A 144179-nucleotide genomic window follows, 5' to 3' on the forward strand; every position below is an offset into this window, starting at 1 on the left:
TGAGCGTCGACCGCGCGGACGCTGGGCGTCTAGAGCGTTCAGTTAGGTTGTCCCAATGCATTGAAACGAGACGAGTCATTGGATAAATGCTGGTTTTGTCCCGCCCATCGGACGCTCAGCGTCTCTGGGAGTCTATGGACAGTGGGCATTTATGGGCTAGCCCGGACGCTCAGCTTTTCTGCATGATGATTGGATGATCTGTCTCTTTTTGATTGACAGCGAAATGAGCCAATCACCGATCTTATGGCGAAGGCAACCTTTTCGTTTTTTTTGAAAAGGAACGGAGAGTAGAATTCTTGTATAAATAAACGGACACATTTTATGATGTAGGCCGAAATTTTAGCTTCCCCTCCTTGACAGACCAGCATTCGCCACTGATACTGACAACTATCGGGACACATTTGTTGTCGCGATATCACGATGCGTAAGACTTCAAATTGTAGCAAAAAAAAAAAGAAAAATAAACACTCATTAAGATGGAAAAGTGATTGAACCCGCTGCCCACTGCTCCTCATGTAGTTCCACCTCATACGTATCATCTGAAAGCTGCATTGAAACTCAACACAGCCCCTCTCGATGACTGATCTCTTTTGATAGAGCTCATTATGCAAACTGCTCCCAACTCCTGCCGCATAATTAGCGCTTAATTAATTTGAGTGAAATCTTTCATCTGTCTGTGTCCGTCCCGCTCCTTCCTTCCATTTACAACATGATATTAATTTTAAGGGGGGGGGGGTGCAGCCTATTTGATGAAAAGGCTGTTATAATTAATCAAGTACTATATCTTTTCCTTTCATTTTTGAAGGAATAGCAGTGTGCAAGTGTGATGAGCAGAGTCTGATTAACCCTATTATTCTCCCCTAATTAGGGCGATCATTTAATCATCAAGGAAACAGCGCAATTATACGGAAAAGCATATTAGCCTGTCTAATGAGGATGTTCACCTTCTGGGAGGGCCGTGTTTGAAAAATCGTACATCCTATAACCAAAGATCAAATAAACATATCGTGGGCTTGTGTGATGCTCAGAGTACTTTGAGACTTGAGCTGCAGAGACAGTGTACAATCCTCCCTCACCGTATCACACTTTTTGCAGATTCCCTGTATCACAGATTTATGGTTAGCATGTCCGCCTCACACTGTAGAGGTACTCCAGCCTGTCTGTGTGGGTTTTCTCTGGGCACTCCGGTTTCCAACCCACATTCCACAAACATGCATGGCAGATTAATGGAACATTCTAAATTATCTGTAGGTGTGAGTGCGAATGGTTGTTCGTCTATGTGTGCCCTGCGATTGGCTGGCAACCGGTTCAGGGTGTCCCCCCGCCTATTGCGACCCTTGTGTGGGTGAGCAGATTAGAAAATGGATGGATGGATATATATGTGTGTGTGGGGGGGGGGGGTGTATGTATATATTACTGCACAGCCACAGTAAAATTAACATTGTTAGCTAATTTGATATGCCTTATCACCACGTTCGCCAGTACACTTTCGATCGCTTGATTGGGCGAAGTTAATAAATTCAGCAAAGCACACATACACATGCGACCTGCTGTTTGCTACAACCGGTGCTGAGTCACTCAACACAGAGTGGCTTAATGTAGCCAGTTAACAGCAGAGGTGTGTATGTGTGTGTGTGGGGGGGGGGGTATCCAGTCACATGACTTGGCCTGAGTCAGATTCAAGTTTACAATTTTAGGACTTTTAAGAAACGTGCTTGGCTAAAATTTGGAAAAGACTCAACTTGACTTGAACAACATGACTTGACAAGTCATACTGTTAACATTTCAACATCTGAATCGTCCATTTCGTGTGTCTTCTGTTTTTGAAAAGAACAGTTATTGTTTCCGTTCAGTCACAACATCTCTGACGTCTACCTTCATTTGTCAGACACAGGTGAGCTAAGTAGGTTAGCTCACAGTTGAGCTAACCTAGATCCAACCAAACATTAACTAAACTTCAAGCTTATTAGCATTTACTTGAATAGACAATAATTTGAAAGACAATAAACGGATAACTATACTATTAAAACAAACTGTGATCATGAGTTTACTTTAGAAATGTACAGGGACTGCACCTTGAATGACATTGAAATCCTCCTGGATCCCCCGCACCCTGCCCACCACCTTTTCCACCTACTCCCCTCAGGCAGGCGCTTCCGATCCATGCGCACCAAATCCAGCAGACACTTAAACAGCTTCTTCCCTCTAGCCATTAACTCCCTAAACAGTCAATGACGTAGTCACTCTTCTTGTACAACAAATACTGCTACTGGTCACTCGAAAATGGTTCAATGATTTTCTGCACCAACTGTACAACTGTCATAGTATTGTATTCTACCACTGATCACTTTAGCTCTGCTTGATACTTTGAACATTGTCTCACAGTTGTCACTGGGTGGTACCACCGCACTACGGTTCACTTACATTACGAAATGTCCTTCCATACCTATTTGTCATGTCCTTGTTTATGATGATACTAATGCAGCGTGTTATACCGGAGACAAATTCCTTGTGTGTTCTACATACTTGGCCAAGAAAGAGGATTCTGATTCTGATTTCTTGTTGCTGCATGTCCACCATATTAGGTGTGGCAAATCCAAATGTAAACTAGGCCAAGTAAACTTCATAAAGCAGCTATTTACAAACTGCACAAAGTTAATGGTTCTCGTTGTTGTTAGACACACACACACACACACACTTAATTTTTTTTCGGGGGGAGGGATTATGATCAGTGAAAAAGCATTTTATTATCATTCCAATATATCACAAGAGTCACACTCATCCTGCATGTTTTTGATGTTCCCTTCGTGTAAATACGCTTCATACAAATGATTAGCTTATCAACACCTGTGCAATATGACTCACCAAGATCGTATGACTTCACGACCGGCTTGCTTGATATTTGGTGCCGACTGGACTTGACTTTGGGTTCAGCACCATGGACAGCAATCAGACAGCTTCGCCCAGATCTCGTGAAAGCACTTTCAAAGGGAAACAGAAGGGATACAGTATACATTCTAGAGAAATTGCGACCACATTGAAATAAATAAGTGGAAGTGAAAAGCAGATAAGTGAGGGCTAGGGCCCATTAGTGAGCCACAGTCCAGCGTTCATGCTCCCACATGATAGAAACTTTCATCAAGATAATGGCGACCTCATATTTGCAATCTACGACTATTGCAGAAGTCATTATCAATATCATGACCATCTTCACAGAGCCTTTTTTTTCCGTTGTCATATGAAAAATGTAGGTCAAATACCTGGCAGAGCCCTCTCTTTTGATACAGTGCTTCTTCTTTGTATCTGCGTGTATGCGAGTGCGGTTGAATGTGTGTGCACAAGTCTCTCCATGTATGGACTTCAATTTACGGCTCTTCACCCCCATTGTGCAGCTGCGGCTCTGAGAACTCTTGTGGAGTAATTGAATGAGCTGTGCCGGGGGTGGGGTGGAGGGTGGGGGGGGGGGGGGGCTGTGGCAGCAAATGCGAAGCCTGCTGGCCTTATTATCTGTAATATGGCCTCCGAGCACCCTGCGCCTCCTCGTCTGCTCATGAATACAGAAATGAATGTGATGGACGTCAGAGGTGAACGCAAGGAGGGGGGTAGAAAGCGGCCGGAGCGGCTTTAATCAGCTCCCAGATAGAACAATCACTTTATCCACCTCGGCAGCTCAGAGGTGAATTAGTGTTTAACATTCCATGGCATGCTTTCTGGCAGGGGACCCCACCCCAAACAACCAATGGACTGTGAAGATTATTGAGAGACACGCTGATGTTTCTGATGAGGAAATTAGAGCTAAACGTGCCCCTGGGAGTCCAGCTAGTAGCTACTGATATGCAAGACTTTTTTTTTTGGTTTAACAATAGCATCTCTGGAAGAGAAGCAAATGTGACATTTAGATGCATTAGCTGTCCCTTTAAAGTTATTGCTCATACTGTGTCTGTCCATGCCGAACTCATCTTCAGCAACACTTAGCTTAGATTTGTCACGGATGTGAACACAAAGCCTCAGCTCACATGCTGTGTCTGCTGCTAAGTGTCACGTGTTCATCGTTGGCTTCACCGACCAAACATTAGATACAGAAGAGCTACATTTAAAAATGGTTTATTATTGGGGCCTGTAATGTGAAGTGGTGTCGTTAAAAAAATGTTTCCCACATTTGTACACACAGTGAAAAACAAAACATTGTTCTACGAATACCTCAATGACAATGATGGCTTCTATCAATTCAAAATATGTACAATTACATGAAACTGAAAAGAATTTGATGACATTTGGATACAGCTCTTGCGTGTACTGAATGGTGTGGCCAATGAGTGGGTTTTAAGGACCATGCTAAAGAGCATGATTGTCAAAACAACACTGCACACACCTCACAACACTATAGTCTGTTTTTTGTTTTTTTTTGGTCCTTCACCATTTTTCGGACTATTTTATATGAGAAACCAATGAAAGGACTCTTTAAGAGATACACACAAATACACCATCGAACTACAAAGTGTGTGAGAAACCCTCCACTTTGTGTTGAATAGGAAACAAAAAAAAAATATCGCATATTTACAAATATTACCATTCTTACAAAGTCGAGAAGTTTTAGCAGTTTTAGCGGTGAAGAACTGCACTGCAGTAAACAAGGAGGCGAAAATATGATCAAACTCTCTCCTTTGTCATTTTCTAATCAAATACAGTTCTACACCACAGGAAAATACATTCACCATGACAACAAAATCAAACTGGGAAGGATTTTCTTGTAGTTGATCTCAAACAAGCTTGCGTGAATATACCCGGTGAAGAAAAATTTTCATCATGACCTTAGGAAAGGAAACTGAATAAAACGTAGCCGACAGAGGTTACAATTATTTTCTTTCCAAACAACGAAGGACACTATGCTGATAAGGAATGTTCATACATGGGGAGAAAAAAAAACAGATACCAGAAAGATATTTTTGTGTAATTCCATTTGAAGAAGAACCAGCCCGTGCACAAAAAGTGGATTCCAAACAAGACATTTAGAGATAGACACAAAATAAAGAGGAGGCAAACTTTTATTGCCTTTGCAAGCCACGAAAGCAGTCATGGGCATAACTTTTGTTCTGTTTTTGACACCTGCTCATACGCTCTCAGCGCGAGCACAGAGGCTGAGAGTGAGACTGTGCCGTGTCCACAGCCAGCCTTATTAAATCTGGGTCCCTCGCTGGCTCTCTCCATGGAAAGGAGCAGCAAGAACAAGACCTCGGCTAATCCATTACAATAATTGATTGACAGTGCATTGAAGACGGCCATGTAGGGAGCACCAATTAGAGCCCTGTCCTATTGCACTTTCAATTTGGCTTGCCGATCGTTCATTTGGAGGCGTCTGCGGTGGGGATAAGGCCCGTCAATGTAAAAAATGCCATCCCGGAAATGTTTGACAAACTGTGGGGAAATTCGATTGAAGCGGCCACAACATTACGACCGCATGCCTGATCTAATCAAAAGCCTCATCAAACATGAATATGACACGATTACTACCTTAATGACATGTTCATTTCTGTGATGGTGTAGATTGCAGTGGTGTAACACCTCACGACATCATACGGAGCGTTTGGAATAGTTTGACCCCCTCATGTAACCAGATATGGCATTTTGAAATGTATAGTATGGGCCTTGTAATTCCTCAAGGGGGAATTCAACAGTCACTGAAGTGGTACACTCTCGTCTGACTTCAATGCAAGCAGCATTGGTTCGCTTCACACTCAGCGATAGTGTAAATACAAGTGTGAACGCCGGTCTATCTCTATGTGCCATGCGACTGGCGACCAGTTCAAAGTGTCGTCTCTCTTGCCTGAAGTCAGCTGGGACAGATTCTGGTCGCGTCGGTGCCTTTCTTAAGGGCTTCTGTACAATCGTCAGGAGGGATACCTGCTTCCCTGTTGCAATGACTTCTCAATTTTTCATTTATAAACAACTGCAACTACACAACATTCAACACTAAAACATCCGTGGTGGATCTGTACTCACAAGGGTCCGTGTTAGGACCTCTACTGTTCATCTCAAAATGCTTCCGCATTATGCAAACCAATGACTGGATTCAGCAAAGTTTCTCCAGCAAAACAGAAATGACCGAGTTCTTTAAGTTTGGATCCCAAAACAGAAGAGAGAGTGCGAGCTCTCATCTTCTGTCTCTCACTCTTGTTTTCATTCTGGATTCAGTTTGAAATTTCCAGAGCCACATTAAATCTGGAACTTCTTGTTGCTTTTTACCATTAATAAAATCAACAGGATCCGAGGAATGATAATGCACCGGGAGTTAGAGATAGTAGTACATGCTATTATATTCAGCAGATTAGATGAACCATCTACATTGTATTCACAGGATTTCTAATAAACTGTCCGTCATCTGCAGATCGTTCAGAATGCATCTGCAAGAGTCCTGACAAAAACCAGGAAATACAACCCTATAACACCAGTTCTAAAATCTTCACACTGGCAACCCTGTTAAGTCAGAGAATTGAATTCAAAATCTCTCTGCTGGTTTGTAACACTTTCTCTTGATTAGCACCGAAATGCTTCTCAGACATGCTCGTGCCATATGAACCAACAAGAATTTTGACATCTGGGGCTTCTGATGGAGCCAACCCAAAAGTCAGAACTAAATATGGTGAAGCAGAGAGGTACAAATGAGAAAATGCCAAACTTCGAGTTAAATGAGGATACGCCCCTACCACCACCACCATAAAAGACTCCCACATATCAATAAAATCTCCTTCCTGTCTTCTCAAACTCTTCGGAAGCAAAATATAATGAATTACAACTTTAGACAGTTGAATAGAGGTAGACGGCAGACAGTGCGAGTGCAGGTGGCGAATAAACACATTATGTCTATTCAGCTTTAGCCTTTACTATAACAATGTTCGAGTGGGCTTTTTTTTTAAAAACAGCACCTGACTCAATTCAGAGGCCAGCTTCACTGGAGGCTTTTCAAATATTTACCCAGCACATGATTAAAACGAAGCTTTAACATCTCAAACGCATATCTACGATCGCAGTAATCAAAGTGAACGCAGCGAGTGGAAAAAAAAGAGTGGGGGGATGACAACAGGCTCGAAGAGGCCTCCTGGCTGCAGCTGTATGCTAATGAGGCGCCGATGCTTCCCGTACAAGCCCGGGCAGCACGCGCCGCCAAGCAAACGCTGCACATGCGCAGTAGAACCAAGCTGAGGCCTCAACAGAGGCCCACGCGCTGACTTCCGAGGAAATTAGCATGGCAGAAAGAGGAACTCCTTAAAATACCATCAAGGTCTCAACAAAGCGAGTAAGGCTATGATATGAAAAGAGTTGCTATCATCAACGGAAATGACCGGAGTGGGTATTGACAAAGGGAAAGTGAGAAAAGTTGTAAAAATAAAAAAAGTATAAACAAACAATTAAATAAAAACACATGTAGTAATGTTTTAGAAACGGGAAATAACTACATAAAAACAAAAACAAACTCGAAGTGCTAAATTTGAAAACGAATTAACTAAAAAACAGCGGTATGTACCTGTAGTCAAGTGACATAAACGCACACACACTCACGCACGCACACGCACACACACACACACACACACACACACACACACGCCCACACGCACACGCCCGCACACACAGACGCACACACGGGCCCATTGAGAGGAAGGCTCAGCTCCGATTGTGTAATTATTTGACTTGGTCATACTGCAGCTTTATGCAAATGAGGGGAACAATGTATGACGATGGAGTTTAATTCCTCCCTGGTTTGCTGACTGAAAGGGGAAAAGAATGCTCTCTCGGCCAAGTGGCGCACCGCAGCCTACATTAAATCTAACAGAGGGGAAACATTTTTAAAAAACGAAACAACGTGGAAATTAAAACACACACACACACATACATATATATATATATATATATGTATATATATATAATTTCACCACGTTTTTTTCACATCAACTGCCATACATCCAAATACACACTTAATAAAATGAAACATTTTTAGTTTATATTATTATATCTGGAATATTTTTTCCCTCGACATGGTTGCATAAAACGCAATTGAATAAAACTATATCAAGCGAACGTTGCTTTTTTTAAAATCATATTTTGGAGGATTCAAGTTTAAATTCAGGCAACATATTTCTTCTTTTCTTTTGTTACTTGTATGTGGCGCACTGATGAATCGTGTAGCATGCGTCACACTGTGAACCAAAATTGCTGAGTGCACAACGTGCCTTGAACAGGAACAAAAAAAAGGAGGGGGGGGGGGAATAGTCAATGCTATTTAAAGATGGGCAGACGTGGCTATTGTGCGCAAAGACCAGAGGGTCTTCTTATTACTTATGTATGCAGCGAGATGTCTGATTTATAGCTGGGGTTAAACTACCGAGAAAGACACGTGCCTAAAAAAAAAATAATAATAAAAAAAGGGGGCTACGCCACCCACACCCTCCCCCTACCTCCTTGTAGTGTTGACTGATAAAGAAAAAGGCCCATAAAAGTAGTTTGCCATAGGGCTGCGAGTTAACGACGCGTTAACGAGTGTTGCAGTGCGTAAAAGTGTCCGCATGTAACAAGCAGGAATGTGTTTTTGGATAGTCTCAACCTATTTTGATTCTATGTTGGAGATTTCCTTCTTCAAATGCCCCCCCCCCCCCCCACTCCCCAAAAGAGAGCCACAAAAGCCACGGCGCGTGTGCATGTATGGAGAGCCATCAGAGCGTAAAAAGAGGAGGGCGCCGGCGTGTGCCTCCGTCTGGGAGGGGCTGGGCGCGCACATTAATGCAATAAACCGCCAGTGCATCTGCTAAGCTATCTGCACACCCTCCAACGAAATCCACCAAAAGCAGGGCTCGGGGCTCGGGGCCCTCCCACACGCCACTCCACTGGGATCACACAGACGTCTGATTGGCCGGGGATGCGGCAACCAGGGGGGGGGCGGGGGGGCGAGAACAATAGCATCATTCCGCCATAAAAAGAGTGGAGCTATGCCTTCGAGACGAAAACATTTCAGCAACAGAAGGCTTCAAACAACGGGCACATAAACTCCCTGCTCGGTCGTCAGGTGTTCCCATATTTCGAAGCACCCTGGATACTCGACACTGCATTCGCATCCTCCAAGTGCCTTCTCGCCGCTCCCCGCAGCCAACATGCCCAAAGGATTCCTGGTAAAAAGAAACAAGAAGTGTGCACATGTTTCCTACAGGACTCGGTCAGACGAGGACGACCTCCACGAGCCCTGCACCCACCTCACCCGAGCTGCCTTCCCGAGTCAGATCCAGCCATGCCTGCCGCCGATGTGTGGGGCGTCCAGCCCGGCTCGCCCCACGGTATCGCCGGATCTTGCGGTAGCCGACGCGCCGGTGCCAAAAACGGAGAAGCCGGCCCAGTTCGGCAACCCCGAGACGGCGTGCCAAGCCCTGTACAGCCCAACCCGGCCCATCAGCAAGGAGCACGACAGGGCGTATTTTGAACGTAGTTTCAATTTGGGCTCGCCCATTTCCGCTGAATCATTCCCGACACCTGCTTCACTCTCCGGCCTGGATCACCTCCTGTACGCCCCGGTCGACTTGAAGATCGGCACGAGCAACAGCAGCCGAAGCGGCACGACGAGCATCAGTACCAGCATCAGCACCAGCAGCAGCAGCGCCGGCGGCGGCGCGCTGCCCGCACTGAGCAATCGCGTCGCCGGGACCAAGAGACCGGCAGCCGACGGCACGGAGCGCAAATCCAAAGCCGCTCCCAAGAAACCCAAAGCCATCCGCAAGCTCAACTTCGAGGACGAGATGACCACCTCGCCCGTGCTGGGGCTCAAAATCAAAGAGGGTCCTGTGGAAGTGAAGCCCAGGGCGCATGCGTCGGGAGCCAACAAGCCTTTGGGGGAGTTCGTGTGTCAGCTCTGCAAGGAAGCCTACGCGGACCCCTTTTCCCTGGCCCAGCACAAATGCTCCCGCATCGTTCGGGTCGAGTATCGGTGCCCGGAGTGCGATAAGATGTTCAGCTGCCCCGCTAACCTCGCCTCGCACCGCCGCTGGCACAAGCCGAGAACCAGCGGCGCCCCGGCAGTTCCGCCCCAGTCGACGCAGGGCACCAAACCCGAAATGGCCAAAATGGCACCCAAATCAGCCTCCGAAGAAGCCAAAGACGCGAGCGACAGAGACACCCCGAGTCCGAGTCTGTCCGAGTCCGGTTCCGACGACGGTTCGTACGACTGCCACTTCTGCGGGAAGAGGTTCAAGCGCCAAGCATACCTAAGAAAACACATCATGGGACACCAGGTCGTGCAAAAGAAAGTTCTGGAGGAGAACGGATTCCCGTTGGAGCAGGTGCCGCCACCTTCATCCTCGCCCGCCTCCTCCTCCTCCTCCTCCTCCCCAGAGGACGCCTCGAACCAAAGTCCCCTCAATCTGAGCCCCGCCGACCGCCTGCTGTGTCCCGTGTGCGGCGAGAGCTTCACCAGCAGGGCGGGCCAGGAGCGACACCTGCGCCTCATGCACTCGTCCCAAACGTACCCGTGCAAGTACTGCCCCGCCACCCTGTACAGCTCTCCGGGACTGACCAGGCACATAAACAAGTGCCACCCGTCGGAGAACCGCCAGGTGATCCTGCTCCAAATGCCCGTGCGGCCCGCCTGCTGAACGCAGAATTTGTGCCTTTGGACAAGGAGGAAGAAGAGAACCAACAACTCAAGGAAACTTTGAGGGGGTTCGAAAGAAAAGAAAAGAAAACAACAAAAAAAAAGTTTGTCAGTTCCAAGTGGTGTCTTTCCTCCCTTTATGCCAATCAGTGATTGTTGAGCGCTTCTCTTTCGATTTCAACGAGATACAGTACACGCGTAGGCCTATTTTGAGACGTTCTTTTCTCAAATTAGTTTACGGAAAAGTTTAGTTTTGACTGTTAAAGGCTATTTTTTCTAGGACAGCAAATGTACTCAATGATAGCTTCTAGACCTAAGAATTGTTCAGAAATCCGTCAAAGCCTTTCTTTCTTTTTCTAAAAACAAAAAAAAAATGGATCACTGTCGCTTTGTTTATCAAAGACAAAATGATCAAGTTTGTCTTAATAATGTGTGACTGAAGGATTGTCTGTTGAGTAGAGCCACAAATGCCTTTAGTCTACAGTCCGAAATAGCCTCCATCTCATCCAAATCCCGCTGTACAACTGCCTTAAAGAGTCAACATAGATTATTTTCATTTTGAACGCTGGCACATATTTTAATGCGATTGTTATTATTATTATTATGATTACAATTGAAGATTGTTGCAATATTTTTGTTGTCATCATATGTTCGTTTATTTATTTATTTATTCGAATGATTTTATGTAACTTATTGATGTGATTGTTGTGATTTCCGCCCCCTCTTTGTGAATCGTTCTGGCAGTTTACATGTCGTTTAGCCAAATTGACTGTTTTCTTTTTTTTTTTTTTGTCTAATTTATGAGTTGTGACAAGTGTCGTGGGTCGGGTTCTAATCATCGAGATCCACAACTCTTGTGAAAAGAAGAAAACAAAAAAAAAAACACGAAGCTCTTAACTTAGATGCAATCTTTTTTAAGGATGTTATTTTTCCTAAATGTTGGCTTTTATAGCGCTTTGATTGTATGTGCATATTGTTGTTGTCTATCGAAATGATAATAAAAAATATTTTCAAAATGACAATTTCTTTCTCAAGGTGGTTTCACGTTCACATAAATAACATTCAACGCATTCATTGAACGAAAAGAAATCATTTGTAAATGAATGCACTACCATTTAGTGTTTAAAATGTGTATGGTTAGGAAAAGTATTTACGCACGCAGATCACAACAACTTCTGGTATTATTTTAAAAGTTATCCGCTCAGGTAACCTATAATTCACATTTTAAATCAATTCAACACACGATATACACAATTCTAAGCATGCACCTGACTCCCAAAGTCATCTGGAAAACTTAAAACACACAAAACAAATACTGTAGTGCTGTATTTGTTGTCATGGGCCAGGACAACGAACACTCGGGGGCCGAAGCAAACAAAAAAAAAGTTTGATCCCCGCGTTTTAAATTGTATAGTTTAAAAGTAGTTTTTAAAGTATAGTTCTCGTGGCCCACTTCGCGTCTCAACAGAAATTCCCCCCTCTCCCCCCCAACATACCTGACAGAGGACACTTTTTTGAAAATCATTCCTCATATTTGAAGCAGTAAACCACCTCCCTGCTTCAGTAAAGTCAAGCAGTTCACTTTTTTTACATTATTTTTTTGCTACAGATTTATCAGGTCAAGTGACCCGCAGAAGCTTTAATCAAGCAACACTTCAGAGATTATTGCGATCGTGACGTTTGCTCCGGGTTGTGATTTATACCGCGCTCTGGAAGTGATTTGCTAGCTTCTCTTAAGTAAAAACAAAACAGTGAGCAGGAGAGTTTGCGTGAAAATTGGGTCTTATGAGTGGGATAACGCCAGGCACACGCAGTGCATCACCAAGAGTAAAATAAGCCAATAATGATTAAGGACAGGTTGTTTAAAATGCAGTTCTCTGGTGTGTGTTTTATATTGTTTTTCGTTTTGATCCAATAATGACTTTCTGTTCGAAAGTGCAGCCAAGCTCCCCTCAGATTTCGAAATCTGTCACCCAAAGCAGAGGTAACACCTCGCCATCACTTGCTAAAGATCGTTACACAACGGAGAAGCTATTTTGAAGTGTCCGTTTCTGTCACCTCTTCACTAATTTCGTGTTTTCAGACACTTTTAATTATGCGTGCAATTTTTCTTCGTCAATGAATAAATTTAGCATGTGTCTGTTTCTACAAGTTTTGACAATAAATGGCAGATCAAGTGAGAGATGAGGAAGAAAATACATCAGAACGGTGGATCTCAAGTTTTCCAACCCCCCCCCCTAAATATAAAAAAATAAATAAATAACAAACGTATTAAACTTTTGATTTTTAAGAAACCACAATTCTTGCTCCAGGCCAAATTTACCTGCTTAAAACATACCTCATCGATCATGAGCCTTTCGACTGCTCCTCCCTCCTTTTCCGCACGCATCGGAGATTAACATCTTCTGACTGCGCATGAAAACAAACTTTGTTGGCACCGTGGTGAGGAAAATGACACAGAAGCGACGGTCAGCGCTTTTGAAAAAATCGCTTCAAATGAAAACCAAACTTGGATGACGCATCCAACTATAAAGAAATTCTCAAAACCCGTAACCTGACCAATACATAACGCTGAAGATTAAACTCTGTCAAACATCAGGTAACCCCCCCCCCCCCCTTTTTTTATTATTATCAGCCTTCCAACTGAGTGGCAATGGATGTTTGGGCAGCTTACATTTGCAAAAGTATCTTAACGTGAATGTCAGCGTCTCACCAGCTATGAACCTCACCCCACATCCACAGATGTTGTCATGTATAACATCATAATGACAGAGAATGGCTCAGAGGAGCCAGGACGTACAGCCCTAAATATCTCCTATCAAGGAGTGAAAATGAGGTAACATTAGGCTTCGTTCTCACACAAGTTTCAGGGCTCAAATTACGGTCAAGTGCTTTTCTGGCGTTTTTATGTGGAAAAAGGCGAGGCACGGCACCCGAAGGTGCTTGGCGCTTTTGCACCTGCACCTCCCAGTGAGGCTCCATTATGCAGGCCTCCTCTAAACGAGGTTGAGCAGCAGGGGGGACAGATGGGAGGAGGGTCAGGTTACCCCAGTACTAGCCAGGCCTGGCCCGGGTCACAAAGCCCACAGTAACGGCACTGCAACACACACACGCGCACACACACACACGCGCACACACACACACACACCCCTGACGGATCAAATCAGAGGTTACCTACCATCAGGAAGAAATCACGGACAAACGCCATGCAGTACAATTTCAAATTGCATTTAATGAAATGTTTCAATTTTCACATCTCTAATAAAAGATAGCAGGTCATTAAAAACATGTGATATGTTGACAAAAGACGAAATCTTCAAGCTTTTTTTTCCTTCCTTGAAATCCCCCTCTTGCTCTTATACAAAGAATATATTACTGGCATTTATCTATTTATATTAAGAAGGTGATCAAGCCCTCAGATTTGACACCGCGTACATACAAGAAACGCTCAAACACCCGCAGTGACACACACACACACACACACACAATCACTATTGCTACAATCGTTAGATGTTTATTTTAAGTGACCTTTTAGGGGAAGTAAAAACCCTTGATGGTGTCGGGATTTATACATTCTTCCTCTGCCAAATAGACAAAAAGCAGAAACACCTGGCCAGCTTCAAGTAGGTGCATGTTGGCATCCACCAGCAAGCAAACAAACATAGCTGGCGATGTGAGAGGAGGAGTGGAAAAGTAAGGCATATGAACGCACCAGATGGGGATAAGCTTTGCAGCCTGGGTGGAGTCCTCAGAGGGTACCTACGTGTGTGTAGGGAACACCTGGCTGCCATGGCAACCGGAGAGGTGAGAGCGCCAGCCAGGCTGTTGCTTGGAGGCCTCTGAGAGTTCACCTCAGGCATGCCACGCCAAACTCAAGCTTGTGGATCATGGGAACAAGGAGGAGCCACTTGATTCCATTTGCAGGCAAAGACAAGAGGGAGAAGCGCCGCACGTATAATTAAGAGGAGCAGCCATTCCAAATCCATCTGCTGTTGTTTTTGTTGCGGGTCACGGGGGAGAGGGGAAAAACACACGCGGCTAAAGAAGACAAGTCGAAGGGCGTTTCATGTTTTGTCTCGAACGACCATGGGACGACATCAGAGCGGACAGACACTCCACAGGCAGTGTGAGGAACCGTCTCATCCGTACACACGCTCATCAGTGTATCAACTATAGAACTATCGCCGACACAACACAACAGTAGAAATAATTAATCAAATAGGACTCTCTATTTACATCTAAGAAACATACAAGAGAAAATAACATTTAAAGCAATATACGCCCCAGAGCATTCAATGCTAGTTGATCCAAGAGACAGGAAAAAAAAAAAATCAATGGCTTGAATGTTGGAATGTCGATGCCACAGGACAGGGGAACAAATGGAGGAGGAAAGAGACAGCAGGAACTTATTCAATTACCGGACACGAGCCCATGTTAACAACATCACAATGCAATTACAAACGCAGTCTTTTCTCATTCCAGCAGAGCTGCATAAATCAAATCATGGCACAATCTATTTGAATCTGTTTAAAAAAAGGAACCTTTGAGTGATTAAAAAAAAAAAGAAGAAGAAGAAGAATCCAACAACTTTCAGTTCCACTCGAGTTAGAAAGATGTCACCGATTGTCCACTCTGGCTTCAAAAACAGCAAGTGCAGCTGTGACTTGTGCCGCAGCAAAGGGCGGCTTCCAAACAAATGATTCAAAACTTGTGTTGGGGGCTCCCTACAATCAAGTAGTACCCTTTAACACAAATACAAAAAGAAGGTGGACAAAAGGCAGATAAAGGTTTTCAAAGGGAAGTCAGTATTTGGTCACTAATAGTCACCATAAAGGAGCGAAAGGTAAATAAGTCTCCCGTTTCCCAGAAAGATTGGTTTCCTCTAATGCATTAGAGGACACAAGAGAAAAAAAAATGACACTGCTCGCCGTCAAAGTGGCTGAAACAGCTTCGGGCTAATGTTCTGCTTAAAGAGGAAACATCACAACAAAGTGAGTGATTGCCACTTAAATTCAAAATTACATTGCCCTCCAGTTACAGATTCACGTGCCACGAGCCAACAAAACAACAACAACAAAAACATGACACAGTTTCTTGCAGGCAGAGCTTCCAGGCTGCTTTTCAGCTCAATTGGACGATTTGCTTATTGCGCTAGCCGATCGGCGGAGTCTTCCTGAGACTCGGTTCCTGGCGGCCCGGGGCATGTTGGGGGAAACCTGGTCAACAGGGTTTGCCGATGTAGCGGCGGCAGAGGCGGAGGAGGAGACTTCAGTGTTTGTGCTGCCGGAGAAGGAACCTGCCAGTGACATGTTTGGAAGGCAGAGAGCGTTAACATTTTTTTTAAAAAGCTGACAAAGCGACACAAACATGGTGCTGGCGGTGTGATTCTTATCTCAGAGGGCTTTTTCATGCATGCGGCCGCACCCTCAAACCAAAATGCCCCACTTGAACCACCGTTTGCAGCTAAAACATCGGTTCCCCGATTTCAGTCGACAGCATGAAGACATTAGGAAGTAAACATGGTGGAGCCTCCAAAGTCGAAAGCAATCTGTTTGGGGAGGCTGGTGGACACCCACTTTGTTTGGATTTTTTTTTTCCCTCATCGGGAATAATGGAAATAGAAAAAAATTCCTTTCCGGGATTGCTATCGTAATACATTTATTCATTTGAGAGGTCAAACTTCAATACTCGGCGCCCCCAATAGATGGCGGAATTTTAATTCGAGTAAAGAACATTTTGGACAAACGAATGCTTGTAAATGTAAATTCTTTTGTACCGTAATTACTTCTGCAATTCCAAATTTAGAGTCGTGCCGTCAGTGAAGCATACCGACGTCAACTGGGAAGTTACAGCGGAATTAAGAGCAACAGGAAGAGGCCTTAAAATAATGTCCAGCAGTAGTCGTCGTTCCTCCGGGGCAAAAAAAAAAAAAGAATATTTGCCCGCGAGTGTCGGATGTGTTGCTGCTGGGGGTTCAACGACGCGATTTTTATTATTATTTTTTACTATAATGTGATGAAAGCTAAACCGAAGTCGATTAATCGATGGTAATATTTTTGCAGTGCAGTTCAGCCATTCCCGATCTTTTTGTGCTTGTGGATAGATTTACATATTTTGCAAGGGACGGTGACAGCGCTATCATTTTTGGTGAAATATTTCCACACGCTTGGGAGATGGTACGGCCACGTGATGTCCCATGACAAGTGTTACGACTTTTCATTATCGTTCATTTTTATTTCATTGTGACGTTTGTTTTTCAAATTCATTTAGTTTCAAGAGTCTTTCGAGCGGGGTTTTTTGGTTTGATTTGTTTTGAATTTTAGTTTTCGTTTTTTAAAATTTTTTATATGGCGTATTTGTGGAGCACATGATAAAAAAAAAAAAAGCAACAACCAAAAAACAAAAAGGTCCGTATTGTTACAACAAAGTAAACTAGAATTCCTAAATGACTATATCACCTGTTTTCTTCAGAAATTATTACCGAAACAAATGCATTAAAAATAAACCCCCAAAGCTCATGTTTGAAATTAATTGACAAGGATGAAAACAATAACAGTTATTTTGAGGCTGTTTGATCAACACAAAATATAGTTTCAGTTCTGGTTATTTTCAAAGCAGTTTCATTTTGATTTCATGAACGTTTCATTTTAGTTTTAGCTATCTTGCTAGTTTTCTTGAGCTATAATAACCTTGGTTGTGAAATGAAACCGTTTTTCTTATTACACTGTTTTTGCACGCACAGCACTGCGTATAACATTTTCATACGTGACATCATGTCAAGGTGACTTTGGATGAACAGCTTTCACGTTCAACTTTGAGGGGCTTTGGAGGTTCCACTGTAAACCATTTTTGAATGTTCATACTATTTCACATGCTCAGGACAGTATAGGTCAGGCAAAAAGAAACTGGCTTCGAGATTGTCAAGATGCTGAAATGATAAGAAAAGGAAGAAACCATTGTTGCGACAGCTAAGGGAGAAAAAAAGAAAGACATCAACGTCTTGTTGTGGTTTGCCCCCAAAAGCCGCACATCAATAATTATGGAACCGGCAGGGAGGTGGTCATGACATGTTGGCGAGGACAATCAAAAGTTGTGAGCGACGACCTGACTTCCTCAGTCAACCTGGAGCCCCCTGCCCGCCTTTTACCCCATGACGCAAGTTTAAACAACTCCTCGGCTTTGTTGGGAAAGCATCTGGTTGCCTATTTTCTTTCCCCGTTCTTTTATTTGCTGCCGTTTTTTTTTTTTTTTTAAGCGGAGTATCTCGAGTTGCAGCGGCTAAAAGGAATGGCAGATGGCTGGAGTAACAGACACTCAGCAGCACAGTGGACACCAGTAGCACCCAGGGGCCGGCGCTTTGGATAAAACAGTGGGTGTGTGAGGGGAGGTGTGTGTGTGTGGAGGGTGGGTGTGGGGGGGGGGGAGGGGGTCCCAAACATTCTCCAATCTGCATATGAATATGGAAAGGGAAAAAAAAAGGGGATGGGTTCAGCTAAACATGGGGGCCGGCCTTATGGGCAGTTCATATCCTGCATTCCTGTATTATTCGACGCTAATTCCTACAGTAAACACTCATTACATGCTAAAATTGAATCGAGCACAAAGGCAAATGATAGACAGGAAGAAGTTTCATTAGTTTGTGATTGCGGTGCAGTTCACCCACTTAGCCTTCCCTATCCATTAAGTGGCCCATTAAAACATACCGCTCCAACCAGCAGTATATCTCACAACGCGCTGCTTATTTACTGCGGTCGCTTGTGTGGCCTTATTAAATAACAATGAATTTTCATGTCCAAAAAGTTCCAGTGAGTCAGTGTTGTTGTCATTTAGAGCAGGCGATTGCTGACTGCTTCAGGTGGAAACAGCGGTGGGATGTCACAGAGGGGACGCAAAAAAAAAAAAGGGGGTCGCTTGGTGTCCCACCGGCGCCCTCGATGGCAGTTCAAACAAGGCTTCCTATGACAAAGACGTCTTCCAGTGTGGCAGGTGTTGGTCTCAGAGTCTGCCGCAGGCAAACAGGCACACTCCAACAGGAGGAAATTCAGGGGGAGGGGAGGCGGGTTTAAAAGAAAAGAGAAAAACGTTTGCAGAGAAAAGAGATAAAAGGCGCTCGGCATGCAGAAGCAAGGGCCAGTAGTGGAGCCGTATTGTTCATGCTGCTACTTAGTCAGGTACTAATTGTCGCCACCGCTCTCAATTACCAGCCTGGCCTCGACAGGAGGACACCCAGCGAACAAACAGCCTGGTTTTCGCTGTCCCCTTTCCTTTGTCAGTGTGATCAGTAAATAAAGATTGGTTAGTGGTGGATGGGAAAAAAAGAAAGGGGGCATGGTGGGGTTGAGTTACAACAGCCAGGATGCATGAACGAGCGAAGGGAGATGTTGCTCTGACCTGGATGCTTACCTTCGTCACTTACAGTATTTGGACCTTTAAGATAAATTTAATCTAAAAAGGGAAAGAGAATACAGCGTCACGTGAGACGGCAGTGGACAGACACACAAACACCACGGCACAGTGAACACAACACTGCTGAAAAGATGGTTGGACAGCATGTTTGGCATCCAGGTTAGTTGTCATTGGAAGGTCTGAGCATCAATCACTCAGGGTTAACTGAGTAGCTTTTTTTTCCCCCTCCGGTGAGATTTCAAAGACCGTTAGGTCTGCTGTCCACTGGATAAAATCAGTGCCATTTTCAGCTCAAGCTCAACCGTGAGGCATGTCCAAAGTATGAACAGTGGCCAGTTCACAGGGTCGCAAGGCACTTAGGAGCAACGCTCCTCAAGACAAGACAATGTCTCCAGGCGTGTGAAGGCATCTCAGGCCGGGGCTTTGCACTCATTTTACTCACTGCTGAGATTATTAAAAAACGCTGGTGAATGATTAAAAAATAAGACTATTAAAAAGTGCACAATGGATGGAATGTGGATGGACTAACTCATGCAAGAGGCCGTAATGCTATTTTCAAGTTTCAGGTTGGGGACTAGAAGAACTGTGGAGGTTGCTGACCCATCAGGATGGCACAAAAGCAAAGAAGGAGGCGGGGCTATGTAAGGCAACGTTAAAACCTCCACAGCGCAACAGCGAATCACTGCAGGGGCACTTGGCACATAGCATGCGGCATATGGACTTTCAGTGGACCCCTGCTAAGGGCTATGGCTAAATCATGCTGCACTCCCAGGGTGACCTAAACAAACATACAGATGTTAGTGGGCTGTGGCTGTGGCATCATGCCTAGTGTGGAGGAGGCAAAGCAAGAGTCTTACAGTCCAGTTTGGCCCAAGGGTATTCCATGTCCCAAACCATTCCCGGCCAACGCCTGCACGCTGTCATGAGGCATGGATGACATGTTAGTGGCAGCAATGGGAAGCAGACCAGCACGGAGGGAGGGACAGACGCACAGACAGACACGCATGAACAGAACACTCGAACAGGGAGACACACAGACAGAGAGAAACGCAGGTCCACGCGCACAACAGGACAACAGAAGACAAAAATGTTTGACAGGCCTGTAACATTTTGGTTTTAGTAACAAAGTTGTTGTTGGTGTACATTGTAGTGCGCAGACGTACGTACAGACAGACAGACACACCCTACTTTTAGCCATTTCATTGGGATTGTAAAAAAAAAAAAAACATCAAGTGTTGCAAGAAGATTGAATAGCCTTGTGATATTAAAACCAGTATAAAATGTGGGACTTCACGGAAAAAAAAGCAATCAACTTGAATCAATGTGGTGAGAGAAAAGGGAATCTTGAGGTGGCAAAATAGTGTTTCGCAGAACAGCCTGTCGCCAATTTACTCATAAAAATATAAAAAGCACAAGCACATATCACTTCATATTTTCCACCAGCTATTGAAAGCCATGGCTGCTGTCTCCTGGTTTGAATTGTCACCGTTTATAAAGGTGATTTATAAGAGTTAAAAAAAATGTCAAATATAAAATAAATAAATAAATGGTCGATGCCGTGCTATTGTATACTACGCTCCCTTCAGAATGCGCGTCAAGACCCAGTGGAGGAGAAAAGTGCAATCCTGTATTGATTTCTGTGCAGCTGTGGATCGATCAGTGCTGGTACAAATAGGAAGAACAAGATAAGGCATGCTTTTGATTCTATTCATCATGAAGTGATAAGAGTCCTGTGCTGACATCCGCGAGCTGCTGTTTGCCGGATGGATCCCTTAAGTGTTGGTGAATGATCTCATGGTGACACACACACACACACACACACACCCACACACACACACACACACACCCACACACACACACACACACACACACACACACACACACACACACACACACACTGAGAGCCATTTAACATGGCTGCTTATATTCATGGGAAAGACATTGCAGCAAGTGGCTTGAGGAGCGTGTCTTTGAAGTCAGTGGAGAGCTAGGCCTGTTGTTTGATATTTAAGAGCAGAGTTGGAGGAATAGGAAAGGTGGAGATGATGAGCACAGGCAGGTGCGTTTCTCCTGCTGTGATCAATTTGGACAAGAGGCAAAATAAAAAAATAATAATAATGATGATCAGGAAGAAACAGGAATTGCATGGATGGGAAAACAAGAGCACAAAATGAGGAGACTGAAATGGAGGAAGTGCATTATGGGTGATTTCTCACCTGTCCCACTCGTTGGGTAGCCAGGGGAGGGAGAGAACACCTGCGAGGCAAAGTCTTCAAATGTCATGACCTCTCTGTGATTCTGGACAATCGCTTCCAGGTAGAGCGCCCTCTCTTCATAGCTGGGTAACAATCATTAAGGAATATACAGTAGGAATGGACCCCCCCAATATAACCCATCCATCCATCCATTTTCCGATCCGCCTATCCTCTCAAGGGTTGCGGGGTGCTGGAGCCTATCACAGCCTTCGGGTTCGATTCCGGCGCTGGCCTTCCTGTGTGGAGTTTGCATGTTCTATCTGTGCCTGCGTGGGGTTTCTCCGGGTACTCCGGTTTCCTCCCACATTCCAAAAACATGCATGGCAGGCTGATAGAACACTCCCAATTGTCCCTAGGTGTGATTGTGAGCACGAATGGTCGTTCGTCTATGTGCGCCCTGCAATTGGCTGGCAACCATTTCAGGGTGTACCCCGGTTGCTGCCTAAAGACAGCCGGGATAGGCTCCAGCACGACCCTTGTGATTAGAAAATGGAGGGATGGATGAATGCATCAAGATGGGGGCAAAGCCCTACATGAAGCTCCTCAAGTCATGTCAACATACTTCTTTGGCACCACCACAGCAAAACTAATCGACCAGACCAAGCTTTGGCCTCAGGACAAAAACAGTGAATATGTGATTTTTCCAGTGAATAACAGAGGACAGATTTAAAAAAACAAATAAACAATAATAATAATAATAATTTAACAAAACAGTAAATGGGTGAATCTGCAAATGGCAAGTAATCGGGAATACTGCACATTCATTTTTGTACAGGCAGTTGTCCTATTCATCCTCAGTTTCTTAATCAGATGCTCTACAAGGCACGTAGAAGCATGTGTAATGATGTTCAAAACAATAACATACAAAGTATGTTTAGTGTTATGTTTTCAAAGGCTGCTTTTGAGTAAGGCATTTTATTTATTCTTTTTAACTTCTATAGAAGTGCCAAGTGGGTCACAACTCAGTGACAATCGGAAAATGCGGGTCCCAGTGTGACAACAGATGAGAACTACAGCGCTAAGCAATTACCCCCCCCCCCCCCCCACCACTCCCCCACCCGCCCAAATAGAACTCCAGCAGCAGACAGCATGCCTACAACTACCCTCTCTGACACGCTGCTTGCTACTTCTGGGTCATCAGGGGGAAAATTGAAGCCATTTGAAATTCAGAGTGACAAGCAACGACTGGAGCCTGGGCAGGGAGTTAGCAAGACGGATGGCTGGATTTAAAATGACGGGAACAGTCCAAATAAATAAATGGGGCTGTGAAATGGCTGCGGGTGAGGGTGGAAAACAGTCCGACAGCCATTATCATGTCATTATTGAAGATGAAGTGTGCCAAATCTGTTGTGGAATGGAGGCTGGGCCTGCGTAAAATATGCTCAAGGAAACTACTGAAGTAAAAATGTCTCTCTGATGGCATGATGACAGCAAGTAGTATTCAACAATGACTGATTATTGTCACCAGAGTCTGTTTACCACTATGTATCCTCCACTGACTGTATGTTAACAAGCGCACTTTCAGTATCCAACAGGGAAAGTGTTCAACAGCCCCTCCCCTCCCCATCCCAATAGGGGAGCCCGACGTGGGGTGGTGCTGGGCTGCAGCTAAAGCCAAGGATGAACCAGGTTGAGCTGAGATAGGTTGGACAGGGCCGAGGAGCTCCAGCCTGGGTTGGTTTGATAGGACGAGACAGTGACTGGGCAGGAGGCCTGCTGTGGGCACATGCCGCCACAGCGAGGGCCAAGGCAGCCATGACCAATGGCTTTGAGGAAACCATGGCAAAGTGGGGTTGACGGACAGCTGAGCCGGGACACTCCAACGGCTAAGATGGCCAAGCTGCTCAGAGAGATGGACAGGGGAGGGGGTACAGAAAGACAAAAGCTAGCGTGAAAAAGGAAGGTGAGATCAAGTATGGTGGCATATTCCATTTACAGTAAAATGAAAATGGTGATGATGAAAATAGTTATAATTCAAGAAGTATATTGATGTCCAAAATGGTTTAGCAGGACTTATTTGTGCAATTTTTCTGGCACATGTATTTTCACGAGGCAGCACGGTGATCTTGTGGTTAGCACATCGGGCGAACAGTTCTCAGGTTTTGGGTTTTGCACTCACATGCAGGTACTCTTTGGCTTTCACCTACATTCCCAAAACATGCACGTTACACTAACCGAAGAGTCTAAATTTTCCAGAGGTGTGAACGTGAACGTGGATGGTTGTTTGTGTCCTTGATTGACTGGTAACCAGTCCAAGGTGGACCATGCCTCTTCCCCAAAGTGAGCTGGGACAGACTCCAAATAACGTAAGACCCAAATGGAGGGTAAGCTCGAAAGAAAATTGATGCTTTAAGAGTCATGGGCTGAAGACCAAACGGGCGTCTGCATTAGAACTCTGAACAACACAATGCGTAAGCATGTAAAAGCGCTCTTTCCCTCCTGTGCGTTATATTGGTCTTGCAGGCATAACCTGATGCACTGCTTTCTGTCACAGACTGGAAACAACGTTGGACAAGGAGTGGGGCATCCCAGGCACTGTTGCCATGGTAACCTGGGTCACAGCTCTGCATGGTGTGGGTCATTTAGAGGGTTTTACAGATGACAAAAGAAGAGAAATTATGTTTGTAAAAGAGTGCGCAATTGTGTCCATTTCGGCGATAAGTGGAAGACAAACACGCGTGACGGAAGGAGTAAATGAAAAGAAATGAGAGAAGTTGAGAGTGAAGCCGACAAATGACGGGGAAGAAAGATGAGGAGAAAGACGAAGAACCTCAGCACATAGTGGGTCAACAGAGCCATATGGCCGTCCATTATCAGAGATGCAGATGACTGCGGGCCTGTTATTGAGATTGCTAAAGCAAATATTGACTCCAGCTGGAGCTGGCGCTCTTCTGACTCTGACACATGCCTCTTTTCCACTACTTAGTTCTGCGGCCCTCCATCTTAGTTAGACAAATGGATACGTGTGGGTGAAGAAAGACATTTGATGAGTAAAATGAGACTGTTCAAAAGACAGCAGTACATGACACGGGAGAGAAATGTGGCGAGGGGATGACTAATACAAAGGTGTTTTCCAGAAGAGTGAACACACGAGTCATCATCGGTTCACTTAAGTAAATGCACGATGCTATCTGGGGGTAAAAAATTGCGGCACAGAAATCAGGCTTGATACACTGTGAGAGGTAATCTTACCTTCTTTTGCGCGTGCTCTCACTCACTCACTCACTCTCACGCACACGCACACACACACACACACACACACACACACACACACACACACACACACACACACACACACACACACACACACACACACACACACACACACACACACACACACACACACACACACACACACACACACATTCTCTCGCATGCTGCCGCCTCTTTTTGTTTATCTCTAATGACTAAGCCAGGGGTACAGCTTGTTCCCCTGCATATGCACACCTGCTGCTACCTCCATGCTGTAACTAGGGGCAATCACTCCCGGAACATATCCAGAACAGCAATCTAAAGATTATATCCATGTCAGGGGCGCGCAGTCCATAGTTAGTGACCTTTCAAGGAAAACATCAACCCCTACAACTGCTGTAGAATAAAAATAATACACCATTGTGAAAAAAAGGTTAATCTGGAATTTTCTCAGGACTACTAAGCAAGCAACAAAAATATAACGTGAAGGCTTTGTTTGTAATGTTCACAGATTTGAGTACACTTAACGCAGGGATCTGCTCATTTGGATGAATACTGATTAAAGAGTACCGGTAATAGAAATATTACTCTTTAATCAGCCTATTAGCATACCAGTTGATGACAAAAGAGCCAGCGTAACCTTCAACGACTCAGAATGTCTACAGCAGCCAGCATAGTGCTGCAACTTGCCCCAAAGGTATGAACAAATTCTGTGAATCAGCCCCAATTCAGGAAAATAAGGCCATCAAAGCCAGCAACATAGCAGGAGTGATCCCTGGAGTCACAAATTGCAAAGATAGGCAGAGGAACCCTACTTCACTCCTACCTATGCTAGGTTCTGTGAACTGTGATGTGAATACAAGTGAAAGCAAGACATCGACAGAGCCAAGATAAGCCAATGCAAACACTAAAATTGATTGCACAATTATCACATTAGTCCATTGGTAGCTGGTTCAGCAATATAATCAACGACTGAAGCGTATGATCCATGCTGCTCTCCTAGAATTTCATGTAACATTGAATATCGAAATATTATTGCTTTAACATTCTTACACTTGGGATAATGGGCTCTAACCTTCCTACCTCTGTAGTAAGACTGAAGGGGATGAAGGGAGGGATTTTTGCCCGGAATGGGGTTTCGAGTAATTCTAAACATGCAGGTCACTGAGGCACTGACACGCATTATGAAGCTAAAATGTGCTCGTAAGTGAGAGATAGAGAGACCGGCCGGACCACAAAGGCATATGAGTCAACATGCGTGGACATACATATGCATTTTAGGATGTGCATGCGTGCTGCCCAGATGGCAGGAGGGCAGGCAGCTCTTGGGGGAAGCAAGGGTCAAGCATTTTGTGGATCAAAGCCAAGGTCAGGGCAACAGCAGTGGCCCAGGTTCAAGGTGAATGAAGGCCTCAGATGGCTCTTCATTAGCAGGCTGCTCTTTCTCGACTGGACCCCATCAGCCAAACGGCACCAAGCTTCATCACTCGCTCCATCTTTTCCCCCCCTTCCCGTCCATAGGGACCTGTCCTGAAAACGACTGTCCACTCGGATCCATTTTGGGACTAGTCCAACCCACCCATTGCGGCGGCCCTCTCCGCACATGCTCACACACAGCCATTTGCGCATAAGCAGCCACACACGCACGATTCTCCCCAAAAGCCAATGCTGACCTCTGATCTGGTGACTCTCCGGAGAGCATCTTGACCGGCAACCCTCAGTCTTTGTATACTAAAGGCACCCTGCTGGCAGAAGGCTTCTGCTCGCCAACACTGGATGATGACACAAACAGCCTTTAAACATACATAGATGGTTCATATTCACTCCCCTTCGAAAAACGTATTGGAACAGTGGATCCAACTTTGTTTTTGCTGCAAAGATCAAAAGACAAATAAGAGACAAGAGATCACAATCTGAGACTTTGTAGCCTATAGAGCTCAGCCTGAAGTTGACTAAAAGCACGACTGGAATCTGGAAAAAGTACTTGAATTGACAAAGTCATATAAAAAAGCTTGAGTAGCCACTGATGTGAACAAGTATTTGTCCCCTTCCTGATTTTTTTTCCACATTCATCATACTTCAGAGCACCCACACAATTTTACTATCTCACAAAGACCACCCAAGTTAATCATACTAATAAAATACATACAGTAGTTTAAAATGTATTATTTTATTTACAAAGGGTAAAAAACAAAACAAAAAAACAATAATCCAAACCTATCTAGTCCTATGTGAAAATGTTGCATTGAAATTCAAACATACTGCAATGCTTTCCAAACATGTATAAGCCATGTATCTGTTATTTTACTGTCTCTCTGGTTAACATTCTGTTTAATAAAATGTCATGTTTAGATAGTTTAGATGGACAGACATGATGTTTTGGGATATGATTATCGTGATAACACACATTGAATCCCGAAAAGACTGTCTAACATAAATGACGGCAAACCACTCCTACACTGCTCGGTTCCGCACGCCACAACGAAGGTTAATCCTGTTTGTCAAAGCGCTTGCAGTAAAAAGGAGCTCTTGTGGTGAAAAGACACAGTTTAGAAAGGAGGTGGAGTGTGCCTCTCGGTCCTTGACCCCGCCCCCTCTTCTCTCAGCCCCACATCTGCCCATTAACCTGGGCCAATCAGCTTGACCTTGAAGAGAAGAGGAACTCATGAGTAGCTCGCAGTACCATTGACTTTAGCAGTCAAATAATTGGCCTCCAAAGAGGAAGTGGTTGGGGTGCTCAGGAGTGATGGACTACCAGGTGAAAAGCAAGCGCAAACATGGCCTTTATTTCGTTATTGAAAAGTATGATGCGTCCCACCTCATTTTAGCGCTCATGTGTCTTTATGACTCGATGATACAAATCCTGCCGATCCTTTTGGATAAACTCCATGCGGTAAACAAATAAAAGGTCTCCTTTGTAGTCAGCAAACAAGCCAGGTACAAAACTATTTGGTGTTGCCACTTGAATGACTTCACATCAATTAAATGAGTACTACAGAAGGCATGAAAACAAATGAAAATCAAGTGGGTACATCACCTCTGTGAGGGCGTAAAGGGCAGAAAAATTACACCTATAAAGAAGATGTACCGTGAAAGGGTTTGGTAGAGCACAATGAGTGAAAATGATATGGAGGAAGAGAAAACATGGAAGAAAAGGGGCAAGGCAGAGCAAGTGTTGATTGGAGGGGGGCCAGGTGCTGAGTCCTGGCAGTACCTGTTGTCACAGCAAGGACTGAAGGTGTGAAGCTCGTCTCAGCGAAGGCCCTCAGAGGTGTGAGGTGATTACAGGGAAAACGGGGCGGAACACAGAGACATTTGGACAGGGGAAACAATGGTAGAGAGCGAAAAAAAGGGATGCGGGTATAATAATGGCAACGTTGGAAGGACCAACAGATTGAGACGGATAACGTGAGGGCCTGGATGACTGAAACGGCCAATGGGAGGGTAGAAAAGGGCTTGTGTGTACTCCGCTTCCCTTTATATAAAAGCAGCCACTCAAACTTGGGTGTCTCATTAAACAGCTTCTCCTCCAGCTGCATCTCCAGGACAGAAAATGTCCTTCTGTGTTACAGAAAGCAATATGATCAGCAAAGGTGTTTATGCCCATTTTATGGATGTACATAGACATCTTAAGACTGGCTTTAGCGAAAAATCTGCTTTCTGGGAGTTTTAAGCAAGTTGCCTAATCAGGAGCAAGTCCAGGAAACTGGAGAGAAGGGGCCCCAAAGGAGTCGGGTCAAATTGTGAGCCTGGGTTAATTACACCTCTTGAGGGGTGAGCTTCACCCAGCAAGAGCTTCTAAGCTCCAACCTCCACACCTCTGTATCGTCCATCTGGCATTCAGACAGCGAGATGGGAAATTATGACTGCGACATCACTCCTAACCTGTGACATCATCACTGCCTATCAGTTATTTCACAAAGCCTCGCCACAGCAGCAGACAAACACGGATGTCTGCGAGCTGGCGTGGACAGGTTATTTATGAGCTGGCTGGAGGAAGCGGTCGCCAAGCACACCAAGACTCTGACAATCCGCCATTCCACTGGGGAGCACTAAAAATCGATTCCTGTTTCACAACAAATCATAAGACTGACAGCCAAGTTATGTGTTGACCCTCGATGGTTGATTGTCGCAGACCCAAGTTGACAAAAAGAATTACACCTCTGATTAAAAAAAAAAAAGCGTAAGGACAACCATCACCGGGGGCATCAATATTTGTTCAACACAATTTGATTGAGCACATCATGACGGCCATCAAAGCCTACTGAGCGTGTTGTGTATTTCGCATGAACTGCATCTGTGATGCAGCTCCTTTTCAAAGGAGCCTGTCTCCATTGATGAGTATTAACACAATAGCCTTAGATGTGCAATACAATGGATGAACATGATTAATCAAACACAGACCTATTATAGTCCAAGAGCCACCCAGGCCTCCGACGTGTTTGAACCGAAAGTCATAATAAGACGAGCTACAAAAGACAGGGATGAAGATGAACAGATACAGTTCTGTGACTGGCTGGGTGAGAGTTCTCTCTGAAGGTGTCCTTTGTTAGTGATGATGATGACCAGAGGGATACATTATTGGGCCAGAACAAAGATTGCCATCGAAGCTATCAGAGGTGAAAATACAACATTTTCTTTTGAATCGGTACAGTGCGCCACAGCATCTCTCTGATCTCAATTTGAACTTAATAAAATGCCAAAGACCAAACAGTGGAGAGAGCAAGCTGGTCCTTGACCTTGACTTGAAATGTTCCTGATTACTTTCCCCTGCTCTTTCCTCCAACATCCGAGTGTGCTGGAAAGATGGAAAGTTTTCCACTCAATTTACCTCTGTGCTAGTTCAGAAAGTGAAAAGGCCATCGAAAGGTTTCTTCAATGTATTATTTGGAAAGGATTCCAAATGATGGTATTCTATATCTTGGAGATATTTGGCTACTCTCTATAAGTGCTACTCAAAGTGTGGCACCTGTAGTATTCGGGCTCCCTCTCGAGCAGGGATGGGAAACTTAAAGCCCGTATCCTAATGAGGGGTGACTGTTTGCGATTATGGCGAAGGTAGTGAATGTTACATTCTCATTCTCATCTTCGCCAACACTCGCAAACCTTCGTTCCTCCTGAAATGCTGGAGCGGGCCACAATTTTTCATCAGCGCTACTGGGGGTTCGCATAGGACCGCACACTTCCTAATATAAATATCATAAATATCAGTCATTCTATTTAGGCAGCGGTTCTCTAACTTTTTACAATACGTACCCCCTAAAAATATTTTGCTATTACAAGTAACACCAAAATAAAATACCATAGTGCACCGAAGCATTTTAAAAATTGAGATAGTTGTTTTATTCCTAAAATACACTTGCATTTATTATTATAAGCCACGGCAACATTATGCGCAGTTCAAACATTACGCCTGTGCTTGAATGGAGGTGAATAAAAATGAACTAAAGCAATGATTACATTTAAATGTATAAATGATGAATAAAAATCATTCGCCAATCAATGTTTCAAAAACATTTCCGAAACATGAAAGAATCTATAAAGTCAGTGATTTTTGGAGTGGGGGGTGGGGAGGGGATACATTAAATACAGCATGTTGGAAGATAAGTGTTGAAAACATGTGCAAACTGATACCAATTTGGTTCGTAATTGGCCAGATATAGCAGAAAACTTTTTATGATCTCAGTTGTCCCGGTTTTTGGGAGGGGCTAAAACAGAGACGAGCTGATGCAATGAAGGAATAGCATGACTTGCCCCTCCGTGTCATAGAAATGCTTTGACTTCATCTGTGGCGATTCGGTGCTATTGTCACTTCCTTGCTAATAGTAAGATGGCCCATTTCTACCGCTATAACATGCAGTTTGCCATCAAGCTACTTTCTACAACCCGAAAAAAACCCAAACATCTTTGTGGAAGTGTGATTGACCCCAACAGTTATGTTTTTGTGTTATTTGGGCTACGATGTCTCTGCTGTGTTCATGCATGAGAGGCGCATGTAATATGACAGCGGCGAAATTGGCGGCACGTGATATTGTGGCGAACCACACTCAAAAGGAGTTACAAGCCACGTACAGGCATGATTTCCACCTACTAGTGGATGTGCCTTTAGAGTCCTCCTTCACCCCCACCTTCCCCTTCAATGTCCGCATGCCGTCCTCAGTTACGTCCGCCTTTGCTCTATATAAACAGCGTGTCTGCCTAAGATCAGATAGTCAAGCGGAGCGCTCATCAAAGTTGCACAGCAACATTCACAGATTTTGGAACTCGGTGCATAGATTAGATAGCATTATTAGGCGCCCCGTCCATTTTGGAGAAAATATAAGACTTTTAAGTGCGCCCTATAATAATAATAATAATAATAATACATTTTATTTATAAACGCCTTTCAAAACACCCAAGGACACTTAATCGTGAAAATACGGGACATTGATGTCTATGATTCGTTTTCACGTTATTTTCTGTCTCCACGGCGAAAATGCACAGAAACACATACAGTATATGTGTGGTTAAGTCTGTATGTCCATGCGCACAACTCACCAGAAATACACAAGCAGAGGTAAACAATCATGGCAAAGCTCAGAGACAGCAACGCACATTTGGAGCGAGGAGGAAACCGGCTGCTTGATTCCTTTGGCGAGTGAGATGAATATAATGTCTTTTATTAACAGTAGAAAGTAACAAGCGGAAATTAGGTTGCGTCACGATGTCCGTGTGTCGCTCTTGAAATCAAGATTTTCAAATGCGGGAGTAACTCAGTCCACTAACACACATGTAAACGGGTTTTCCGGAATATTTCAGAAATTGGAATTTTGACTTTAACCTGAATATTGACTGCATGTAAATGTAGTCGCTGCTTAGCCACATCGGCTAAAAGGTTTCATGACCCAGTGGCAACCCAGCTGCTGTTGGTCATGATAGTGGTACTTGAAGAACTAAGTATCACAGGTGTTTTTCTCAAAATGATTGAGAGCCTTGCTGCCATTGCCAGTCATGTAATGTCTCAGTCATGTTGCCATTATGCGATACTGGTTGCGCCTAGGTATGGCTAAATTCGCCCTAGCACTACCATACCACACCGATAGTTGCGACCTCAAAGAGGACAAAATTCAGTCGTTTCAGACATGTTGATAATGTAAAGCAAAAGTACTAACAGAATTCAATAGTGCGACAGTGCTGAAAGGAAACGTGACTGTAGACAACCAACATCACAGATCCTCAATAAGGATCCCTCCGCCAAAAAAGTTCTTTGATTTGACATTTGACATTCATTAATCTATGTGACAAGAGATTCAATTTAACCAGCAGTGTTGAAACTGAAGGCCATGCCAAATAACTGATTTAACCCTTTAATCTCTGTTCAGACAAAAACATTGATCAAATATTCTGACAAAAACAAAACAAAACAGTAGCTTCTGCAATTTTAATGACGCTTGTGGCATGTACAAGTGAGTAATTGTAATGTGTTAACAGCAGGCATATCAATCTGCTTTCCAGTCAAGACATACTGCACATTTTGCCCCTTTCATTGCCCCTTACTAAGAAAGGATCATCAGGCCAATTAGGCTGCTTAGCCTTACACAAAATGCCAAACATTTGGTGTGAATGTGAATGATGAGAGCGAGGTTGTATGTGATCACAACAGTGAATAGAAATGGGAGGATTCATTTCTGGGGCATAAGAATGCTTTCATTTGCGCTCATACTGTATTTTGTCTTTATTTACTGTAACGCAGAATATGGAACTTTTTACTGCAGTACGAGCGGAAGATGGCTGTTTTTTTCTTGTAATCCGCCGGATGTTGCCGCGCCATGGTCACCCTTACCCGGAAGAATAGATTGCACCATTTCATAAAACAAAAGCACCAAGCACCATGGATTAGTTGATCTTGAATTCTCTCACGGCTGCTCGATTCGCATGGTGTTCCACGTAACTGACAGCCTGCAGTTTAAACTGTGCTTCGTAAACGTGTCTCTTCGTAGGTGCCATTTTTGGGATGTTGTTTTGCACAATGCACGTACCGGCACCAACTGGGGGCGTGCCTTTGGCCTGCCCTTTCATGCCCCGTTTCCCACGTTAACGCCCGCATGCTGTGCTCAGTTACGTCCGTCTTTCCTCTATATAAGCAGCGTGTCGGCACAACATCAGTCAGTCAAGTGGCCCACTCATCGAAATCACAGAACAGCAGTCCATTTTGGAGATAATTTAAGACTTTTAAGTGCGCCTTATGGTTGTGAAAATATGGTACAGTATTTACTCTTTTCAAACCACTACACGTACATACAGCATGTACTTCGACAATTCCTACTTGGGCTAAATGAGGGCTTGGGTACCAGAAATTAGGTCTGAGCTTTTCTACTACTATTTTAATGGATATGAAGATACCGATTTGGTGCCGTGTGCGAACATCTAAACAGGAAGTAGCCTAGTGCCTTATCGCACTGGCTGGAATGTAAAGTACACCGCAGCTCGCAGTGCCACTGTTTCAATGAATTGCGTTGCTTATTATGGGGAAGCAGGAAGAGGAGATGAGCAGCAGGATCTGGGGGAGTTGATGCTCGTCCGTGAGCTACACCTGGTTGCGCGGCGATGTCACCAAATGCTGCTCGGAATTGAACATTTTTCAGTTCGGGTGCACCTGCCGCACCCGACTCGCGCGCTGTGAGCCTCCAAGTGACGGTTCTGCACAATGTCCGCACATTCACAATGAATGAGTTGGTCGACAGCGCGCGGCACTGTGCTAAGTGCAGTGTCAAAGGGCCTTAAGAGAAATGTCCACACAAAACCTTGGGCAAGACAAGAAAATAGAGTTCTGTGTTGGCAACAGCTTTTCCTAATCCTCGCCCCTAGGCTATATTGTGCAGTCAAGCAGGCTATTACATGGCAACAATTGGGGGGGGGGGGGGGCGGGTGCTGGAGACCAACACCTGGTCGTCTCCTATTCTGGCCCTTCAGTGGCAGCTGACTGTACAGTCTCACAGCCAGGTGGCCCTCCTTCAATGACATTAGCTAGTCACTCCAGGGTTAATCAGGAGCCTGCTATCATCCAGCGGGCACAGATAGAGTTCTATTCAGAATCTGGCTTTTATTGGAAAGCGGGATGATGGAGACCATGGTTTTATGAAACAACAACAAAAAAACAACAACAATTCAGCTGAAGATCCCTGACACAGAGCCCAGGGACTCAAAATTATCTTGGGGGCGGAGTTTGGGCCTATTAAAATTGTGGAATAAGTTGGGTGCACCGCCTTGACTGGCTCAAGCGAAGACTGTGGCACGTCAACTGTGCATCCTGCAGATTACAATGGACCTTTTCATGGGTTGACAAAAACAGATGGAGGAGAGGGAAGTGCTATACATCCACACAGACGGGTGATGATGCAGGGGGAGGGAGAGTGGATCTTGTCAAAGTCGGCACTCGGCAGATACAAAAACAAGTGGGTGTAGCTTGAGCGTCCATGCTATATCAGCCTGCACAAAGGCCAATTCCAAAGACCCCTCGTTTGGAAATCGGAGGATAAATAAGGCTCATTTGAATAAGAAAAAGCCATAGATTTGTACCCAAATCATCAATAGTAATTAGAGGCTATACATAACTAATGAAGAGGTGTACACTGCATTAGGCTACATTGTGTATCAAAACATACAACGATGAATGCACATATATTGAAAGCACAGAGTGATCTCCGAAGAATGAATCCATTCAGCTAAGCTTATAAAAACAGAACTTGTTTTTTGCTTATAAAAGAGATTTGCATCACTTTCAACATGAGTGTTGGTGTACTTGCTGCAACAAGCGACTAGTCTGCTGCAGTGATGAGACGACAAGATTTGGCCATTATGTCTCAGCACTGCCCCTTCAGCTACCGATTGAAAACGAAATAGCCTATGAGTATTAACACATCAAAGGTAGATTTCTGTCTGAAGAGGCTGACAATGCACAGCAATGCATACTTAAATTGTTTTGTTTGTGTTATGGCTTTGTCTGCCCTGTCTTGTCTGTCAATACAGAAAATTCCATTTTGCGCAGAGATGCAAATGCTTCCAGGCACGAGGACACTCTGTAGAAGAGAACAATTGCCCGAGGCCAGCCAGGGAGCAGACACTGCCTTTGAACCTTTTAAACAGGCATTAATGTGCAACTTATAAATAATCAACTAATTCCTCCTTTTAAAAAACAACAACCAATTAAGTCTGTGCTATCAAAAGCAATGCAGCCTTAGTTGCACTGAAGAGCAATCTCATCACCTGACAAAATGGACAAAGAAGCCCAATAATGTCACAAGGTGACCTACTAGAGTTCCAAAATCCCAAGGCCACATCAGGGACCGAAAGATTCCACTGCAGAATGATGAGTGACATTTCAGTGACATTTCCCAGCAGCATTTGACGCGGCGCAGAAATATCTCTGGATATGCTTGAATGTGACACCAACATTGGGGATGCGGGTTCTTTCAGGGGCTGGCCTTAGCTCAGCGGCTGGTGATGAGGAGGCTGGACTCTGGGAGATTGAATGGTAATCACTGGAGCACAGATAATGGATGATTGAAGGCTCTTTCTACACCGCTGTTGAATTTCAATATCAGAGAGGCCCTAGAATTGGGATTCTTATCATGGGCGGTGCGTCAAACAAAGGGGAGCTGAGTGTGAAATATGGGGTCCAACTCAGGCACACGACCATGGCGATTAGCACAAGGATAAAAAAGGCAGCCCAAACAAAAGGGGGGCAGCTTTCGCTGGACAAAAGGCTGTCCGCCACCTTGTAACAAGAGACACCGAAGGGAAAAGGGACATAATAGGCACCAGGGTGTACTTTGGTGGTAAAAATGGGGACAAGACAAGAGTTTGGTGAGATGGCTGGAAGTGTGGCGGAATAGCGTCAGAGCCTAATGTTTCAAAAGTCTCCCAGACTCCCTGCTTCTGAGGAGGAATAAAGGACCAGCGGGAATGAAATGCAATACACCCCGAACTCAAAGCCATTCATACCCATCCAAATAAACACACAGGACATCACACGTGCCCACACACAGACACACACAGACATACGCACGCACGCACACACACACGCACACGCACACACACACGCACACACGCACCCATACACTGGCACAAGGGCTTGTCTCTTCTGAATCCATCACATGCACAAAAAACTACAACAAGATGATTCGCTTTTATCCCTGAATTCCAAGTGCTCCTGCTTGCCAGCATAGCCCATTAACCCTCCCTTCGAGGACCTGAGACAAAAGAGAGGAAAACAAAACGTAACTAATCAATGAAAACGCATTCACTTTGATTGCGTGTGTGACTGTGCGCGAGTGGGAGAGTGTGTGTGTGTGTGTGGAAGGGGGGGGGGGATAACCTGAGAGGGTTAACAGCGTTTGCTTTAGTGTAGCAGTGACTGCTACAGGGCGGAGAAAGAAAGTTGATTAATTAAACAGGGGTAGGGGAACAGATGGAATGGTGAGCTGGGTTATGGCTGCTAATCACTTCAATTGGACAGACATGTCGTAGCATCCACGCTCCGAGTAGCATAACACCACGAGTACAGTATAGGGTCAGCAAATACATGCCTGTATTTTGGCATATCATCAGCATAGTGGTTATTCAGAGGACCATTTAATCATTGTAGGTAATATTTAAAATGAATTCAAAAGGAGTATCATTGAAACTAAATTCAACACTCTGTAATTTGTTGTGTCCCGTTTAAAAAGTGGATACTGCATTTTCCACACTAAAAGGCGTACTGGATTATGAGGTGCACCTTCAATGAATGGCCTATTTTATAATTTTTTTCATACATTGGGCGCATTGCATTATAAGACGCAGTCTACAATACATCCAATAGATGGAGCTACGCTCAAGGACACGCCAACAGAGCGATCAGATGTCAGTAAAACCTATTTAATAAAGCAGCGACACAGTTCACTTAACCAACAGCAAGTTATAACATTGACTCGTTAACGTTGAACTCTTTTGCCGCTGCTCTATTTCCGTGTTCAACTGTGTAACCGATCGCCTTAAGTTTGAACTCTGCATTGTCAGCATGTCTCGAGCAAGGAGCCATTTTGGGGTTGAAATATTACCGTAATGACCATACACAAGGCGCATCGGATTTTAAGGAGCGCTGTGAGTTTTTAAGAAAATGGAAGGTTTTTAGGTGCACCTTTTAGTGCGGAAAATACGGTAGTTGAAAGGTTCACTCCCTTTCGGAAAAAATTTTGTAAATGTACACAGTAGTTGTATAGTATATAATAATTTGGCACTCAGTAAGTCTAAATAGCTCTCCTTTGCATAAACTGAAATCACAATACAGTTATCTTATTGGAAATTCCCATTACAAAATATCATTCTCTGTTACCTAGCACGAGAAACACGATCTACAAGTATTGCACAAGATTGGTTAGACGATATGGTTCTCATTGACCAAAACATCATTGCAGGGCTTAGTAGCTAACATGGTCACGCAGTCTAAAAATCATTTTGAACCAAATCTGTACAACGTGCTGCAACGCTCTACACAACAGTCTCTGGACCATAGAGAGCTACAACAACAATGGTGGTATACACAATGAAACATTTCTTTTTAATTGTTATGCACTGCGCCCCCACCCGCTTTGTGACTACCCATTACTGTACTCATGATTTACAATATGTTACATATCGATTTTTCGTGTCAGATAAACATACAATTAACTTTGGAAGATTTAGATGGTAATTTCACATGGGTCCCACCAATGAAATGTAGCATTTGCTTGCATCAGAGATAAGACTGAAGCGGATAGAACCGCTTAAGACATCTCTAAGTAACATTCTGGATGGCTTGAAACATCCACAAGAGAAGAAATGGTGGTGGAAATCCTCGACTAGACTAAACTAGGGAAATCAAAACGAAATATGTCAGTAATGGCCAGTGAAAGAGAGCATTTTTTGGGAACACCCTTGGTTTTACAAAGCGGACAACCAAGTCATGCGAAATATGGTGGCACATCTCTTATGAAATATATTGTTAACTTTAATCTGACTGACACCCTGAGTTTAATCTTGTGGGGGCACAGAGAAATGGATTCGACACAAAACTGGCAACATGCTCATGCCACTTTACAGCGGACAAATGGACAGATGTCAGACATGAATGGATAACAGACGGACATAGGAGGGGAGGTGCAACAAGGAGGAGCTTCAAGTTTAAAAATATAGAGTGCATCATATTTGGGATTGCATTTGTTATACACATTTTTTTACTGTAAAATAAGTAAATGCATTGCCAGCCCAAGCTTGGTTTCCATATACAGTATGTTAAGCAAGAAAACCAACAAGGTTCACAACAGTTTGACATCAGCTGTGTGTGTGCGGTAACACAAACAGGGCTGTGTGTCCCTGCGGTTGGTCTGGCTCCATGCTTGCTTTACCTATGTTTAAAGGGGATGGGCGCATGACCCTCAAGATGAGCTGGGCTTGGCCCCCGGGGCTCTCAGGGTATAGGACCTATGCGGTGGACGTATGTGTGCGTGCAAGTAGGTGGGGGGGGGGGGGGGGGTGTTTAGGGAAAAAAAATGAGTAATGCTATGAGTCATTCTGCATTAGCAGCAGGGGAGAGAGAGACAGACAGAGGAGGGAGTGGATACAAGGGGGTGTGGGGAGAGAATACTTTTGCATGTTGTATGACGCTAGACGCCATATGCCATCCGAGCTGGGTTGCCTCCTGAGTCAGGGCTCTTGGTTTGACAGCCCCCCACCCCCCACAACGTCCCCCACAATCTCTTTACATGACCAAAGCGTTCCCATTTTGCACCAAAACCCCCTTCCTGCTTGGCCTATGAAGGTTCCAGCAATAGTCTTAGATATCGCGTCGGTTGTGGAAGGTTGCGTTGCATATTTGAGCAAGTGTTTGAGGAAGGGGGTGGGTTGGTCAGGTGGTACTCAGTGATCTGAACACATCGGACATTGTCATGAGTCGCGGCAGGAACAGCTGGTCAGCTGGAGAGAAAGGCGAGAGGGGGGAAGGGATAAAGAGGGGGAAAAACTGAGAGGCAGTGCGCTACACTGATAATGGGATTAGGTTAAAACATTCAGTGGGGGGCGGGGGGTGAAGGAAAAAAAACTCCCACCCGCACTCCCACAAACACGCACACCTCTCTCAGTAGCTCCCCAAATGCGGCATAAACTTTCAACCACCCAATCAACGCCAAGGGCAGCCACTATGACCAACCAAAGGAAAGAAGCTCTGAGTGTAACATACTAATCCCATCATTTGCATAAGACTGTTTTAATATTGGAATGTTTTCTGTCTAGACTGGGACAATTTCTGACACATCATAGGTCATCTGCCCTGCTTTTGAATAAACAGGAAGTTCAGTTTTTAGACACACATCAAATGAGAGCACTGAGTGGGCCCGGCATATAATGGACTAGCACTTGGCACCTCACTGTGCCCACTGGAGCACTGCATACTCCTCAGCGATATAAATTGCCTTGTATTATCCATGAGACTGCATACAGTTATGGCACAACAGCTGGCAAATTAGACCGATCAACGGTGCTTAATAATTCATGTGAGACAACACTAACATGACAGATCCTATTCATGACACCCTATCAGGCATACAACCCACTTTCATCTGCGCTAGGTGAGGAATCTTGGCAGTAAACAACAGAAAAAGCCCGTCGTCGGCGTCACAGATGCCACACAGAGGGAGTGGATGGAACAAAGGGGATCGCAGAAGGAGTGTGAGAATATGTCATTGTGAATGAAGTTGATTGTATTAATTAGAATGACTTTCGGGAGAGGGGGGGGGCATTAACAGCATACTCAGGAGTGCATGAGGGAGGTCATATTTTCAATCCACATTTATTGCTATAATTTAAATCTTTTCAGAACATTATGTGTCCAAGTGGGACCGGTGAGGGATCATGGCAGACTTCGGACGCTTTCTGGTTTCCAGTGAAAAGACCCAACCTGCTCATAATCTCACAAATACACACACACGCACACATCCACACAACAAGGGAGACACACCAAAGAGCCTGGCTCGCATGACTGGTGAAAGGCAGAAACAGATTATGGCTATTGATCGGTGCCTGGAGATGGTTCTGCGCCGGTGTGTGTCACATCAGAGGATGGGGGGGGGGGGGGGACATTGAGCAAAAACTATTGATTCTATCCAATAGCGAGGCGATGTCTCTGAATCAAGGTCAGCTCTGTACTGTCTCACCTATTAGAAACTTGCCGTCTCCCCAACACAAACATACATCAACGTTTTTTTACCATTAGCAATACTGAGACACTGAGAGATGGAGAGTGCTTGTCGAAGAGAGGAATGAATCTTGAGCTGCTGCATGAGGACATTATTCTCATGACACGGGTGACACAATACGTGGCAGTAGACAAGGCAGCAACGCTGAGTTAAGGTGACGCAATCAAACGTGTCATCTCTTTCAAGCGAATACTTCAGACTTCTTTTTTTTTTGCATGCCACTCCTTAAAAGAGCCTTTAAATGTGATTCACTTATACTCAATTGCTGCTGAAATGATGGAAATGTGGTCTAATAAAAGCAAACGTCTTGCGGTAATGGGCATTCAAAAAGAACTGCAAAAGGATGGACGAGACAGACAATACACACAAACAAACCCAAAAGGCAGACCAGCTGCATTTTCCATCAGTCACCTAAATAATAGATGATACATTATGAGTCGTCAGTGAGAGACTTGTTATATGAATTCAATGATTGCATCTTGACGGACAACATTGACGCGAATTAAAACAGACATTCAACAATGGACGCTATACAACAACTAGTTGAGATTCCACAGAAGGAAATAGATGACAGAAGATATGAGCAGAAATTGAGTGCAGTGTGTGTGTGTGTGAGTTGCAATTGAAAACCCTCACATGGCTTATCTGTGTCTGTATTTTCGGAAAAATGTTGCCGGTGGTCATTTTCTATATCAAATCCTATTAGACTGAGAGATCCTGGGAGTGTTACCGCAGACTGTTGGAGTCCTCTCCAGCCTTGATACGGTGCGAGAGAGGGGGGCCACAGCGTCATACTGGCCTTTTATCAAGACACATGGGGGTCATATAGCTTCTCTTTGAAGAAATATTCAACTAATTACCTTGGAGAGTGGCCTCACAGCCAGAGAGCAGTCTGTGGAGTGTTAAAGCATTGTGTTGGGGTAAACTAAGGATGAGGATTTTGCCGGAAAAGGCTTGGACCATTGTTCGAACGGGAAAGATAAAAGAGTTGCGTTTCCAAAGAAGATAGAAAAATGCACACTGGTACAGGAAAGAGCAAAAAGCCGGGAAACAGAAACTGCAAATGAGAAAAGAAAAAAGCGCACCTGATACCTATGGCTTGGTTCTATGCTACACATTGACATCATCAAACCCAAATATTCATGACTTCCCTTCTCCTCAGACAAACAGCAGAAGGACAAGCAGAAACTGGCAGTGTGCTGAGTGCGCCTGGCACACTCATTCAGCACGTCTCTTGGACAGCGCCATGCCTGGCAGCTTATCGGCACCAGAACTCCAGAGGCTTATCCCCTCTCATTATACATCATGACGTCGTGCTGTCTGCTTCTCTGCTAAGGAATGCCAGGTAAGACTTTTGCGGACCGGAAAGGCCTCAGTACTGCTCCGGCACTCCCCTGAGGCTTCCGGAGGCAGGCAGATTGCGGTAGACTCCTCCTCCTGACGCCGAGAGAAACACAGGGCTAATTCTCTTGGCGTCGGGTAACAGACATCTGTCACTCAGGACACCCCCAGGAATACAAAGACACGGCCTGCTCGAAACAATGCGGGGACCAGAGGATGTGCAACAGCGTATACTGTACATACTTACGCATTCAACTGTAAATTCACACACGAGACAGTGTGAAATCTATCTCAGCTTGAATGAAAAAATTGACAAGACAACATGATATTTTTACGACGCTTTTACCCCAAATGACATTGCATTGGGGGAGGTTTCTATAGCAACCGCCAGAGGGGCAGCGGGGCTCTGGTGAGGCAGTGCTGTACATGCTGTCCGAGAGGGAGCAGGGTGTTATGAGAGATCAGGTTTCGCCCTCCAGGGGCCATCTCGACCCTTTTACCCCACCACCCCCTCCAAACTCCCTTCCCAATCCGGTGCTGCTGGCATTCACATGCTAATTTGTCTCCAATGGCGATTACGTTGCCTTTAAACCAACTGACAACTACAGCTGGAGTCAAGCTCTTAACGGCACACTGTAGGGCGGCGTGGATGGAAGGATGAGAGCAAGCTTGTCTGTGCGCGAGGGGGAACATTTGTTGATGTGGCTCTCATTCGGGCCCTCCTTGTGCTCCATAAAAATGGTAGTAATAGATGATGACGAATCATCTGTGCTCCTACGACAAACAGGTCCATACAACCTCCCATGCTGCTCCAGGCTGTGCAACAGCCTCGGCTTAATAGCTGTATGCAAATCAACCAGCCAATAAAGATCCATGTCGGCGCGCAGCTGTGTACATTGGCTGGCGTGACAAGCAAGCCACATGTCTCAGGAAATTTACTCAAACGGGACGCTTGTGTCATTGAACATATAATCTCTTTGGTTTTATGTATAAATCAAAAGCCACCCAAATCTCCATTCATACACGGGCCTAAATACTTGGACATGCTTTGATAATTATTCAGATAAATCACGATAAAAACATGTGTAGTTAATCTGATGCAGCCATCCCAGGTGTGTGAGGGTGACAAATAAAGCTTCAGCACTAAGAAGAAAAGGATACAAACTCTGGTAAAGAGTCAGCCGGGATTTGACAGCTCTGCTGGCATTGATGCAAGTGGCCCGCACTAAGCTTGGCAGCAGCTTCCCATTGATGATGGCACCATTAAATAGAGGCCCAAAGAAGGGAACCTGAGAAAATTAATGAGGGGGGAATTGTAACGTGACGTATTTTAACATACATGCTGATCCGAAGTGAATTTAATCAATTCCCTGACACAGTATAAGACCCAAAAATAAGGCTGATTAAAAAAAATCATACTCTGACCGTTTTTCCATCTGTTTAAGGAGAGAGGCACCAACAATTAACTGGATGTCACCTAACTACGCACGACAGCCGAACACATTGACTGAGAATCAACGTATGCCAAAAGAAATTAAAATGACAATCGATACTTAACAATGCCCCCATATTGAGCGAAACAACAAATACAAAGCGACGATAAGCATTTTAGTGGCTGTGTGCGAGTGTGTGGGCACACGCGTCTGCTCATGCGGGCCCTTAATCACTGAGGCCCAATGGTCATTGACCTGGAAGTTGACGGGAATGTCAAAGTCCCTCCTAAAGGTCCTGCTGTCTTCAATTTGGTAATTTAAGGAGCATAATAGCAAGTCAGATTATATAACAAAGGGATTTAGAGATGATTAACTTATTTGTCGCAAAACTACTGTGAAACCTGAGTTGGTCCCATAAAATGGCAGTTTTTTAAAATTTAAAAGCGCAAAGTGCCTCTCCTCTCTTGTAGTCCTTTGTTGAGAAAATGGCTCTCTTTGACTGCTTTTAAATATACTGTAGACCTCAGTGTATTTAAAGAATTTAACATCCAAAGTACGTTTAAGAGGCACATGCATGCCTTTGTTACATCTCACGAAATGAGGCTGTCATTTCTTTTTATTTAAACCCCCCTCCCCAAATAAAAATTTGACACACTCCCCTCCCAAAATATTGCAACAGTGAGTCAAAAAGTGCTGTATTTTGCTTTAGGTTAAAAAAAAAAAAAAAAAAAAAACTTAGCATTTGCATTCCATGCCATGGAATATAAATACACAACACATTTTTAAGTGAGTAAAAGTACTGGAGAAGGTAAAGTTGAATATCTCATTAGGAATCTTAGTCTTCGATGATGCTTTTCCTGGCTTTCACTGCAACTTGTCTGTTGTTGTGGCGTTGGGAGGGTTACTCTTTCAGTCTCCCCTTAACAGGTAAAATTCATTCTCTATATGGTTTAAGTTTGGAGAATGACTTGGCCAGTTCCAGTTTTTGCCTGATTAATTCTTTCCTTGTTTTGGGTTCACTACGTGCAATAGGGACATTTCAACAAGTTTTCAACAAACATTGAACCTTGAGGTTCAAATCTGTGTGACTAAAGCCAGCATCATCGGACAGCGCCTTTGTTTTGGGTGCCGCTTGATAAGCATGCCTGCTCATATTTGGATGTATTTGATGCCTCTTTTCCTGTTAACAATCTCACACGATTTGGAAACGGTGTTGTCTCCTTTTTTAAACAAATAGGTTTTGTACAACCAGAGAATACATGACAAACTATTTTGTGGAATCACAGCCGCGTTTTTCGACCACTTATCTTTCTCATGCTATCACACAAATCCGAAGTGTTACATAGTGTAATACAAAAACATTATTGCTGTTCCATCAGGCAATATCTTGTCGCTTCAGTTTAGAACTTGTCAATGTAGATAGTTTGTTAAAACAAAAGAAAACCAAAAAAAAAAAAAGTGTAATATTTTTATTGTGAGGAAATGTTCATATGCCGCAGATGCTCTTTACTACCTCCTATAGTCTCGGAGAATATTGACGGCGGCAAGCTGTGCAGAATTTAAAAGGCTGTGAAGTTGGCGCCGGCCGGATTACACATTTCTCATTTCCATGCGGAATTTAAATGTATCAAGCATACCCCAAACTTTACTGACCACCTCTTCGCTCTCAAAACTGAAAATGTACTCATGTAAAGTATTTGGCGCTTGCATAATGGTTACTTCCAAGTGCGTGTATTGTTGTTAAAATGTTTCTCACCTGTGGTTTCTTCATGATTTGGATGAAATACATGTAGTTCTCCATTGGGTAAATGACAATCAACACGTCTCCAAAATCCGTTGGAATGATGCCACGCCGATAATCCCTGGTGTGCTCTGACCACACGATGTGCACCTCGTCATTTCCAAGGTGACGAAGCTGCCAAACACACACAATCAGACTAATCAAGAGTCTGGCGACCGTATGTCATTTTCCTCTGACAGCGATGATGATAAGAAGAAATATGTTGGAGGATTACGGAAAGCTGTTGGGTTTATCCAATCAATTTTTTTTTCGGCCATCCTGAGAAACCCAAAAGTGGACAGAAACATAGTGGTGAGGGTAGCCCATATTGTTCATTTATGACAGAGTCGCGGTGTTTTCATTTGATGCTACATAAGCTTGCATTCAAACATTTTATATGCCTGTGTAGTGTATATGTTTTTTTTCCCTCTTGAAAGCATTTTTATTATACTACAGAAAATAAATAATGTGGCAGGTGCAAGAGCAAATACAGCGTGTATCATTAAATTACAAACTTTGAAAACAATATATTAAACAGGGGTCTGGACTCAGATTTGACCCTTTTATTGTGTTTTCAACATGCATTCAAATTGAAAAGAAAAAATGCACAAAATTGAGCATTTTAAAACCAATAATTCAAATCCAATTAACTTCCCCATCAGACATTAAATTGCCTCCCATTTCCACTCTATTCACAAAAATAAATGAAAGCAGGCAGGACAAGAGTGCACACTTAAAGAACAGGAAATTGACTGACACTGCTTTGAATAAGGTAAACAGCTTCATCCAAAGTTGAATCAACACAGCTACATTATATTGTCGGACAAGTGTAGCGCACATATTAGCTGGTCGTCCACTAACTCCTCCGTTTATGGGATATCATAGACACTGAAAATTAAGACTCTGTTCAGTTGAAAACATCTGCCAATGTACCGTGGGCTTAATGAGCCATTAGAAAACATGCCCTTGCCACCAAAAAATGCAATTAGTGCATTCTATTATAAGCCCTTAATTATGGTAATTCTGTCATCTTAAACAAACGCACGGCATGCTGATTACTGTTCACCAATTCAGGCGGCCGATCCAAGGACCCGCAGGTAGAAACCAAGTCAGTCACTGGGACAATTTCACGGAAATGTTGAATATGCATTTGTTGCTTACAATCAACACTGGGATGTTAATTTGGGTTAAGATAATTAGCATTTGGATGAGCTGCATCGCAAGTTTAATGAGGATGCTTACGCTGCAAACAGTCGGCTACTTGCTTCTTTGTTAATCACGTCCAAATGTGTAACTTATTTATTCTTTTCTCTCTCTCTCTCTCTCTCTCTTTTTAAAGAAATGTAAAGTCAAAGGCTGCTATCCAATTAGTTGTCTTTGACCTCCCACCTGGTTGGTGGGCCTCAACACGATGGATAAAGCAGGCGAGAGGACCTCAGACGACTCGTGGCTACTCATATAAAAAAAAGAAAAATAATAATAATTAATTAAAAAAAACAACCTTTGGTGGCCCATTTAAACTGTGGTGCCTTGGGGAGATTCACACATAAACCTTAACGCACGCACGCACGCGCATGCGCACACGCACGTACACACACACACACACACACACACACACACACACACACACACACACACACACACACGGTCTGATCCCAACTCTGCAAGTTGCTTCTCTAACCATATTACCGAGGCCAGCTGCTACTGCTGCAGCCTGCACTGCGCAACAACACACAATTGGATTGAGGAGTTTGTTATCCCAATTCGCCATCCCCCCCTTTTCTGTAAGCCGTTTGCTTTGACCTCCCGCATCCTTTTCTACCCACAGAACAACCCGAAGTATGGCTCTTTGGCCACGAGCAATAAAGTGGGTTCTGCTGGACTAAAAGTGATATTTTTAAATTGACATGGTAAACATCCCTCCCAGACAGCGATGAAGCACATTTCTCATTCCAATTCTTCTTTCCGTCTTCACTTCCCACTGCCCCTCCTTCAGACCTTTCGGAAGCATTTGAGTGTGCATCAAGCCAACCATTGTCTATATAGCCTGTGGATGGTGTTGAGATTTGGGAAAGATGAGCATATGCAATTATAGCATTTCGGATCGTGAAATGGATTTAGAGCGGCAGCAAAATGCACTGGAATTTCCCCTTTTTGCCCTAAACTAGATAGTCAATATTTTTATGAAATTATTTTTTGCAGTCCATCAGCACAGTTTCAGTATGGGTGTGGAATTTTGAGGTGGTTATTGGTGAAACAGGGTCTGTGGAGGACTGGAGTGGCATTGGCTATGGGGGAGGCCTGATTAATTTCCCTTCTCAGCATGGCATCGTATGAGAAGATTGGCAGCATGGGCAGGGGCCTTTGCGGCTCATTTCTTTGCGCTAACTGTTCCTTGTGTACTACAGTCTCGAATCCTACGGCAGAACCCAATTGATCGCTCCTGTGGAGGCAGCAGGAATTGGATAAAAGGATCCTGCCGGCATCCGTCCGGCGCCTGCTCTCGCAGGGAGAGATAATGGGTGAATCCAGGCCCTGGTCACAGCACACAGAGTGGGGGATCAGGGAATAGCAGAATCGTAGTCATTACCACAGCGACAAATGCTACCCTGTTCACTCGTGGGCCCGCTACTCTCTCCTTGTCATGTCTGCTTGCCAGGGTCACTAATCAATGGTCACACTTTGGAGTCACACCTCCTGATCACAGCTTAACACTGAACTGAAGGGGGATATATATATATATATATATATATATATATATACATATATATATATATATATATATTAGAGCTGTCAGTTTAGCGCGTTTTTATTGGCATTAATTTAAATGAATTTTAACGGGATTACATTTTTTCTCGCGAGATTAACGCGGCACACGTCACAAGCGGATGTTACGTTGCTCTATAAATACATCAGAAACAAAACAACAAGCGCGCTGCAGAAGTCCAGGCCCATGTCTGTTTTGCCAGCCACGGCAGCGCGAGACACCGAAAACGGATACTTAAAGAGTTTATGAATGGAAAGTTTACTTTTAAAAAGTTGCCAGATTGCTCCACTGACAAGACCAAAGTTACCTGTTCTTCTCTCTCTCTGTATCATACAGGGAAACAATGTATGCCACTGACGCGATTGTTACTTGTTTGGAACTATTTTGTGTGGAAGGTTACAGTGTTCTGTATCCATATAAATAGAGCGGGTGGAGCTTCTCTGTGTTCGTCTGACAGTGACAGTGTGCTGCAGTGGTAGGGACCTAGCAAAAATAAAATGTCTCCAGTGTTGTCATCGAACCAAGTGTAGTCATCCGAAATGAGGTCTACACAAAACCGTAGAGAGACTTCCGTGCAAGAAGGACCAACACAATCAACATAGCCTGACTGTGTTAGGGGGAGTGAAACCCGCTCTCTTTCAGAATGGTTTGCTCCAGCAGCACGGGGGAAGTGCGTGCGCTTGTTTGTACGGCCGGCAGTTTTGAATACAGCGGCGCAGAACGAACACTGGTGTCCGGTGTCTCGTTATTCTTCAACAAAAAAGCCAGCATCTGTGATGGGGCTCTGTTAGTGCCAATGGCCTGGGTAATGTACACATCTGTGAAGGCACCATTCGCGCTGAAAGGTACATACATGTTTTGGAGAAACATATGCTGTCGTCCAAGCGATATCTTTTTCACGGACGTCCCTGCTTATTTCAGCAAGACAAAGCCAGATCACACTCTGCCGGTGGCTTCATAGTAAAAGAGTGCGGGTACTCGAATCAGGTTGAACATGATTTCCAAATCATTGTTCTCAGTTTTTATTTATGTTGGATACAACATCCCCACTACATTGGAATTGGGTTTGTATATGTAAACCTAATCTGGGCAAGTGGGACAGTGTAACCATTTCACTGCATCTGACGTGCACAGTATTGTGCCAAAAGTCATATAACATGACATATCGTATTCCCAGATGTGAACACGCAGATCCGATTGACAGGCATCACTACAGACGTGAGAGGCACCTTTTTGGTGAGGCAGTCATCAGAATCAGACGGCATACGCGTAGAGACATGGAAGATGGCTTCTACAGTGGAGGTAGCATAGTAGGGAGCTGTTAGTCCTGTGCTGCCATTCCTCTGGAGGCCGCCCATAAAACCGCAGTGTGTGGCCAGATCCACCTGAGGCACATATATTTTGTATTCAACACGATCCGTCACCGCAGAGGTCCAATATCAGGAGGTGCATCTTTGATACAAATGTGAATGCATCTGTAGCGAGTGTTAAGACTTTTAAGACGCACCTCCCATCCAAGCCCGGAAACAAAGTCTTCATAAGCCTGGCTGCCGGCACTGTTTGACAGGATGGAGCACTTGTCTTCTTGGCCCTCGCCAATGTAGAACACAGCAATCTTGTGCGTCTCCCGACTCAAGAAAAACAAATAAAATAGTTATCATGACAAGAGTAACAAAATACAACTATTATACACAATTAAAATGACAATGAGGACAAAATTCTCAAGCTACTTATGCAACGAAACCAAATTACGAGTTTACTTGACTATTCAAAGCTAATGGCAGGAGCTGGTACAAATGAGAAAATAATGGTGTAAAAAAATAAAATAAAATGTTACCATTGTCGAGAATCCAAATTCTTTAGTTCTCGTAAGAGTTTGGAGTTCTTCTTCAGCAAATGGAAACTTTTCCTAGTTGGCCAAAAACAGTTCAAATAATCACTTGCCCAATTCTCACAAACATTGAACAGTGTTGAAATGGATGTTGTGTGTTCAAAATAATGATTTGCTTTTTAAGGGGGAGTTAGCAACACTCGACTCTTCCCCGGCCCTCCTCCAACAGTTTTGGAAATTTGCTCAAAAACGTCATTGTGACTTGACTGTAACATATGATAAATAAGATCTATTTAAAAACAAAACATCTGCAGATTCTGGCCCTTTTGAGTCTAATTTGGTATAGAAGAAACCACCTTGCCCAAGGAAAAACAACCACCCAAAGACAAAGGTGTGACATATGAGGGCTCATTCATGTGTCACGCACTTGTGGGCACATGCCTCAACTCCGCGCTGCCCTGTTAACCTTGTTAACTTCGAAAAGCGCCTCTTTCATCACAAAGTGTTATGAGAACAATAAATGTCATCGGTGTAAAGTTTTTATTTTTGCGAGGTGGTTTCTTGTTTATCAAATTGGAGGCGCAAGACAGGGCCAGAGAAAGCTGACTATTTTATAAATCATATTAACCCTGTAATACTGACAAGTCAAAGTCATAACAGCTGTTTTATCAAACAGGACAAAAAGTGTTTTGGGGGGCAGGGGTGGAGGAGATTGCAAACTCCCTCTTTTTAGGATTAATGTAAGAGGCCACAGGTGCAAACTGCAATCCCCCACAAGCTGTGTTCATGTTACGCCATCGCTATTAAGAGGTGCAAGTTTTTAATTTGCGGGTGGCACTATAAAGATGCGCCAGTGCAAGGTAGACCTTTGTGTAAACAGCTGGGCGCATTTACCCGATGGAGGAAAGATTAAAGCACTCTGGTGCTTTTAAAACTGCTCTCTTAAGAGTCACAAGCCAACAGCTGAATTACTTGCAGGAAGATGTGATGAATGCAAATGCGATATCGGCGGCCTAATGTTTCAGTTAAATGTTATTAAGTTGGAGAAGTGAAGGCTGTTAAGTACTTAAACAAGTTACAACCTTAATTGTACTTCATATGTTCATGTAAGGCTCAAGAGAGTAATTGTGACAGTCTGAATGTATGATAGCATACCTTCGCTCCCAGGAGTTCATGCCAAGGTCATTCAGCAGTCGTCGACAGTAATAAAAAGGTGCCTTGGGTTCCCGGTGGGACGGTTCCCTCTGGGAGGAGGCCCGAAAGCTCACATCAGCATCCCACCTTTTCACCTGCTCCTCCTCCTGCTGAGTCTGACGAAGAATGGCACTGAGGATGGCACTTTCCTGCTCAAGGTTCATGCCCAAGGGTGAGGGGGCCGGCTGATTTAGCTTGAGTTGCGATTTGGGGAGGCATTCTGGGCTGCTCAGACCGAGATCCTCCAAAAGTTTGTGAAGATAATCGACTTCCTCCACGTCGCAGGAGTCAGGGATGGAATCGGAGACAGAGAAATGATACTTGGACGATCCTGTTGTTGGAGAACCGGGCAGATATTTGCTGTGTGCCGCAGCGGCGGTGGTGGTGGGCGCAAGCGTGTGTTCGAATGACTTAAAAACGCTGATATCCTCGCAGTCTTCCTGGTTCGTTGAGAACAGGATTGTGCCATCCCACGAATATTTACCTGAAATGTCACGGACAATGATGCGCACCTGTGAGGACGGACTGGGGGGTTGACCGACAGTGGGGGTCTCTGCGGGGATCTGCAGGTAGGACACCAGTGTGGTATCATTGAAAACAAACAGCTGAAGATTGGGGCTTTTGAAGACCTCGGAGGACAGCTCGGACGACTCCACGTAAGGGTTGTCATGATTTTCGCTCACTAGGCTATGGAGGAGGGCAGGGCCTCCGTTTAAAGGATGATGTCCCAAATGATTCACCAGGTGTGTCATGACCATCCTTGCTGTCAGTGGAATCAGCTCCATGCTCCGACGCCGTTTTTCTGGCAAAGGAATGAGGACGATCTGATAAGTATACAACACATGGACCTGAAATACAAAAATACCTATGGGGAAGTACCTAACGGGGTTATCATTTATCATAAATGCAACGCTAACTTTGCTCTGCACTTTTCAAAAGCCTTACATTTGTGTGTAGACATGCTATTATCTCCGTTACTTGTTGTAACAGCAAAATCTCAATTATGAGTCCGAACAAAAGTGCTTTATTTAATACTCACAATTGCTTAGCCAGCACGACACTAAGTAGGTAGCATCTAATCATATGAGACACCTTTGAAAAGCCCATTGGGTCTTCTTATAATGGGCAAGTGTTTAGACTGGCCACGCACTAATGAGAACCTCCATCTTCACAGGCTACTGAATGAGACCCTACTCGGTGAATTGCATTTGTGTAAATGAATGGGTTTTTTACGCTCAAGTGAAAAGCATGCTGGCCTTCATTATGCGTTGAGGTAGGAAAAACAAGAAGATGCACTCTTGCATTGTGACAGTGCTATCAATACCATCATCCCCCATCAAAGTGGAAAAAGCTCTTTAGAAAGCAGGCCAAGCTACATTAGAGATACGCTGGCCCCTTTGATGTGACTTGATCAATATGAGGTGGGGGCATGAATATAACTAGGCCGGCACTCTTTGGTTTGCCCTTTTGATAGTGTTTTGTTATTTCCACTAAGACTCTGCAGCTGTGTGCCACAAAGAAAAGGTGAGCTGTAAATTCTGAGGCAGATGCTACGGTTCAAAATTCTCACATTGTTTCAGTGCACATATTGCGTGGATTCGGGCTCAAAGGGACTTTTTAGAAGTTGAGGACATGAGAGTGGGTGAGAGAGAGAGAGAGAGCGCGATCGAGAGGGAAATACATTGCCTAATGGAATCACAAGGTCACAAAAATAGGAAAAATTATCTAAACTCTGTAATGGGTCTTCTTGAGGATGGGCACTAATGCGAATGTTGCATTCCCTGATCGTTGATGTCCCTTTTTTTTTTTAATAGGATGTTGACATTTAATAGAGAAGCTCCAAATGGATGGGCTACTTATTCTTTCAGTGAACTTCTTTTAAGATTTTCGGGACAACGTAGTAAACTATTACATTATGCCAATGTGGTGAAGAGGCTGCCAATAAAGTGATAATATAATAATAATAATAATAATAAAGTCTGAAGCTACTATTTGATTTGTTCTTCATGCAATTCGGTAATGCCCATACAATTAGAATGTCACTAATTGATGTAAAGAGCTCCTGCAAATGCTGAACTAAATAAAAGTATGGGAGAAAAAAAACACGACAGAATGCCCATTTTAGATTGTAAATTAGTAAACTACTTGTAAACTGTAAATACCGGTACATTTATTGTTGCTGCCTAGTTCCAAAAACACATGACCGGAAACGGGCCATTCCGAATTTTGCTGAATTACAATTTAGTTTCTAAATGCTGTCTGCATCAATTAAAATGTTCTTTTCTCATCTGGCTCGCCGAGTTGCAACACTCTAGCTCTGCCCACTGTCATCATTGTCCCAATGGCCCCAAAGAACAGTCCCTTGTAAATCTACTGTGAATCCCATGCCACGTTACCCTCTGCTACGGTGAGCAAGCTGCGGAAGTCGCTCGAGGTCGTCTGGGAAGGTGGTGGCTCAAAACTCTTCACCTGCCCCAACATGAGATCGTAGTCAGCGGACAAGTCTGCCAGGCTGAGGAGATAGTGACTCTGTTGTGTGTGGAGGGTGGAGCCCGACACACAACAGTGCAGCACCTAAGGAAAAAGAAGAAAGGGGATAACACTTGATCAGATATTACCTACCTGGCTATGTACTCTGCTTTCAGTCAGTGAGAGGTGCTTTGATGGCAAAATTGTATCAGTGATGTGCAAGGACACTGCATGATGAGATTTGACAGTGTCTGGCAAAGACGGTGTGCAGTGACGAACAATGCTCTGGGCCTGTTTTAGTGATTCTGGGGATTCTAAAGAGGAACACAAGCATTCAAGAGAGTGCAGCCGTCTGACAAGGCATTTGACGCTTGGGAAATCAATGAGTGACCACGAACAGCTATAATAAAGCATCTAAACGAGGTGGCGTTCCCACCAGATTCAATGTTTCTGGGAACACGTCATAAGTTTTTTACATAATGCACAATAAATCAATCTGATACGAAGTGATGGACCTAGTGTGGGAATAGGTTATACATGTTCCCATGTTCAATTGAAACCGGTGCAAACGCAGTTGAAGCATACATATCAAATCTGTTCAAAGTGGATGCTATGACACAGGGACGCATTCATTTACCATAATTTCCAGACTATTGAGCACACCTGAATCAAATTCACGCACATTTAAAAAAACAAAACAACAACCAACAAACACTTGTAGAGGCCACACTTGTGGTATCCATGTTTTAATGTGATATTTAAACAGAAAGTTCCATCCATCCATTTTCCAATCCGCTTTATCCTCACAACTTGGGGGGGGGGGGGGGGGGGTGGAGCCTATCCCAGCTGTCTTCGGGCAGTAGGCGGGGGACACCCTGAATCGGTTGCCAGCCAATCGCAGGGCACACAGAGACGAACAACCATATCCGCTCACACTCACACCTAGGGTCAATTTAGAGTATTCAATCAGCCTGCCTCGCATGTTTTGAGAATATGGGAGGAAACCGAAGTATCCAGAGAAATACCACGCAGGCCCGGGCGAACATGCAAACTCCACACAGGAAGGCCGGAGCCGGGATTGAACCCACAACCTCTGCACTGTGAGGTCGACTGGGCCACCGGGTCGCCAGACAGAAAGATGTTACACAGAAATATTTAAAAACATGACTGTAGTCATCAAACAAAGTTCCGCAATTTTCTAGTTTATACTCTCAAAAAGTTAAGTATTATCTGCATGGTAATTTGATGGGGTGGACTTTCTTGTGTTCAGACTCATACTTTTTTTTTGTATAAAGAAAAGTTCTCCTACCTTGGTAACAGTTTCAGGTGTCATAATTTCACACGAGAGGGCTTGGTCACACATTAGGCATCACTTCACTAGCTCCCGGGATACATCTCGTAGCTGATGTGAGACCAAGCGCTCTGAGATTTGAGACACCCCTTCGTTCTCATGAACGCATACAACCGCAGGCTAAGGAGTGGAACAAGCACTAAGGGGGTACAACTGGAATTGCCCCAAAACATAATGGCGGGATGAAGCTTTTTACCTAGTAAAAAAACAGTACCGGTAATTTAGCAGCCTCATTGTTTGAGATGCAGGGTTCGTGTGAAAAAAGCAGCAGGAACTTTTTTTGTCACTATTGTGTACATTTAGTCAGTAGAATTTAACAGGAAAATGGTTTAGAGAATACACACCCACAATAATACACATGCTGAAGTATCAATAGCTGTATTGATATATGTACAATACCACACTGAAAACAAGCTGGTGGAAGAGGAATACAACATATCCATTGATACCAAGATGACGGAAGAGGGGGGGGAAAAAAAAGGAAAGAGTGCTTTTAATGCTTTGAATCCATCTCTCCAGTATTGTGAGAATGTATCGATCTACATAACAGATGGCACAGCATCCCTTGGCAGCACCAGATAAGGCGCACTGGGGCAGTCGATTACAGCCACCGGACAGGTTTACACTGTTTGATTTAATTAAGACTTTTTTGTTGCGTGTTTAACTCCCAGCGTAAACATGCATGCTCCACACACACCTGTAATTTGTACGATGACATTGTCCGGAAGGGGTTTTAGATCATATGACTAATATATGTAAATGAGGGGCCCACTTGGTCACAGTAGAGCAACTTGGGGTAAAGCCATGTAAAGGCTAATCCCTTTCAATGCACACATGCGCTTGCACTTGGTGGAGAGAGGCAGAGAGAAGGCAGGCTGGGCCCGTCATCTGAAACAGTATTGTGTGTGGCAATGTAGACAGTACGCGGATGAATCTCCCAAGCAGACCTTTGAGTACATGGGGGAGGGTTTGGCAGCTTGATGGTGAAAAGACCTGAACCAAACAGCTGCTACACCAAAACCCCCAAAGAGCTTCCCTCTGCGGAGAGATGGAGAGACAGGAAAGGGAGGGGGGGGGGGGACCCACGGCTGTGCTTGACAACTAAGTGACTACACTTTGCATGGCAACAGTTCTTGGACAGTAACAGACAAATGAGCACACTGTAGTTAAGAGGGGCACATATGCAACGGACAACAATTTGGAAGGAGATTGAAAACGACTAGTATGCTGGAGACAGCCGCCTTAACTTCCCCTAACCTTCGCTGTGTCCCTGTCTAAACATAACCGTCCCCATGAAATGCACGCCGTACACATATTTGCATATTTATCACTACAGTTCACCCTTACACAGAGGTTCGAATTTAAATTGGTCCTCACAAAGACGGATGTAAACCTAACAGGCCCGCGCAGAGGGGTGGTGCAGCTGGCTATTGGGGCAGGAACGGACAGCAGATGGAGAAGCTTGAACCGAACACCAGTAAGACAAAGAGGTCTAGTGCAATGTTGCTTTTGCAATGGATCTGCATTCTGTTAGGCAGCACGAGCACACACTGTGCCAGGATGAAATGTCGGACAACCATTCTTGTCGATATGCATTACATTGATATTTGACCGCTTGATTTCAAAAGAGAAAAGAAAGAAAATCTTGTCAATTGAGATTTATCATTAAAGCCACATCAATAAAGGACAGACCAATGCCTTGAGACAAATGCATTCACTTCAGTAACAGAATAAAAGGGCGGGTCTTGTGGAATAATGAGCATGGAAATGTATAGATTTAAGCCTGGATATTGCATTAATGTTGTCACACCTTACTTGATGGATTATTTCCAATGAAACCCAGAGGGGCCTTGTAGTTTTTGGTTCTGATAGACAACCAATCATGTCTAATTGTCTGTGCTTTCATGGCAGCTGCAGTCGCTCGCATATCAAGACATATTCCATTCAAATCAGTAGGACAAGCGTTTATGGTCTGAGCTTATCAAATGGACAAAGGATCCCGTTTGAATAATTGGACCATTCCTTATCAGGGCTGACATCCTTACAAAGATCTGCCGTTGACCGCGTCTGCCCAGACATGAGGGAATGAATAATACGTCATTCGTTTAGGCCTGAAGCTCCTCGGAGTCAGAGCACAAAACGAAGGATCTGAGAGATGAATACAACTTAATTTAATACAAATGATCCCCTTTTAATATCATTAGTAGTAGAAGGATAGTGAATATTTTAGCAGAAAAAAACTGTATCAGCTCACAAGAAATAAACCATGCACTTTAGCTATGCCAAGTGCCTCAGCAATATCATGCCACTGCAATATTAAATGAGGCATAACCAGGTCATCGTGAGGGGTGTCTAGTGGAAAGCCTGTGAGGAGAGGTGAAGGTCAGTGTGGGACGGGTTGAAGCTGTTGCATTTTGTTTAATACACCACGTTCCAAAATGATTGGGCAAATGATACTTTTCTCAGATTTGTATGAACAGTCTCAGCAAGTTAGACTCAGCATACATTTCAGGCGAACAACTGTTGATGTTTTGTTTGCTAACCGGACTTTTGCCCAAAATAAAAACATTGTATTTATTCAAATGCACTGTTCCTTATTATAATTATTATGTGAAAATGTAGCTTGAATTGTTAAGACGTTTTTACTGAAATAGGTTTTGATTGCAGCAAATACAACATCCTCATGCAAATTCCCAAAAATTACTATTTTCAGTTCTTTCCAAGTTACAAAATTTCTTGAAACACTACTCTGCATAATAATTTGGAACAGTGCATTTTAATAAAAATGTCTTTATTATTTAAGTAAGTACTCTTATCATTGGGAGGTTTGTTTAAAAACGGTATGATTTTTTAAAATAATCATTCTTGAACAGACGTTGACTTGAAAATGATGCCGAATGCCATTTGCATGCACCATTTCAAACATTCTGAGGAAAAACATCATTGCATAGGTTTGGAATGGATGCAATAAATTGGAACGCAGTATAGATTACTTAAGTCTAAAAACAAATAACGACAAAAAATCCAAAGTTGCTACACGTTGTCCTTGTCAGCAAGATGACAGTGAGACTACCCACCCTGTAGATGTAGTCCAGTAGGGGGGCTTTGTGGGATGTGCGGTCCTCCAGCAAAGCTGTGGTAATCGGTTCCAAAAGTAGACTCAAGGGAACAGCCATGCACCAGTCCAACAGACATAACAGCAGGGACACCACCAACTAAGGAAGTTAGAATATTTTACAAATGTTAAAAAAAATAAAAATAAAATAAAAAAACAAGACACAATGAAATGTCACCAACAGAATTGTTAAAGAAAAGAAAATGAGGTATGGGAGGGAGAAATGAAACTAAAAGGGTAGCGTGGAAAATGCAAGAGAACAAATCTCATGAGTGAAAACATGTCTCTTTAAATGCACCATTCCAACATAGATAGATCAAGGTCCTTCAGATCTCTGCCATTTCCTTTCCAACATGTACCTTTTTGTCTGCTTCCGCTGTTGAGTGCTCAGCACTCGGCAACAAAAAGGCTGTTGTGGCCACAAATATCTGCAAAGCATGGAGAGAAAAAAAAAAGACTCGTTGGTACGGAGACAAGGAATCTGACATTTCTTTTATAGTCACAAGACAATCTAATTTGCTGCGAAATGTACACTCTCCGTATTCATCCATCCATTTTCTGTGCCGCTTATCCAGCTCAGTGTTGGAGGGAGGTGAAGCCTATGTAACCTGGACTAGTCAAGTCAAGTTTGTTTGTTTAGCACTGCTATAAAAAAAAAAAAATCGCAATAATCATCACGACTTTACGTTGTTTTTAAATTACCAGTTTTAAAGCTTCCGTATTGAAACCTAAGGTAAGATAAGATAAGAAAACCTTTATTTGTCTCACAATGGAGAAATTCCCAATTTACAGGAGCAAAATTATGAAAAGAGAGAAGTATAAGAACAAAAAGTATATAAATAAATAGAAATGATAAAATATAGATATAAGCATATTAAAAATGGGTGAGTGGGGGTGACTCCAGGTTTTCAGGTCTGTCTATTCAATAGCCTGACAGTACAGTGTACTTCAACACAACACATCAAGTATATTTTGACTTTTTTCAAACCAGATGAAAAACATGATCAACAGGGAAAATTATAAAAACATTTTTTTCTCAACTGGACAACATATGCAGAACAAAATAATAATACTAGTAAAACTTGACCCCTCAGGAAAAATGAATACGTCTTAAAATATACCCTATTTTCCAGACTATAATTCACAGTTTTATAGTTTGGCTGGGGGTGCGACTTATACTCTGGAGCGATTTATGGGTGAAATTATAAACACATTATTAGATCATTTCACATGTTATTTTCACATTAAACCACAAGAGGCCGCTCTAGACCTGTATTGATAAAATTACGATGAGTCTGACGTAATCGCGGTAGAAGAGGAAGAGCTGCATCTTCTACCTCCGGAGTTGGTGGAGTTGCTTTAAACTGACACAGAGGATGAAGATTTCATTGGATTTAGTGATTTGGAGTGACATTGATGGTTTGGTGAACTTGTTAGCATGTTCTTTATGCTATAGTTATCTGAATAACTATTAATATGCTCCTTGAACATACAAGGCACGTTCTCAGTTCGTCGTTTATGCGTCATGTAACGTTAGCATATCGTACACTTATTCAGGGTGTTGTTTTCTATTTTATTTTAATTTTAAATTGCCTTTCAAGATGGCATGTATGTTGTTGGTGTTGGATTTTATCAAATAAATTTCCCCCCAAAATGCGACTTATATACCGGTATGTTTTTTTCTTCTTTATTATGCATTTTATGGTTGGTGCGAACTATACTCCTGAGTGCCTTATAATCCGGAAAATACGGTAAACATAATGAAATTATGATTCTACATACAGTGTTAGCATCGTTGCCTTTTGCAAATGAATCAAAAGATGACAATTGATTGCTGCTTTAGTCCAGTGGCTGCACAGTTAGTAAGGATTACATTGGTCATGCTAATCCTTATTCTACAACGCTTTGGAGATACCGCCACACATGCAATGGTGAGGAACTATTCTCATCAAAATAGTTTCATGTTTGCAACATACGTCCAAGTCATGGATGCCCATCAATGCACGTTTAATTACACATTCAGGCCGTGCTTACATCTTCAATTTGCAAACCAAAGTAGACAATGAACAGGCCTACTGATTGTGTCATGCACATTTCCGCCATATCTGATTGAGTAAATATGCTCACAGCTCTAACCTGCTCACCATAATATCACAAATCTCTATCCAGCCTACATATATTGCTCTTTGGAAGGTAATGAGGTATAGGTTCCCAAATGGCCCGCGGATCGGTGGTTGAGGACAATTGCACTCCACCACCAGTGACTCACAGAGTGGTGGTTGTGAATATTACCTCGATGATTTTCTTAGGCAGAGTCGGCTCCACATTTTGGAGAGGCTCCCAATGAGAGATGAGGAGCTGAAACACTTCACAGGCGACCTGAGCCACAGCTTTGTTTCCAAACTGCACAACAAAAAAAAAGTGACGAGAAGAATGTGTTTGTTGTTTGACATGTGGTTAATGCACCATATTTTTCAGACTGTAAATCGCATTCATAGTTTGGCTCTGGTCCTGCGACTACTCGTATATACTAAAGTTAGAGCTCAGATCGGCACCCAAAATTGTAAAAACAGTTAGCTTGCTGCAGAGACGGTCCCTTCGTTTGTTGCTATGACAGGTGGCAACAAATTTACAACATTGTTTTTTTTCTTCATGATGCATTCTTTTGACTGGTGCGATTTATATTCCGGAGCGATTTACAGAACAAAAAATATGCTAAGAAATTATAATTATTTAATCCTCTCGCGGCATTCATTTTTGTTAACCATGTGAGTATGTGGGCCTAGCTGCTTGCAAACAACAAATCAGAACGAGGCAATGGTTAGTACAAAGGAAATTTGTTTTTATGCTGACATGGCTTGTTTTGCACCTAGCTATCTCAACAATCTTGCATGGTCAGATGCATTTTGAAAGAAGAACCCATACATAAATATCAGATGTAAAAACTGTGCCAAACATCAAACTAGTGAGACACACTTTGAAAACCCTTGATGAAACAAGCCAAAAGTCACAATGTGTTACATATATTTTCAAGTGGGCGTGCATGCATCCAAGTTGTTTCAAGTGTTCAGTATATATAAAGACAGTGAAAGTGGATATGAGTCAAAATTCATTTCCGGGTAATAAGTGAGCGGGAAACGCCATCAAGTGATAGAAGTACAGCATATATAGTATGCATATTGTGCTTTACAACAATAAGGAAACAGATTTTTAACTTCATATGTACCTGTGGATGAAACGGCAAAGCCTGTGGTAAAGATATATGCGAGCGGCATATTACATTCAAATGAATGGGAGTGAGCCCCGCCTTTCAATGCATCACCAATGTTTGTCTTTGTTCTCACACGTGTCCACTTTCTGTAACAACCTTTATTTTCCTTGACTGACACTAAAAAAGGTGATACGGGATGACTTAAGGAATCCTTGAGCTAAATCGTCCAATGTGCAGGAATGAGTAGCCAATTGTCATATTTTACCATTGGTTGGGTACGAGTCGGTGGCATTGTGTATGGCGCCGGAGGAGATTGCTGTCACAATAAAGAGAAGTCTGAGCATACAGTAGAACTGCTAGTCGGAAGCATTGTGTGTGGCGGCCTGCAGAGGACATTGCTTTCATAATAAAGAGAAGTTTGGGCATACAGTAGACCGATACTAACAAACATCAAGTTCTGTGTAAGTTCAGAGTTTTTTCCACATTTTGGTAGCTAATCATCATAAATTCATTTCAAATCCCATCCATGCATCATTTCCTCCAGACTCATCAGAAACGAGACTTGAGCAGTGACCATTTCTACCCAAATGTGAATTTCTTCAGTGATTTCAAATTCTCGGTTCAGACACAGAATTTCACATTTCTTCCAGCTAAATGCCTCTCAACATGGAACAAGGGTAGATAATGCAATGAGTGCAGAAATGGCCAAACACAAAAAGAGGCCCTGAGAGTTCAGCACCTGCTTTTAGAAAAGAGAAACTGTCAGTGCCACTCTTCAACCCCCTCCCCCTGTACAACACACTCTAACCAGCCTACCCTCTATTTTGGGGCTGGCGGAGTCTGTGTGTCAAGTTGTACAGGGGAGTGATTACTGCTCCATTAGAGATGGAAGGGATGGGGGGTTGCTCGAGCAGGAAGATGGGCGATGTAGCTGCTTAAATCTACAGAGACAGAGAGCAGTCTCAAAATTACACCACCACACAAGTCCCCCTCCATGAAGAAAGAAAAAGCCTCAACTGGTTTCAGGATCTCTTCAGTCAAAGGAAATGGAGGACTGTTACAAAAATACCCACGAGCAAAATTAGTAGACTGAGGCAACGAAATAGAGGGTATCCATAAAGTCTGGACACAAAGCACAATTGGATATTTTCTATTCAATTCGACTGATAAAACATTGTTTTTTTTCTCTCCATCGATTAAGCATGACTTCGTCAAAAGAAGAAAGAGTTGACAATGACATTGACTCAGCGGTTAATATTAATTTAAATGAACTGACTCAACAAAAAAGGAGTGAATGTACCAAATTTTAAAGCAATGGGGACTGATTGCATCAATACGTGAACATTTTCAAGAACGCATCAATTGTTGCAAATGAAGGAAATCAAACTGAAGATATTCTTTGAATAAAAAGCTGTATTCATATTGAAGATGTTGTTTGAAGTTGTATTTTACCTTGGTGTCCAGACTTTACAGACACCTTGTACGTACATCAAATCAAATACTCACCAAACCTCAGTATACCGGTACACTATACAGACAAAGTATAGAGATATTTCTTTGATTCAGTTTACCAAATAATCAGGTGTGCGGATTGAGCCTCAGCATACAATGACATTTTGGACAATTCTAAGCGTTTCAATTGTTTAACTAATAATGCCTTCTGTGCATTAAAGCAAGGTCCATAAAGGCACGGTTGGGTGAGTTTGTTGTGGAAGAGTTTTAAATCCATAACCTCGAGGTTTCACACTTTTAGTGAGGAACTGCAACAGAGATTGTGAACAAGCCCCCCCCACAGTCACTCCTGACCCCAACAAGATGAACTCTATTAAGACAGTCCAAAATACCATAAAAAATTCCCCCCACCCCAAAAGGAGTTAAATTATCGTTCCAAATAGAAGAAAGACTACCTGCATATTATTCTTCTATTTTCAGTTGCAGTACTTTTGTCCACATATAGTGTGCCAGTACATGGATGATAAACTGTACACTGGAACTGCAGCTCTGCTTTATAGATAATCACATCAGTTAGCCACTGACCTTAAGTGTTACTCCCAGGACATTGATGGCATCTTTCACCTGATCATGGATATTTGCTTGCATGAGTTCCTCGCAAACCCACAGGCCCAGGCTGCACACCGCAATACACCTGGAGTGAAGGGGGGGGGGGGGGGAGACGGCAGTATAAAAGTAAAAACAACATCAGATTCAGAAAGAATGGCTTCACACCACATATCACAGCTCACACATTAAGATTGCCATCATTCTATTTTTGATTTCCTATTCGTGTGCATTACATGGTATCAAAGTTAAACATGCCATTTCATCAATGTAAGTACATACCTGGCCCCTTCACAGTGTTCCTTTGTTGCAGCCTCAAGCAGGATATTGACAAGATAATCCTGAAGTGCAAAAACACATTATCAGATTATAGTCTTGTCCTTCCGCTCACACGGACTCCATAGATTACAATGTGCATCCTGGGATTGAAGTCAGCCATGGTTTTAAAGCCTTTACAGTAATGAAAAATACTAAAAATAATTTCCCCTTGAGGATTTGCCCACTTTCGTGATTTACCTTGATATCCTCCTTTCCTACAAGAACATCATCAGTGCCGGGGACACTCCGCAGGACTGGAATGTGGACGTAAAGGTTTGGGAAACACACTAACGAGCCAAGAATTGTTTGAGCCTCCATCCTGGGAGCCTAGCGCAAGGAGAAATGACACTTATCGCATTGTCTCAAAATCTCTTTCTGAATGTAATAACTTTTAAAGTAATTAAAAATAAATATCAATAAATATAAACAGGAAAGTGAATCTATGGGAATTTCTCCATTGCGAGACAAATAAAGGTTTTCTTATCTTTTTCTTATCTATGGTGTGCATAAATAAATTGTGTAAAGTACAATTTACGGGGTGGTTATAAATCCATTATGATGTCATTTGATGGACAATTCTCCCGCTACATACCGGACCACCCACAAAAGGCTGCCCTATAACAGCATGGTACTAGATATTTTGGTACCCTTTACAACTTTTGGCATGGAAAAAAAATGATGCATCAAAAGAATAGGGAAAGACGGTCAAGCCTGGGTGTACCTCTGAAGAGTCACAACTGAGGACACGGGCAGCAGCAGTGATAAAATCGCCAACCAGCATTGTGAAACCCGGCAGGCCGAGGAAGAAAAATCTTGGAGAGCAGGAACTGATAATGGTGTTCAAAGTATCCTGGTGACAAAAATATCTCATTAACTCTTAATATCTGCAGTAGCGGGTAGCAACAATGGAATTCACGTAAGTACACACCCCGAATTACAATGCATTTGGTACGTTATGTTAAATAAATAATAGAATACAATGATTTGCACATTCTGTTCGACCTATAGCAAATTGAATGCACTTGTGTTGTCACAATACCAACGGTTTGACTTTGAGATTATACGATACTTCGAGAAAGGATTTAATCATAACACACGCAGAACAGGCGATGCAGTAAAATGGGCGGATTGATTTAAGTGGATAAATTTGTACTGGCCCAGTCTGTAGCTACATGGTGGCCCAACACAGCCCCATAATGTCACCCCATCTTCTTCCTTCTATCTTTGTATTTGTACGACATGCTGCACATCTGCCCCGTCTAACACAGAGTTGGAGTGCTTTCACTACATTTTCTGTCTTCTGTCAAAGTGATGGTATCGAGTCGTTTTTGCGGGCTAAATATCACAGTACGTTACTGGTACACCGGTACTTGATGAAACACTGGAATACAGTACACTAAAAAGACAAGATATTGATTATTCAATGTGCTAATTTTCAAATATTCAGTCATTTTGAATTTGATGCCATCAACAAAGTTCCAAAAAAGCTGTGACAGGGGCATGTTTACTCCAGCTCGACCGAGATAATTTTTTTTTGGGCCAATGCTGATTCCAATAGTTGGCAGAAAAAATCTCATTACCAATTAATTGTCTGATTACTGTGAAATATGTATATGATCCATAAGTATATATATACACCGATAAAACATTTTCCCTTAAAATGAATGGCAATTTTCTGTATTTCTTTTTTGTTTGTTCATAAAATACATCTTTTGGATTAAAAAAAAAAGAATTTAAAAAATTTGATGAACCACAAATATCCAGTGGCCAGAAAAAGACCGATTCAAAATATATGGTTGTCCAACTTCTTCTTAAGCGATACAGTGAGGTGCAACAAATGAAATTGAATGCAACAGTGCTTCAAGTACCATTTAGGAAAACCAAAAGACTTCAAAAGCGGATGAAATTAAAAATTCTGAAGACATGACTAAGACATCTGGCATCATGTTGAAAGGAAACTACTGTAGATGCTGAGCTGTAAATAAAATGACTAAAAAAACAAATACAAGCCTGATTTTTGACAGTCATTCATCACACACTTTCCATCTTGTTATCTTCAGACTCCTTTCACAAAGTGAACCAATTTTATGTTCTGTTTTGATTTACATTTTTACTCAACGTCCTGACTTCAGTGGAAATGGGATTCAATCATACAGCAGAGTTGCAGTTTAACAAGCTTTGTAAATTTGGCCTGGACACAGCCTCTTGGTTGGAGGTACACAAAGACAGAATTGTTTTGTAAATGGGCCACAATGTCTGAGACATTGTAGGGAGAAAGCCCCCCCCCCCCCCGCAACGGGTAGCCTCAACATTTAAGTGTGGCAAGGGGAGCAAGGCAGTCGACGGGATACTAAAAATCAGCAACAGAAAAGAGTGGCAGAGAAAGAGAGGCAGCAGATGGATTGCCAGGGAGGAAAAATAGGGAAACAAAAGATTATAACCTTTGTGAATGGCATTTATGTACGCAGATAGGAAAAACAGTCATTTGTGCTGTAGGCATGGCGCTGTATTGTTGAGCTACAGGCAGCTCATTGGCAGATGGGTATTCTTTCGACAGTGGCATTTGCTAAGTATGTTGCATAAACCGCTCAAGGATGTGTAGTGCAAAACGCAGTTGGATCACGGTTGGAACAGCAAATAGAACATAGGATAAAGCGGTAAAAGACCGGTTGTGTTTGTAGCTTGGAATACAACAGTGATTGTGGTCAGCGCAGGATAAAACGCATGCACTGCGTATGAGTATGCACTGTGCCCGTTCGCTCTCTTATCTTCCACTCCACTCGTGCATGCGTGTGTACAAAGGCAAGGTCCAGCCTGAAAACACCTGTCTTCTTGGCTATAAACCTGTGCAAATCCCACAGTTCAAACATGGGCGCCCGTTTCTATCTAAACTAACAGAGCAACTCGGCAAACACAAACAGATACAATTTTTCTCCACTCTCTTGGTTTACGGTACCCTCCTTTCTATCTTCACCCATAACCCGGAGCTTTGACAAAAAACAGAGTGCAGCTGAAACGAAAAGAACGAGAATAAACACAGAGGTAATATGCAGGAAGCGGATCCAACAGGATACACTGCCTGCAGAAAATTGGTGGGGAGAGCTTGAGGGTCCATTTTACCCTCATTTTGTAGGTAATTGACCTCTGCAACATAATGTGCAGTGCAGTCAGAGGTAATTAGTGAGCAACAAACTGTTGCTTGATTGCTTGAAATGAGCATTTTAGAGGAGGACACAAATGGAGAATGCAAAGTGTTTTCTGGTGCCTAAATTTAAGGGGTGTATAAAAATGGGAATTGAGGCCTGTGTTGGCGAAAGACATGGTCCCACATATCAACCAAAGAAGCATTAATGTACCTCGGAAATCGAGCCACCTCAAACCTTTTCCCTTGACCTCGTTTCAAACAGAGCACTTCCTGTCCACCTGCCGGCTTCTGGAGTGACCGGGTTGTCTCTGACATTATGTCAGCCGTAAAATACAATTATTTGTCTCCAATCTTATACCCTAAATAGGGACATTTCTGAGTTTCAATGAAGAAATAAATCAACGAATGAGGAAAAAAAAAAGAATGGGATTTCCCATAAAAGTTGGTAGAAAGCTTCTTGAGAGTCATATTTGCAAATATCTGTTCAAGTGTCAAAAACATGTACCTGAACCAAATTAGGGAGCAGCTATTTAAATTGTTGACCTCTTGGTTGGATTACCGCTGTCATGGCATGTCAGGTCTTTATGAGAGCAGAGGAGGACAAACTATAAGGACAATGGCCATGACCTTGTCCCTCTTGTCAGTTGAAGGGACAATCCCTCGAAGGGAACTGTCAATTTGCTCGACGCTTAACTGAATTTAATGGTGACGACTTACACTGCATGGGACCCCCACCCCTGCCCAATGAGTGTTTTACAACAGATTATATCATTATGTCAATTTATCTGTGCCGAAGCATATTATAAATGATCATATCTTCAATTATCAAACTACGAACGCAAGTAATTTCAAACTGCAATTTAAAAGCCATCTACAACAAATGCACAGAATGGATGACTCCAAAAACTATAGCTAATTTATATACACATCAAAAGATCTGCTTTTTCCTCTTTTTGGGTGGGGTAAGGTGGTTTAGAGGCGGAGAGAGAGGAGGAGGGGTAGAGTAAGAGCCACTTTCTTATGTTAAGCAGGCGCGCGGCTGTCCTCTATTGTGTGGTGTGAGGACTCTTTTCTCTGGCCAATTTGAGCACGCCTCAGTGGCCAGCCTGGCTCTGGCCCCCTGACGCATTATACAGAGCTGTAACAAAAGCGAGAGAATGTTGCCTTGTTCCTCAGCGTGCCCCCCTCATTGCTCCACTCTACACTACAATCCCCTGGCTGTCCTCCCGCTCCTTCACACACACACCCACTGGGCCTCCGGCCGACTTGTCAGTCTAAGGGAGCGCGACAGACGTCAATCCTTAATTAATCACGAATACGCGGCAGGGGCTCAAAACATTATTGAACGATATTGAAAACATTCTAATAAGCTTGTCGCACTGCCAAGGTGCAACGGAAACCCAGCCAGCAGGGCAACTGCACACGCACACACATACTTGTATCCAAAATATCCCCCATCCACACTTTTATCCCGTTCTTTGTTTCTGGGTGAGGGCGAGGGTCCCTTCATTCATCTCCACTCTGCATCGTCTGGAAGGAGTGGAGCTAGGCCAGATTTAAATATGATGAAGGGTGCGACGAAAGGAAGACCGGAAGATACCAAAAGACAGCAGAATTCTTCAACACAGCTGGTTGGCAGGCAATTATTTAACATGACATCAAAAGAGAAGATACTGTGCCTACTGCCGAGACTATATGCTGTATGCGCATCCTCACTAAGTTCACCAAAGTATACAATGTGGAAAAGGGTCCTCGGCCGCTATGCTTCCAGGATCTGAAATGGGATGAAGAATAAAGTCCCACGTTGCAGCTTTAATTGGTCACACTGTGCAAGGGTGTGATTGTGTCTGTGGAAATGTGTGAGGTCAGAAACTGATGCTGGAAGAAAAAGAAAAGCTGCAGCACAGTCATCATTTTCATGTTACACTGAAAAAATACAAATGCATCACCTTTGTTTTTTTTCCCTCCCATTTTTCATGAGCAAAGACTTGTCTTATGGACACAAAAGCCCTCTTTCTCGCAAATATCCTAAAAATAAAATAAAAAATCATCGAGTGCTTCTCATTCGCCTCACAATATGCGGAATATGAAGATCCTGAGGAGCCATCAGGTTTGTGGCACAGGTCTGCCTTTGGCTGCCCACAATAAAAGGTCACTCAATTGTAGTTTTATCACACAGCACAACCCCATAGCTTTTTCATAAGCGTGCAGTTGACATGCTGACTGCATTAATGTCCGCCAGAGTGGTTGCCTGTGAATAGAATTTTTTATTTCCCTCCAAAAAGCAGTCTACAAAGTTGATTCAGGGAATTTGCCAATACATCCAACTAGGCTCACAACTACACCACCTTGAAATCTGCTGCAACAATTAGCTAGCATTAGAATTATTGCGCAAACTTTCAGAAAGCATCTCTATGGATTCATCATTTTATGGACAATGAACACAGGTAATTTTATTGATGGCACAGAGATACAGAAACAAAATCCCGAGACCCATTGTGCCAATCATCCACGACCATCACCTCATGTTGCAACATGTTAATGTACGGCCCCATATTGCAAGGCACTGCACATAACTCCTGGAAGCTGAAAACATCCCAGTTCTTGCATAACCAGCATACTTAAAAGGCATGACACACAGTGAGCATATTTGCTCTGTTTGCTCTGGATTGGCGTATCTAGCGGCAGGTTCTGGTTCCTTCCAATATCCAACAACTTTGCACAGCCAATCAAGAGGAGTGGACCGACATTCCATTGGCCGTAAAAGAAACAACCCGATCAACGCTACATATATGAGGAAGATGTGTTGCATCATGTGAGGCAAATGGTGATCACACCAGATACGGACTGGTCGAGCCTCCAGCATCCTTACAGGAAAACGACACATTTTTGGGTGGCCTTTTGTTGTGGGCACACACCGGTGCAACAACCGTACAGTTTAACCAGTATCTTGAAATGCCTGACAAGGTGGTGCGTTTATCTCGGCAAAGAAGGACTGCGCGCTAACATAGATTTAGACAATTTTGTGAATAATTACTGGGAGTAAGGCGTTTTGTTGTACATTAACTCCTTGAGTTCACCTACTGATGAAAAACAAGAGATTTTGCATTTATATTTTTGTTCAGTATGTACATGAAGAATGATTACCCGAACTACAACCAATTCAAATTGCTGAAAGAAAAACAGTAGTCAATGTCAATTTGGTACTACTAGCAAATGTAAACCAATGTTTCCCAGAAATGATACAAAATGATCATTTGGGGTTTCAAGGTGTAGCGAAGTGCTTGAATTAAATGCTGTTACAGTGGTGCAACCTGCAGGTCATACCTGATCATTGCTAGTAAAACCTTTGTGCATGATGTGGTAGAGGTGCACCAGGAAATCAGTGTTGGGAAGGACATCCTGGTGTCTGGTCATCATCTCACAGATCAATTTATAAGCCTGCAGTTTGCCTTGTTTGTAATCTGCTGGTAGCATGGTGGCCTGTGTGGAACATGAAGAAGTACATGCATTGTGAAAAAGGTCCATCAGTCAAATTGCGCTAGCTGTTTCAGACACTTTTGTCATTGTTTTCCAATTAAATGTAGCATCGCTGATTCTTTGTTGTATACAAACTGTTGGAGGTTCAATTGTGCAATTTGCAACTTTGAAAATCAAGGGACAGTTGCCCAAACTACTGAAATGCAGTGTACGAGTTGCATGAAATCATGACTAAACAGGGACAAAATTGTTGGCGAACAAAAATCCGAAGTACAAATTTGCTAAAAATTACTTGAGAATCAGTCATTTCTTTTTTTTCTCGGTGATCAAAAATAATTATTTCTGGTCTGGACAAAAATTGTGTTCGACCTAATTCTTCAAAATGCTGTTACAGAACAGTTCAAAGCTTTGTTGTTGACCATTTTTGAGTGAAATCGAGCACCACATTTTGCTACAGAATGCGTCTTTGTCATAGTCCTGAGATTTCCTCTACTGGATGCAACAAAACAGGAGTGTGTCTCCTATGTTTCAAAAAAGGGACAGTATTGTTCCTTGAAAGCTTCTCATATACAATGGTGCGTCTTGGGGGAAAATAAATAAATAAATAAAAAATATAATTTTGCCTCATCTGTCCAAGGACATCCTCCCAGAGGTTTGTCAATTTGCATTGCTCAAGGGTACCATTAATTTTTTTTAAGAACTATTAGACATCATTCAGTTGCCTTTCTGTTCTGCAAACTCAGAACAGAATGGTGCACATTTTTCAGATAATGCTCCAGCGGAATTAGTAATGTTGACTGCTGTTGTCAGGGGTTACGTGTTGTTGGTACCCTGAATAGCCAGGAGGCAAGCATACGGAGGGGGGGAATGAATGCAGGCTGTGGGGGAGAAGACTGATTGTCCACACTGATACCAAGGTTATCTCGAATCTGGAAACACAAATTTAACAGAGAGGAGTTAAAACAACCAATGACAGTCATTTCTACAGGAAATGGCGTGTGATGATTTTTTTTACTGATATGAAAGTTTGGCTGGTTTTCCATTTTACCTTTGCAAGTTTTTGCCACAGCTCATAGAGATAAGAAAACACTTTGGCGTGGATTTTGGGGCATTGGATGTTGTTGACATCTCCAAGGATACCCAAAATCCTCCTCCACAGGACAAAGGCTGAATCAGCATGCCATCCTGTCAGGGTCCCACCCGCAATGATGCTGACGTCATCAGTCAGACACTCGCTACTGTCTGCATGGTCAAAAAGGAGAGAGAAAGCATGAAAGTCTGGATTTGATAATAAACTTCATTTTGGCAGCAACCGGATTTGTCGCTGTGACTATTACAGAATGAGTCAAAACCCTCTTCAGTGAGACATAGGATCTAATCAAAAAGTGCTGAATGAACATTTAGACTTTATAATGTGGTATTTTTGTCCAAATTTGTAATTCAGGGATGATCATGCTGTCACTAGTTGATTCAATCCCTGTCCACTGAAGTGCTAAACTGTAAAAATACTTTTGGAAAACAGACATGGTCACGTGCAACAGCCAAATGAGTTCTTATGGATTTGTAGGAAGACAGCACCACTTAGTGGGCAACAGAGCAGTGTCAAAGGGAGACGGGTTAGATGAGAAACTGAAAAGTGTCAGGTAAAGTTGCGGTAATCTATGCAGAATGTTTGTCACCACTGATCGATAGAGAGATTATTAGTTTCAATTCAATGGAGCAAAAGATGTGTGAAGATGTGATGTGTGAGCCGTGAGGATAAAACTATGTCAAGAAGTGAAGTCAAGGTTAAGGCTAAAAATTAGAGCGCATGAGGATTCGGTGATGATTGGCAGCTATGGAGCAGTACCCAAGTGGTGTGGCATATGTAAGACAGACTGATGAATGCTGTCGTCCAGGGGGCAATCCTGCGGGCACTCAGTGTGCACCACTAAGGCTGGGGAGGCGGGGGGTTTCTGAGGATAGTGGAAGTGGATGTTGTGTTGGGGTGGGGGTGAAGAGTGGGGAGAGAGAGTACACTCAGGACCTATAAACAAGGAGCAGAGATAAAATTGGGTTTGGGGAGGGGAGTAGAATGACAAAGACAAAAGCTTCATGATGATCACAAACAAACAAAAGTCACAACAGTGTCTAAGGTGTGTCAGGGTGAGGGACACGTCTCACTGAGCGGCACATTGACCTTCTTTACTTTGTCTTCCATTCATGGAAGGAAACTACAAACCTCGATCCGTACACAGCAGACTAAAACTAAAGCATCTATTGTACTACATCCACCTTCCTAATGAGTCCTCTGCAGTGAAATCGCGAAAACCCAACACAGGTGAAGCTTGTACGCAATGTGAGTTGTCACCTGCTAGAGCCTCATGGTGACTGAGAAGCAGACTTCCCTGGCTCTGCGGGTCAGTGGTCACGTCCATGTGAGCTGACTGGGTGGACTGATTGTCAGCCTCCTCGTCAAACACCTGCCAGGTGACCTCAGCTTCATTCAAATAGCCATTTGATGTCTCGCTGCTAATACTCTCACCTGGGAAATGAAGGCAAGCAAAGGTTGTGCTTGAAATGGAACAGAAGAATTTAGTAATTAAGGTAAACATTAAATTAATAGATCAGATGAGGACATAATCAGAGACTTTATTCTCACTTTTCTCTCTGAGCTTGGCCCTTGAGTAGTGATGGTACCCCTCAGCACTATTTTCTGTCTCAACTGGACTGCTGCTTTGGCGGATCAGGATCTACGAGCACAAGAAAATAGAAAGAATATATCGGCATTGTCATTCATTCTATTTCGACACCGGTGATGCAACATTACAATACAAATAGGTTTCTCACAACTGGCAGTTCACTGCACTCCCGCCTCTCCGATGTTCCGCTATCGGAACCAAAGGAAGTAGGTGAAGGCTCTCTCTTCTGGGCTGGAGAGCAGGACGTGAGATAAATAGAGACAGAGATAGGGATGGAATAAAAACGTGGTCACAGATATGATTACATTGCATGTAAAACACGACGACTTTTTCCTTGTCCAACCCACTTTATGAATGGATGTGCATGGTTGTAGATTGTAATATTTATATTGCAAGCTACCAGGCACCTTCCAATTGTTGACTCTACCGTATATACTGTACTATATATTTACAGTGAAGACTGAACTTTTAGTTCTAGATAATGCTATCATATAAAGCTCGGCACTAACATTAACACAACCTCAAAATCATGTTTAATAGCTAATTTGAGATACAAGGGAGGAAAAAAACTAGATTATTATTGTAAAAAGGTATTATGTTGCCATTGATTAAAACGGTAAGGACACGTCACAGACACCGGCCACCAGCCATCAAAGTCTGCGCTCATGCTGATCTCTTAATGCTGTGCTGTCCTTTGGTTGTGAAAATACGGGAATTCTCAGGTTTGATTGTTGAAGAGGTTATTATTAGAGGTTGTTATTTTTATTACAATTGTGGCAACACAAGGTGGGCGCTTGCTGTCGCGGCATCGGCGCTTGAAGTTAAAAATAAATAAATGAATTTGGGAGTTGTGCTGCAGTTATGACCAAAGATGCATCCAATAGAAGAGATAGTGGCGGAGAAATTTCACACAGAAGAGCTTTCGGCAGCGTTGTACAGTATAAACGACATGACAAAAACCTTCTCTGTAAATGAGCAACCAATTAATTTTTCAACATCGGACCAGACAGGGTTGGACTTTTTTTTTCTTAATAAATAAAATCAGCCTTTTGTATTTACATGTGTCATATTAGCGAAAGACAGATAGATAGATAGATAGATAGATAGATAGATAGATAGATAGATAGATAGAATACTTTTTCACAGCACTGTAGGTTTGTACCTTGTAATGTGTCAGAAAGCTGCTGCGTGATGTCTGAGGTGCTGCTGCTACGAAGGAGCGGGCTATCTCCTCCCCCTAATTCTTCTCCCCCTTCTGAGAGCTGACATTCCTCCACGTCTGGACAAAAGGGCAAAAGAGAGCATAAAATGAAGCAATGGTGAAATGATCAATCAACCTGTCTACAAATCCTGACGTGTAAACACAAACAAAAATTAAGGCATGCACACATGCAGTGGTAATGGGAGGCGCAAGCCCAAGTTTTTCTCCACAGGAGAGTCCGTGGAAACACTCCAAACCCTCTGCACCAGTTAGTGGTACAGAAGACAGTTGATGATGGGACGACAGGTGAATGATACAGGATGGGTGGAGGCCACAAACACACAAATACTGTACATTCACCTCTCCAAAGCCACTTTACCTGAGAGTCTGTGAGAGCAAGTAGAGTTACCAGAAGAGATACCAGGCAAGAAAGAGCTCACAGTGTGGAGCAGGCTAGGAACGCTTTTAGTAGTGGGCAAAGCCTCACATAGGTGAACACAGTTGCTGATGGACTGGCTTCGTTTAGCTTCCATCAGCCAAAGAGAGAACAGAATGCGAAAAAGGAAGGAATAAAGAGAATAAAGACAGTATTAAAAATGATGGAGTACAGTATGTGGGAACCCCCCCACCACAAATGCATTTATTAAAGACCCCGTAGAGTGATTTTTGAGTTCTCTTTCGAAATACGTTATATGTGTTTGAAGATATTTGCTGAAAACCTGATAAATCTGAGAACTATGCAGTACTACATTGTTGAGCTATCGCATTACACTCTTTCACCATTAAAATTCTCTTTTCAAAAATATGTTCTATGTGCCCCCGGTAGTCTAAACACTCAAACTCATGGGCACATAAAGCAACTTGAGGGCATTGCAATACAAATCTATACTCTTTTTATCTACTCTCTAACCCAACCGGGCGAAGCAGACGGCCGCCCCACATTGAGTTTTCGGTGTGCTCCAGGTCTGTTCCTAAGAGGGAGTTTTTCCTTGCCTCTGTCACCTAGTGGTTCCTCATGTGAAGGTCAGTTGGGGCACAGTTAGTCTTTAAATAAGTGGGGAGTGTGGTCTTTGACCTGCTCCATGAGTAAAGTGCTCTGAGAAAACCTCTGCTGTGAATTGGTGCCATATAAATAACATTGAATTGAATCATACAGTAATTCTTAAAGGGGACATCAACTGAAAAAAATCTTTACAGTAAACTTATCTTCACAAAACAGGTGAGCCATGGTTTGTCGTTACTTGAGCCTTGAGCAACTGTGATGTCAGTTGACACAATGTGGCAAAATGGCCACCCATGGATATGCCTAAGAATGGGTAGATTTTGCTGCTTAAATTATATTTCACAAACACAATATTAATCCAAATGCTGTGTTTAGACGAGTGGAGGCGCATAGAGCATATTATTTTAAAGAGAATTTATGGATGGACCTCCTCTTTAAGATTGTTGTTTGTTCTCATGTTTACACTGACGGCTAGAATCCGATTTCACCAGACAAAGCGACAGAAAATCATGTTGAGATTTTACATTTATACCTTATTTGCATCTAAATCATATTCTCGTCCAAAGTTATAGTCGACTTGGTAAATCTGGTGTCCTGTCGTAAGATCTCAGAGGGTTCACTACAGCCTGATACTGCAAAGGTTTTTAACTACCTTTAAGAATGTATCTTGCAAGATTATAATTTAGATTTCAATTACCGGTACTTAAATCCAAACAGCACTGACACAGTAAAACATGTTAAAGCACAGTAAAACATGTTAAAGCACAACAAGAGGAGTTTGTATTTGCATGAATGAGTAGAGCCAATTTCCGACGGTCAACAATGAGGCATGGCTGCTGGATATGGTTGACACTTCCAAGCCAAATGTCAATTTGAGCAATGAAAAGAGACCTTGCAATTGTCTTTTTTTTTCCTTTTAATTACTAACTTCAGTGGTTGATATGTTATGTCTGCTGTGGCTTGCCATTGTTTGCCAGGAATGCATATTAATGAGCATTAATTACCTTCTTAATGAAACTATCACAAACTGTCACACAATGAAGTGTGGACGTTCTTTGGAGGAGAAGAGAGAGGGGCTCATGGTGCCTTTGAAGATCATTGGGGAAAATCCAATTAGGCCCAAAGAAAGGGCATGGAATTTTAAGCAGTTGTTTTTCATATATTACAAACAAACACGCACACACACACACACAACTTTTTTCCTTCAGGCTCAAATGCTGCTACTTGTTCACCGAGCTCGTCATTTCAGAGCATTACGGGTAATTGCAGAAAAGAAATGGGATTGTCTCTTTTATCTTTCCCATTCAGTCCAGACCAAAATTTCAGAAATGCATTTTAGCGAGTTACTCTTCTCAACTTATAATGAGCCTGCCACATCTCCAACAGATAAGGGCCATTGCTGCGTCTGGACTGAACTGTAACAATGGCTCTTCTAAGCCAGCCTTTGACATCCTGTCAAGACATGGAAATGGAGTCAGTATGCAATGATATGCGAGGGGGACAATAGCGGCCATCTGCTGGGGCTTTCTCTCATTGGTGTTTGGCTTTCATTGTGACCTGGGCTGGTGTATACATGGACCTCTCACATGGATCTCAGTGCAGTCAATGAATCTGAGAGCACCAAAAGCGTTGTAGCATCAGCTTCTTACACAAAGGCAGAGGATCAAGAAAATATTCACCTAAATAAAATCTACTATGGCCTCAACTAAATCTAGCAACAATCATAATTGGGGTTCGATAATAAAATAGCAACAATAATAACTCTATTAACAGAATATTACTGTAACAGGGGAATATAATTTCAAATCTAATTAGAAATTATTTGAATGACCTGCTTTGATGAAAGGTGTAAAACGTTTCATTTGACAATGACAAGTTTGTCATAGTAAATAAGTCCCTACCAGAAGCTTTCTGTCGCACAATGCTGCGGGCCTTCTCCACACCAGGAGCACCTGACGTGGTAGCAGAACGAATCCTCATTGGTTCCTGAACTCCTGTCCCACCCAGGTCTCCTTGGTTCCTCCAACTTAGTGAGAAGGAACGTGCCACTGCGGCTCCTTTCTGGGAATCCTGAATCACTCCTGCAAAGGAGAGGACACTTGCCCATTTCAGTATTATTTTGGTAATCATCTTTTTTTTTTGTGGTAAATTTTTTATTTAGTCTTAAGAGATCAAGGTATGAGAATGCGACACATTCTCTCATACTGTAATTTATACATTGGATATAACATGACATTTTCTATTTCAAACAAAGGAAAAAGAATTAAATTACAATTTGAATAGTTTTTTTTAAATGATTGCTATTGTACTGTACTTCTCAAATGTAATTACATAGCATTAAAAGAAGGTTTTATCCATGCAGTCAGGGCTTGCAGGCACGACTTGGCTCAAAAGGATTTTTGTGTAAATGTGTGTGTGTGTATGTGTATTGGGTCTCTGGTGGTTCCTTGGGGCCTACCCTGCGAGCACCCTAGCGGTGTGCCTGAGCGCTTGGGATGTGCTGGATGGGGTGGAACTCCAGGCTCTCGGCAAGGTGTCTGTGCCGGGGTCTCGCCAATTCCTTGGCTTCAGTGTCGTGGGGGCTTGCCTATCTTGAGGGTGGCAGGGGCTGAGCAACTTGCTACACTGGCAAAAGGTTGGCTGCATGATGTTATTCCAATACAGCAGCAACCACTGCCACGCAAACTTCAAAAGTATGAGTCGGGTCCAGAAATGGGGTTGTATTCATGTTGGAGCCACAAATGCTCCATGCATGGATACGAGAACTCACTGGATTTGGGGTAGAAGAGGATGCATTTAGTAGAAATGAGGCCACTGCTCAAATTCTTGCTGTAATGTTTCTGCATGTCTTTGTCTATTTTGTTTTGGATCACATATTGTTTATCGTATCTTGTCGGGATCAGATTTGAGCTTCAAATATTAGGAATTTTAATAGGGATTTAAGTGCTCTGTTTTATCACTATTTAATATTTTTATTTATTTTTCGCGCTTCTGACTGGGCAGATATAGGACACCATACTCACAGTAATAAAATTTATATGTTGCAAGTGGGAAAAAAAACAAATGCATGTTGTATTTGTATTAATTCCAGTCTTGGCAAAAACCATGTAAAATGATGTAGACAGAAAAAAAAAAGTGGCACCCGCTTCAGTAATTCAGCAGCTATTTTAATGTTGATGGCTTTGTTACCAGGCTACATATTTATGTGTGTTGAAACGCACTTGAAAAGTTAGGAATACAGCTATGTGACGAAATATAAAAGAAGAGTGCAAACCTGGGCGAACCACATTAATTTATGAAATATATTTTCCTTTGTAATATATTTCACTTAGTTTTCAACTGAATTGCAGGAGTATTGTATCAGAAACGAAAGGGACAGAGTGAACTATACCGAGGTGAAATTTTCATATCTGTTAAATACATTAGGTAAATTATAAAAATGCCATTACTTTTTTTTTTTGGTGTGTGTGCTTGTTTGTTGGGGTTTTTTTTTTTTTTTTTTTTGCTGTCTTCCTCACCACGTGCTCGCTGCTTCTTCTCCTTCTGTTCACTGAGTTTATCCAGAGGCAGGTTGGCCATGTCTAGGCCGTAAACAGAGCGGGCCAGCACAGCCGTCAACGAGTCCATGATGCTGGCCCACTCTGTCACCAACTCCTCCCAGTAAGTCAGAGAGGACAGCACTGAAAGCAGCTCATCCCACAGCTCTCGAGAGATGTACACACACAGGTTGGCTCGCACCCATGCCACAATGATGGTCTGAATGCAACATAAGAACAAATATGAATACGCAGATAGAGTTCAAACGCTACAATGTGACAAAAGAAAACACCTACAGTTTGTAATGTCTTATTTCTCTTTCTCCTGACTCATTTAAAAAAATATTTGATGAATTGATAAAAAAAAATATTACACTTGTCAAGGGCAGACATACGCGAAAAAGGATGGATGCCAAACTTTCAGCAAAGCCGTCTTTTCTTTGGTTTTCTGATGGCCTCTTCATCACTGCTTCAGTGATCCTCAGTAAGACCTGCAACATCTGCTCCCTGAAAATAATGGAACGGAATAAAGACAACGTGTGTGTGTGTGTGTTATATATACACACACACACACACACACACACAGGTATATATTTATTAGAGAGAGGAGAAAGAGAGAGAGAGAGAGAGAGAGAGATAATACTGACCAGGTCTCTGTGTTCATGGTGTGCTCCATGATCATGTGTCGGTAGATGTTCAGGACGCACTTGCACACCTCAACTTGATTCTCCAGGAGCTTGGGCACATCCTGGCATGGCTCAAGGAGGAAAACATTTGAAGAGTTTGTCAGGAACACCTACAATTTTGGAGACATATGAATACAGGAATCTAGTGTTATGACAGACATGTAAAAACGATGTAAAACAGGCAAACCTGGAGTGTGGGCTGGATGCCCGCCTTGATATCCCTGTTCTTCTCCTCTGTGAGAAAACCTCGACTGATCGCACTGCTGAAAGAGTAGGTCCTTCCCCAACTTGATGATCGCTTGTGGCCGTGACTCTCAAGTATCTGTTAAAAGACAGTCAACCTCTCAAAAATAGATCAATAATTCAATTACAGAATTTTACAACCCATGTCAGAAACTTGCAGGACACATTATACGGCTCAGCTTATGAACATCACATGACCAAACTCAGAAAACAGGTGAGGAACGATTTGTCGTTACCTGAGCCCTGAGCAACTGTAATGTTATTTTCAATCAACACCAAGTGGTAAAATAGCCGCCCCATGCGACAATGAAAAACGTGGATTTTGCTGCTTAAATTATATCCCACAAACCCAATATTAATCAGAACTAAACTAGTCGGGCCGCATTTAGAACATATTATTGTCAAGAAATATTTTGTGTTGACTTCTTCTTCTTCTTTCCCTTTAAATAAAATTACCAACAGCTTGATTAATTGAAAAAATAACCAAGCTCACACAATTTAAAACTCAAATGTGAATTATGTACACATTTACGACCTCTTTATAAATTACAAGAACAGTGTGTGGCAATCGGCACACATTCTAAATGTTAAGATTCCACAATTAAGATAAGATATCCTTTTTTTCAATTTCATGATCATGCATTTTTCCAGTAAATGCAATAGTAGAAATATGTCCACCAATACCTGTGCTTGCATGTTATTATTCTCTGTGCTGAGTATCTGCTCAGTGCTACCATCCACTTCATCATCCTGTGCAGTTTTGTCTGGCTCAGTCATAAAGCTGGGCTTCTCCTGCAGTATCCACATTCGGTACACTTTGATCACCTTCCTGGTCGCCGATGCTTCGCAGGATGGTAACAGGAAAGCCTTTGGAGAGAAGAACACGATTGTTGCATTTGTGATGATGCTGCATGTGTTGTGTGAGCTGGAAGGATCTATGCAGCACACGGCCAGCAGAGAGCAGCGCAATTCCTTTAATTCCAGGCAAACTCACCAGACACAATGTAATTAGATTGCGTCCATTTTACAAGGAAGTACAAATACTTGACAAGAGTGCAATAAATACCTGGTGGAAGACCTCGTTGACAAAATTCACATTGTCCCTGGTGGATAATAAGATGGCATGCACCATGTCGTAGACGTACTGGTGCTCCTCCTCAATGCTACATAAACTGGAATCGCTGGGCCGTCGATCTGAGAGTGTGCTGCTGTTGGAGTGGCTCTTCTCAGGCTCCCCCGTCGGCCCGTTTGTGTCCCCATCTGATGTCTTCTCCTTCTCCTTTTCCTGGCTGCTACTGCCTGCAGTGACAGTCTGGAGAATGTCGTACTTGTGAGATACAGTACATAGTATAATGCAGGGGTCCCCAACTGCCGGTCCGCGGACCGGTACCGGTCCGCACAGAAAGAATTTGCCTTAATTCCGTTTTATTTATTTCGGAATACGAACGATGTTTTATTTTGAAAAATTACCAGATTCTCCGTTACATCTGTCTGTGTCACGCTTGATACACGTCAAGCCACGCTTCTGCATCACGTGACCGATTACGCTAAAAACACAGTAAGTAAAAAAAACTGCTGGAGATCGCAAATGACGGCGACCTTAAAAGTACGTTCGAGCCAACTGGATTAAAGTTATGGTTGAATAATCTGAGATCGCCACAATAGCACTGTTGCTATTTCAGACATGCTACCTGTGTGAGGCGGGGTTTTCTGCAGCAAAGGGGACTAGCACAAAATTACCAAGTAGACTGGACATAAAACACACACTTGAGGTGTCATTGTCCCCTATTACCACGAGATGGGACCGTCTGGTTGCAGAAAATCAAGCTCGGGGCTGTGGTGAGTCGTCATTTTCATGCACTTTGAATTTGCATTGTATCGTATTTTGAAGGCATTAAACATAACCATCGCGATATGAGTGTTGCGGCCAGATTAGACGCTCCTTGGGTGTATTATTATATTTCGAAAACACCATCGTTTTCATGCAGCTCATACCATATTATTTTGTCGTATTATTTCCGCCACACCTTAAATGCCGGTCCCTGAAAATATTGTCTGACATAAACCGGTCCGTGGGGCAAAAAAGGTTGGGGACCCCTGGTTTAATGGACATACATGTGAGTACCAGGTCTAAGACAACCGGGACACTCCAGTTGTAACATAGATTCAGTGCCCTGAGAATTCTCTTTGTTTGCTTCTTCCAATTTTAACTAATAAACGGATGACTACTTGGTCTATAGAGGAATATGAACAGAAGGAAAGCTCAAATATGACTCTGCAAGGAGGACATGTTGCATTTATAGCAGTGAATGCAATTGTGAATATTCCTCTGTCTTTACCCACATTATCAGCATTTTAGTCCTTGCTTCATGCACCAATCATTGACTGACTGATATGAAAATGGTTTGGTTGTTTTTGCTGGTGATTACCCAAGACTTTTGCACAGTATTGCAGATTACAAGAATATGCTGGATAAAGGGACCTGACAGTGCTTTTAAATAACCGCAAAACCAACATCCACAGTTGCATAACTCCCACCTGGATGAGTTTGGGAAGGACTTCAGGGCCATTCTTTGTATTCTGCGCTGTTGCAGCACTGCTGATATACTTCTTCTTGAGGAAGAAAGTGACCAGCCAGGTGATGAAGGCTACACGGGGAGCCAGGTATTGGTCCCTAGTGCAGAAGGTGCTCTCGTTGTTCCTTGTCACTGGCACATACAAGGGTTTTGGTCTGTGATGTGGGAGGTCTAATTGTAGAAGAAATAGAGGAAGGTGGGGGGAGGGAGAGGGAGAGAGAGAGAGAGAGAGAGAGAGAATGAGTCCTGACACAGCAAAGCTTGTGTCCTGAGGGGTTAAAACTTAAGTGGCAAAAGCAGATTTGACACTCCTCTTGGATAGCAGATAAGACAAGAAATCTACAGTATATGCTAGTATTCATACATGTGATTTTTTTTTTTGTTCTGTCAAACATAAAACAGACAATACATCCATCCATCAATTCTCTGTACTGCATATTCTCATTAAGGTCACGGGTGTACTGAAGCACACGCCTGCTGATTTTGGGTGAGAGGCGGGGTACACCCTGAACTGAGTGGTAGCCCGTCGCAACTCACAATCACACCCAGGGACAATTTAGAGTGTTCCGCTAACCTGCCACACATGTTTTTGGAATGTGGGAGGACACCAGAGTATCGGGAGAAAGCGCAAATGCCACAGAGGAATGCGAGAGACCGAATTTGAATCCAGGATCAAAGTGATCCAGAAGTGCTCACCGATCGCCACTGTGCTGCCCGCCAGACAGAATACAGTGACACAGTAATTCCTGGTGACATATTTATTGGATGTGATGAACACCTCCTTACCTAATAAAGGCTTGTAGAGATTTGTGAGCTTTGTGAAGGAGGGGAAGAGATGCGGAAGGTAGTACTTCTTGAACAGGCTGAAGAGAAACCTGAAGCCTGTCTCCTGGTTTTCTTTGTTCCGCCACTCTAAGCTGGATGCCTGGAAGGTTGACAGAACAAAGACTGACAAGGTCAGGCGACAGGGAGTGGAGTTGAATTCATAATCACTCAGTCGGTCACCGTTTATTGTTTGCCGCATAAAAGATTGAAGGCATTGTATTTCAAAATAGCTCGAAAAGGGAAAATAGTATTGCCTTGGTGCAAATAGAATGACTGTACAGACTTAATATCTGCCATAATGTTTGGGTTCTCATTATTATCAGCAATTGGAAAACATAGAAGCACTTATAAAAAAATGCTCATGTCACCCACACAAAACCTAATTAACGAAGTGAAGAAGCAAGCGTATAAATCAAGACTATAGTATCCATCAAATATCGATCAACAATATGTCATATTTTTCAATAATATTTTAAAATGAATCATCAGGACAACCAAAATCAATTCACTTTAGGTGAGATGTGGACAAGGGGCAAATATGATGAGAAATATAGTCCTGTGTCATTTCCCTTGCAACAGTATCAATTACCTGGGTAACCATGAACTTGAGAAGGGTTTCAAGGACGTAACAAGTCTGGTCATCTGCTCCCTTCTCGCCAGCCACAGCTGGAACAAGCGGGGTGATCTCTTCAGGCACCACTTTAGCTATTCACATTGACATATATGATGAGAAAAGAGCCACATCATGGTCTATTTTAAAGCAAGAACTGGGTGAGGGGGGAAAAAATAAGCATGAAGCAGGATATAAGATATTGTATTCATTCCTTGCTCACCGTCAGGTGGGTTGGAGAAAGGGTTGTAAATGATCGTGTCAAGGGTGCAAGGCCCCCTGGACGAGGGCACTGCTGGGAAACCTGGCACCAGACAGGCATAGATAAGGAACTGCTCCTCAGCACAATTGTCCCTCAAGGCTTGCAGCCACAGCAGGAAGAGACGCATCCCCTCACACCGGATCTAGACCAACATTCACAGAGCGAGTATTAGGTATGAACACAAAATGGTGTGAGGAGAAAGCATGAAGCAGTGGTTCTGGTTAAAGTGGAAAAAACTGGAACAATTTGGCAAGTGACATCAGTGGGGTACTGTTTACCCATGGACATGTACTTATCATATTTTTATATTGATGTTACCTTGAAAGAATTTCCAGTGTGTAGAAGCTTTTTCAGGATAGAACCTGACAGAAAAAATAAAAATAAATCAAGCAACAAATGGTAAGCACGCCTAATATTCGCCATACCTACAGACACACAGATGCTCACAATCACAACAAATACTGCAAAATGGACAGGTGTAGGTGTCCTCGCAACCAAGGTTGATATACCTTGATGGGGTCTGGGGGGGGGGGGGGGGGTTGCTGAATCACATTTTCCTGATGAAAATGAACATTTGTTGGCAGTGACATGCATTAAAAGAAGCTGTCTGCTGCAATCAAATAAGACAAAGCTCTGATTACTAAATGTCTTGGGTTGTGTGTGACAAGGTGACAGGGAGAGAGAGAGAGAGAGGGAGAGAGAGAGAGAGAGAGAGATGTCTTGAGAGGAAACGATAGGCGGCCCAAGAAATTTTACCTCAGTGAAAGTGTGTTCAGGATAAACAATACAGTTTAAGTCTGCTGTCATGATTTCTTTGAATTGAGGGGTGAATTAAATGATCATGTTCGACTGTATATGAATTTAGAACAAGGACAATAGCAGCTGCAATGTTATGTAAACTAAAAATGGATGTTTAAGAGCCATGACTGTTGCGCTGATGATGCCGACAATGAAATATTCTAATTGGGGTTGTCACAACTTGCACGGTCCTTTTCATTCTATGGGGGTCTGAACTCCATCCATTTTCTGATCCGCTTATCCTCACAAGGGTCGCGGGGTGTGCCAGCGCATATCCCAGCTATCTCCGGCAATAGTACACCCTGAACTGGTTGCCAGCCAATCGCAGGGCACACAAAGACGACGAATAACCATTCCCGCTCGCACTCACACCGAGGGACAATTTATAGTGTTCAATTAACCTACCCTGCATGTTTTTGGAATGTGGATTGGAGACCGTAGTGCCCGGAAAAAACCCACACAGGGACAGGGAGAACATGCAAACTCCACACAGGAAGGCCCGAGCCAGAATCGAACTCTGCACCACTGCACTGTGAGGCGCACGAGTTAACCAGTCTGAACACCTTGCAGCATAATTCAATTAATTATTTGCATTACAAAAAAGCCCTAATTAGCACTTCTCTTTTCAATTTAATGAAAGACTAATTCTTTTTTCTTTGGTGCGCAAAACGAAGACATCTCAAATGTTGTGCGAGCATAGTGATGAAAAATCAGGTACCGGGATATATTGCTAAAATATACTTACCGGTAAAAAGGAAATGTTTGACATTTCATTTGTGAAAAAAGTGAGCGCCACATACCTATACTGTGAAACTGCCACCGGTTGTAGATTTTCTCTGGCAGAAATTGCAGAATTTTCTGTTGAAAACAAATTATGCAAAGTTAGTCATAAGCCAAATAATCATTTCTCGAGCTTTAACTCTACTACAGTACTACAACATTTCAGGAAATACTCCAGACTAGTGCAGAATGCCTTTGTCGATGTGTATTTTATCAAATCAATGAGCAGTGATTATTTTGTGCTGTACCATTTGGCAAGCATGCACTTAGGGACCTCAGCCTTTTAACTCTCTTTGCCTTCTTCTATCCAACATGCCAAAGTACAGAGAAATGTCATCCCCTTACTGCCAACCAATTCAATTAGACCACCCTAACCTATTTGCAGCCTATCATTACCGTTAAATGCAGTAGTATAGGTTAGCGGCCTCTTATCTGGACAGATTAAAAAAAATTGCTGGGGAGATGGAGGACGTGCGCTCTGCTTTCACACACAGTCCACAACAGTTATTGAAATGTGAGCGATATGCCAAGGGCTCATCAACTCAAAATCAGTGAACCAGAAAGACTTCATGCTTTTAAGTTAGAGGTCAAGCCTGCCATGGTCCAAAAAAACCAAACCCAAAAACAAACAAAAAAAAGGTCTGCCACAGTAAGTGGAAAAAAGGGAAGCGCAATACTTGCCCCAGAGGAGCTTGTTGTACTTCTGCATTTGGATGACAAAACTAAAAAGATTTTTAAAACCGTACTAAAGAAAATTTCTGCAAAAACAAACCATCACCTGCTCATAGAAAATGCATGTACTGAGGAGGACTTTCTTTGTTTCATCAAGCAGGGAAACTGATGCTACTACGCCAAACAATAATAATATTCATATCAAGAGTGTAAATAACGGAATAACAACAACACCATAAAAGTTAAAATGAACAACAAAGACGATAAAAGAAGAGAGTTGATCCAAAATAAGGAAGGGGCTCATGAAGACGGTTAAGGCAATCAATACGGGTGGTGATGAGGTTCGGAATATGGATGGAAGCAACAGAGGGGAAATGGGGGATCCCCCTCCTGAGGAGACTATTTGCTCACTGCCCCTCGGCCTGACATCTCTTGATTACTCTGTGCCCATATAGAATTGCATGTGTAATTAACCAATATGTACATTGAAAGTTTGAACATTGCTTTTGCACAAAGTATTTCTGATGTTGGATGATTTTACTATTTGGCTGCCACGTCGTACTCAAAAGATCATTAATTGTTTTTGATTGACTTGGTTTGTCAACAACTTCCTTTTCTTCCTCCATCATTAACTTTCCGTCCTTGTCCTTGGGACTAAATCCCTTTCATTATCGGTGACAGCAGAGATGCTGAAAGACGTGTACCTGCACTTTGCTATAGATCCTGCGTTTGATTATCGCAATTCTGTACAGGATCTGTGTTGGCCTTTCTCTGTCTGTCTCCTTGGGATTGGAGGCATATTATCCGAGGCTGTAACCCAGCAGGGTAGCATGGTTAAGCTTTCCCCAACGTCGATGTCTGTGCGCACTCACAGACACAATAACACCCCCATTTCTATCATTTAGACAGAGCACCGGGAAAGGAGAGCGGGAACCAGATGGAGAAGCTCGCTCCAAAAGACTCCCCATGGAGCCAGAATGGGGGTCCTAACAATGAGGAATTTACTAGCAGATTCAAGGCGAAAGCAGACTCCTCTGTACTACGAAGGTTGCCGGAATTACGATAAGCTGCAGCCATACGCCAGCATAACGATGGGAGCATTACGGTGCTGCAGCTACAGCCTTAGGACATTTACATGATCCGTGCTTAGACTTCTCGCTACAGGACCCAAGCATGGGGCAGAATACAGGTCCATGAGGGGGTTTTTTTTTTTTTGGACAAACGTGGACTCTAAGAGCAACTGCTCATTCACACTCCTTTGACTTAGAGATCAATCAATTGAACACAGGGAATAGCAATGGCAGTGTAACAATTATACAAGTGGAATTTAAAAACCTGGAAGGAGTCAAAATAATAGTGTAAAAATGAAGGAATTTGAGATACCCTCATATAACGGGAGTTTGTTCTTTTATCAAAAATCTTCGATTGGGAAGCTCCGTAATCACTGTGCAATCATGCGTTTGAAAAAGCCTATGCCATGTAACCCCCAAATAAAAACAGCAGTTCAAGCGAAGCAATTTGGGAATACACTCACTTGTAGAGTGTATTCTTATTTCTAACCAGTAGATGACAGCAGCGACGCACAAACAAACTCGTGCCTTTGGGTCGCTCCACTGTATGTTCAGCTTTGGTTCCGCTTGTGCAGCAGACCGCAGCGTCACAACGTTATCTGAATCATTACCATCATGACCCCCCCACAAACAATGGGAACACGGAAACACTGAAGAGGAAAATAAAACACAAGATGAATGCCAATACAAACTCACTCAGCATTAAGGTAGTTTAAAAGACTCAAAATACAAGCATTACTTAATATAATTCACATTAATCATACAAATTAATGGCTGTACAGTTAATACACGGTTTACTGAATACTCATTTTCATTAAGTGACACAATGTTTCGGGTTCCACTCACTGCTTCAATCCAGATCAATATAAATAAATTAGCTGAAATCTGTTATTCCTTCTACATGAGGTGGTTGATGGCAAATGATGCTTCTTTTCTCTTTAGTTTTCAGTGATTCCTTTCAAACCTCGAAAAAAAACCCACACACGAAATACACAACTGTTGGCTGTTTGTTTTTGGGAAAACTTGGAAAGACTGGGAAAAACTGATATTATAATATGAAAGGGGTGTTCCAATATAATTGATGTTTTTGAACCATAATACAAGGTGATTTTACGATGTACTAATGTTGACCAAATATTTTTTGATATTTGTGACAGAGGTTGGCGGTCAACCGGCGAGCTCGGAGTTTCACGATCCCTATGGCTCACTCCGCTCCGCATGGACAGTGTGTGTTGTAAGTTGCGTTTCGGTGTTCATTTTTCTTAATATTGTGCTCTGAACATATTTCATAATTGTTAAGCAGTTTGGCTAACGGATGAATGGATGTTATGAGACCAAAGTGCATTTTGCCGCCTGGAAAATGATATATTGTCGACGGAAAAAAAAAAAATCCGCTTTAGAGAGTTGTTTTTATGCTGTGCTCATGAAACTGTGTTATGGTAACTGGATGCATCTCTGTGTCAATGACACTGAATTTCATTTGTTTCTTTTGTTTGTGGATGTTCTCATTCCGCCGGGTCATTTCATTCTCAGACCGCTGCAGTCCTGACCAAGCCTTGTTGCGTAAACTGATAAATCCCACTAAGATGAGTAACACAACGTCATCTAAGACGAACAGAGTAGTCCAGTTGCGATTGATTCAATGCCCTGAGTTTCTTTCTATTATTTCTCAGCCATTTGTTGTTTGTAATTCCTGCTGGTCCGTTGCCATTCAAGTTTACACGAGCAGTCGTTATACCGTACATCGCCAAAGACACGGAACAGCTACTCATTTATATGTTGCAAAGCTGTCATTTAGCGATATGTAAACAGTTGACCTGAAATTACTGTATGTGCTTCAATTCTGCAAATACTTTGTCAACACTGCCTTGCCTCACCTGTCACCCTACAACTCCACAAGAGAAAAATGCATACGAGAGCTCAAACTACTGCATGCATGCAGGAATGTCAGATTTATGTGATATGTCACAACCTTGTCAGAGTTTTAATTGGCCTGAAGTTAAAGTAGGGATGAGTATCCAACCATCCATCCAGCCATGCACCTTCTGATCTGCTTATCCTCACACGGGTCGCGGGGCGTGCTGAAGACTATCCCAGCTGTCTTCAAGGAATAGGTGGGGGACAGGGAGGAATTATTGGTTTAATATATTTGTTTTATGTGTGTGTTAAACTGTATTGCAAATTGGTTTGCGGACCTCCAAATTACGGCCAGGGACCCTAATTTGAGACCCACTGTTTGATATGACATGCAGTCAAGTCACCTATTAAATCTAGAGAAGAGGATTCAAAGAGAAGATGACAGAGGAAATTAAAAATGCTGATTCAAAACCGGCTGGGTCACGGTAAGGTTGTATCCTGTCGAGAAAATGAAGGGAAATGGATGTGCACAAAGTTTCCGATGGGTTTTTTTTTCTATGTGCAAGTTTCCTATGTCCCACATTCACAGTGGCGCAGGGATCGAGCTGCTTTTAGGCAGTCAGCAGATAAGGTCATGTACAAGCAGATGGGAGTATAAACACACTGGAATCACTCAAGCCTGGCAGAAGTTCAAACTTGTCTTGTGACTGCAAAAACAGCTGACTGTAAAAGCGTATTAAAGTTTCTGAAATGATATGAGAACATCAGATGATAATACCAATGTAGTCCAAACACAGACTATCAGAGTAAGAGAACTACATGGCAGTTATGATTTGACTGAGTCCAACACAAACGCAACAAAAAGAAAAAAAAAACCCTCGCCACCGCATTATCTTATTTGGGTTTTCATCCTTTTTAAAAAAGCTACCGTATGATAAGATACTCTGGCAGATGCTTTTATGGCATTAGACAAAAAGAAATCCAAGGAAAGTAATCAGGAATGGATGATCGTGTCTGTGAGGGTCTGCCCCTCATTAGACAAAAACTGGAGTACGTACTCTGCTAGCCTCCCGCACCATGAGAAAAGGAGTCACATACTTTATAATAACTGAAAAGTAATCTCCGCATAGCTGTGCGAATCAAACACAGTGAGAGGATGAGTTGCCGTCTATGTTATCACCCACTTTTTGAATGCAAATGTGCAAGGCAGCGTGAAAGAATTGTCTCCTTTTCGTGTGGCCAGACGGTTATGTAATTCCAGCCCGCAGTCGGTAGTCAGGTAAGTAAGGTTAGAGATTAAACTTTGTGAGTCAGGACTACCCGTTTCAGTTTTCTTGAGACCAACTTTATCCATCCAAACGAATAGAGGACACATGCTGATTTAATTTTAATGCTTAATTCTGTCACATTATCACGATCCATAAGAACACATTTGATCTATTATGGCGTAAAAAATGTGTACTCAATTTAGCATATCTTAGGACCAAACGATGTCTTTCTCCTGTATACGGCGTTCAAGGCTTTTCTTTCGAGTACATGAGTAAAGAGCACGTCGTCACAGACAGGAGCTAAAAGGGGACAAGTGACGGTTCAGCTGCAATCAATATTAGTTCGGTTTGAGAAAAACTGCATACATATGCAGCAGGCATGAATTAACGCTTAAATTAGAGGTCAATTTGTGAGCGTGCGTACAGTTGAGGAGATTATCTTGTGTTGGCACTAAGAACACTGAAGGACAATTTCGGAAGTTTGGTCTGTTACCAAGGTTTTCTCAAAGTCTGAATGTCATTCATATATGTTAATATAATGCATTTGTTGTCCTAATTGAAACAGATGCACATCATATTCTATTCCCAACCCAGCAGAGTGCTTTGTGTTGTTCCCACAATTTGTCACAGTGAAAAACGGTGGAAAAGTACAACCCCTGACTGAAATTACGGAATCACCACCCTTAAGGGATGTTCATTCGGGAACAGTCGCTTGTTCAGACAAAGGAAAAAGGGGGAACAAAAATCACTCAATTCTGAGGGGAAAAAAAGCATGGACTCATGAAAAAAACAACAACAACAAAAGAACACTTCAACACACCATTAGTACTTTGTGGCACAAGCCCAGGTTGCTTGGATAAAAGACACCCAATGTTTGTATTTTTTTTCATTTCAAGCACTGGACACATTTATATTGATTTGTAGCTTTCTTAGTCCACCCTTCCCTTCTTTTATGAGGTATTTCCAACACAATCTTAATATTAACCACAAGGAAAGAGCATTCCTGTACCCGTCTCCCAAGAGTGTTGAGAGAAGGATAAATACTCTGTAATGATTAACAATGCTTCGGAACCCCAATTTGATATTCCGCCACCCATACAGCTCTTCCTTGAGCAAATGTAACTGGAGAACTCAGTCTGTGTATGCGACACTGGACCTGTCTTTGTAGTCAGATGGGAAAAAAAACAAGGTGGAGGACTTTAACCTGTACATGCAACATAAGACTGTTGGGTGAAACAGGGGAAAGGGCCGTCACACAAAGTTAAGTTAGAAAATGATTGAGCTCAGTCCCCTCTCCCCTGTCAAGGATCCAGTTGTTTTGTTTCAACCGTTTCAGGTGAACTGAGAGGGAGGACAACTCTAACCCTAATATCGAGGCACTGGCATATGTTAGAAAGGTTTTAAAGTCCCGCTAATAGAAAAGAGCAACTTACTTCAAAAATAAAGAGGATGGAGTCCAGCTCCTCCCTTTGAGACTTGATCCCTGAGAAAACCAAGTAAGGTGCTTCAGCTTCAACATACAATAGTGTCGTTAAGGTTCTGAAAATTCCCGTCAGCAGTGAAATTCAGTCAACTATGTGTTTGATTACATTGTCATAATTTAGCAATCACTTAAAATGCTATACTAGTGGGAGACGAGAGGAAAATTAACTCTTTTGTTGTGACACACAGCAGGAAGATACGTAGCTGGATTTATTGAACGAAAAAGCTTGAACCCACCTTTTTGTTTTAAGTTGCTCTCCAGTGTAATGAAATTTTCATAGAAGATAAAATAAATCTGCGAACCATTGCTCTCGAAGAATAGCTTCAGCTCACTCTTGTCGATGATATCTGAAAAAGAAAAGAAATCATAAATGCAATGCTGTAGAATATATTTGGTTGTCTAAGGCCTGAAACACACCAAGCGACATGGGCAAAAATGTCTGGACAATAGCATTAAAAAAAAAAAAAAACCCGCACACCAGGCAACTGATGCTCGCACATACAGTATATCAACTTGCTACGACAGAAAAAACTGTGACCGCTGCCGCTGGTGTTTTTAGTAGGAAACAATATTTTCAGTCCCATATAAAATTATAAAAACAATATCGTTTCGTGCTATTTAAGTTTGGTTTGTTTTCACGAGTCATTTTTTTAGCCGGAGGTACATAAGAAATTATAAATACTGTATTATTGAAAAGCACAATACAGTATATAGTATTGGTATTGATACAGCTTTGTGGCAAGAAGTTGGCTCTGGCTTCCTCCTCAAAAAGGTCTATTTTTGTTGTGAACTCTCATGTGATAGGACACAGCATTTTTGATGGGTGATTACATTTGCGATGGTGCGACGCCATTCATGAATTGCAGGACAACAATTTTTTTTACCAACACTTGCTAATTTTTAATTTGATGACTACGAAACATTACAAAAGAGCTGGAACCACTTTTTTCCAATTAAAAAAAGATATCGGATTGATTCATCGTTGATCAAAAATAATTACTGATGGACAATCGATGTCTTTTCGATGACCGTATTTTCTGCACTATACATCGCTTCGGAGTATAAAGCGTACTTTCAATGAATGGCCTATTTTAAAACTATTTTATAGTATAATAAAGCGCACAGAATTGAAGCGACAATAGTGACTGTGGTTGCGCTGGGCATCCACTAGATGGAGCTACTCTGAAGGAATACAATATACAGCTTTATTTATATCGAGCCTTCACAGCTGCTGAAGTTGAAAGCAAAACGCTTTACAGAACATTTAAAATAAAAGGTCCAATCAGAATATTGATCCATATGTAGCTCCCTCAGGTTGTAGCATGAACCACGACACAAGGTCCATAAAAGTACAGTGTTTATTCCTTGGAAATACATGAGAACTGAAATAGCATTTGAAAACAATAAATGAAAGACAAAAGTTATGAAGACAATTGATCCAACAAAAAGGCACACAAACTTTGTGGGCTCACATTCACAGGGGGGTGAATCTGCTTAGAAGTATTGCTTGTGTCCTTCCCTCGTTTCATCAGTAGTTAATTAGGCTTTTGGTATGATCTTCATTTCGTAATGGCCGCGCAGAGCTCACAAAGTAGTTGTCTGTTATATATAAGGCGCATCGGATTACAAGGAACTATATGATGCCCTGGTCTGCTCCAAAAGTATTTTTATTACCTGTCACTAGAATAAACATCCCACGCCAATAGCAGTGCAAAGGTTATGACATTATTTTCCAACCTCTGACTAAAAGGATATGGAAATGTCGCAAATATTATCCTTCGAACCACGTTGGGGAGGAGGTCTCACTGTGAGCAATAACGACAAGTTCGAAGATTTAACTGCTGCTTACTATGAAACTGCGACATAGTGGTGAATATAATTTGACAGAAGGAAGCCATCTGTTCGGCAAAGAGGTATTATGCTTATGCTAATCTTCTGATGAATAATTAGTGCATCTTTTTGTTGGTTTACCGTGAACTGCCTTTGAACTGGATATGCCAGACTAGCACGAGCTGTGTGCACACTGGGCTTGTTTGCGGAGAGGGTGAAGGTCATCTACTGTTGTGAGCTGAAGTAGCCAATGATCTATTTACACACCAGCCATCACACTAGTAGATCCACATTTCACATCATACTTCCTTAGCGCGCGCACACACACACACACACACACACACACACACCATTAAGTTTTTTTTTTAAACACACAATTCATGTCTGGACCAAGTTTAGAAATCTGAGAAGCTCACAGTGTGAGCCATTTCTACCACCTGCATTATTGATATGCTATGTAGTGCTCAAACCACAAGCAAAGAGACACTGATATTAAAACCCTCATTAGCATTAGCCCCGTGCTTGCTGACACTGCAGGTGCTCCACACTGGTGCCAAAATGGAGATGAGGGGAAAATCAGACAAAGAGTACTCTTTTAAAGAATCAAATCAGAGGCTGCTTGAGTAAGCTAATCACCTTAATACCCCAACAACCTAACACTGATCGGAGAGAGAGTCAATTGTAAGGTGAGGTTTTAGCCCTCTGCCATGTTTTATTGTGGTTAAACTCAGAAAATCTTCTGATACTATGATTATTTTACTCGTCTTCCTTGTGTACACATGCCTCATGGTCATTGATGAATATTCTGGTTACATTAGTACCTCAAAGTTCAACCACAATCCATTCAGAGTAGGCCTGAGCTTTTAATCAGATTCAAATCGACATCACAATAAAGTAGAATGCAATTTTTGAAAAAAAAAATACAAATACAAATAAAAAGTTCAGTCCCATGGAACATCAACTTTATGATATATGATCAGTTTAATAAGACATTTTGTCTACTTAAATATTTCAACAATTTTATAAATTATAATTATTACTGTTGCTACTTTTCAGTGCAGGCCCATATCCACTTTAATAATCGACCCAATTCTGTGTTGCCCAACAGTATGATACTTTTTTTCTATCCTGATAAACACCGTATGCTGCCCGTCAGGTTAAGAAATGCATTTTCCCTTCCATTTTTTACACCTTCAGGCTTGATTCTCTCAAAAACGGAGACACGCTAAACACAGTCATATCCCTTAAATATTAATGTCATGATTAATGTCTAATTTACCAAGACAAGATTCGTAAAATGTCACCACTAACATTTTTTTTGTTAAATTGGTGTTAAAGTTGATTATCTCTGGTATATTAGCAAATGTTTAGAAAAAAAAATCTATAGTGGGGTTTAGCTTTAAATAAGGCAGGCAGCCACAACCAATGGAGGGTTGGCAGGCCACATTGGCAAACTCTGTGAAACTAGACAAACTGGTTTTTGATGTGCTGTGTAAACCAAACTGCCACCATCCACCACAAATAATTGGTCTAGTCTAGGGGTGCCCAACCTTTTTTGACCGAAGATCGACTTTTCAAGCAGTCGACCTCTCACGATCGACCCGCTACCGCACGTGCACGCATACACAAACACATGCCATGATGAGCAACAGCCATGACGGCCCAGAACACGAACGAAACAGAAATATAAAGTAGTTACAAATGGTTGTGAGTTTATAAAAAGGAATCAGCGGCTACTTTAGTCGAGACCTCACGCGGCGGCATGGGACGAACTTTGGCAGCGTCTTCAGTGCAACAACATCACTATCGTAGCTCACGCGTATCGTTTTTAAGTTATTTTACGGGGAATTCAGATTCCCATTCCCAGTGATGCAGGTAAGGCGCCACCGTAGGTTAAAGGTGACCTGCTTGTTATATTATTTTTTTCATACTTTTTTGGTGAACGTGAATCTGTTGGAATGCTTAGGGTGCAGTGTGCACTAACACAAAAATATAAAATATTCAAAACGCACACACAGACATACATCTTTCTTTTTTTTTTTTAAATCTATTTTCTCCTACATCTCCCCCTCCATCGACTTGGGACCAGTTCGCGGGCTCCTGGTCAATCACGATCGACTGGTTGGGCACCCTAGTTCTTGTTATATTCTTGACAGAAGATGTGTATGTTTAAACATACAAACAAAACAAATAAATAAATAAGCAAATCAGAACAAAGTGATTTGTCCAAGTTTGAAACGGGGCCTTTGCAAAACACATGAAAATAGGCCTAAACACCAATGGGAGAATGTAATAATAATGTATAATAATAATAATCATGATGATTACAAATAGAAGCCTGTGAATGTTCAAATGAAATGAAATGTTGATATTCTGATAATAATAAGGTCATACAGAACATATGTAGTTTTTTTGTCCATTAAAAATGTGATAGACAGTACTTGCACATATTATTATTTTTAATAATAATGAATACTATGTTGACATCCAAGAGCAAAAGATGATGATCTGTCTTTAGAAACACAATATTGTTCTGTTTTGGACACTACAAGGGAGTATTATTTTAAAACATTTTGTTATAGCAATACATAACAATATTTTTGTGTTTGGCAGAGAACTGCACTGTAATGCACTGAAAGTGGGTCTGAATATTTTGGACGAATAAAGTGCATGCAAAACCAGTTTCCGCATTTGGCAAAAGGTGAATGCACTTCCTTTCAGTGCGGCTTAATGGCGGAAGCCTACATCAGGTGATGGGCACAAAAGCACCAATAGGAACTTGAAACATCGACAATGTCTTTTGTTTTGCAGAAGATGTCTTTAATAGCTGTCAAAGATGACAACCCCCCCCCCCCCCCGATGTTTTAGGCTTTGTTTGTTTACATAGTCTACATTGACTCAGCATCCACCCATCCTTTTATTTTATTATAAATAAATGGTATACATATATTTAACTTTTGGTCCGGAGTCACCAGTCATAAAGGAAACTAATTTAGTGTTCTGTGATCTGTTGTTGCCTTTTTGTAATTGTAAAAAAAAAAAAAAAAAAGCGCATCACCATCGGGAGTAATGCGCTGGTTGTTTTGTGTGTTTGCGAATGCACACATGTGGGCGGGTGGTACAAGCGACCACGAGCACAAGCCATGTGTTCTCATCTGATAATGATTTGGGAGTCCCAACCATCTCCAAAACAAAAATATTATAAGTTGTCCAGACTTCACTGTGGCTTTAGCTCTTTTTTTGCTACTCGTAGAATGTTTTAAACAATATTTTGAAGAAAAGTTTGAAATTACAAAAAGGCATGTATGTACCCTCATAGGATGGTTGTGTGTGGGTTTTTTTGCACTAACTTAAGCTACACTGGAAGAATAAACTCTTAAAAGCTGTTATGACACCTACATTGTGAGGCTAAATGATGACAAGGAGCTGAAGTTTCTGAGATTAAGTCCGTGGACGTAGACTTTCACAAAAGGGTAAAAGCTTGAGAAGTGATCTCAGCATTCCCTCGAGCCCCACAGAGGACCTTGTTGAGAGCTTGAGTGTTGTGCTCATCGCTTCACCTTGTTAAGCTTTCCTCCAAAAGAAAGCATGCTCAGTTGATCTTGCCTCCCAAGATCCCTCATACATTTTAAGTAACACTAGAGGTACAATAGCATTTTGTCATATATCAGTCCAATTAAAGGAGCAGGTGTACTATATCTGCTCCTTTAAAATAATTTTGAAAATATATACGTCAGTTAAACGGACGGCACGGACATCGACTGGTTAGCACGTCGGCCGCACAATGCAGAGGTGCAGGCTTTGACTGCAACTCCTGGATCCTATCCCTGCTGACTTCTGGCAGTAGGTGGGCTACAACATGAACTTGTTGCCAGCCAATCGCAGGGCACACACAGATGAACAACCATTCACATTCACAATCACACTTAAGGACAATTTAATATCATCCGGTTTCCTCCCTCATTCCAAAAACATGCATGGCAGGCAGGTTGAACGCTCTAAATTGTCTCTAGGCGTGAGTGTGAGCGCGGATGGTTGTTCGCCTCTGTGTGCCCTGCGATTGGCTGGCAACCGGTTCAGGATGTCCACCGCCTACTGCCCGAAGACAGCTGGGATAGGCTTCAGCACCCCACGCGACCCTTGTGAGGATAAAGCTGATCGGAAAATGGATGGATGAATATTACTTAAAAATGCATCTTGATTTCGTGCGACCACCATTTTTTTCAATGTAGAGATGCAAAATAATCTAACCTCAACAAATCGGATATTGGTTTGAGTAATTTCTCCAAGACCATTAACAGAACCGTTAAGGGTGGAGCTTATCGAGACTCCAGTGTTTGTTAATTCAGCCCCAGAGGTAGTTTTGTTAGTGGTCTCAATACCTGTCTCTAAAACCTCACAAAGGTCAAAGTAGAGCATTATATTGTTTTCAAAACTAATACAAAATTGAAATAATAATCAGTTTAAAAACAAGTGATGCATTGTTAGCATCGCTTGTTTTTGTTTTTTCCATGAAGCCAGCTTCCAATTGCTGAGAAGTGTTTCTAAAATTTAGTAACACTACCTGATTCTGACTTACTCTGGGACCTCCTACATTGGATGTTGTTATTGTCCTTGACTAGCCAGTGTTTGCGCTTGAACTCTTAATCTCTTTGTGCTGACAGACAATCGTAAGATGGGTATCGCCTTTGAGCACCGGCTAACTATTTTCCTAAGATAAACATTCTCATTTTGCACAGTCAACACCCGAGTGGCTCAGTGCAACAAAGGGTCTGAGGAATATCCATTTCCACAGTCCCTCTGACTCTGCGCTGCTTGCAGCGAGACAAGCAGTGGGTGCTTTGCTGGCCTCCTATAATTAACAACCATAGCCAAATCCAGCCAGGCATGACTAGCAAATTAACATGCAGCCGCTTTCACACTCTGTCCCACAGATCTGCTCAATGAGCATAAAAACAATGGGGGGCCATTCTGAAAATAGCTCTAACCTACTGTCGGGCTTGTTTCTTTGAATGGCTTTAACATTAGAGTGACTTTATCAAGACATTTTCAGGTTTACACTGGACATAACCACCACAGAATGATAACAGTGATGGCAAAGAGGAAAAATATAAGGATGATGGGAAGGAGAATTTATTGCAATGTAGCGATGGCGCTGAAAGGCTATTCTCCATTCTGGTTCTCCATTCTTCATCGTCAGTATGAATTAGCAAAATCAACAATAAGCCAACATCAATTACAAAAGACTGTCTTCCGGAATTCAAATCCTTTGTATCACTTCCTCAAACCCAACAGCAATAAAACTGGACATGGACACAAAGTTTACCCTTTTCAAAACTCCCATTTTTCTCTCCATATTGATAATAGTGCAGGATGGTCAAGAGTTTGTGTGTCATGCTGGATCACACATCAGCATCCAACGCTCACATCAATCACATCACTGGCTTCACTTATTTTCACTTTCGCGATATCAACCATCTTGTGAGCCCACTAATAATCTGGACAATATATTCCAACCATCCCACACATTGCGCTTGTCCTTGCAATTTACACTGGCTTTGAGTAAATACTCCAAATACTGCGTTTGACAATTAAGGCTCATCATTGCCTTGTTGCTCCCAAAATCTCTGACCTCGGTGACACCTACACATTGGCTGCTCTATTCAGATCCTCCTCACCATTCCACCAGCAAATTAAACCATTGTGGGGTCGGGGTCTTTCAGCCACTGCTTTGACATCGCTGGTATTCTTCTCTGGTGGTGTCTCAAAAATGTAAATGAAGAAGAAACCCTCGCATCATACTTGCCCTCTGAGTTTTTATTTTAATTTTGAGACACAAATATTAGTCTGTTTCCAATATGTACCTTGACCTTTAAGGAGTTCAGTTTTGGAGCTTCCTCGCATTGCTGTGTATTGAACAGACTAAATGCATTACTGTTACGCTGAAGAACAAATTTAATACAATTACAATTTGTTTTACAGTACAGTGCATACATTACTCGGGGCTTTTTTTGGGGGGACTGTTTGACTATCATACTGTCTGGAACATATGGTGGGCAGATAACGTCATAATAAAAACCTGCTGGTATTTCACATTTTCCAGTCAACTAGCACAAATAGTCCGCGATGGCGAAATGAATACCAGTAGTGGATGTTGATGAACATAAAACAACATGAGCAAATACTCAGGACAGGTGCACTATAATGGAAGAAGAAACAACTCGTTCCGGAATTTTATTGCAATGCAGAGGCATTTGATGCCGCAGGTTGCAAGACGGAACAAGAGATACTCACTCATATCACTATGAAACTTTTAACAATGCACTTAGCAAGGCATTAAAGTGAGCAGAAGTGCATTGCCACATCAGACTAAAAATGTGACGTGCATTCAAATGCCGTAATTGTTCACAACAGTTCGGCCAGTCTAGCCAGTCGGGAGTATGGAAACTCCTCCCATGTGACTGCTTTGCAAATCAACCGAGGAGAGAAGTCCAAGGAAGAAAGATGAATGTAAACAGAGAAAGATGTACTTGAAAATATGAAAACAGTTCAAAAGCATCAGTTGAGCTTGTTTCTATGCCAAATATATTTTTGCAAATATCGGGAAGCTGCTCATCTTCATCCAAAGTCCCCTATCTCAACTGAACTTGGGTGAGACGCAGGATACACACTGAACTGGTCTCCAGTCACTCGCTGTAGACACATGCCTTTTTGCTCCAAAAAAAAAAATGGTAACTGTAATTACATCAAATCATAGACTCTGTCAGTCACACGGGGACATTTAATATTTAACGGCAAAGGACATTTCAAGAATGTTGCAAGAGAAGCATAAACCTTTTTGGTGGCTGTTTGTCCAAAGTCAATCCGATATAAATTGTGATATTCGAGTAATATTTTTGAATGTCATTCCAAAAACACCTTTTTACAAATAAATATCTGCTTCCAATACGTGAGCAGCATCAAATACTGCAGGAAATCTACAGAATTGTATGTTTTCTTTTTATCCGACAATGAGTTGCTGGTGACAAAATATGAGGGACTTAAATGGAATGACTTGAATGCATTATGATGGCCTTTAACTTGGCTTGAAGACCCCCCCCCCCCCCCCCCCCCCGCAGAGAATCCCCACAACTTTTAATCGAGGACCTGCGATATAGCAATATTTGTGTGCAGAAGAAAAATTGAGTCCCGGCATACTTTTAATAAGATCCAGTTTAGAAAGCGCCTATTGCCCTGATATTAATTGCATTTATTCTTCACATAATTCCCTCGAGTCAACCTTTTCCATCGACACACTTTCAGCCGAGTACACACTGACCCACTTTTGTCTGTGTAAAGGGCAAATGTTATCGAGTCCACCATATGCTAGCAGTCATCCAAAGTAGGTGTGGAGCTATTTTGCTGAAATTAAATTGAATTGAAGCAATTTGTACTTTTTGTTTATATGCAGGGCTCCGCAGTGGACCCTAACCTCAAATTTAGGTGCGCACATGAATTCGAAATTGACTTGCAAAGTAAATATTCACATTTCCACTCATTTTCACTATATTGCTGATAAATGGGCGGAATTGTGGGGCAGAGGTTTGTCAGCAATCGGAAATATTCAAGAATTACTGGTAAAAAAAAAAAAAAATCTGCAAATGCAAATTTCTTGGTCACACGTGCAAGTAGATGACAAATTTTGTAGTAGTACATGCCACCATTTAGAGGCACTCTGCAACCCTGACATATGCATTTTTCTAAAAAATATATATGATCAATGAATACAGTATCACGTTGACATCATCGTGGGAAAAAATCCTTTGCAATTCAAGACAAATATTGCAGATTACAAGCATGTCCAATGGTAAACAGAGGCATTGTTAAGCAACAATTACACATTTAATTAAAGTCGTGCGATACAACGATAAATATTCTAGAGCGACATAAAAACGTTGAGCATACAACGTAACCTTACGTCGTCATTTTGATGTGTGGGGTATTAAATTCTGTTGCTACACGAATATAGCGTCCAATATGATAACACAACAGTTGCATTTCTATTACATCATCGTTTTCCCTCACTCTCCAGGCATGACCTACGCTCAATCCAAGTTTTACACGCATGGATCAGTTCGATTAAATGTGGGTTGATTAGTCATGCCTGTAGAATAGGCGCTGGGAAGACGTGCTAAAGAGGCAGCAGTTATGTTACTTTGGAACTGACTTTGATAAACTGAGTTTGTGCAATGAATGAAGGCTAATGTGACTGTAGCAATGCTCACCCTTTGTGGCAGCGTGTTTTCATCACACACAAATACTTGCTGAGGCACTGGTAGAGGAGCTTGGATGTAGTCAACATTGTACATTACATAACAACACGTGAACCTACACACAAAATGTGTTGAGTTCCTCGAAAACTGGTTTTACAACCAGATATTATGAATGGTTAGTTTTCCCACTGGATTTTGTGTTTTATTGTATTTTTATTTATCGTACATTCATTTTATTATGCTTTTATATAACAATGTGTTTTATACATACATGGATAAAACATAAGAGAAAAATGCCACTACTTTAATATAATATAGTTATTGGGGCGGCGGCCCGGTAGTCCAGTGGTTAGCACGTCGACTTCACAGTGCAGAGGTACCGGGTTCAATTCCAGCTCCGGCCTCCCTGTGTGGAGTTTGCATGTTCTCCCCGGGCCTGCGTGGGTTTTCTCCGGGTACTCCGGTTTCCTCCCACATTCCAAAAACATGTGCGGCAGGCTGATTGAACACTCTAAAATTGTCCCTAGGTGTGAATGTGAGTGTGGATGGTTGTTTGTCTCTGTGTGCCCTGCGATTGGCTGGCAACCGATTCAGGGTGTCCCCCGCCTACTGCCCGAAGACAGCTGGGATAGGCTCCAGCACCCCCCGCGACCCTAGTGAGGATCAAGCGGTTCGGAAAATGGATGGATGGATGGATGCATTAACATTTTGACTACGATATTACGTGTTACCGGAACTTGCGTAAGCGGAAATTCCACTACCCGTAACCCGGATGGAGGTGTAATGCCGCGGGAGCTTAAATACACGTAACGCCCACCCGATGCGACGAAAAATACATAACGCTGAAACAAGTTTTCACTTCGCGTTTTTCGATCATCAGATTCTAAACGACGACGTGTAAGTGAGTTTTTATTGCCGTGCGTTTTACTGTAATTGTGAATGATTTTAACTTTATTCACATACGTCCTGGAGAACGCGGCACTAGCTTAAAAGCAGCACCCACTCGACATGACCGAAGAAACGTGTTCGCTTCGCCGTTTTCATTCATCAGATTCGAAACGAAGATGTGTAAGCGACTTTTTATTGGCGTGCGTTTTACTGTAATTGCGAAAGATTTTAACTTTATTCACTTACGTCGTGTAGATCATCGCATCGAAACGTAGAAGAACTGTAATGACTGGAGCGGAGCGAGTGAAATGCATCCGTTTGAGCGAGGCTGGACACAAAGTTAAAAAGATCCAGCAGACACTTGGAGTCGGAAAGACGCAAATCTACGAAACTTTAAAAAAACAAGGCATCGATTCAACTCCTGATGACAAGCCACCATCCAGCAAGGAAGCAATGCAAATGGCAACAGAAATCCTTCAGTATGCACAAGAATTACCAGACATCGGTGATCAACGGGACAGTTACTTGCAACTAGAAAGAAAACTGTATGACACGTAGGCAAACATCGTCTTAAACCAAAGAATGCATCCAACAAAACAATCCAAAATACACATTTTTTTCCCAAGACAGAAAAAAATAAACATTAAAATACTGTACATATTTTACTGTTGTGATTTTTTTGATACACCTGTATTGCAGTTTTTGTTATATAAACAGTTTTTGGACAATATATTTTTGTATTTTATTGATTGTGTTGTTACACGTGCATTTTGTCAACATACTTGCAGGTTCATAAAGGACATGTACCATGCTCATTTCCCAAATGAGGAATTTCTGTTATCAGGACAAATTGGACAGCGCAAACACGAGTCCGTACTAGAGAATATTTACTGTATCATTTTCAAATGCATAATCTCCAGGTATGCAAGTTGAGATCAGTTGCTCCAGGCAGTAAAAATGAGCTATTAGTATTCTCACTTCAAACTGAAGCCTAAATTGCCTCGTATTTGTGCAATTGTTGGAAATTTGACAGGAATTAATGCTATATTACCAGGAAAGACAAAACAACAAATGAAAACAATGGTTCCAGCAGGCAGTCGGGAAACTGATGCCCGAACGAGGCACGGTCAGTTAGCATTGTCAGCCTTGTTAGCAGCCAGGGGAGCTAGCACCCACGTTGCATCACAATAGATGAGTGTTCCTCCAAGCAAAATGCACGGAGGCGAGAGCGGCGTGCATAACATGCCAGGGTGCGAGTCGAGCCATTTTGGACATGAGCGGAACCTGCCAGCCGGCTTAGTAAAGTGAGCAGTCACTGACTGACAGCCAGCCAGCCTGCAAGACAAGTCGACTGATGTCAGCTAGCAAGCTCGACTAGCTTAGCCTCGATCGGCGATGCAAAATTAAAAAAAAAAAAGCACGGTATCATTTCACTCACCCAACAGTGAGCGCAGGTGCTTCAGCCGCGTCAGAACATCCTTCTTTGGGTCCAAAACTTTCTGTGTAGATTTCTTGACGTCTCCATGGCCCCTTCGAGTGAACATTCCGCTGTCAAATGCAACCGGGGAAGCCGATCACCTGTGTCGTTACCGAGGCTCCAGTGTGACTGTCACTTCCCTCACCACCACTCGATGCTTGCTCGGTAAACATTCGCCCAACAGCCGCCAGTGTTTTCCCCCCTTCTTTTTTTTCTGGCTAGAGTGTAAACACGGAAGCGCGTCTGACAACGACGAGTGGTCTGTCTGAGTACGCCTACTGATTTATAACCTTATATTTGCGTCGACCTGTGGACGGTTTTCATTTAAACTGAAATCTTTCGGTTACCCGTAATACTTTTATTATGTATTTTATTGTATATGCATTTTTTTTAAGATGACACTTTTCACATTTTCAGTTCTCCAATCGTGCATTCAAAAGCCCACTAAGTAAAACACGCTTGGTAGCTAAAATCAATCAATATATATAAATTTATCTTTTGCGAGTCGATTCTATGCAACAAAATAAATGTTACACCGTATTTGCGGTTGACGACTCATGGCTCCGAAGCGCCTCCTGGTGTTTTGCAATACAAAGTCACGAGAGGAAATTGATCGACAGCAAATGTTCCCGGAAATGATGCATTCTATACGTAAGATAGGCATGCTGTGTTCGCACATTTGACGTAAAATGGGATGGTAAATTGTAAGTGTTAAATGAAGTTGGGGAATATAATTTATTAATATGCACATAACATCAGTGACGCACGGCTTGGAAAAAATTGGGGATATTGGCTTGTCATATGAATTGAATGAACCTAAAATATTATATAACCTTTCGAATGGCAATGTATTTTGACTTCTCTTAACTTTTGAATGCAGAAGTCCAATGGTACCTTTTTGCACCGCTTGCTGTTCTCGAGCAAGAAGTTGAAAGGCAAAATCCACCACAGGTGTTGTGTTGTTCATCTTTCCAAGGACTTCCAATTCTTCTGTCTCCAGCCTCACTGTGTCTCCTGATGACACTCTGTGACGCTAAGCGCAGTGTAAAAAATGTGAATAGCATGATGATGAAGACTGTTTAAACACCAATTCTCAATGAATCAGAACACCTCTTAGGCTATTTATGTATTAAACACCTGGTGTGAATGTTGCCATTTAACTCTTTGTTTGAGAAGTACTGAAATACTGAACAGCTGAACGTGCACACAAACATTGAGAGAGCGATTAAGTTCACTAGTAAAGGTTGTACGAAACTGTATTTTAGGTTCACCCTGATACTTTGCCTAAAAGCCAAATATTTTGTACTTATTGTGCATCTCAGTAAATTTCAATACTGTATTGTAATAAAAAAATTCAATTCAAAAATTGTAATTATGATTTTGCGATAGCACTGTATCTTAACACAAACTCCAAATTCACCATTAAAAGATATCTGAAAAATATACAAAACAAGGAACAAACAAAAATGATTATGAGTATTCAAAAAAATGATATGAATTAGCCTTGGCCCATATCTTTAAATAATCTGTATTACACAAATTTCCTTTTTTCAATTGAATAAAAATGTTGTCATCGATAATAAATCCACTTTTCTATGATATTCTTATTTATTATGATGTACCTGTACAAACATGTAAGCGCACAGCTCGCGGTACATCAAATAATATACTAATGCATCATCGCACAATAAAAACAACAGGGTTTAAAATGTCAACATTTATTCAACGCACTGCAAACTTTTTTTTGTCCTTGTACTTTATTTAACCATTTAAAGAAGTCTAATTGAGATTCACATACTGTATTTTTAAAGGGGAAGTCAACCCCCCGAATTTTCTTTACAATATGTTCTTTGCAGCCCCCCGAGTTGAAACACTGCATTCTGATTATTATGGCATTTGTCGAATATGAGTTAAACAATAAAATCCATCCATTGTTGTCAATCTCAGGAGCCATCTTGCCCATTTTGTGAGTTGCTGTTGACTGATAATGACATCACAGTTCCTTGGGCTCATGTAATGACCAATGATGGCTCAGCTTCAGAAAACAGCTGAGCCGTGATTGGTCGTTGGTAATCAGTTCTTTGTTGTTGGAATTGCCCCCTGTTTGAGATGCATTACACAGTGTTGGAACACATCAAAGGCTGACTGTAGGAATTCAAGGATAAGATAAGAAAACCTTTATTAGTCTCGCAATGGAGAAATTCCCAATTCACAGCAGCAAAGTTATCAAAGGAAGAAGTAGAACAACAAAATATAGGAGCTGCTGGAAAGGCAGCCACTCTCGCGGCGCCATTTTGAAGTCAAAATAACAAAAATAGCACAACACTTCACCACTTTTCTGCATACATTTTGTTGTCTGAAGCAGTTATAGATGAAAGAGGAGAGGATCAAAGTGTCCTTTCACCAGTGGATCAGAGACGTCATGCTGAAAATGTGCACACGTCTGCTACAAGCTAAGTTTTGAAAGCAAACACGAAGCTGTAGCGTCCATTGACGAAAAGAGATTCGTTCACTTCTCCTGTCCCACGTAATCCGCTTCAAACTCCAAGCCGCGACTCCCAGTTCCAAATCCGCATCGGCGCTCCGCGCTAACGCTCCTTTCTTCTCATCGTCGGCTCCTCAAGACTTACATCCATCCAGACGCAGACCGTTCAACAGCACCGATCTCTCCGCTGAACAAAGCGGGGCTGTGAAAAATGCTGCCCATTCCAGGCGCAAGACACAAGCGCCCCGGGACTGTCCAGCAACGACAGTCAAATGGCGCCGACATTCCTCCCAGTCAAAAACAGTGCTGGTATACCCATGCTGCCGAGAAGGCGCAACCACCGAGCACAGAGTCTCCTCCTTGATGAATGTCGTGGCCAAAAAATGCTGAAAAAAGTCCACATCATTTCCAGACGACGTAACAACAAACACAAAGTGACAAAACAAACACAAAAACAACAAAAATATATACCAATGAATGGGATGAGCTCCATAAGACTGCATCATCACCATAAGAATAACTGTATTCAAAATATTGTCCCAAAGATTTTTTACATACAGGCAGAACAACAGAGATCACAAAATGCAGCCCTGGGGCATACCCTTCTTCATAGGGAGGAGAGAAGGTCCATCGCGTATCAAACATTGTGATTTTCCAGACAAGAAGTTGGAAAAGCAACAAACAGCTTGCTCAGACAGACCACATATGATAGAGCTTAATTGTCAATGTTTCCTGGTCCAAAGTACCAAACTTAATTTTAATAACATTTAAAGGGAGCTGTCCAGATTAATTTAGGGTGGAATTAAATTCATGTTCTTTAAATTGTTTTCGGTTGTTTTGTTTTGTTATTAAGTGAAATTAAACATAATCCATTGATTGATATTGAGGGGGCGTGGGGGGAATGTAGACCTGATACTGTACTCTGTAAAAACTCAATCTTTTTAATATCTGGCTTATTTTATGTGAGCCACAATGTCAGGGCTGGGTAAATATTTGTATTTACATAGATTTAAATCAAACGTCCCCTAAATGAAAGTTACGTTGTCTTCGTAGGTAACATCTATAGCATAATAGGTTTATTACTTATGTTTTTAGTTTTTATTATTCATCTCTAATTTGAAAGTCCAGGTATCACCAGAGCCACCAAAAGGGGGCGCCCAAGTCATTTGAATCTGAAAGAGACGTCAGAACACACGCGGTTACAATCCAAAGGAACAAACAATTACTTATAATATTCCAGGTCAAGGCAATAGTCTGGAAGTGAAGTCTCGTGTGACTGTAAATTATGATTGTGAGAGAAAGGAAACCAGTGATTTATTCAAGTGAGTGCTGGGAAATATTGATCTGGGACAATGTGGCTGAAGTGATTGTGTCTCTTTTTCAAGATTGCTTGAAGAAAATAAAAGGGAAGAACAGAACTTAAGACAAGGAGTAAAAAAAAAAATAGTGAAATCCGCCTTTGGCCTGCAGTTTGGTATGACACTCATTATCTGAAGTGGGCCATTCGCAGGAAGGAGTAATCACCGCCGTAATCATCGCCCAGTCTTGGCAAACCTGCCCTGTTGTTCAAGTGCATCTTATGGCTTATTATCTGAGATAACATAGACCATCGATAATCTTTCAACAACAACAACAACAGCCAGACGCAATACTTCCCCCGTGTCCTGCACCAGCAAGTATGTGAAGGTCATATCATGAGAATTATGTGCTAAAACAATTTACAGTTTTTTAAGAGGCCCTACCTACACCGATTCAGTCAAGTAGGACAGACGTTCTATCACAAAAATACAATATTACGCGCCAGGTTCTCACTTCTCATAACAATCTCGGAGTTGCTGGTGTTTTAAAGGCGATATGACCAAAGGGTGGCACTGCAGCCTCACAAATGAGGCTCTTCTCAACGGTCAAGCTGCCTATAATCCAAGGTTTGAAAAGCACTTGTCGCCTCTAAATTGTTCCTACAAAGAGCTTGGAAATACTTGACTTTTCTCCTTATGTGGTTATGGATTTCCCTTTTCCACAATTAAGTGCCATTAAAAGCTAATGTATCCAGTTAAATCACATGAAAGCAGTGTTGAGGGTGGACAGCGGCATATTTTGCCCATCCACTTCGTGTGACTTCAAATAAAAAGATATCAAATTCACAGAATAATTAAAATATATAAACAAACAACTATGAACGATATGGGTCAAATGGAAAATCCACAATTTGTTAGATCAACCGCAGTGGTTGGAGAAAAGGAACAAGACCAAAGAAATTACAAAATTAAGTTGATAACGATTTTTCAATTCCTTTTAAGACCTAAAATGCACCTAAATACATAAAAATACATCACATTTCGGCATCTGGATGTTCAAGGGTTTGTTAGACATAGATACAACGTATCTAAGGCAAGTAAAGTGATGTGATGAGACGTGCTGACTAATATTTTCTTGGCAAATGGTTCGACACTTTTGTTTTTTATGTTAAACACTCCACGCGCGCGCACACGCACACTCACACTGACACGCACACACACAAACACACACACACACACACACACACACACACACACACATTTTAACAATTGAAGTTAACACCTAATTTTTTGAGTGATAAGAGTAAATGTGCCTCATTACTCAAATTTACAGTGGACATTTTGACAAATAATACAAAACAAAACTTCAGTAGCAAGTATCTTCACCCTACAGAAATATTTGAAATCATGTTGTGTCGTGTCGCTTTCGATTCCACACGAAAGCACACTCAAAGATCTTCTCTTGCTTATATGTCAGCTGCCACCAGGGGTCGTAGTTGTGCCCTCAGCAAAGGTATCCAAGAAGGCAAGGTTCATATCACAACATTTATACATGTATGTTAATTGTTTGATTCAGAACATTGGGTCAGAACTTAAGCAAAGGTATAAATAAGACCTATGATAATATTTTATTTAATGATTCAGTCAAATGACGAATTACAAAATTGAAGTTGTGTATTAAACCTAAATTATCTAGTGTATAGATCCATCAATTGCTAAAGTCTCGTGTTCATGATGCACACGCTGGATTGGGGCACATTACCATAGGGGTTAATGAGGGGGCACTCTGAAGTAATTAAAACAAGAGCATTATGTGCGACTGTTTCGCATAAGGTACTCACTGCAAAATATGCTATACTTAATTAAAACTCTTTGCTGACAGCATGTTGTATCTTCCAGGTAATCTGCTGTGAAATTAATAAGGCCCGAGAATTAAATGATGCGGGGGTTTTTTCTGCAGTGTGCATGACAGGGATTTCCATTTGGAATGTGTGATCCATATTAAGCTGGAAAATAGTTCTTCAGGTTCCCTCGCTAATCTGATTCCAATTTCACTCGTGATGCGACACTGTAGCGACAAGCTAGGGGACGTTTAATTGAAACGCCTGCGCTTTTTAATTGGATTCTGTTAAGTTGTGAAATCGTCTCCTGAATTACCACCGTGTGCCTTTAAAAGCTGATACCGACTGGTTTCCAGCGGTGATCAGTTGAGGGGCTGAAATAATGCCTCCATTCAACGATGTTTCCCCGTACTGAGGCATTCTTGAATTTCAAGCCCAACTGCATGGTCGGTGGACAGCCTTGCATTTCAAAGACAACACTATCTGTTAAATGAATAAATGGTTCTTGGGGGATGCTTCAGACTCAATGCAAAGACTCAACACAACAATTAAACCTGTCCTCACAGAGTGGGTTCAAGATGTCACACAATTTCATTTGATGGAACCTTCGATCTCACCGCAGACCCGACCCATTATGACATTATTCTGGATGAAAACACAAATCTTTCCATCGCAAATACTTCAGCTGTCAGATAAGCATTCCGAGGCAAGAAATCATGAGATCATAGTCAAGCCAAGGGCGTTAACAACCGACTGTCACAAGTTCAGTTCCTGTGTGGGTGGCGCACAGTGAGCTTCCTTCACCTCCTCGAGGTTGGTGCTCTCCTAACCTCATACATTGAGATTTGTGTATTCTCCCATTCGAGGGCCAGTCTCACCCTCGTGTGGGAAAAATAAATAAATAAACCCCCCATCCCACAAAAATAACCCTGCTCTCCCACTGCCGCCTTCTCCACCTACATCCGTGACCCCCTCCGATAAGCTTGGAGTTCATCCTTTTCACTGATTAGTTTGCTGGCAGATTGAATGGCCGTGTGTCACCCTGTTGGCTCTGCCTGCGCGCCTGGATCAGCAGGTGGCTGCTACACTGTCCAACATGATACTGAAACCATTATTTATTCTCTGCCTGCCCATGAGCAAATCCAAGTTTTCCACCTCACACAGAATTTATGGGAAGTAGATGCCATCTTTGGCTAGTTTATATTCTAGAAAAACGATGCTGCTGAAATGTGATGCTGATGCTACTTGTAAAATGTATTCGATGGCATTTATATTCTAGCGGAGGATACTGACAGTATGAGGTCATTAATAAGTTCGTGGGGGGAAAAAAAATCACTGTCCTTCTGTATAAACTGTGTGTAATGTGCACATTGACATGTTTTTATTTGTTGTCCTGTGTGTTATTTATGGTCCGAACTGAAGCTCCAGGACTGTGAAATAACAAGCACAAGAGGGATTTCACGCCTTTTCCTCTCCGGAAAGATATGTCTTTCCTCACTCAGCACAATGTCGCTCCCTCCGCAACAAACTTTGTTTACTTCCAGCACACCAACAGCCTATATATTTCCTGAAAAGCCAACAGAATTAAATGGTATCATTAAGAATGGGTTCCCACGGGTATAGTGCATTCAGGTTTACTTACGTTACACCTCTGGCCTTTTTATCGTTGTTATCAATGGCACGCTGTGCATCATTAGAAAAAGACAAACAGCCTTGTTTCTTTCTGGGAGGCAGACAGAAAATCAATGCTCAGTTTCCCATGAGCACCTAATTAGCTGGACACTTGTGCGCTGTTAAAACACAGAGCAGATCTCTTTGTCCGTCCGGTCGATAGGGCGAAATGCACGAGAGACACCTTCAGAGCTGATAAAGTGTCAGAGAGGTGAGGAGTAAACACACAAGTGACACTTATGGTCTAGCACGTCTCACACCTACTATATGCTTTGGCAGACTCGATTTCAACTTTATCGGCACAGGCACATTTCACACTGTGCCCCCCCCCCCCCCAAAAAAAACCAAATGTTTTTTTTCTTATCTCGTAAATGCCTCAGATGATTTTTGATCCACACAAACGGCGCAAGTGCCACCGCTGTCTTTGTTGTTGTTGTTAATGTTGTAATATCAATGACTTTGTGAAACTACAATAATAAGAAATATACAGGTTAGCAATGATTGTTTGTTTGGGTTTCATTCAACTTGCATTCAAGAGAGACACGTCTCTACGATTGCTTAAGGGTAAAGTGTGGTCACACTGATTACTTTACAAGGAAAGCTCAAAAGAAAGAAAGTAAGAAAATACATAGCTCCCACTTCAAATGCCTGACAGTTCAGCAAGCATCTGAGGGAGGAAATTCACAAATGTGTTTTAGCTCTTCCTTCGCTTTTTTGATGGGAATGGTGGCAAACAGGGATATATATATATATATACAGTATGCTGTATATATACCATCAAAACCGTAATCTGAATTTTTAACACAAGGAAGGATCTGGCGTACCAGTACAATATGAAGTGTCGCAATTAATAATCAATTCCACACACATGTGTTTCACCAAACAGAGGCTAAAATGGATTTGGCAGCCAACTGTGTAGTACATAGGTTTACTTAAATCATACATGCTAACAAATCAACCACAAAGGTCAAGATGTGTTGACGTTTTGGCAGAAAGACGCACAATGTATTATTTCTTAATTGCATCATAGCAGTACCTTATTAAATGAGCAAGGAAGAGAAATGCCACTAGATGACAGTATGGCTCTGCAAACATCGAAATAACTGTTACTGCCCAATTCCGTTTTCTGAAAGGGTGAGTCGTTTTACTTTAGTGTAGTTTTATTAAACAGTGGTTTATTCCAAAATATATGACAGTCAAAGTTTTTTTTGTCAACATTACTTTAAACCAAAATGACCACACTTAAGAAAGATTTAATGATGGTGACATTTTGAAATTGGAACAAATTAAATTTGTTCCCATGCGAGCATTTTTACAAGTCAGCCAATCACAGAACACAATGTGGATTGAGAGGTTCCGCTGTACTATTGTTATTTATTTTGGAATTTGGTGGTAGTATTCTCATAAAGACACTGAGTAATAATGAGGGATAGACGGAATTGCAACAGCAAATTGTGGCTTCTGTGTGACCAAAATATAAATAGACTGCTATAAATGATAAAGGGCCTTGTGTAAAAAGGCTCAGACGTCATTCAAACTAGAATAGGCTCATGAAACAAGTGCTGAATCTAAGTATTTTTAACTTGAGTGCCAGGTGGAAGGCGGTCTTCTTAAATAGCTTCTGACTCAATTGGTCTCTCAGCAGCGACATGTTCAGTAGGAAAAAAAATGGGGGGAGTGAGGCGGGGGAAGGGGGGTCTGAAGGAAAAAAAATCGAAAACGTCCAATCCTTTTCTGTAACCTGTCAGAGTGACACTTGCAAACTTCCACTATAGACAAGGTGGCAGTACAAACGCAGATAGATGGCGGGGAATAAAAGGACCTTCTCATGGCAAACTTTCTGGAAATGTCAGCCTTTCAAGCTGTTGAGAAGACCTATTTCATATCTATTACAGCAGGCATTCTGTGGCCGATATTTCCGATTTCAGTCCTGCAAATCCTCTGCCAATCTTCTGCCCTTAAGAATCTCTGCCAGCCCCGGATGCATTATTCCTCCTACCTCCTCTCCCCCCCCCCGACCCCCCCTTTTGATGTGACAGAACAAACCGCGACCTATTAGGATTAAGGCTTTGAAAAGATCTTTGAAGCTGTTCAAGGTTTCTTTAAACTGGGGAATGACAATATAAGCTGTGCGGCAGCAGATGCCAAATGGAGAGATTGCTAGTGCTCCTCAGGGAGGTCTGCTGTCACAAAACGTACAAAACGACATACAAACACTCACAAATGTGCACGCGCCTGTGCACGTACCACTTGCACACCTACCCAAAACACTACGCACACCTGTCTTTAAAACTTCACGTATCATGCGCTCTGATGCATTTTCCAGCAGAATCTTTATTGTCCTGATTACACATTTTTAAATACATATTCCTCATGAATATTGCCCAGGGACTTTGTTGCTGCCCTAATGAAGTGCACCACATTATGGCAGGTGCTGTTCTTAACCATTTAGCTACAGCTGTTCCAAAAGAGATCAGGAAACAAATATCACTTATGCTGACTCTCGCACGCTAAGCGAGGGACAATGGCCTGTAGTCTAGAGAATCATGGCTCAGGTAGCTTTGGATCAATCCTATGTTAGACCACCATGGACACCTCAGATATTGTGTAAACATTTAGCACTAATGTTAACTTTGCTGCACCCCAGAATGATCAACAGTGGTTACAGTATGTCAGATGTTGATGGTGTAGCATTCACTCACCTGACTCTAGGCAATGGGGGTTCTGTTCCAAATCAATGACAATGTCATGTCATCTTTTTGGAAGCTCCAGCTAACTTGTTGGCATCACCTGTTGATTTTCTTTTTTCCTCAAGGGGGAAAAAACAAAACAAAACAAAACAGGAGTTTGCAGTGGACCAAACCACTATGTGAAAATCTGTGAGTAGTCGATGGCTGCTTTTTGAATAGGTTGAATCATGAGGGGCGGGTGGGAGAAAAGGAATTATTATATAATTGTAAACTTATGCATATGATTGGATTTTGGGCGAAAAAAATCCCAGTTAATATTTTTCTGTGATTAATATTCAACACTGTACTACACGTTTGACTGAATGTTACTTAAAGTTACTTTTACCTTTAAACATATACAGTATAAATTACTATCTTCAGTTTGGTCAACACTTGCTGTAACATTAACAGCCGGTAGCTGATCAGCTGTTTCCTTCCACTACTACCAGGAGTGATCTGGACCTTACTCATCATCTTTCGAAGTTTACCACCCTGGTTTCTATGGCATTAACCTCACAAGGAGCACAACTGAAATCTTCCATTTTGCTGCTATCAGCTTCAGGTGGCCAATGCTAGTAACTCCACCATTGACATGGTGCCTACGGGCCACCGCACACTGCGAGATGCTGGGCAATTTAGCAGAAGGTATCTTTTCAGTTTGAGCTGTGCATGTCTGTATTGTGTTCTGATGGTCCTCAAACGATATATTGTACTTTATCACTTTTTTTAATCCATAAAAACACTTAGTGTTGGCCAAGGGAGCAAACATTTGAAGGACATGCTCACATTAAAAACAGGGCTGCCATAACCCACTTGTGTTACATAATGATGGTAGTCGATCATGTGAATGTACACGTTCTCATGCTCTGAGATCAACATATTTGAAAATTAAGGTAGTTCAAGGTTTCTGAGTTTTCACCGTGGCTATCCTCAGACACGTTGAAGAAGTTTCGTTTTTATCACTTTTCGACTCTTCGCCATTGACGGCACATCGATGATACCGATATGATGGAAAAGAGAGTAAATTAAGTAGAAATGGTATTCGAAATGTTGGCTGCGCATATTGCTTGAGTCAGACAGACGTGTCAAGAGTGCAAATACCATTGTATACGCATTGCCCACAATGAAAAAAAAAGAAAAAAAAGAGAATGAAGCTTTCCGTTATCTAATCACTCTGAATATCGCTTATCACAGCTGCCTCGCCACCCCGAGGTAGCGGAGGACATATGCGATATCAAATATTCAAAATGGGTGATTCCATGAGAGATTTATCATTGCAAATTTCACAGGTGATCCCATTTAGATATTCAGCGCCGTGTTTTGCGTGGTGTCTCGGCTTCAACGTGCCCCGGTGTGAGATGTCACTGAGAGACAGTCACTAAAGATAGTCAGTGTGAGGAGAAATGAAGCCACAGGGCACTTAGGAGTAAAGGCTTCTCATTACGCAGTCAGAAAGACATGTTCTCAGGGAGCTGCCACCATAGAGCACATATTGATCTGCCATGAGAATCTTATCTTTGGGACTCAACATTAAAATGCTCAACATTGGCTCTCCCTGCCAGACTGAAGACTTCTTCTCTACGTCCATAAGTAGAGGAGCCTTAATCTCCCCCATGAAGTAGTGGGAGACAATCACTGAGGGGACATATACTGTACATCTTTTCTCTCTTTGTAGGGAAAAGATTTCATGCAACTAATAAACATATATAGAAAAACCACCATCAGGTTTTGTTGTCATTGGTCATTTTTTTCAACCCCGACTAAACCTGAAAGTACAGGAGTGAGAGGTATTCTTTTGATGAATTAATTAGCAAGATTACCTAAAACTACAATGATTAGTGAGCAACAATGTCGCCTTCACCTTTAGTTTGTTAGTTCACAAGTTCATGCCACTTTTGCTTTTTAAGCAAAAATTCAACCGCTGCAATAGTTGATACTCTGGAGTGCCTTTATTTAGCACGGTTGCACAAAAACAAGTATTGTTTTGATTGTGGGTCGCGCAGCGAGGTAGCAGTTAGCATGTCTGCCTCACATTTGAGAGGTTCTGATTTTGAAACTCGGCTCTGGCCCTGCTGTGTGGTGTTTGCATGTTCTCCTCGTGCTTGTGTGGTTTTTCACCACAAAGCCTCCTCAGGCTTCCTCCCACATTCCCCCAAACCTGCCGGATTAGGTTAATTAAATCGTGCATAGGTATGAATGTGAAGTTTGAATGGTTGTGTGAATGACTGGTGTTTTCACAGTGTTTTGTGTTTCTCTCGCAAAGTCAGCTGGGAGAGGTTCCACCTCACCTACAAGCCTTTTGAGAAAATGACTCGATGCCTGTTTTGATTGAACATATTTGGTTAGCTCGATTTAGTTGGCAAGATTACGTGAAACTCGAACTAACTGGAGGTATTTGTATAAGATATTATTTTTAGCTAATTTTGTCCATCCCTCAGTTCGAGAATTATTAATCATCCCTCCATGAAACAGGGAGAGACATGCGAACTAATAAAGCTCGGTGTGACAAACAAATTTAACAAAATGTGTTTACTTTTGTTTTAGGAATTTAATTTCTCTTGCTGCTGTTTAAGTCAAAACTAAAAGTCTCCCTCTGCCCTTCCCAGAATTAGCAATTGTACTTATGCAACGTCATCGTCTGTGACCCAGGAAGTAAACAGCTAAACCTAGGTGGAAGTCTGTCTCGTCAAACGCGACGGTGAGGGGCGACGAGGCACATGTTGGGGCAGTCTAGAGTAGCTGGACCAGGGTGATGCTGAACAGGGCTTTGTGGATGTCAGAGTCCAAAACAAAGCCGTCAGCCAGGGCTCATTCGTCATTGTTGTTCATTGATGAGGAAACTGGAGGTCCTCAACAGGGCATTGTTTCCTATAAGTGGTGCCCATTGATACCCAGAGAGCCGCGTTTTGTTTTTAGTCTCTGGCAGGAGGAGCTCATTTTAAAAGGTTTAATGGCGCATCTAACCGGTTCAAACACTGGGCTTTGGAGCTGCGCTTCCACTGTTGGCCCAGGGATGTTTTCCTGTTTCGAAATAACCTCTAACCAATAAGGCATGGCTAATCCTGCGTGAATGGCATAACGCTGTCGTTTTGTCAAATTCTGGCTTATTCCAATGTCTTATGTGACACATTCCGACGCCATGGCATCATTTGACTGTCGTCATGTCTGCCTCATGGACCTTCCTGCTCCTCTCTACCTTAAAAAAAAAAAAAAATGAAAAAAACAGGATACGCTTCATGAAGTGTATTACTGATGCTATTGTTCAGCTAATCATATCCTCTCCAACAACTGCAGGGTGTGACAAGATAAGATAGGAACTATTATTGCCATATCACCTCATCTAAAATTATGAAATTATGCACGGATGGGGCAGGGCAACTCGGAAGGGAATGGAAATCAATCTGTACCTCTTCCATTTTATATATTGCCTTGAAAGAAAACAGTAATGTTCAATGTTATCTACCTCAAATTCTATTAGAATCAGGTTAATTTAGTGGCAAAGACTTTAAAACGTTTTCATATCCTCCCATCTGCTGTCTTTGAGTGCTCTCTGTTTGTAAGGTGTTCTAATTTAATATCATGTAAGATAACACATCTTACTGATGCACGATCTGGAATATTAGTAGCAGATCCGTAAATGCTGGAAGAATAATTAAATTCCAAATTGTATTGAGCTTACATGAACAGCAGAATGAAAGTCATTCCATTATAGTCTGTTTACTTGACCTGACATCAGTCCGTGTTTCTTCTGATTTCAATTTCAAAGGGTACACCTAATAAACTCCATTGCATTTGCTTGATTACAAAGTGCCCAATATCCACTACACTGTAAATATACAAGGGGGTATGCACTGAAAAAAAAGTGACGCTGTGACGATCTTTTGCCTGATGCAGTGCAATATATCTCATTCGCATAGAGTTGATCAGGTTGTTGATTATGACCTGTGGAATTTTGTTCCACTCCTCTTCAATGGCCGTGTAAAGCCACTCGATAATGGTAGGAAGTGGACCACACTGACGTAAACCGATCCAGAATGTTCCAAATGTGTTCACTGTGTGTCATGTCTGGCAAGTATGCTGGCCATGCAAGAACTGTGATTTTTTTTCAGCCTCCAGGTATTTTGTACAGATCCTTGTAACATGGGGCCGTGCATTATTATGCTGCAACATGAGGTGATGGTCATTTATCAAGAACAAAACAATCGGCCTCCGGATCTCATCTTGGTGTCTCTGTGCATTCAAAATGTCATCAATAAAATGCACTTTCGTTCGATGTCCAGAAGATACGATTGCCCATACCTGAAACACACATGACATCATACACAATGTTAGCCCTCAGCCCTGTATTGCAAAAATTGGCATGGAAGAAAACATCTCACAAAAGTGCGAGACGCCATCCAATCTGAGTGAATCAGGCCGAGACTCTGATGATGACGACGAGCATGCAAATGAGACTACCTGAGATGGTTTTTTGATATGCAACACCTGTGAGATGGATGAATTTTCTTGGCAAAGGAGAGCTCCGTAACAGATTTAGACAGATCAATGGACAATATTTGAGAGAAATTGGCCTTTTTGTCATATATATACTGTATATATATATGTGTGCGTGTGTGTGTGTGTGTGTGTGTGTGTATGTGTTTTAGCGTGTTGACCTCCCAGTGCAGAGGTCGTGGGATCGATCCCGGCTCCGGGCCTTCCTGTGTGGCGTTTGCATGTTGTCTCCGGGCCTGCGTGGGTTTTTTCCCGGTACTCCGGTTTCCTCCCACATACCAAAATTATGCATGATTGAACACTTAATTGTCCCAAGGTGTGATTGTGAACGCGGATGGTTGTTCGCACGACCCTTGTGAGGATCAAGCGGTTCGGAAAATGGATGGATGGATATATATATATATATATATATATCCATCCATTTTCCGATCCGCTTGATCCTCACTAGGGTCGCAGAGGGGTGCTGGAGCCTATCCCAGCCGTCTTCGGGCAGTAGGCGGGGGACACCCTGAATCAGTTGCCAGCCAATCGCAGGGCACACAGAGACGAACAACCATCCACGCCCACACTCACACCTAGGGACAATTTAGAGCGTCCAATCAACCTGCCATGCATGTTTTTTTGGAATGTGGGAGGAAACCGGAGCACCCGGAGAAAACCCACGCAGGCCCGGGGAGAACATGCAAACTCCACGAAGGGAGGCCGGAGCTGGAATCGAACCCGGTACTGTGAAGCCGACGTGCTAACCACTGGACTACCGGGCCGCCATATATATATATATATATATATATATATATATATTTTTTTTTTTTTCTATATTTGTTTTTCTTACATTGTAGTATGCTTCACGAATATGAATGATTCTCTCTCCGATGGACCGGCCCCTGTTGCAACAAATCAAGGGCCCTTGCCTTGTTTCACCACCGAGGCGTATCCAGGAGTCATTGCCTGCCACATCTTACATTAAATAAGGATCAACTTCTAATACAGCAGATAGAAGTAAAAGCTCTTGTAAACTTCTTGCCCCCTGATTGCTTCCCAGCTTGATTCGCTTGGATTTTTAAGTGATCGCCTCATATATGGCTCCAACTTTGTTTACGTCGCAGCGCATTGGTTGGCTGCTTCTTTAAGTGTGATGAGATATGCAAGCGCAATCATATATTTCTCGCGGATAGAAAGACAGTTTTTCACTCCTCATTTGTGGTTCAATTGCAAGAGTGTGTATTGCCTGTTTTCCCAGAAAGAAAATAGATGGCTGTGTCACTCAGTATGCATAAACTGCTCGTCTGTTTGTCGTACGCTGTCAACGGAAATGATAGCAATTCCATTTGTCTCATGAGAAAGATATTGTCACAAAGTCTGAATAATAGTCTTCATGAAAGGGTTTGTCCATTCTGAAGTCATTTTCTCCCGAGGTGATCTGCAAGCTTCATTCTGAACCCCCTTGAAGTGTTTTGTACAAACATTATTGCTAGAAGCAGCGGCAAACTCATCAAGCAAAAACTTGATACAAGGACTGGTAATTATGAGCAGTGCTTTTCAATATTAATGGGACACCTGCAGGGAACACAACTGCCTTCTTTTAAAAAAAAAAAAAGCCTGTCATATACACAGACCACTTGCATCTACCTCGCAGCCTCATATTGTTGAACACTTGAAGCAAACATATATTTCTATCAAGCTGCGAGAGAGTAACATCCACCGTTTTGCACAGAGTAGGTGTGTCTACTTTTACATTGCTGAGAGGGGGAGACAGACCGAAGAGGGGAGAGAGGCTACCTCTGTTTTGTTCACTCCACTCTCTAACTGGTAGTGTTTGACTTCCCCCGGCCAGGAGTGGGTAATTCTGGATCCCTGTGTGAGGCTGTTAGATCACTGAGGCCCAAGACAGCACCATTCTTTGCAGACCCTTGACAGCAAATATGTGGTAATGATATTGTCTCCTGCTGGGTAATAACACACAATTCAGACTGCCACATACTGCAGACGCTGGAGGAAAAAAAAAAATAGAGGGCGGACGGAAAAAAAAAAGAAATTACACTGAAGTACTGGAGGAAAATGACATGAGAAATGTCTCATCGTCAAGTTGTTCACACCGCAGGATTCTGCAGTAGGAATCAATGTGTTATTAAAGCGCACATAAAAAAAACATCCACGTGGAATAGGTAGGAGGTGAATTATGAATTCATTATTTCATGATTAGTTTTCTCGAACAGTGCAGTGGTAGCTGCAGAATTTGCCCAACCAAAATAAAAATCAAGCAAGAGCTACAGCAAGAGCTGCAAAATGAAATCAAATATGTCTTCTATTCTTGCGTTGAGATTTACAAAGTATGTATGTAAAGTAAGTATGGCACCCCGAGTTCATGCAACACTGAACCGATTGCTGTCCACTGGAAACTCAGGAATGAGGAAGGAAAAAATATCACTGAGTGAAGACTGTGAGGCCACAGAATGTTACTATAGCAACGCAACAAGATTTCATCAAAAATGATAATGTGTTAAAATGCAAAGTCCAATGGAATGGCTACTTGACACTGAGTACAACACACCAAGAATTTTGAAAATCGGAAGAAGGGTTCCAGGGAAAAGGAGCTTTTTTGGGTGGGGGGGGGCATGAAAATGTCTGGGCCTATTTGGAGAATGTGTTTGTGTTAGAGTGCCTTTTGAAAATCCGGTCAAAAAAAGCATCTTGAAATTAGGGTAAAAGAACAGAACTTTCCCCACACGTCCCTACAAAACATCACATTTGGCCATGCCGAATTGGATTTTGAACTTATTTCTATTGAAGATGACCTTTTAAATTACCTATTTCGCATAAATTACGCCAAAAAAGGTTGATTTCATCAGTTTCTTAAGCGGAGGGGGCGGCTGTTTATTAAATGAGAATAATCAAGCTTAGCTTGACATATTTGGACATAATCTATAAATACATCATATAATTTTAAAAATCAAGATATTTTGAAATGTTTGTACTGGTTTCCATGGTAACACCACTTCACAGGTATCACCCTTTCTCAGATGGATGCGACACAGTTCATTCTTTTGGGAGACCCCAACATAAAATAATCTTTCATCACACAGAGTCTGGAGTGTCGTATCTGTAAACCCAAAAACTTTACTGTGAACCGTTAGCAACATTCGTTTCGACTTTTGAGTCTGTCCAGAGCATCAAGCAGACCAGTCTCTCTTGACATATAAATGATAGGAAGCTTGTATCAAAAAGGAAATTAGCACCTGAAATGTTCATCAGCGCAAATGAAGCTAAATGATTTAGCGGAATTAAAGTGTTCTTTCTCACAATAATGACCAACGATGATTTAACAAGCTAAGAAATAGATCGATGTCAAAATGTGATACCGATACTTTATTTTTTCTTTTAAAAATCTCTGCATGTGTTTTAGTTTTCGAATGATCACCTCATCATTCTTCAGAAAGCCCAATAATGAACATTTTTTAGAACAGGCCAACTGGCTACTTATGTGATCCTTGGGGGCTACGCCGTGCCCCAAAGCCGTGGACACTGCTTCAGGTCAAAGCTAGAAGATTACAAAATCATTGACAATTTTGAAGCAAATCATTTAAAGCACAACTTTCTCTCGTCTGAAGAGATTGGAGGCCTGAACGGATGGAAGGTCGACCGGCTTCTGCTTTTTAAGGGTTTTTAAAAACTTTATTAAATGATCAGGTTTTCCTTGCGTGATTCGGTATAGGGAAGGTTGAACATGTTCAACAATGACTGTTAACAAAGCAAGGCTTCAAGTGACTAAAGGCTTTGTGGTCACCCTGCATAATTAGTGGGTATTACAATCAGCATTTTCCTGCCATGGAGACCTTGCATTCTTAACCAGACCACACTGGCAGCTTCAACCTTGACCTTTGTGTTGCTCCACTTGGTACTCAGCATGTAACTGTCAACACCATCCATCACTGGCCAATCAGGGCCAGGGCTGGGGGCCAGTCACCCTGCTGTACTGTGAAATTGTGGCATGTGGTCCATAATGTAGACAAGACATTGACACAATACATCAAGCTTCAGTGGGGGAGGGGGGGGGGCTCCTTTTAGCTAGTCTATTAGCGTCCTGCTGAGCCCCTGGCTGCATGGACTTATTCCTGAGGATAAGTAGAAATAGTAGTGCTACGTCTGGATGTCTCGACACTCGCTGGCCTTAGCCACGCTCAGGCCTGAGGCTGGATGCCAATCAAACCCTGCTCAGAACGTCCATGCAGTTGCCAAGTCAACCCAACAAATCATTTTTTTTTTTCTTGACAAAGAAATTGCATAACAGAAAGAAGTGCTCACTTCAAATTAAAGGGCTGTTTTCAGGACACCATTAACATTTTGGAGCATGAAAACACAGAAATTTGAAAACATGTCCCAAAAATCTTTGAACATGATTATTCATTCTGTGTAATGAATGAAATGAGTCCATTGAAAAAAATGGAGAACATACGATAAAAAAGTGAAGCATTTGAAGCCCATATACATGCAAAAAAGGTATACAAATAAATGAAAGAAGAGCAGTTGGCGCACGTTTGTATCTATTGTGGGTGTGTTTGTCTGTGTGCTGTTTCTGTACAAATTGACGTCACCATCTATTGTCCGGTGTATTTGAACAGTTTCAGATTTTCTGTCTAGTCAGCATGAACATTTTCATAAAGACACAATTTTAAATAGTGGTTATTTACCAAATGATGATGTGCAAACGAAATGTCATACTTTTCCTTGGGTTTTTTTTCTTTGTCTGTTTGCACGATGTTAAACATACCATCATTATTTTCCTCAGTTGAGCAAACAAAACCCCTCAAGACCCCTCTTCTGTTTTGCACATCTGACAAGCATAAAAACAATGTGCATTGGCCTAAAATAAAAATCAAGTAACAAAATCTCAAAATAGAAGAAGCAAGTAAAAAGGTAGCCTTGCTCGCAATAGAAGAGAGGCTCATTGAAGTGGAAGAATTTCTATTTTGTGTCAGCATCTCAGTTCACAACTGAGCTCGGCATTGAAATGGGTTCATTCTGAGAATCTCAGATTTGCATAACCTACACAGAAGCACTGAAGCGATTGAATCGAGGTATGGTGGAGTGGAGAAAAAACAAACAAACGACATGAAAAAAAGAATTTCCAGGCAAATTAGGAACACATTTTTTCAGTTAACCTTAACTTCCAATATGACAAGCCTCTAAATGCTCTTCATCACAAGGTATTTGATGTTTTGGACTCTTTTGGAATGCAAACTTTTGTGACAAATATGAAAACATGGCTTGCTTGTAGCGATACTATTTACTACATTGTTGAGTATTGTTACAATATTTAGTAAAGAAGCAGGCATTTTTTAAGACAGGCTTGTAACCTTGTGAGTTCTGGGGCACAGTTTTGGGAAGCTTTTCTATTCAAGGCCTGTACATAAAACACGCTTGAATGAGGTTGTGTGGTAGAACTTGATGAGCCAAACATTTTCAAAACACGCTTCTTAGAAATAGTGTCGGCTTTCCTGACAAGCGGAAGATGTTCCAACTATACGGCATAGGGGTGTAATAAGACCATCCAGGTGTAATGATTCTTTTGTCCAGATGATGTTGTAATTAATGTAGTTGCCTGAGTAGATCTGCTGAGCCAAGTTCCTCCAAGTTTTATCGTTTTCCAGTGATGTAATGGGTGGCTCGGTGGTCTCTGTGTGCCCTGCGATTGGCTGGCAACCGGTACAGGGTGTCCCCCGCCTACTGCCCGAAGACGGCTGGGATAGGCTCCAGCACCCTCCGCGACCCTTGTGAGGAAAAAGCGGATTGGAAAATGGATGGCTGGACAGTGATGTAATTAGGCTTTACATGATCAGGATTTTGGGGCCAATCACCGATCAATCGTCCGTTCATCCATTTTCTGATCCGCTTATCCTCATAAGGGTCGCGGGGTGTTCTGGAAACTACTTGGTGCCTGCAGAATCACCTCCAGATCAACCCCAGGAAAACTAAGGAGTTGGTTGTGTATTTCTGCACCGATGAACATCCAAGGTACGGACAAAGAGAGGGTGACCGCCTACAAGTACCTGGGTGTTCTTCTCAACAATAAACTAAACTGGTCTACCAACTAGGACGCTCTGATCAGGAATGGACAGAGCCAGCTCTTCCTACTGAGAAAACTGAGGTCTTTTGGGGTTCAGGGGTCACTCCTTAAGAAACTTCTATGACTCTGTGGTGGCTTCAGCCATTCATGATGGCATAGTCTGCAGGTCAGGCAGCATCTCAGCCCGGGACAGAGAGAGACTGGACCGACTGGTCAGCAGGGCCAGCTCTGTCCTGGGCTGCGCTCTCGGCACTCTGGAGGAAGTGGGCATGCTAGCCAAGCTAAAAGCTATGATGGACAGACACTCCTACCCCCTCCAGGCCACCCTGACAGCACTGGGCAGCTCCTTCAGCCAGAGACTGATACACCCTCGCTGCAAGAAGGAGAGGTACCGCCGCTCGTTCCTGCCGACTGCTGTCAGGCTCCTGAAAAGACGCACCTGAAAACCTGGACTCACCCCCACTCACCCATTTTAAATACCACGGTCACCTTATGCGGCATATATGCTGTTGCATATATGCTTATATCTTATATTCTGGACTGTGTACAGTTCATTTTTAAATTTATTTTGTGCATGCAAATACTTGATGTTTTTCTTCTTTCTTCCCTCTAAATGTTGCTGCTGTGAATTGAGAATTTCTCCATTGTGAGACAGATAAAGGTTTTCCGATCTTATCTTCTCTTTAAGTACATTCAAAGGATTCAAAGTGTAAAAGGAGTTGTTTTTTTCCCCCTCATTGTTCTTCTGAGCTAGTGTTTACTGTAAATGTTTACTGAGCAAGCAAAGTGTGTGCGTTTTTTATTTTTTTCCTTTCATAAGAAGTGCTGTACATGTCTGAGTGTGCTTTTCGTGTGTGTGTGTGCGTGCGTGCGTGTGTTTTCGTGCAGTGCTCATGCCGTCAGGTAAGCATCTCTAATTGCTACGAGATGCATTAGCAGTCAGCCGCCTCTCGCTCTCTCTGCTTGTGCCTTTGTTTTTCCCCTTAGTGCGCCAGTCTGCAAGGAAGAAGACAATCAGAGCAGAAGGGTCATTTTCTGCAAGAGCTCACCTCCCTCCTCCAAGCATCGTCCCTGACAGCCTCACGCTCGGCAGGAGCCCTAAATTAACACTTGACGTTGTCGAGGCTGAGCCCTGATGAGGCTGCAGAGAGACAAAATGTCAGAAAACAAACACTCCATCATTTTTGCTTCATTTCCTCCGCCACCGGAGCTACACACTCACCTAGACGGCTGTGGTGACTCTCAGCTTTATTTGTTGCCGCGGATGAGGCGCCTTTGCACCGAGGAGAGCAATTATGACGGTGATGAATAAAGAGGGTGTTGAGTAGAAAGGGCTAATTGTAAGAGTAATTTTTCCCAGTGACATCGCATTTAATATTTTTCTTATAACAGATTAAGAGGTACAAATTGAATAAAATCTGTTCCTTGATACTAGTGAATCCCTAGTTTGTTCAAATTTCAAAACATTTTTGCCCATGGCAAAAATACAGTGGAGCCTCAAGTTATGAACGCCCTTTTTTACATACAGAAAAGTGGAAGATCCAAGTGCAAAGTAGGAGTGCAGGGATTATCTTTTTATTTTATTTTTTTACAATATGGCAAATAAGACACATGAATTACCCCCCCCCCCCCCCCCACACACACACCCTCCAAAAAAACAACAACAACAAAAAAAACAAGAATCAAAGTAAACTCACCACGACAGGACAAGAGCCACATGACATGATGTCAAGGTCAAGGTCATCTTTATTGTCAAATATGCTTTATGTATGACATGCAGCATAGATGAAATTTCTTCCTCTCAATCCTCAGTGCAAATATGCATGCAAACATGCTGTGCATTAAAAACACACAGCTAAGAAAAGATAGCAGCTACACTGTATAAAAAAGACAGAATATGTAATATGTGAGGTGACATGGAAGTTTGACAACAATAATGAGCCGAGGCGGACTACAAGAAACCGGGCAACCTCATACAGGCAGACTGAAGAGGCATCGAGGCACACTTTGACAAGACACAAGTGGCCGGAGAGAGCTGATTGGTTGACTCAAGGAATAGGACTCATGAGAACAGTTTGGAGATGAAAACCGAACAAATAAACACGAATGCAGAAAAACTGCCACAAAAAGCAGAGTAATGGTTAGTTGATGAAGTTTGGTTTAAATTCTGAATTATCCAATCTCGGGCACATTCAATGTTTCAGTTTTCACCGTTCAGTAAAATAATAATGTAGTGTATGTGTTGCCCGCTCTCCATTTCTTCAAACTGTGGATAAAGACGACACTCGGACTGAACAGTGCAGCATGTATGAGACTATTTGAAGGCTATTTCCCGTTGGGTGCACTCAGCGAATTTGGAAAGCAAAGACGACGATTTTATGATGAGTCTTTTTTTGTCTTTGCACCGCATGAGAGTTTGTTTACATGAGGGATTGGAGTTACGCTGATCTGAGCAAATTGCAGCAAAAAAAAGAAAAAAAAAAGAAAAACAGTACTTCAGATTGAAATGACTGCAATTAGTCTGCTCTTAAATGTGGAACACTCTCCTAATGTTTTTGTTTATGTGGAACTGCTGATCTGTGACTCTGCGCGGGGGCGTCCCACAGGCAGGTTAAAATCACTTGCCATGCCAGGGATCATCATCATCATGAGCTTCCAATTGACAGCGGTGAGGAATAATCAATGCAGCGCAGGGCTGACACTCTTAACACTATCCTGTGTTGTTGCATTCTGTCTGTTTGTGTATACTTTTGTTTCCTTGAGTGGATCATTTTTTAAAACCCCTGCTTTTATGTGCATTTGAATGCAGAGACGCTCATCTATTCTAGCTGCTGAGCCCTTTCCTAATCTCCACATCTAAACTGAAGCGATATAGTCCAGAACTCATTAAGAGTCTATTAAATATTGCTAGCGAGCTCAGTTAGTCAGTGAGTGATTATATTTCAGAGGAGGACAGCATCAAACTGAAGTAAGATTTAATTCAACCATTGCTGCCTGTGCATTTTCATTCCATCCCCAATTGGGATTTTATCATGGATTAAAGTGGTGGGAAAACCACCTGATTTAAAATATGCATATATGCAATGAAAGATACATAAAAAAAGGCACTGAAACGATTAAAAAAATGCTTTTGAAAAACAAATGATCATACTGGAAGCATGATTTCTAACGGAAACACCATTCTGTAGAGGTCTTGAGAAAGATGAAGAGAGGCTGCTGAAGAGGAGGCATGAAAGGAGTAAAGAGGAAACAGGAAGTTGGGGAGTGCTGAATAGGAGGGGCCGTTGTAATCAGGTGACAGTGTGACAAAGTTGCGCTTGTTAAAATGGAAATCTTCCCAGACTTCCTCCTTCTTGGCCCCCTCCAGCCGGCTGCGAATGCTAAGCTCCAGCATCTGAAGTGGCAACACTTGAGATGGTGAAAGTGACAACATTTTAACATAAGCTGAAGGGCTAAAGTGAAAGTCACTGCAACCCCCCCAGTGCCTCCAAACAACTTCTCCTCTCCCCCACATTCCTCACTCCCTCGACATCACCCGTCTTGTCTGGCCCACCCCACAATGTCACACGCATTAACCCTGATGTGATATCTCCCCCATGCCCCCACATGTAAAATACTCAGACTGAAGAATGGGGTCCTTGCAATGATTCTAAAAAATGAAAAAGAAAAAAAAAACGACTCCATGTTTCACTGTCACCCATCCACTTTGAGCCATAGGTGGCACCAAGCAGAACTGGAGGCATGTAATCCGTCCAAATCCAGCCTCTTCCGAGAAGTGTTAAACCAGGAGTGTTCTGTGTGGGTCACTGGATTAGACAGAATTCATGGTGGTAGCTTGGCTTGAGAGGTGGAATTTGAGGCCTACGGAAAAAGGGAGAGGACTTTCAACTGGTTTTGTATTAAAATGAGCTAACCAGGTGGTCTCCCTCCCCAAAATGGACACAGTGTGTCAAGTAATCTGAAAAGCCTCGGGACAGAGGCTCATTGGACAGAGACCTGGTAAAAAAAAAAAGGAGTGAGAGAAAAAAGAGAGATGGGTGGGATGGGGGCTGGCCATTGAGGCCTCAGTGAAATGTCTGTCAGGCTTGGTTTACCACAATCACAGCAGTGATTAGCCCCCTTTTGATGACAGGTTTAGTTTTCTGTCCATTGGCAAGAAAGTGAGAATGGACAGGGGGAGGGGGCAAGGGGATTTGGGGGGGAATGAGGTTACTTTGCTTTGGAGACTTTGCAGGGGTGTGGGGGTGGGGCTGGGGTCGGGGTGGGGGGGGGGCGTTTACACGCACAGGAAAAAGGGTGGGGTTAGGATGGATGTATTAATGTCGTGTACAAGGGAGCTCCTACGTAATTTCCCAGCGGGTCGCGGGGTCAGGTTTGTATTTAGTTAGTGGTAATGATCTCGTTAGGGATCTGAATGGACCACCGTCTAAGCCCATTGAGGTGAGCGAGTGTGCCTCCCCATCCCCCACCACTGCCTGCCTTGTGTGGGCTTACACAGCCCGTGAACTGTGATTAATGGACTTCCAGGGCTTAATAACTTGCAAAACAGCATTAAACAAGGGAGGCCTCGGGACAATCGGCGAGGCTACCCAGGCGGAGGAGGAGGCGGCTGTAAACAGTGCCCGGCAACAATTGCAATGCATGGAATTACCCGAGACGGGCCGCTCACAATGCTACAGCTGGCTAGTGGCAGGGAGCCAGGCCTGGGAGAAAGCTTCACTGGTGCTTCCAGGTGGCCCAGAACAGGCCAAGCCTTTTCAGTTTCGTAAGTGTTAAAAAAATAGAAGCGGAGAAAGGCTACGATTGTGATTGGGAGACAGTGAGAGGAAGCCATTGAGCAGAGACAAGAAAGAGATTAAAGAGCACAGAGAGTGATAAGCAGATAATGGAGGAACGCGTTCAATGGAACAAGTAATCCTTGACACGCAAGCGCAAATATGAAGCCCTTTGTTTCTTGTCGTCGAATTCAAGCCAGAATGTGCACAGAAGCGAAACAAGAATAGCGCTCCCCGTAAATAGGTACACACAGACAGATGCAACACACTCATCTGTCTAAGTGTGCATACATACCATTTTACCCCACCCCCCCGCCCCCACCTCCGAATCCCATATTCTTCTTTCCCACCCCTGTGCCCTCTTGTGTGCAAACAGCATGGAGTCATGAGTACTGATGTGCTCAGACCACCCTCCACTCTCTTGTGTGGCCATTTATTTTTAAACATGCACCAATTCGAGCTGACAGAATGCATTTTAAAAGACTCTCATGAACGCACACAAAGTAGATCAAATGAGTCTGTATCACATTGAAATCTTGATTTGTCCTGCAGTACGCTCAATAGGAGTTTTAGTGTTTGTGATGCGGCAGGATTAGACGAAATATCGCTCGATTTATGAACATATTTAGGAAAATAGTCACGGAATTTTTTTTCCCTCCCCTACAATAATTATAAGAGGGCCTGCCATTTGACAAAATGAAATTATCCAAGCGAATCATTCAATTTGTCATTTGGTTATTCGTCAGTATAAATGTATGGATCCATATGTAAATAGCTTAGCCGTCTGGGTGGTTTGACAGTTGTTCTCTCCTGAGTGTTTTTTCAACTTTGTCTCATCTCCAAATGTGTGACACAGGGGTCATCCTAATCTTCTTGGTGTGCAGATTAGGGACAATTTGCACAAAAGATCACTTCAGCATACAAGTGCAAAATATCTCCAAAATATTTGCTCAAACCCTTTACTTAATCAGCATCTGAGAGGTTACTGAGCACGGCGGATCCGATGCTCCTTCCAAGTTGAGGACACAGACAAAAACATTTGAGCAATTGTACACACAAATTAAACAGGAGATTGAATACTATTATTGCAATCAATCATATATGTTTCAGAAAATGCATTTTCTCATCTTAACTATGAAAACCTAGTTATTTTGATTCTATCATTTCTCATGTACTGCATTGGCAAAACCTTTGTGTTCGATTCAGTTGTTCCAAATGTATTCATTATTACGACATTTAATGCATGTGTGGGCTAGGCATGCTGCTGAGTTATCTTTCTATCTGCCCCTCTCGCTCACCACAGCTGCTGCAGTCTCCCCCCTCTCATCGCCAATACAGCTTCACCCTCTCCTGCCTGTGGGAGCAAAGGGGGCCGTGGGGGCCTTGGCCCTGACGAGGCCGAGAGGGGATCCACCGCTGTGCTAAGCCTCTGGCTCCCTGTTTCCCTTCCCACCTCACCGCGTCATGAATAATGGAAGAGGGAAATACATTTATCTTTTAATAGCCTCGACACCCCCCCCCCCCCCACTCCCCCAAACCCCCTACCCCCCTAGCTGAGAGCGTTCAGTCTGGCCTGTATAGCGCCACAGCACCGGGCTGAGGGTTCTGAGCGCCCCACCCCAGCCGTGATTGTCTCAACTCCTTTTGAAGTAAGGTGCTTCTTAGTGTCCTAGAGATGGGTAATCAGGCTTGATTTTGGATGGGTCAGGCCACCTTTTGGAGGGGGTGGGGCTTGTTCACCACCCCAAGTTCGACAAAGGAGGGTTGTGCTTGCGGTCTGCGAAAGAATGACTGTAATTTTAGCAGGTTGTGTTTGGAATTGAAGATACTGATGAATAGAAGAGAAAAAAAACAACGAGCGAGAAACTTTGTCATGCGAATAAAATTGTTGTAGGATTGCGTTCATCTGCCTAAAAGGTCACTTTACTTTTCTTTTGTGCGTTGATTAGCAAGATGACACAAACTACTCAACCCGTTTTCATTGAAAAATGTGATCTTCTAAGATGTATAATATGTTTCGGATATGAATGAGGGATGAGCTGCCTTGGAAGCGATGTGCTCACCGTTCAGTGGGATTCTATTTGTCAAATGTCTTTGCTTGTATAGATCAAAGAATCGACATGAATAATCGCTTTACAGTATTGCAATGGAAAGCTAGGATCCTTTTGTACGAGGTATGGCAAATATCTTTTTCTGAGGCCGAGCAGTCCACCATTACTGTCATGAAATTTGAACTCGCTATGACGCACAATGAATCCCACCAGACGCACATTCCATCTGTAATGGGGTTAATGCATAATAACAGCATGCCAGTTGCTCTTACTGGCTAAGTTTACGGACAGTTTTAGCAATCAAAATCATAACATGAATACATCCAAAAAGAAAAGCCCACAATCTCAATACCACTTACAACACACAGCAAGTATGTGAACAATTAGCAAATAAGTTATTGCTAATAGATAAGTTAATAAATTATTTATTACCAATAAATTTAGCATTAATAAATAAGTTAATGAATAAATCTTTCCCCCAAAAGATTTTGGAATAAGTGGTAACACAGCAAAGGGCAGTTACTTAACTGATGCTGCAGTTTTATTTATTTTTTATATGAATGTTTACTTTAGAGGCGGCCCAGTGGTCGACTGGTTAGCATGTTGACGTGCAGAGGTGCAGGTTTAGATTCCAGGTCGAGGCCTTTCTGTGTGGAGTTTTCATGTTCTCCCCGTGCCTGCATGGGTTTTCTCCGGGTACTCAGGTTTCCATGCCCATTTCAAAAACATGCATGCCATTTTAACAGAACATTATAAATTGTCCCAAGGTGTGAGTGTGAGCGTGGATGGTTTTTCATCTATGTGTGCCCTGCGATTGGCTGCCTACCAATTCAGGGTGTAACAGCTGGGCTAGTCCCCATCATGCCCGCGACCCTCGTCAGGATAAGCGGATTAGAAAAAGGAATGGGTGGATGGATAGATGTTTACTTTTATTTGCACCCAAACCGTCTCTTACAAAAACTATGCAACACCCAGTGGTTTCAAAGGGAAACTGTCAGCAGTGCAACACAATGTGTGAACCATCACCATATTGATATCATCCTTCTGCAGGGACTGATTATAAGTGGAGCCTACCTCAGTTGAGTCCAATTACAACGAATATATTGACAAATTCGCATTTGCATTCTCACCGAGGACAAATTAAAAGTGAATGTTGTGTAGCACAGTCCTTGAAATACTTGAATGCAATTTGAACATGGATAAAACACATTTTAATCACACTTGTGTTTTAAAAGTAACTTTCTAACAGCAATCGCTTTAGTTTTATATAAATCACAATCCCAGTCCAAAGAGTTTAGAAACACCTTCTAAGTTAAATGCTCTCAAACACATGATGAGGAGGTCAAGAAATTCAAGCAGTTAACTCTTGATTAACGCACAGCTGTCAACTGAAAGTAATTGCAGTTTGTAAAGCATCACTACATCATAATGCGGAGAAAATACAAAGATGTGCAAAGCTGTTATGTGGGCAAAGGTGTCTACTTTGAAGAAGTATAAAAACTATTTTCTTCTGATTAAAATTTGGTCTCTGTTGGTGTAGTGGTCCACTCGTCTGACTTGTGTTCGGGCAGCTTGGGATAGTTTCCCACTCAGTGACGGTGTGGATATGGGTGTGAATGGTTGTTTGTCTCTGTAGGGGTGTTCACACGGCACACATTTGCATCGGTGCTGCACCGATGTATTTTGTTGCGAAATATCTTACACCGGTGTACATTTTGTGGAGCATTCACACGTATAAAGCTGCTTACTAAACAGAAACACGTTAGCCCCGGTGCAGCCCCATTTGCGTTCACACGGCAGTTTTTGCGGCCGTGCAATGCGAACGGAAATAAAACGTGCATGCGTAAAGTGTACTTCCTTTTCCCCGCCTTGTTTGTGACATATCGAAAAACCATGGGTTATACTTCTCCAGACAAACAAACACTGTGGTCTATCAGACACCGTAGAAGGATGAGAGAGAGAGAGAGAGAAAGGAAAGATGCCGGAAGTACAACAAAGCACGAAAGCAACACATTCTACCCGTATGTAATCAACTCTTCTCACGCGTCTACCCCTGTAGCGTTCACACGTCCCATTTTATATCAGTGCTGTCTCGCAAACTAGCATTTACTCCGGAGTAAATTTTTAAAGCACCCTGAGCAGGGTTAAATTTGCTCCGGTTTAAGCTGTTTTCAGGGGCTACACCGGAATAACTTTGTACATGTGAATGCTCTACGGGTGGCAGCCCTGGTGCAACACCGGAGCAAAAGTTGCCGTGTGAACACCCCTTATATGTGCCCTGTGACTGACTCGCGACCAGTTCAGGATGTAGTCTGCCTTCCTCCCGAAGTCACAGTTGAAGCACAGACTTGCCCAGAATGCCTCCAGAATGCCTTTCCCTCCTCACCCTCCCCTGACACGCACACACACACACACACACACACACACACACACACACACACACACACACACACACACACACACACACACACACGCGCACACACACACACGTGCATTCCCTCCTCATCCTCCCCTGACACGCACACACACACACACACACACACACACACGCACACACGTGCATTCCCTCCTCATCCTCCCCTGACACGCACACACACACACACACACACACGAACACACACACGCGCACACACACGCACACACACACACACGCACACACGCGCACACACACACATGTACATTCCCTCCTCACCCTCCCCTGACACGCATACACACACACACACAGACACATGCACACGCACACACACAGACACAGACACACATATGCACACGCGCACACACACACACACACACACACAAACACGCACGCACACACATACACACACGCAGGCTCACACGTTTATACTCCCCAGCACCTAAAGTGTTTGAGCAGCCCAGAGCTCATGTTGTCATGCATCAGTTGCCCGTCATTGGGACGAGGCCTTGTTAAAGTCGCGGCCAACGATGTTGGGTCCAGGCCAGCATCTCCTCAACTCCAGGTTATGCTCTGTGGAAAGCAGAGAAGCTGACAGCACCATTTATCATCACTTGTGTGGGCCGCATCACCACGGCAACGCTCTGGCTGGCAAATGCCACCGCTGTGAATACTAATGAGGCTCTTGGCAGGCCTACGTTGGCGTCAGTGGGTCCAGGATTTTACTATATGTGTGTGTTTGTGTGTGCATGAGTGCGTGCTTGGCTCTTGGAGGGCTACAGTAGAGGTAAACAGTCCAAAGGAAATCAATTAAGTGTTTCCACAGCGTTTGGCAAGTACTCTAATCTTCGGCAGCACATTTTAAAATAAGGGCGAAATCTGCCTTTAATGCATTCTGCATGACAATACACAAGCGGCAACAATAAACAGTCAAGCACAGCCATGCTTGACTAAGTCCTCCAGTCTGTACTTTGGGAAAACATCACAGAGTTTTCCTGAGTTATTTGCCCCTGAAAAGAAATTGTTATTTTCTCAAAGGTGTATTATATTTTATTATTACAATCTCTAATACATTGTCACAGGCAGAAATAGAGTAGGAGAAAATGTATTTTGTGCAATTCAAACATAAATCTAATTATTGGAACCCATTAGCAGAAAAAAGGAATCATCCAAAAGGTAAAAATGCAGTATACCTGAGACAATGCCACATCATTTTTTTCTCTCTAAATGTGCAGTCGCAAATGTTAACATCTCTTTTCCTGTTTTTCTTTTGTTTGCCATAGTTAGACATGGAGCATCTGGACAAACCGGTACAAACCGGTGTAGATGTACAACAGATTTTTTTCTTTGTTTGTCTCACCCAAATCCATGTTGTCAAGTAGTACAGCGACAGTTCTAAAACATATTGCTATGTGTTAGGCCAAGGGGACAGCAACTTTTTTCAGGGTGGGATGGTGAACGATCGTATTTTTCTCAAACTAAACGACTCAAGTCGAAATAATCACTTTTTAGGTCAAACTGTTGTAATACTGAAAGCTTCATTAACTGTAAAAGCAATGTTTTCAGTCACATTTAAACATTTGCTTCAAGGTTGAAAAAAAAAAAACAATTACCTCCGAAGTTGATAGTTCACATTTTGGATTTTCAGACAAATTATCTGGGGAAAAACCCCACCAAAAATGTGTGCCTTTACACAAAACTTCACCTAATGTCATGATACTACAGGTCAGTGGGTTTTTTTTTTCCTCCTTTGGCAGATTTTGTGATGCCACCACAGAGGGTTACCAATGGCGAACAGTATCATGATATGAATTGAGACCCAGGAAAGCATCTAACTCCACGGTGCCACATTGCAATTAAAATAACATCCATTGCATGCACAAAATACATTTACAGAGCAGATGCTCACATAAAAAGCATGTGGCTAGAAGCATTAAGGTTAACTAGCCGTTCAAATCTTCCAAACATGTTTTAGATGTGAAGATATGTGTTTACAATGCGTCGATAAGTAAATAAGGTATAACCTAGCACATTATAAACTCCACACGCAACATTTTGATATTCTTAGTTGTCATACAAACCCACTGTATGCCAAACCTATCCATTTGCCTCTTGTTTGCCAAAATCCGTTTTGAGATTTTGCTTTTAGGAATTGACACCACAAGTGTGTTTTTGTGAACAAAGCTGTTTGCGCGCATATGTTTGGACAGACAGCCAATGCTCACTGATCCTTACAAAGTGACGTATTAGTGCTAATTGGGAAGGACAGTTCAAACAAGCACACAGAAGTGGCGGCCACACAAGCGTGACATGAGTATAGAGAGGCAGGCAGTACCGGGTGTTCCTCCTAGCTTCACGGCCCTCCCCTGCGTGCTCACCCCCCACCCGGAGGGAGCCCGTCCTGGTTGCCCCTGGCTCCCGGTCGGGTCCTGCAAAGTGGCCACAGAGTGGGCTCTTTGTCTGAACATGGCCATTAGCAGTCAGTGGACTTCAGAAATGTGAGCAGGACAAGGCAGTGGACAGAGGCACAGACAGAAAGACGGCTGTCTGAGACACTTAGGAAGTCAACAGCTGACGGAAGGGCCGACACAAAGGAGGAGCTGCATGAGAAGCGTGATCTGCATAGAATCGAGATCTGCCTCCTCTTGCGTGTGCACTCCAAGTCGTGCTCAGGCACACATATGCACATTATGCGTAAAAATCCCTGACCTGTTATTGAAGTAGACACACACAAGACTGCACGCAGATGTGAATATGCTCCATTAGCTCGTGCAGGAACATGATATGAAAGGCATCCCCCATGCCCTGACTCTCAAGTTAATGATGAATCAAGGAGTTGTACTGTACATCGACATTAAGGCCCCTTTCTGCAAAATACTCCATACTAATACATAGCCAGTTTTTTTTTCTCCCTGAAAGATGCTAATTCCAACAATTATTTGGTGCCATAATAGCAGCAATTATAACCAATATAAGGTACGAGCACCAATTACTAACTGGTTATTATCTTAAGCATTTGGTGTGGGGACTGTGAAGTAATAAGCTACCATTCAATAACCTTTGCTCAGAAAAATTAATTCATCGTGCCTGAGTAATTAGCGCAGAGGAGTTGCCTTTACTCTGTTCATGAATCTGTATCACTGCCTATTGCTTGCAGTCACATCGCACTATGTCATCTTGTGAGCAGAGTGCTATACAGTATTTCAATTATTTCCTCTTTGGCAGTAATAAGATGCAGCTTTAAATTAAGTAGTCTTTTCAATTTGGAGCTTCAGTGGCCCCCTAGCATTACATGTTTTGTTATTCCACTGTGTCAAATAACGTACATGCACTCACGAGACACTTCAATGGATGCACAATCTCATGAGATCCAATAGAAGAGATGCATCTAAAACTCTGCCTATAGAAAATAAGAGCCAAAATAATAACATCCGGCTTGAGAGGACCGTTTGATAAGTTCAGAGTGAACCTCTGCCAGCTCTTTCATCTTCAGTTCTTTCAACTAACCAGTTAGTAAGACTCTGGAGCCCGTGGTGCTTTTAACCAGAAAGGTGCAGAAGCAGATCTGATGTATCCAAAATGGTTCGTGTTTTTATATTTTTATACGTACAACCAATTTGTATTTTAGATCCACCAGTGATTAATGTGAAGGGCTATGGACAAGTAAGGAACCGATGAATATCAATATGCAACACTTTATTTCTGTAAATCTCTACCAGTGTTCACTTTTTCAAATGATCACTTCTGCAAAATTCCCGAAAAAAACACAATATCACAAAAACAACAAGCTACCAGGCTACTCATGTGGTCCTTGTCTGGGGGTGATGTTGCTAACCCCTGATCGAAACAATGTTTTGATATCTTTCAATGTATGAATCCAAGGTCTTTGACTGCTTTCATATGTTAAGTGTGTAAGGGTGCAAATAGATAGGGAAGGCCATGGCAAGTCGAAAGGTCATAGCGATATAACAATCGAGTTCAAGTCACTTATCTATGTGTGCCAAAGAGGCCTAAATCGAACAACACCATTCTGATTTGCGCTGTCAAAGAGGTATTCATTGAAAAGAATGTGTACTATCATAACAGCATGGCCTTACAACTTAGACTGCTTCTCAGTGGACCCTTCACATGCAGTGAAATAAATAATCAAAACATGAGAAAGCAGCCGACAACCACCATAATATTTGTATTGTTGAATTAACAGCGACCTAAAGTGGCAATCAGACTAAGCATGACAAATATGCAATCATATGATGATTTTGCCATAAAAAACAAACGAACAAACGAATATTGTCATTATCCTGTCTTGTTTGTTTTGTTTTTTTCAGCCTCCAGCTGGAGAGTAGGCGTTCACTCAAGAGTTGCACATGTCCGGAATCTGGCCTTGTTACTTCTCTCTCTTAAAAGCCATGCCATGCCAACAACTGGCTGTCGGATTATTAAACCTTGCTCACGACTCTGTCCTGAAGTGCTTCAATTATCTAGACATTCTCTGTCTTTTTTTCCTCACAGGCTTTGCCTAGTAATTCATAGTAATTTTGTGCTAGAAGTATTCTTGTTATGTATTCTCGGTTAATGTTTTTTGTGTGTTGTACAGTATTCTCTTGTCCATTGAGTTGACAAGCAATTTACGTTTTTCTTGTCTTTTCCAAGCGCTTTTGGTTTTTTCTTATTTTTTTTCCTGGTTCTTTACCAGCGTCCTTTCTTGTAATCTGTCAGTCTTGAATTTTTATTTAAAAAAATACATTTTTGTTCATAATCCCTTATCTCTGTCTACGCTTGTGGAATCCTTGTTCTGTCCGGAATCCTTCCAGACACATGACAAATATGAGGGGAGGGAACACAGTCAACAGGATCTCAAAATGGCCACTTGGATACAATCATGATTGTGAATCACCTGCTTGTGGGCGATTAGTACAAACAACAGGTGGAAAGGAGGCAATTAACAACAAAAACCTCTTTTTTTTTAAGAATCAAATGAGAAAAAAGGCCGGATGCCAAATTAGGAGTGCAAAAAGGCACGGGGAGGCCATACACACAACTGAGCCAAGCACATTTTATCCAGTTGTTGACACAGTCGGTGGTCTGATTTTTAACACTTTGTTTTGAAGTATGACTCTGAATATTGAATATTTATTTCAGTGAAAAGTGTTGCCTTTATCATGATGAGCAATGCATACAAACATGCCATTCAGAGTGATGAAAAAAATACATTCTTAAACATAAAACGTTCTTTTAATGATATCTAATGCCAGTAGTTCTTTGTCTAAGTGTGTGTGTGTGTGTGTGTGTGTGTGTGTATTTTCTGAAACACAAACGCAAACCCGGATCACAAGATGTGAATCAAAGCGCTGGGTTACCATTGGAAATGTCTCCTCACAGCGGGAGGTTGTGGGATTGTGGTCTCATCCCAATTCTCTTTGAATGTCAGCCTCACTAACAGGGCACTGTGCCTCCACGGCAGTGCCTTCAAGACAGCTCCAACTTTTAACTTTGGGTCTTTAATTCCATACCCCCACCCTCTTTTGCCCAGCACAGTGCCTCTCGGTGGTAACGAAGATAACAGATATGCAGGGTGGAAACACACAGACCATCCGAGACATTGGAGGCTTCACGGAGGTTCACATGCGTTGAGGTGAACGTGGGGTCAGGGTGTATTATTTTGACAGTTTTTACACCATGGTGTCTTCTCTTCACGGTAATACAACAGAACTTATAGCCTAACACAGCACGGGAGTAGCACAACAGCTGAGCACAACAGCTTTGCACATAAATCAAGCAGAGCTCAACACACTGGGCCTGCTTAATAGATGTTTAACTAAACCACCTCATTTGAAACAGTTTGACCCCAGTTGGCTAAAACACAATGTGAAAACTCCCTAAGGATTAGGCCCTGACCTCACCGAGGAATGGAGGGAATGGCCCACACTGGCTATAAAAGGAGCCAGCCATTGTGCTGTCCAGGCATGGGGGAGGACAATATGAGTGAGATACATACCAGTGGGTGGAGATAGCCTTGTTATAACGACATCTTGATGGAGCATCTTTCCCACCCACTGGAGCAGCGCTGGCTCTGTATGTATTTTAATGAGGCTTTGTGTCCGCCCCCATGCAGCCCCTCTGCTGACAGCGAACGTGTTTGCAACATGCTCAGCCTTTGTCACAGCACCCTATCACATAATCGACTGGTCAACGAGACGTATTCTCCAGACTCTATGTGTGTGTGTGCCTCCATATGTGTGAGGATGTAAATGGTGGGTGACCTCTATACAGATACAGCTGGCATGGCTTGTGAAGCTGCTGAGGTGAACTTGTGCATTTAAAGACCTCCCCATGACTATACAAAGATGCAGTCAAGCCCAAATAGAGACCCCGCCCGCCCAAACAAATCCACAGTTTTCAAGTGCAACAACAGGGACACTTGAAACGTTTGTCTTTCATATTAGGAGTTGAAAATGTGATGCTTTTCATTCCTAATTGCTCCTATTGAGAACAAGGTATTGTGTTCGTCACATTGGGTGGGATGGGAGGCAGTTTTATTTTCTGAAGCGGGGTTGGAGAACCCAATTGTGAACCAGGATACAATTCATTTTTTATTTTCATGTTACCAAGCATGATCGGGTGGAAATGCAGGACAAGGGCCTCTTCATTCTCTATTGTGGGTTTAAATAGAATGTTAATGATTGGCTGTTGTGCATATTAAAATGCAGACCTACTTTTAGCTCCCTGCCAGACTGCTGAGGCATGTTAAAGAAAGATACTTAAGCTATTCCAGCCATTCGGAGTGATGTGTGCTGTCTTTTGCTTTCAGGATTACTGGAAGGGTGTCCAGCCAGGGTGAGGGAAGGATTAAACAGGTTTGAACGTTTGGGTGGGTGGCTTTTGAAGGTAAATGAGTGATTTGTAGGTACGCTTGGGTGCGTGAAGGTTTTGCTGGGAAGCACAGTGGGGCTCATTTAGGGCGCACCCAGTGACCCAGCCCCTCTCAACGGCTCTCGGAAGTGCTTCATTTTGTTTGGAGGACAGCTGCACAGTCGCGCTTGTTTCCCGGTGCCTTTTGATTGGCCTGGCAACATGGAGAAGGACGCGAGCAGCCATTGTTTCAAACGGAATCTGGCATGCTATCCGCCAGGAGATTTGGCTGGACAAAGTCAACAAAGGGAGCCAGATGAACAGCATCCAGAGACAGCCTTCAAATGAGACAACAAGCATCCATACACAAGCTTCAAGCCATGGAGAGACATTGAAAATAGCAACAGAATAGGCATCACTCAGGTTGGAAATCAGTCATTTTGTTTTGTCAAGGGCTATCCCCAGCGTGCCAAAATGGACGACATCACAACATCCAGTGGCGGGATCACCTGTAGAGTAAAATGCAGTTTTACAGCATGTCCACAACAATTCCTATTTGTTGTCATGTCCTTCCCACTACATATAAGCTGTGTTTTAGTTAGACTTTCAAAACATCTAAAAACCTTTACATTTTTGGATGCCATCACAGTGTGTGCTCTATTCCCCGACATTAGTGTTTGTAATTATTAAATCATTTAATTTGTTTCCTTAACGTCGGCATCTCCCATCACAAATGTTCCCACATGCTTTGGGGATATTTTGTTATGGTCCAATGAAAGCAAAGTTGATCCTTTCAGCCATCATTTTAAAAGGTATGTTTGGCGCAAACACAACACTGCTCATCATGAAAAGAACACCAAACGACATGACCTGTACAGTGGAGCATGGTGGTGGCGGCATCCTGCTTTTCTTCATCTTGACCTTGGGCCTTAGAAAAGATGGAACGAATTATAAACTGTTCGAAATAGCAGTCAGCGTTGTAACAAACCCTTCAGCCCCCCTCCCAAATGTCAGAAAAATCTTCCTGAAATTTCTGAAATGTATTTGGAGTTAATCAAATATACTTAAAATGATGGTAGGTTATTCCTAACTCCAAATTGACACGAGTTTAAATGTGGCACATTCCACCACATTCCGGTTAAAAGAGGGTGTGCACACTTGCGCGACCAAATCATCTCAGATGTTTGTCTTTATTTCCCCTCTGAAAAAGATGTTTCTTATCAACAGTCGTACAGGTTATCGTTTACAGTGATGGTGAAAAAACGTTTAGAAATTCTTGATCTTTGTCTCAGTTTTGGTATCACTTAAGCATTAAACTGGGGTGTGGAGACTTTTGATATCCATTGTATTTGTCACTTGAAAAGTACAGAGAGGCATTAATTCGGAATTGGGTAGTGTGACTTCAATAAGAGCATAATTTGTGAAATACTGGTAGTATATAACTAGAAATGTCACCTCTCAATTTTTTTTCTTTTTTGCACTAAACCTTGCCTTTGCTGCCTAAAAGGGAAAAATGGTTTATCCTTGCTAAATTGGTTTGAATGATAGCAATGCCGGAATTAATTTAGCCATGCGATTCATCTTTCACTGCACTCCGTATATCTGTGCAAGGATGAGTGAGCCGTGGCCTCGCGCTCCCCTAAAGAGGAACAGGAAAATAAAAAACACAGACACGCGCACATGCAGGCACGCACGCGCGTGTGCGCGCACACACACACACACACGCGCGCGCACACACACACACACACACACACACACACACACACACACACACACACACGCACACTTTGAGGTGTTTTTCTTTGCCTCTCCACCTAACTCATTTGAAGCAGCTGTGGAAAAAAAATATTTCACTATCCTCTTTTCATATATACCTTGCTGTCAAGTATTCATTTTTTTTCCTACTCAAGATCAGACACAAACCACTGTCTGCTGACACACCTGAGGTACTCTAAAATTACCCATACAGAAGACAGCAAAAATATTAAAAAAAAAAAAAAAAGATTTGAAATGTGCGTGTGTCTTCCTGTAAGTATTCTCGTGTGTGTACAAACACAGAGATGGTGCAGATGTCCACGCTGCGACGAAGCTTCCCAATTTCACAGACGGTCCAAATGGGCACGGGCAGCCCTCCACTACACAAATAGATAAATGAGTGTATCAGTGGCCAACATCTGCAGATTATGATTAGCATTCGGAAATTGCGTCCTTGAATGAGATTTAGATGTCGACTGTCAGTCTTTTATGAGCGTGACTCCTATTCTGGCAAAGTGCAGGGCACAGCTTTGTCCTTAAATTGGCTACAATTTGAAGTGAGAAAGAAATCCACTTCTCCCTTGTCCCCGCCGGCCGTGACGATGCGCCGTCTGAACAAGAAAGAGGCGCCATTAATTGTGTTGAATATGAATAGCTGAATTTGGTTAACTGGTTTCAAAGGAAATTTGCCCAAAGGAACTTCTTCTCCTCGTCTTCCTCCTACTGTCTTGTCCTCGCCTTTTCTTCTCTCTTCATCAAGATTTTTTTCCCCCCCCTTGCTCTCTAATTTTACAGTCAGCGAGCCGGCTGCTTCAGTGCGGCGGCATTATCTTATGTATTCAGCTTTCAGCTCCTCTGCCTCTCCCGATGAGGCGAGGCTTAATTGGGCCCCGGCTTTAAAGTCTGTAGAGCTCTCCACTTGCTCATAGAACCACATTCAGGGGCTGCTCATTCACTTCGAGTATGTGTTAGATGTACAAATGTTATTTACTTTTATACTTCAAATCAAAAGGTGCGCACTTCCTGCCTCTCCACCCAGCGTCCGTGCAGCAGAATTCACGGTTCACCACACTTAACCGAATGTGCGGCTTTACAACAAAAGTATTATTTAAAAAAAGGAAACATTTCAATAGCGCGTAGTGTTGATAAGAAAATATTAAAAACCCTCTCTGTAAATGGCATTAATTATTATAGTGCTTTACTGTAGTGCAGATAAGAAACGACACCATTTTTCATTTTACTCAGGAACGGCTGCGTGTACTGTTTTCTCCCAAATAGTAGCAGGTGTGGCTTTATTCGCACAAATAAGGGTTCCCACTTGAATAAATGCCTTACCGCTAATACTGAAGATGCCTGGTGCTGTGTATTTAAGTACAATTTTTTATTTGGTAACCAACACAAAAAAAGAAGCACTAATAAATACTGTAAAACAATACACACCGAAATGCCACAAGATTAGGAAAACGTGTAAAATGTAAAAAGCTGTCAACACGAATGTTCAGTTTGGATGACACAGTCAGATAGGCGCCAATTGAACAATGTGTTTATCACGAGGCGCATCACTGCGTCACTCAGAGAGCTATTTCTGTTATTTCAGTCCGCTTATTAAGATGCATGGTAGCCCCCCACACCCCGAAAAAAACAAAGAAACAAAAAAAGCCTCAGATCGCATTTCATTACATTATTTAGGCTTCGATACATTGTGCAGGTAAACCTCATATTATGGGCAGTGAATATAAGCAGCTAGTGGTTTCAAATATTTTCATTGAAGGGAGCAGCAGTTCACACACTTATCAAATCCTCCGTACCTCACAGCAAAAGCAACGTGAACAATCATCTGCACTAGGGAAGGGAAAAGCAGCTGTTAAGAGCATGGTGAAGGAGAGAGGTGGGGACAACGCGTTGGTAACTCTTGTTCCGCACTGAGCCCGTGTGCCGTTTATGTTGAGTGTGTCGGTGCCGCAACACTGACGGCGGTGAGACCATTTCAGACGGGAGCTGATGAACTACAGATGAACAATTTCACGCTCGCCTTTCGACTCGAGTTTTACATGCAAACTCCTCCTCATTAGTTGTCACTTGCCTGCATGGGTACCAGGCACGGAAATAAATGAGACCACTATCAGCAGCTGGCTTGATAAGCTGCCTTATCTCATTAGGTTCCACATCAAAGTTAATCAGAGATGGGAATTGTAATTGGGGCGACTAGACAATGCAACAGATCATAGTGCGGTGGTGGTGGTAGTGGTGGTGGGGAAGGGGTGGTTATAGTGTATGTCATCTCCAAAACATCAGCAGGCTGGGGCGGGAAGATAGGGTGCATCTGTTGGAGTGTGTGCCTGTGTGACTGGGTGAGGTGCTGGGAGTGAGTGTGCATGATGAAGAGCAAGGGGGGGGGGGGGTAAGAGAGTCTGAGCGAGAAGCGGAGGGGGACGAGAGGGGAAAGGAGTAATGGCAGAGGCATAACAAGCAAGCTGCTCAGAATTAATGAGCTTACTCAATAAGAAAGGAAAAACCAATCAGTGTGTG

At 42.5% G+C, this 144179-nt stretch overlaps 2 protein-coding genes across 6 annotated transcripts; one reads left to right on the forward strand and one right to left on the reverse strand.

The window, feature by feature from the left end:
- The first annotated feature begins 8962 nt into the window (after nt 1-8962).
- Nucleotides 8963-11643, forward strand: insm1b (insulinoma-associated 1b). The gene has a single exon (XM_086127027.1). The coding sequence runs from the start codon at nt 9141-9143 to the stop codon at nt 10626-10628; it is 1488 nt and encodes a 495-aa protein (XP_085983153.1). The 5' UTR covers nt 8963-9140; the 3' UTR covers nt 10629-11643.
- Nucleotides 11644-13839: 2196 nt separating this feature from the next.
- ralgapa2 (Ral GTPase activating protein catalytic subunit alpha 2) lies at nt 13840-103428 on the reverse strand. Of its 5 annotated transcripts, none has more exons than XM_086126791.1 (42): nt 103184-103428; nt 91012-91122; nt 90726-90775; nt 84446-84503; nt 83166-83209; nt 82809-82989; nt 82565-82680; nt 81937-82075; nt 81113-81321; nt 79641-79886; nt 79259-79441; nt 78519-78653; nt 78293-78441; nt 78041-78152; nt 77628-77865; nt 76011-76190; nt 73486-73632; nt 73068-73184; nt 72054-72136; nt 71866-71956; nt 71575-71748; nt 71074-71250; nt 70273-70466; nt 70055-70153; nt 69072-69227; nt 63321-63449; nt 62798-62926; nt 62564-62622; nt 62261-62369; nt 59305-59415; nt 57372-57440; nt 56975-57112; nt 52474-52651; nt 50039-50879; nt 48890-48961; nt 48560-48683; nt 48282-48437; nt 44262-44420; nt 42234-42361; nt 21250-21371; nt 19891-19950; nt 13840-15923 (listed from the first exon to the last, which is right to left on the reverse strand). In XM_086126791.1, exons 1-42 carry the CDS (start codon nt 103287-103289, stop codon nt 15754-15756), a joined length of 6249 nt encoding a protein of 2082 aa, XP_085982917.1. In that variant the 5' UTR covers nt 103290-103428; the 3' UTR covers nt 13840-15753. The 5 variants fall into 5 exon arrangements, with proteins under 5 accessions (XP_085982917.1, XP_085982912.1, XP_085982913.1 ...); XM_086126788.1 differs by lacking the exon at nt 19891-19950 and adding an exon at nt 19031-19072 and having other exon boundaries at nt 15777-15923; XM_086126786.1 differs by lacking the exon at nt 19891-19950.
- Nucleotides 103429-144179: the final 40751 nt, after the last annotated feature.

Source organism: Hippocampus guttulatus, chromosome 13, assembly GCF_054856545.1.
Source record: "Hippocampus guttulatus isolate MCC_2025c chromosome 13, RoL_Hgut_1.0, whole genome shotgun sequence".
In the NCBI taxonomy this organism is placed as follows: domain Eukaryota; kingdom Metazoa; phylum Chordata; class Actinopteri; order Syngnathiformes; family Syngnathidae; genus Hippocampus; species Hippocampus guttulatus.

Coding starts and splice junctions, on each gene's coding strand:
- insm1b (XM_086127027.1), top strand. CDS start 9,141: ATGCCCAAAGGATTCCTGGTAAAAAGAAACAAGAAGTGTGCACATGTT.
- ralgapa2 (XM_086126791.1), bottom strand. CDS start 103,289: ATGTTCACTCGAAGGGGCCATGGAGACGTCAAGAAATCTACACAGAAA. Junction 62,370..62,563: donor GAACACTGTGAAGGGGCCAG/GTATGTACTTAC, acceptor CCTTCACTCCAG/GTGTATTGCGGTGTGCAGCC. Junction 57,113..57,371: donor CAGCGGAAGCAGACAAAAAG/GTACATGTTGGA, acceptor TAACTTCCTTAG/TTGGTGGTGTCCCTGCTGTT.